This window comes from Cetorhinus maximus, chromosome 24 (genome assembly GCF_964194155.1).
Source record: "Cetorhinus maximus chromosome 24, sCetMax3.hap1.1, whole genome shotgun sequence".
In the NCBI taxonomy this organism is placed as follows: domain Eukaryota; kingdom Metazoa; phylum Chordata; class Chondrichthyes; order Lamniformes; family Cetorhinidae; genus Cetorhinus; species Cetorhinus maximus.
In genome coordinates this window covers 10,383,541-10,527,719 of record NC_135902.1, presented here as the reverse complement: position 1 = coordinate 10,527,719, position 144,179 = coordinate 10,383,541, and the positions used below count along the sequence as shown (strand labels likewise).

General features: G+C 42.3%; 1 protein-coding gene and 1 long non-coding RNA gene across 2 annotated transcripts; both read right to left on the bottom strand.

The window, feature by feature from the left end:
- Positions 1-1,812: 1,812 nt before the first annotated feature.
- Positions 1,813-33,636, bottom strand: LOC144699642 (myosin-4-like). Its single transcript, XM_078570731.1, has 39 exons — positions 33,433-33,636; positions 31,928-32,071; positions 31,685-31,841; positions 31,497-31,524; positions 31,273-31,381; positions 30,701-30,793; positions 29,850-29,913; positions 29,655-29,753; positions 29,364-29,467; positions 29,140-29,278; positions 27,135-27,253; positions 26,845-26,994; positions 26,584-26,754; positions 26,185-26,473; positions 26,009-26,079; positions 24,181-24,268; positions 23,970-24,087; positions 23,224-23,347; positions 22,992-23,128; positions 22,649-22,904; positions 19,829-20,071; positions 19,556-19,732; positions 19,331-19,476; positions 19,159-19,249; positions 18,686-19,075; positions 18,462-18,588; positions 18,026-18,144; positions 17,008-17,204; positions 16,732-16,915; positions 16,484-16,649; positions 15,836-15,960; positions 13,933-14,241; positions 13,386-13,589; positions 13,167-13,292; positions 12,871-13,041; positions 12,576-12,680; positions 10,104-10,199; positions 8,625-8,759; positions 1,813-1,918 (listed from the first exon to the last, which is right to left on the bottom strand). Exons 1-39 carry the CDS (start codon positions 33,634-33,636, stop codon positions 1,895-1,897), a joined length of 5,799 nt encoding a protein of 1,932 aa, XP_078426857.1. The 3' UTR covers positions 1,813-1,894.
- A 23,752-nt stretch (positions 33,637-57,388) lies between these two features.
- Positions 57,389-120,871, bottom strand: LOC144699640 (uncharacterized). The gene is made up of 6 exons (XR_013580578.1): positions 120,815-120,871; positions 120,180-120,493; positions 119,927-120,031; positions 108,285-108,318; positions 106,791-106,896; positions 57,389-57,449 (listed from the first exon to the last, which is right to left on the bottom strand). It is a non-coding gene; the product is annotated as an uncharacterized LOC144699640 (long non-coding RNA).
- Between the last annotated feature and the right edge of the window lie 23,308 nt (positions 120,872-144,179).

The window sequence follows — 144,179 nt, the reverse complement described above, 5'->3', positions numbered from 1 at the left end:
TACCTTGCCAAGCTTATTCATGTACCAACACATGGAAGTCCATGGTTGCCAATGTCTTTCAGGGCATGGTAGAGAGACAATGTATGACAGTTCAAAAGTGAGCTAACCAGGCACTATATAAACTTCAAGACATGACTAGTAGATTCAAGTCCAGCTTCTGAGTATGTAAGGAAAAAGAGAAAATATTAATCCAACTCTGAACCTACCAAATTTGGTGGATTGGTGTGTTTAGTTACATATGGAAGTTGTGCATCAGTAGGGTACACTAAATAATCAGTTAACATTTGCTTTCAAGAAAAATCTATATCTAGTGATTTGAGGACAAGAGATCTTATGGTACAGTGGGTAGCGTCCCTGCCTCTGAGCTAGAAGCTCCTCGTTCAAGTCCCACTTCAGGACTTGATGGCCGAGGAAGATGTGCTCATAACACGGCCAAACAGGTTGAGTATCAACTTGTAAATCCTTCTAACATATATCAATGGCAGGTGGTAAGAGCGGGAGAGACTCCTGGTCAGCCATGTGATGGAAAGAAAATTGGTTCCTCTACCATCACTAAAGATCTGGGTTGCATGTAAAAGTGCATGTTGCCACAGCAACTCAGACCCGTTTGGGGTTGTGCTAAATGTCTGGATCAGATTGGTGTTCACAGGTGCACAATCCAGCTTAAACCCATCCCCCACAGTACTAGTGAAAACCACTGTGAGGATATTGGTCCTGGTTCTGCTATGGTGCAACTCATCCAGTTTGTTGCTGAACTAGTAATCCAGAGACCCAGGCTAATGCCCCGGGGACATGGGTTCAAATCCCACCACTGCAGCTGGTAGAACTTGAATTCAGTGAATAAATCTGGAATATAAAGCTAATCTCAGTAATAGTGACCAGGAAACTATCATCGATTGTTGTAAAAACTTATCAAGTTCACTAATGTCCTTTAGGGAAGGAAATTTGCCATCCTTACCTGGTCTGGCCTACATGTGACTTCAGACCCACAGCAACGTGGTTGACTATTAACTGCCCTCTGAAATGACCTAGCAAGGTCAATTACGGATCAGCAACAAATACTGGCCTTGCACGAAAGAATAGAGAATAAAACCTGTTACGGTTGAGGTGGATTTGGGGCCTACGTTCTTGCCTTACCCATGGTGGAGGTAGACCTGCCTTCAAGGAGTGAACTTAAGAAGAAGAAATGGTTCAAGGGCATTCATGCTGCTTTGTCACTTTACCAAGGAAGGTTGGAACTCTGTACCTTCAACTCTGATCACTGGTCTCCAATTTCTGATTACATTTTAATGTAGGAGTGACAAGTCAGGTCAGCCAGACCACGTTAGCATGAATAGCATTCAAAATTCCATTTACAAATTCTCAGGTGGTCTCAGATCTTTTGTAATAGTGCATTCCACAGTCAGATCACTGACATAGCTTTCTAGTTACACCCATCAGTGCAAAGCCTGAAGTATATCAAATCAACGCAAGATGACTCTCAAAGTTGGGTTGCCCAGCCCTTCAGAGGCCCATAGAAAGTATGAAACCAATCTCTGACAATTGCATTTATATTCGTGGTTTCACAAAAACTCTAATTTTGAGTGTTTTCCCCATCAAATACAAAATATATCAATATAATTATCACACTTTTCATTCAATTTGATGGAACAATGTAAAAACTATCCAACATTTTCAACAACAAGTAGAAACCATGGAAGTTAACTATCTAATTCCTCCTAAATATTAATCAAGTTCAAAGGATTAATAAAATAAATCATAAATGAATATTAAATGAAGCAGATAAAGATATGGATTTGCAAGGAGATTAAGATTTTATTGTTTCTCAATTGAATATAAAGAAATTCACATTATGCAGATTTCTTGTAATCACTGCTGAATTTCCAAATCAGGTTCACTCTTCACTGTCTAGCGTTTTCTGTAAAGTAAAATTAGAAACAATTGTTACACCAAGGTTGATATTCAAAAATATAAGACTGTTATTGATACTTTGATATCTATTGGGCAAGAATTTTTTGTCAAAATAGTAATGAGGCTAATGGTATTCATTGTTATTTATGCCTAAAAGATTTAACAACTTCAAGCAAAGCTAACTTAAGTATCCAAAGGTTGCAGTCCGAGTTGCATCTCTCTATTATCAGCTCCTTAAAAAATGGTAAATTGCAGTCTGGCTCACTATTGAAATGCATTGAATGTCATTAAGTTTCTTTATTTGTGCAATAGATATAAACTAAACCTGCTGCATATATTTAAGACTACAACTAACAATTCGTAGCCTAAATACCATGTTGGTTGTTAATTGTTGGCAAGCTGCCTCTCTGGCACTTAAAATTAACTGTTACATTGTGGAGTCTCATTCCTTCAGGTTTTGAACTTATTGAGAAAATCTTAAAATTTCTAATTTTTCAATGTATTTATTTTCTTTTATTTTCTGTCTCTGCTTTCTTTCTTAATCCAATCTTTCTTTCCCTCCATTTGTTTCTCTTTCTGTGAAAAGGTTGGACAGGTACAAGTGATTAGGAAGGCAAATTAAATGTTGTCGTTTGTTGCAAGGGGAATGGAGTATAAAAGTAGGGAAGTTTTGCTACAGTTGTACAGGGCATTGGTTGGACAGTTCTCATTTTTCTAAACTCCAATGGATAGAGGTTCAACCTGTCCAACCTTTCCTCATAAGATAACCCCTTCATCCCAGAAATCAGTAGAGTGAACTTTCACCAAACTGTTTCTAATGCTATTATATCCTTTCTCAAGTAAGGAGTCCAAAACTGTACACACTACTCTAGATGTGGTCTCACCAATGCCCTGTACAACTATAGCAAAACTTCCCTACTTTTATACTCCATTCCCCTTGCAACAAACGACAACATTTAATTTGCCTTCCTAATCACTTGTTGTACCACCGAGCCGGTGGGGCCTGCCCGCCCATCAAGGGCAAAGTTCTGCCCAAGGAGTTACATTTGCTATTTTCCAATTTGATGGGGCCTTTCTAGAACCAAGGGAATTTTGGAAAATTATAACAAGTGCGTCTACTAGTTCTGCCTTTTTGATATTTTTTGCAAACTCTGGCCTTATCTGCTGTTATACTCTTAAGCTTGTTTGCTCTGTCCCTTCCTGTCACACTTTGATTGTCAATTCCCTTATTGCCACCTTGCTCTTTTGCCTTGCCTTTTTCATTTAATTTAACACATCTTCCCTCACGTGGTCCCTCACCCCACCATTTAGTTTAAAACCCTCTCTACCGCCTTAGCTATATGACTCGCCAGAACACTGGTCCTAGCATGGTTCTGGTGAAGACCAACCCAATGTTACAGCTCCCACTTTCTCCAGTACTGGTGCTAGTGCCCCATGAATTGAAACCCATTTTTCCCACATCAATCTTTGAGCCACAAATTCAACTCTCTAATCTGATTTACCCTATGCAAATTTTCTTGTGACTCAAGTAATAATCCAAAGATTATTACCTTTGAGGTTCTGTTTTTTTAATTTAGCACCTAGCTGCTCATACTCCCTATGCAGAATGCCTTTCCTAGCTTTACCTATGTCGTTGGTGCCCACGTGGACCACTACAATCTTCCCCCCGCCCACTGCAAATTCCTCTCTAGCCCCGAGCAGATGTCCTGAACCTCGGCACAGGACAGGCAAAACAGCCTTCTGAACTCTTGCTCTCAGCTACAGAGAACTGTGTCTATCGCCCTGACTATACTGTCCCCTGCTACCACCAAATTCCTATTAGCTCCCCTGCTTGAATGGCTTCCTGTACCACAGTGCCATGGTCAGCTCATTCATTCACACTGCAGGCCCTGCTCTCATCCATACAGGCTGCAAGAACCTTGGACCTGTTGGACAATTGCAAAGGCTGAGGCTCTGCCACTTCTACCTTCTCAATCCCCATGCCTGCCTCACTCACAGCCACACCCACCTATCCATGACCATCGACCAAATCAGATGACCCAAGCCTAATGGGTGTGACTGCCTCCTGGGACATAGTGTCCAGGTAACTTTCCCCCTCCCTGGTGCATCACAGTGTCTATATCTCGGCCTCCAACTCAATGACTCTGATACGAAGTTCCTTGAGCTGCATACATTTCCTTTCTATGTTTATTTCATTATTTAAGGGGATCAGTGCTATGCCCCCATGTTCACTTATGTTGCAGGTGTCTTGTTTTCCTCTCTGTGTTTTTATTGGTTCACACTTGCAGCAACTTTGAGAGCAAAGATTTTTTGAGCTGAAGGTTGCAGGGGCAAGTCTAACTACTGGCAGATATCATTATATACCCTGCTCCTGGGGGAGATTGGAAACAGCGCGAGAGGAGAGGTGATTGGGAGATTGAAAACAGCGCGAGAGGAGAGTCAGTCAGGAGATTGAAAACAGCGCGAGAGGAGAGTCAGTCGGGAGATCAAAAACAGCGCGAGAGGAGAGGTGATTGGGAGATTGAAAATAAAAGGAGGGGAAGCTGAAGAGGAGTGGCCAGTGTGTGAGTGGCCCAGTGAAGGAGTGGAGCTTTGAGGCTTTGGCTTGAGAGGCTTTGGCGAGCAGAGGCTGAGGACGAGCTTGCTCCCAGTGAGGTAAGGCCGGGTAAGTTCCTTTAATTAAATTGGGAGTAGGTAATGGAGGCAGCAGTTAGGGCAGTCGAGTGCTCCGAATGCAGCATGTGGGAAGTCTGGGACAGTACAATTGTCCCTGATGACCACACCTGCAAAAGATGCATCCAGCTGCAGCTCCTGACAAACCAAGTTAGGGAACTGGAGCTGGAGCTGGATGAACTTCGGATCATTCGGGAGGCAAAGGCAGTAATAGACAGGAGTTTCAGGGAGACAGTCACCCCTAAAAGTCAGGAGGCAGGTAGCTGGGTGACTGTCAGGAGAGGGAAGGGGAATAGACAGAAAGAGCAGAGCACCCCTGTGGCCGTTCCCATCAACAATAGGTATACCGTTTTGGATACTGTTGGTGGGGACGACCTACCAGGGACAAGTTGTAGTGGTCGCGTCCCTGGCACCGAGGCTGGACCCTCAACTCAGAAAGGAGGGAGGAAAAAGAGGAGAGCAGTAGTGATAGGGGATTCGATAGTTAGGGAGACAGATAAGAGGTTCTGTGGGAGAGATCGAGAATCCCGGATGGTCTGTTGCCTCCCTGGTGCCAGGGTCCGCAATATCTCGGATCGAGTTCTCAGTATTCTCAGGAGGGAGGGTGAGCAGTCAGATGTCGTGGTCCATGTAGGGACCAATGACGTGGATAGGATGGAGGAGGAGGTCCTGCAAAGAGAGTTTAGGGAGTTAGGTGCAAAGTTGAAGGACAGGATCTCCAGGGTTGCGATCTCAGGAGTGCTACCCGTGCCACGTGCTAGTGAGGCTAGAAATAGGAAGATAATGCAGCTAAATACGTGGCTAAGGAGATGGTGCAGGAGGGAGGGCTTCATGTTTCTTGACAATTGGGCTCTGTTCCAAGGAAGGTGGGACCTGTTCCGACGGGACGGTTTGCACCTGAACTGGAGGGGGACTAACATCCTTGCGGGTAGGTTTGCTAGTGCTGCTCCGGGGGGTTTAAACTAGATTTGCAGGGGGAGGGGAACCAGAGTGTTAGAGCAGATAGTGAGGTGGAGGAGGATAAAGGTCAAGTGAGGAATGCATGTAGAGACAGAAATCAAAGGTTTGTACGTGATAGAAATGTTCTCAGGTGCATCTATTTCAATGCAAGGAGTATTGTCGGAAAGGCAGATGAGTTTAGGGCGTGGATTGGCACGTGGGACTACGACATTATTGCTATTAGTGAGACTTGGTTGCAGGAGGGGTAGGACTGGCAGCTCAATGTTCCGGGGTTCCGTTGTTTCAGACGTGATAGAGGGGGAGGGATGAAAGGGGGCGGAGTGGCATTACTAGTCAGGGAAAATATCACAGCTGTGCATAGACAGGACAGCCCAGAGGGCTCGTTTACAGAGGCCATATGGGTGGAGCTGAGGAACGGGAAAGGTGTGACCACACTAATAGGGTTGTATTATAGACCGCCCAATAGTCAGAGAGAATTGGAGGAGCAAATCTGTAGAGAGATAGCAGACCGATGTAAGAAACAGAAAGTTGTGATAGTAGGAGATTTTAACTTTCCACATATTGACTGGGACTCCCATACTGTAAAAGGGCTGGATGGCTTGGAGTTTGTCAAATATGTTCAGGAAAGTTTTCTAAATCAATATATAGAGGTACCAATGAGAGAGGATGCAATACTTGATCTCATATTAGGGAACCAGACAGGTCAGGTGACAGAAGTATGTGTAGGCGAACATTTTGGGTCCAGTGACCATAATGTCATTAGTTTTAAGTTAATTATGGATAAGGATAGGTCTGGTCCTCGAGCTGAGATTCTAAATTGGAGAAAGGACAATTTTGTGGAAATGAGAAATGATCTAGGAAGAGTGGATTGGGATAAGTTGTTTTCTGGCAAGGATGTGTTCAGTAAGTGGAAGGCATTCAAAGGCGAAATTTTGAGAGTTTGCATTTTCCTGTCAGGATTAAAGGCAAAGTTAACAGGCACAGGGAACCTTGGTTTTCAAGGGATATTGGCGATCTGGTTAAGAAGAAGAGAGAGGTGTATAGCAGGTGTAGGCAACAAGGAGCAAATCAGGTACTTGTAGAGTATAGAAAATGTAAGAAAATACTAAAGAAGGAAATCAGGAAGACAAAAAGAAGACATGAGGTTGCTTTGGCAGATAATGTGAAGGTAAACCCGAAGAGTTTCTACAAGTATATTAACAGTAAAAGGATAGTAAGGGACACAATTGGTCCCCTTGAAGATCAGAGTGGTCGTTTATGTGTGGAGCCTCACGAGATGGGGGAGATCTTAAACAGTTTTTTTGCATCAGTATTTACTCAGGAAACTGGCATAGTGTATAAGGAAGGAAGGGAAACAAGCAGTAGTGTCATGGAACATATAGAGATTAAAGAGGAGGAGGTGCTTGCTGCCTTACAGCGAATAAAGGTAGATAAATCCCCCGGGCCTGACATGATATTCCCTCGGACCTTGAGGGAGACTAGTGTAGAAATTGCAGGGGCCCTGGCAGAAATATTTTAAATGCCCTTAGCCACGAGTGAGCTGCCGGAGGATTGGAGGGTAGCTCATGTTGTTCCGTTGTTTAAAAAAAGCTCCAAAAGTAAACCAGGTAATTACAGGCCAGTGAGCCTGACGTCAGTAGTAGGTAAATTATTGGAAGGTGTTCTGAGAGATTGGATATACAATTATTTGGACAGCCAAGGGCTGATTAAGGATAGTCAGCATGGCTTTGTGCATGGAAGGTCGTGTTTAACACTCCTTTGAGGAGGTTACTAAGAAAGTAGATGAAGGAAAGGCTGTGGATGTTGTCTACATGGACTTTAGTAAGGCGTTTGACAAGGTCCCATATGGGAGGTTAGTTCAGAAGGTTCAGACACTTGGTATCCATGGAGAGGTTGTAAACTGGATTCGAAATTGGCTGAGTGGGAGAAGACAGAGAGTGGTAGTGGATGATTGCTTCTCATACTGGAGGCCTGTGACTAGTGGTGTGCCTCAGGGATCTGTGCTGGGACCATTGTTGTTTGTTGTCTATATCAATGATCTGGATGATAATGTGGTAAATTGGATCAGCAAGTTTGCTGATGACACTAAGATTGGAGGCGTTGTGGACAGCGAGGAAGGCTTTCAAAGCTTGCAGAGGGATCTGGACCAACTGGAAAAATGGGCCAGAAAATGGCAGATGGAATTTAATGCAGAAAAGTGTGAGGTGTTGCATTTTGGAAGGACAAACCAAGGTAGGACATACACAGTAAATGGTAGGGCACTGAGAAGTGTGGAGGAACAAAGGGATCTGGGAGTTCAGATACATAATTCCCTGAAAGTGGCATCACAGGTAGACAGGGTTGTAAAGAAAGCTTTTGGCATACCGGCCTTCATAAATCAAAGTATTGAGTATAGGAGTTGGGATGTTATGGTGAGGTTGTATAAGACATTGGTGAGGCCAACTTTGGAGTATTGTGTGCAGTTCTGGTTGCCTAACTACAGAAGGATATCAGTAAGATTGAAAGAGTGCAGAGAAGATTTACTAGGATGTTCCTGGGTCTTCAGGAGTTGAGTTACAGGGAAAGATTAAACAGGTTAGGACTTTATTCCTTGGAGCGTAGAAGAATGAGGGGAGATTTGATGGAAGTTTACAAAATTATGAGGGGTATAGACAGAGTAAATGCGAGTAGGCTCTTTCCACTTAGATTAGGAGAGATAAACACAAGAGGACATGGCTTTAGGGTGAAAGGGGAAAGTTTTAGGGGGAACATTAGGGGGAACTTCTTCACTCAGAGAGTGGTGGGAGTGTGGAACGAGCTGCCATCTGACGTGGTAAATGCGGGCTCACTCTTAAGTTTTAAGAATAAATTGGATAGATACATGGATGGGAGAGGTCTGGAGGGTTATGGACTGGGTGCAGGTCAATGGGACTAGCGGAATAATATTTTGGCACAGACTAGAAGGGCTGAATGGCCTGTTTTTCTGTGCTGTAGTGTTCTATGGTTCTACTTCTAAAACCTAACTACTTACTTGAATATTTTGACTAATCTGCGTTTAGTGCAACAATACATTAAGTTTGAAATCATAATACACACATTACCTTGCTGGTAAAATCACGACTTTTAGCCCTGAGTTTATTGACTTGGGACTCTGCAATATCAGCACGCTCCTCTGCCTCTTCCAATTCATGTTGTACCTTCCTAAATTTGGATAAATGGACATTGGCTTGTTCCTCCTGAAAGGAAAAGTAGATAGAGCTGAAGTGACTAGCTAAATACAGACAGCTACATTTATAGTTGTGAAAGCATCATATTTATCAAGCAAGCAACATCAATCAAATTGGAAAATATGTAGTAGTCATACTACATTTTTTTCATCTCTGCCAAGTGGCTCTAGCACTTCAGGGACTCAAATTATGCAGTATCCATTCTTATAAGTATAATTGTAGCCAGAGAATCACTGAAATGTCTTCTCTTTCTACTCATGGACTGTCAGATCTGGTGGCCCCCAAGTATCCAACCTTCAACCCTTCCTGTTCCTCGCTCACATGCTACCCCTCATCAACATCATCCAAAACTACAGCAAAAGTTTCCATGTGTATGCTGATGACACCCAGTTTTACCTTACCACTACCTCTCTCGACCCCCTCTACTCTCCCCAAATTGTCACGCTGCTTATCTGACATCCAGCACTGATGAGCAGAAATTTCCTCGAAGTATTGGGAAGAGTTTGTCTTCAATCCCCACCACAAACTGATATTTGATGTGAAGATGAGCTCCCAACTAATTATCTACACGATCATTCAGACTCCCTATTTCCACCTCCATAGCATAGCTCAATCTCACCCTTGCCTCAGCTCATCTGCTGCTGAAAATCTCATCCATGCCTTTGTAACCTCTAGACTTCGCTATTCCAAAGCACTCCTCCCATTTTATACTCTCCATAAACTTGAGGCCATCCAAAACTCTGCTCCCATGTCCTAACTCACATTAGGTCCTGTTCACCAACCCCTTGTGCTCACTGACCTCTACTGGCTCCCAGTCCCACAATGCCTCAGTTTTAAAGTTATCTTGTTCACAAATCCCTCCATGGCCACCCCACTCTTTATCTCTGTAATTTCATGCAACCCTAAAAACCTCAGAGATATCTGTGCTCCTCTAATTACAGCCCACCATTGGCGGCCATCCTTCAGATGCTGAAATCTGAAGCTCTAGAATTCTCTCCCTAAATTTCTCCATCCTTGTACCTCTCTTTAAGACACTCCTTTAAAACCTGTCTTTCTGACCAAGCTTTTGGGCATCTGCCCTAAAACCTCCTTATGCGGCTCAGTGTCAAAACATTGTCTGATAACATTCCTGTGAAGTACCTTTATACAATTATTACTTTAACGCTGTTACATAAATACGGATTGTTGTTGTTGACTCAAAACTTTTTTTGCAGTTTATTACACATTTGAGATGAAATAAATAATTTACTTCTAATGTCCAAAGGATAAATGCGTAAATACTAAAGTATGGATCAAGATGGATTGCATATCCTTTGCTACTTGCTGGTAACTGAAAGTATAAGTGTTACTTACAGCCTCCTCAGATTGCCTCTTATAGGTTTTAACTTTCATTTGCAGCTTGTCAACCAGGTCCTGAAGTCTCAGATTATTCTTTCTGTCTTCTTCAGTCTGGGTGCAGAATTGTGAACAGAAAGGTATAGAGTTTGTGCACTAATTACATGGCTATTTGAAAAGCTCTTCAGTTGCATGTCTGTATTAAAAAGTTAAAAATGGTTAAATGTTTTCAGACTAACTCTCCCTGGATAGCTCGGTGTTTTTCTTTATGAGGTAAACCATACCGAGCAGGAAAGCCCCAAGACTGAACAGTAGTCCCTTCGAGTTAGCTGTTCTGGGTAAGAGAAGTGCCACAATGAGCCTTAATGTTTTTGGGTGAGTGAATGAGAATATCAGCCAATGCTTCTGCTCTTGGGCAGCATTCAGTAACTCCTGGGGCCACTGTATGTCTGTGGATAGTGGGTCAGGACATGTTGTTAGTCAGGGAAGGTAGCATCAAGCTTGGCCATGACACTGTAATTAAATTACCAACATGGATACACCTGTCAAGAGATACACATGGATAGTGATTCTTGGTGAGGTACTGAGGGGTATGCAGCCATTCTCAACACATCAAACCCAGTGAAGAGTGAAAACTGTTGAGAAATAAGAAAAGAAACGTGAATACAAGGGCCTAGGTCTTTCGAGCAGTAGCAATGATGGTCAGATTGCTGCTGTGCCCAAAAATTTCCCTGACCCAATGCAGCTGCGTATTTCTCCCAGGATCTTCTGATCCTAGCTTTTACTAGGGAACTCTGTCGAGCGGAGTAGAGTCAGGGTAAGAAAGGACATGCCCCTTTTTACAGCACTAATGGCCATAAGGTAGGTTTAAAGGTCCAGTCTGAATGTTAGTGAATGGATAAGTGAATGGGTGAATATATAAATGGGTGAGTGGGTGAATGGATGAGCGGGTGAATAGGTAGGTGGTAGTTAGGTAGGGTAGTTAGATGGGTAAGGTGGGAAGGTGGGTGGGTAGGTGGGCAGATGGATGAGGTGGGTAGAGTTAGCAAGTAGGCAGGCGGGTAGGGTAGTTAGGTGGTGAGGTGGGTGAGATGGTTATTGGGTCGGGGGTGTAGTCTGGTTTGGTAGGTAGTTGGTAATCGGGGTTAGTTGGGTCAGGTTGGGAGGGGTAGTCAGGGGATCGAGGGGTTGATTGGGTAATGGATTGTATAGCTACCCAGGTGTTAGATCAGGTTTTAATTTTTCTAACATTTCCTGGGTAACTATCCGGGTAAGTACCGCGGAACTGTCCAAAGTCTCCGACTCTACTCAGAGTTGATGACATTCGAAGAGGTTGCCAGGGAGCAGGGGAATTGCTCACTGGAAATTGAAAGTTCCCGGGCAATTCCCACATAGTTATGTGCAAAAGGATTTCCACAGGGTCCGGATGCCCATTTTCAATTGTATGTCCAGTCTCTGATGATCCAAAGACCAGAAGTTTTAGCCCATGGTCTTTGGATGGATTATTGGATAAAATTACAGGTCATTATGGACTGAGTCAGAGACCAGAAGGTTCCACCTCCTATTCCCCTTTGAATCATTCGATCTCAATCAGGGTGGAAATTGGGGATGTGCAATTGCTTACAGTCACTCTTAGCCAGAGAGGGGAAAATGAGCCAAAGTTCCTGCTCTTGTTACTGTCCAGTGTTAACTGCTGGAAAGTATGCACGTGTGGATGTCAAGTGAGCACAGAATTGAGCAGAGTTATGTTGCTATCATAGTTAAATAGCTTTTTAAAAATTCTTTTTGCGGGATGTGGGCGTTGCTGGATAGGCCAGCATTTTTATTGCCCATTGCTAATTACCCTTGAGAATTTGGTGGTGAGCCGCCATCTTGAAACAAATGCAGTCCATGTGGTGTAGGTACACCCACAGTGCTTTTGGGGACGGAGTTCTAGGATTTTGACCCAACAACAGGGAAGGAATGGCGATATAGTTCCAAGTCAGGATGGTGTGTGGCTTGGAGGGGAACTTGAGGGTGGCGTCCCCATGCATCTGCTGCCCTTGTCCTTCTAGGTGGTAGAGGTCATCGGTTTAGAAGATGCTGTCGAAGGAGCCTTGGTGAGTTGCTGCAGTGCATCACGTAGATGGTACACACTGCTGCCACTGTGTGTCAGCAGTGGAGGGAGTGAATGTTGAAGGTGGTGGGTGAGGTGCCAATAAAGTGGGCTGCTTTGTCCTGGGTGGTGTCGAGCTTCTTGAGTATTGATAGAGGTGCACTCATCCAGGCAAGTGGAGAATATTCAATCACATGTCTTGTAGGTGGTAGCTGGTCAACATACTCTGGCTGGGATTTCACACAAAATGACTATGATACTTGGTTGAGGTACTGGCAGCCACCCAGTATTCCTGGAGTCATATCACTGTAAGAGTCTGCTGTTTCAGAAGTGGAGGGGAGAAAATGTCCATTTTTAAAAATATTAAAAGTCAATGCAACATAAATCTCCCTTACCTGGTAAATGAGCTCCTTGACCCTCCTTTCATATTTGCGAACACCTTTAATTGCCTCTGCACACCGTTTCTGCTCAGCTTCAAGTTCATTCTCAAGCTCACGTACCTATAAAGAAAGTAAAACCACCTTGAACAAAAAACTAAGAACATCCAATTACGTTTATATCTGGTCCAATGGAAACATTGCAAGATTTTCTCTGCTGATGATCACATTATTCTTTAGGATGGCAGTGACATTAAAAGAAATCAATAATGGATCATGTCCTAATCTAGCAAGTATATCTAAGATTTCATACCCTAGCTTCCAGTTTCTGGAGCTGTTTCTTTCCACCTTTCATGGCCAGCTGCTCAGCTTCATCCAGACGGAGTTGCAAATCCTTCACACTCTGCTCCAGATTTTTTTTCATTCTTTCCAAATGAGCGCTAGTGTCCTGTTCCTTTTTCAGCTCTTCCGCCATCATAGCAGCCTTGTTATGACATTATGAAACAAAATTATTATTGGCTTAATATACAGGATAAAGTACATCATAAAGTGAGCTTGAAATATAACAAGCTTTTGAGATTACTATTAAAATTGAAACAAGGGTCTTACGTCTGTAATGGCTTTCTTTGCCTTCTCATCTGCATTTCTTGATTCTTGAGTAGCATCTTCAACTTCGCTTTGAAGCAGGCTAATATCAGTTTCAAGTTTCTTCTTTGTGTTTATTAAGCTGGTATTCTGTTGGAAGAATTGATCAGAGTTGCTATGGTCCATGTTCCTTAATGTTGCAAAGCTAAATCAGCCTGAAAGATTGCTGTTGTTATATTTTACCTGGCTATGTAGGAGCTGCACACGTTCACTTGCATCAACCAATTCCTGCTCAGCAACTTTGCGGGCTCTATCTGTTTGTTCAAGGGCTGCTCTTATTTCTTCAATTTCAGCGAGTTGTAGGTTGCACCTCCGTTCAATCAAGGCCAGTTGTTCTTTGAGATCATCTTGGCATCTGAGGGACTCATCAAGGTTTAACTGGCATTCCTTAAAACCAGATTGATGATAGATATTAATTAATTGTAACTTAAAAATTCACATATATGATCTAATTTAGGCATTACTGGTGTCTGTTATTTCATTACAACCTCCTGATTTAAGTCAGGATTGAGAATTAACTAACAAGGTTTGAGTGCTTAGTGGCAATACATTATGGCCATAGTGTAATCATGCATGTGCAATAAATGATCTCAATTAAGGATAAACATATATTACTGTTTCTGAAGATCTATCTCAGAAAAGTGTACGCAAAAATTCAAATTTAACCACAAGAGCCTTTGATTTATTGACACCAACGTATTGTAACTGCATGATACGAAGCTTCACAAACCTTGTACTGGACTTGCAAGTTTCGGAAATGTTTTACAGCATCTGCAGCTTGACGGTTTGCATGGTTCAACTGAATTTCCATTTCATTCAAGTCTCCCTCCATCTTTTTCTTGATCCTCAGGGCGTCATTTCTGCTTCTAATTTCAGCATCCAGAGCAGTCTGCATGGTGTCCACTGTCCGTTGATAATTCCTCTTTATTTGCTCAATCTCTTCCTCTTTTTCCGCGATCCGCCTATCCACTTCTGATTTCACCTGGGTTAATTCGAGCTGAATACGCAGGATCTTGCTTTCTTCGTGTTCTAGCGATGCCTTAAAGCACATGACATAGCACAACCTAAAATACTTATTCAGGTAAAGATGTTACAGCACCTGACATGTGGTACAATTTTGGAAAACACCCTGAGAAAATGGTTGTAGAGGTTCAATTGGTCATTCTACAATTGCTAGTAAAATTGCAAAATGGTAGTATCCCTAAGAGTTTGTGCTAACTTTGACTTGAGTAGCTAATGGACCGAGTTTTGCAGTGGTAATGTCATCAAAACTGTTAGTCTTTGCCTTCATTACTTCTCTGAAACTGACAGCAAGTTCTGGAGTCCACATATATGTAGTTAAATGTGAAAATCCAGAAGATACTGCCAGTGATTCTTTGCTTCTCCAGAGGGTGCGCTGTTGAGCATCCCCAAGAATGCATCAATTAGAAATCACTAATCTGACAAGAACTTCCACTCATACACTGTTGGTCTCACTGTAAAAAAAGACTTGACACACTTATACCATGTTGAACCAAGTGTACCTGGGTTTTTAAGGCCATGCTAAGTTCATAATTAATGATAAATAGCTTCATTGATCCTGAAAAAAATAGTTTTACTTACGTTGAATGTAATTTTTTTTCCAATACGATAAGAAATTCTACATATTTCTAAAATAATATTTTGCCTAAAGTTTGTTGATGAAAATTTTAGCTTCTACCTTAATCCCATGTATGTATCCCAATCACTTATTTTGCTATCTGTAAAATTGAAAAAATAAAAGTGAAGGGACTGAGTAATTTTTATTTCCTGGTTTGCTGTCCGTGAGAATACTTCAATATGATTGGCTACTTACCCTGCTTGATGACAGAACTGTTGCTGGTTTGCAGGGAGATCCCCTTGACTTGGAGCCAGATTCAAAATGATGCCAGGAGAGAAGGAGCCCATGTCACAGAGATCACTACATCTTTGTGGGCAGCTTTCTTGGAGGTCAGTGATGGCCGCAAAATCCAGCCCACTGATGTGCAAATAGCTTAGCACGTTCAGGGATTGATGCACTATGAGTGGAAAATCTCCAGAACATTTTGGATTTACACTGCTCTGCCATTTGCTTTGCCCGAATGGCATCTCACATTTAGCCATCTTGTTATTTTTAAAAACTTCCTGTGTTTGCACATTTATTTCACATTACCGAAAGTTAAATTTGGGAATTAATAGCATGTTTTAATGATGTGATAATTCTTAACTCAATGTCATTCAACCGCACTGGGTGAGAATTGACACAAATTAAAGGGTTCAACTTCATACCTGCATGTAATCAATTCTTTAAGAGTTTTAAAATTTCTAATTTTAAATCTTAAATTTTTTTCTTACATTTTTGTCCAGTCTCTTTTCTCAATCTAATCTTTCCTTTTCCTCTCTTTATTTTCCTTTCTGTTCCTGATTTACTATTAATTCACTCAATTTCTTTCTTAGTCCTCCCTCTGTTTCTTTCTCAATCCTTAAATCTTATTAGTTAAAAAGCTGTTGGTTAAGGACGGTTGAAAATCTTTGAACTGATGGGTGCAGAAAAAGTTCTAATTAAAGGTACATGTTACAAGATGATCCATTTCAGCAAGAACTCAATGAATCCAAGTCAAAACCAGTAAACAGACCTCAGCCTCTTCTAATGCTGCTTGAAAGTCAGCTTTTTCTTGCTCAGCTAATTTTTTGGCCTTTTCCAGCTCATGGATAGTCTTTCCATTCAAACCAATCTGTTCAGTTAGGTCTGAGATCTCCTCTGTTTAAAGAAAGAAATATTGTTTTGAAATAAGTTAGGAATAATTTTTCATTGAAGTCTTGACCACAAACATTTACTCCCTCCACCACCGACGCACAATGGCAGCAGTGTGTACCATCTACAAGATGCATTGCAGGTACTTATCAAGATCCCTCAGACAGCATCTTCCAAACACACAACCGCTACCATCTAGAAAGGACAAGGGCAGCAGATGCATGGAACACCACCACCTGGAAGTTACCCTCCAAGTCACTCGCCATCCTGACTTGGAAATAAATCACTGTTCCTTCACTGTCGCATTGGTCAAAATCCTGGAACTCCCTCCTTAACAGCACTGTGGGTGTACCTACACCACATGGACTGCACCAGTTCAAGAAGGCAACTCAGCACCACCTTCTCAAGGGCAATTAGGAGTGGGCAATAAATGCTGGCCCAACCAGCGAAGCCCACATCCCATGAATGAGCAAGGAAAAAGTCTATATGCTTGCAGTAGAGGAGCACTCCATCACTTAGTAAAACTCACGCTGTAGATTCTTGTTCTCTCGTTTAAGAGTTTCCAGATTCTCTAAAGCCTCCTCATAAACATTTTTCATCTTGAACAGCTCAGTACTTAGAGAACGGGATTCCTTCTGAGTTGCCTCCAAGTCAGTTTGGCTTTCCTCATATTTCTGCTTCCACTCTGCCAAAATCTAGGATAACACAGTTATGCACAGTAAGCATGTTGTTCAAAACTGCATGTAACTTTCTCTAACTCAACTGTTGTGATTGTACCTTATCAAAGTTTCTCTGTTTCTTATCAAGAGCAGCTGCAGCAGCATTAGCCCTCTCTACGTCGATCATTAGATCTTCCACTTCACCTTGCAACCGCAGTTTTGTCTTTTCCAGTGAAGCACATTTGGAATTCACTGCTTCGATATGATCCTCAGCATCTTGGAGTCGCTGTGCAAGTTTCTTCCTAAAGGCAATAACAACCCACTTACCTATCACCAAAACAGGCAAAATTTCATCCAAAGAAAGAACAAACTGATATTCTTTTAATACACATACTTGGCCTCCTCCAGTTCCTCTGTGCGCTGGATCGCATCCGTTTCGTATTTTGTTCTCCATTGAGCGACTTCGCTGTTGGCCTTGGACATACCACGTTGGAGCTCAGCCTTTGCCTCCTGTTCCTCTTCATATTGCTCACGGAGCAAGTCACAGTCATGGCGGGACGATTGGAGAGCATGTGCCAAGGCGCTCTTAGCCTGAAATATTTTAATTTGAAAATTACTGGTTAAAATATTATTGTTTAAATAAGGAAACACAAAAGTACCTTTTTCAGGTTGTAGTGGAGTGTCCAGCAGCAGGTGGCGATGTTAGGGGAAAGAACCGAGCAGGGGAACTGGTTGGCCCCTGTGGGCCCCTCCTTGCGGGGAGCAGTGTCTTTGACAAGCCTAGGGGTGGAACCAGATGCCATGAGGTAAGGGAGAAAGCAGCGAGGACTGATCCATGACTTGTGAGTGGCAGTGTGACAGGAGCCTAGTGCAGCTTGAAGCCTCTGAGGGTGGCTAAGGAGCCAAGAAGGGAATTGGAAACCTAGTCAAACTGACTGGTGGCACCCCTGTGTCTGCCAAGCCTCATGAGAGAGAGGGGGAGAGAGAGAGAGAGAGAAAGACTGAGAGAACAGGACTGCAGCCAGGAGCTGGGCAGCAGAACAAGCCCAGTGAGCATTGAGCAGCCATGGCCCCAATCTGGAGCATCAGCAATGAATATTCTCTGTAATTAGTTTGTTTCTTGGAGTTATGCTTGCCTTTGAGGGTTAATACTGCTGTGATGCCAGTAGAATGAATATAACCTTCATGCAATCTGTGTGCTTAAATTGCATGTTACAAGATAAAATAAAAATAATCCATGCAAGAATCAGTCCTTTATTGCCATATGTGTCAAAACAATTGCAAAGAATGATCATCCATATAAATTTAAGCATCTGTAATACTTGATTGCAGTTCTAAAATAGATCATTTGTTTTTGGAATCACTTTCATTATCCTGTAAATGCTAAGATATGGTCACACCACAGTTTTCACCTTAGTTTCTTCTTCCAATTGCCTCTTTAGCTCTTCAATTTGTTGTGTGAATGCTTGTTTCCCTCTAGTAAATTGTGAAATTAGGGAATCCTTTTCCTCAACATGGCGACTTAGTTCCCCTAAAGTTAAAAAAATGCAATTAGAACAAGATAATATTATTAACGGTAATAACCCTGGTCTAGTGCTGGAATGCTTATGCTCATACCTCATCTCACAGGGCTGTGGGTGGAACACAAGTAAATACAACAGTCCCAAGTGTAGACAGTACCTTTTCACCAGCCTTGTTGCTGGCCATCGTGTGGTGAACTGCTATCATGAGACCGGTAGCATAACATAACAGCGGATATAAAAGATCCAAAATAGGTAATGAATGAAAACCTAAACTTGACATGGGACTTCAAGTAATCAATAAGTGTACAGTTCACTAGAGGCATACCATTTTCTGTCTGTAATCGAGCCCTTTGTGTTGACACGTCATTCAAAAGACGTGCTTGTTCTTCATATTTTGTCCTTATTTCATTCAGTTGGTCCTCAAAGGTTCGGCAGCTCTTTTCAAGATTATTCTGCAATTCAATAATTTTTGACACATAAACAGTGTGTATAGAGCAAAAGCATGTCTTCAATACTCACCCTGTAACAGAAAGACAATCTGTGACATACCTTTGATTTTGCAACCGTTTCCATATTGCTAGCAAGATCATCAATTTCCATCTTCAGCTCACTCTTTTCCTTCTCAAGCTTCTGTTTCACACGTTGCAGGTTGTCAATTTGTTCCCCAAGTTCTGCGACACTATCAGCCTGTTTCTTACGAAGAGCAGCAGCCGTGGCTTCATGCTGTAGGGTGGATTCTTCCAGATCGCGACGCATCTTCTGAAATTCCGCTTCACGTTTCTTGTTCATTTCAATCTGGACAGCAGTCGCACCGCCAGCTTCTTCTAGTCGTTCACTTATTTCCTCCAGTTCTCGGGCATAGTCAGACCTTTGCTTTTCTGCCTTAGCACGAGCTGTACGCTCAGCTTCAATTTCCTCTTCGAGTTCTTCAATGCGGGCCTAGAATTTGGAATAGTTGGACATTATAACAGTTCTGACCATGCCTTACCTGATAGCAACCAAATATACTGATTTAAACTTACTTGAAGTTCCTTGATTTTCTTCTGCAGTTGGACTCCAAGAATCTGCTCGTCTTCAATCTTACTCTGATATTGGCTTATTTCAAAATCCTTCCTGGAATGAGTACAACGGATGTTAAAATCTATTATTACATGTATCCCATGAACACATTACAAAAGCAAGACCATTTCTTACTTCTGCAATTTCTCTTCCAATTGCTGCTTGTCATTTTCTAAATCCATTAATGATTCCTGTGTCAGCTTCAAATCACCCTCAAGCTTCCTCTTGATTCTTTCAAGGTCCATGCGAAGCTTCTTCTCTTGTTCTAGAGAACCTTCAAGCTACAATGAACAAAGAAAATCACCATACTGATCAAGACATAAACACAACATTCAAAGTTATGTATTTACTAATACTAACATCATCCACTTGTTGTTCCAACTTAGCTTTGGCTTTGGTTAAAGTGTTGACTTTGTCCTCTTCAGCCTGGAGATCATCTAAGGTCTGTTGATGGGCCTCTTGGAGGGCTTTCTTTTCCTTTGTTAATTTGACAATGTTTTCATCAAGGGAGGCCATTTCTTCTGTAAGATTCTTAACCTTTGCGTAAATGCCATTTTTAAGTTAGTTGAATATTCAATTGTGTCCACCAATTTGTACAAATTAAGCAATTTTGTTCTAGATGCAAATAAATACCTTGTTTTCTGTGGCATGTTTTTCCTTTTCAACTTTGGCTAATGTGAGCTCTAGGTCATCGATATCCTTCTTTAACTCTGAGCATTCGTCTTCAAGTTTTTTCTTCTTGGATGTCAGTTCTGCATTACATTCCTCTTCATCCTCTAATCTTTCATTGAGTTCCTTGACCTTTGCTTCTAAATTAATTTTGCTTCTGATGAGCTGGTCACATCTTTCTTCTGCATCTGCCAGGCCATCTGCTTCCTTTTGGGTGCAAAAGAGAGTGTTTGTTTATCCAACCAGCTTATTCACAAAACTTTCAATGCCTTTGTGGCTTGTATTCTGATGTAGTGCTGAAACTCATCAATGGCATTGAAGAATTTCTCTAGCTAATGAAGGCTGCACCCACTAAAGGAGTTTCTACTTGCCCAAAATTGAGTACATGCTCTCTTCCTGTAAGAAGGTATCCCACTTAAATCCAAGAAGCTTAAATGAGGGTTGACAGAACCAATGCTTAGCAGCCCACTCCAAGAGTGTACAGGAGTATTGCTGAAGTTTAAGTAACTATGTAGTTTACAAAAAGCAGGTTTCTGGTTGCTTGTCCAACTACCCATCAGGGCTTTGACTTGCAGGGTTAGCTGGTGCAGAGTTGAAAAAAATTCAAGTTGCCCAAACACAAATTGGGTTCCATAGGGAGCCAGACTAACTGGACTATCATCAACAGAGATTTAGTGCTGGATCTTAAGCTCCCATTCCGGTGGGTTTGAAGGAAGGGGTACTTGAAAAATTCAGTGGATCCTGCCTGCCCCTGACCTGTATGAAATTTTATTGGAGGTTAGGGAAGATGTCAGATGGTCCACCCGCCGTTTGACCTATTGAGGCCTTTAAGTGGTCAATTAATGTCAACTTAAGGGTCTCACCCACGACCACCTGTATTTTACCCATAGCGGCGGGAGGCCCACACCATGCAGGAAGCCCAGCAGCTTTACCTTGGCGGGCTGGTGTCAGGCAGGAATAGGGGGTCCTCCTTTGCGTGCCCCTGGGCCCATCAGAAGCACCCCCTTTTTAATCCTCCTCCTTTGTTTCTCGATCCAAGCCCCCTAACCCTTGCCGAGACCCATGATCCTGGACTTTCTGGGCTCCTCAGTGTGGTGCGACTGCCTGTAGCCCCAGCAATGGCCACTGCCCCCAGCTGGCAATGCTGGGACTACAAAGTTGCAAGGCATCTGATTGGCCATCCTGGGGCGAGACTTCCTCCTGAGAAAGGGATAGAAGTCTCACTTTAAAGCAATTAACACTCCTTCCAGTGTTAAATTGCTGCGGGGTGGCCTTTGGGATTGTGGGCAGGCTGATCCCTGACTTTTTAGCTGGGTGGGGAGATGGGTGGGGACCGGGACATCCCATAAAATCCAGCCCCTGGAGGACTGCGAACATGCCTGGAGTATTAGATTGCAAAATCTTCCAAGACAATCCTTTTCCCAAACCACTATCTGAGTTTGAGCAATATCTTTCACAACCCTGTCATCCTATTGGACACTGAGCTGAGCTGCCAACCATATATCATCTCCATTGACTGTTCAACATAAGCTTGGTCAGCATCCCATCATCCCCACTGAAAAACTTGAGCTCCTCAATGACTCTGCTATTTCTATGCAAACCCCCTCAAGTCCTGTTGATAAAGATGTGGTTCAGCCTGGGGAAAGGATTTATCTGGCGGCTAGGGAACAGAGTTTATGTGGGGAGCAAAGACAATGCTTTTCTCTATATTCAACCCTACACTTGTGCTCACTGACCCGCACTGGCCGCTGGCCCAGCAATACCTCAATTTTAAAAATGTAATTCCTCCATGGACTCACCTAGTCTTTCTCTGTACTGTCTTCAGCTCTCCAACCCTCTAAAAGTTCTGCTCACCTCCAATTCTGGCTTCTTGCCCATTCCCAAGTTTCCTCATTCCACCATTGGTGGCTGTGTCTTTAACTGCCTAGGCACTAAACTCTGGAATTCCCTCCCCAAGACTCTCTGCCTCCCGACTCCTGTGGTGTTAGTATACCCATTGTGCTGTTAGGGATGGGGGGACTTTGACCCAGCGGCAGTGAAGGAGCAGTGATGTTTTTCCAAGTCAGGATGTTGTGTGACTTGGATGGGAACTTGCAGGAGGTGGTGTTTCCATGCAGTTGCTGCCCTTGTCCTTATTGATGGAGTTTAGGTTGGAGATGTGCACCTTGGGCAGCAACACTGGATTTTGGTGTTTAACTGCACACCTGCACTCAACTGAAGTTGCTGGCTGATTTACATTTTAATAAGAGTGAGGGCCATTAGCCTCACCATTATTTTTAATTCTGGCCCAGTGGATGAAAGTTTGAATCTTTAAGAGTACAAAATATAGTTGTTTTTTAGTAAACAGAGCACAGAACAATCAGAATTCATTTGTAGTTTCGCCATTGTTATTGTTATTTCAGGCTAGAGATTAGATGTATAGGTTTAGAAGTACCCAGCATTCTGAGGCTGTTTTGCATTTGTAACAACACGGGACATCTGGAATACAGCCAATGTATATATTAGACGTAGAGTTTTTAATATATTATGGCTAGATAGCTGTCTATTAAAATAGAAATTCCAACAGTGCTATTTACATGTTCTACACTAGCAATTTAATAGCTCTCAGAATATTTTCTCATTGGCAAATGAACCAAACATCAGACAGATTGAGAAAAAGATAGGACTTTGTCTCATAAAACTTCATCCAATTTGCCTAGAAATGTACGAATACCAGAACTCTAAGGTCAAAAAATATAAAAAAGTAAGGTACAAGAACTTATTTCAATTGTTTGCATTACTTACTGCCTGAACTTGAAGCGTTAAGTCATTCTTCTCCTGAAGCAGGCTAACCATTTTTTCTTCTAATTCCTTTCTTCTTGCTTCAGATTTAGCTAGTGCTTCTTTGATCTTCTCAAACTCTGCTTTCATATTTGCCATTTCCTTTTCAGTTTCTGCACTCCTCAAAAGAGGTTTGATCTTGAAATACAGTTTCATCCATGGCCAGTGTTTGACATTCATAAATGAGCGGATGTTGTATTGTATAGTGAAAATGGCATCCCTGTAGAATGGCAGTGAACAAAACTGTTGTTATTATTTGCTTTGCTTCATCTACATTACAAAAAAAACTATTAACTTTTCCATTTACCTTCTCTCCATCATCTTCTTAAATTCTACTCTCATTAGGAATCCACGACAAATAGCTTGTGTGCGGGTGATGATTTGGGCCAATTTGTCATCCCTCATTTCTTCAAGAGTACCCAGGAGACCAGCCTTGAAAAATACCTTTAATGGAATAAATAAACATTAATTTTAAGAGTTATCAGTCGTTTACCATTCTTTAATTCTATCATATGATTCTTTGGAAACTGAGCATTTACCTTAGTGTGGCCAAATCGGTACTGGGTGTGATCCACATTGATGGAGCTCAGCAGTTTCTCAGAAGCCTTCTTGCTGTCAATAAATTGCCCTTCGGGTATGGCACTTGCATTTAAGAGCTTGTATCTGCGTTTTCAAAAGAATATAGGATTTATTTTTAATATAACCTCTATTTCATTGATTTATCATGGGATTAAGAGGTAGAAGCTAGATAAAAGCCAAAAATCACAAATAACCACCTTTCTTAGAATTTAGAAGAGTAAGAGCTGCCTTGATTGAAACCTTTAAGATCTGGAGGGGTCTTGACAGGGTGGATGTGGAGAGGATGTTTTCTCTTTTGGGAGAATCTAGAACTAGGAGTCACTGTTTAAAAATAAGGGCTCACCCATTTAGGCCAGAGATGAAGAGAAATTATTTCTCTCAGAGGGTCATGAGTCTTTGGAACTCTCTCAAAAAGTGGTGGAAGCAGAGTCTTTGAACATTTTTAAGGCAGAGCTAGATAGATCTTGATCAACAAGGGGGTGAAAGATTATTGGGGGTAGGGAGGGAGTTCCAGGATTTTGACCCAGCGACATTGAAGGAACAATGATCTAGTTCCAAGTCAGGATGTTGTGTGGCCTGGAGGGGAACTTGCAGGTGGCTACATTGCCATGCACCTGCTATCCTTGCCCTTCTAGGTGGTAGAGGTTCAATTCAAGTAGGTAGAATTCAAGTCATTTCTATTTCATTGTATATGGTAAATGATTACCTTTGCTTAAAGTCAGCATAAAGGATTCTGCTTGGAAATCCTTTTCTGCAGATTCTGATACCTTCCAACACACCATTGCATCTCAACTGATGGATGACCAGATGATTGTCGATTACACCTAAATGGCGAACATAGTATTAGTTGAATCAAGACAGCCGCTAGAAAACAGAATAGCATGTTAAGTGTCAACATATTACCCGAAAATTCATACCTGGGCTCTTTGTTTCATTGGGGATTATACAGCGTACAAAGTGTGGATGTGTACTTCTTAAATTGGTCATCAGTTTATTCAGATTTTCCTGCAATACATCAGAGACCATTTTATCACAAATAAATAGAAAGACCAAATTACTACTTTTCTCAATAATTTGATGTCAAATTAGTTCATTACCCTTAAAAGTTTTTTTTCTTAAAATTGCTCAAGCTATAAAAATATAAGAAATAGGAGCAGGAGTAGACCAGAGGCCCCTCCAGCCTACTCAACTATTCCAAATTATCATGGCTGATCTGCCTGATTCCTGTGAGGTTAAATATCAATCTCTCCCAGCCTTGAATATTGTCAACAATGGGGCACCCACAACCCGCTGGGATAGAGAATTCCAAAGATTCACAGCCCTCTGAGTAAAGAAATTTTTCTTCATCTCAGTCCAAAACGATTGACTCCTTCTTATCCTGAGGCTGTGCCCCTGTGTTCTAAATTCACCAATCGGGTGAAACAACCTCTTATAGGGTTCAATGTGATCAAATATTCTTCTCCTCAACTCCAGAGAGAATAAACCCAGTTTACTCAGCCTCTCATCACAAAACAACTCTCTCACCCCATAAACCAATCTGGTGAACCTTCGCTGTACTGCCTCCAAAGCAAAGATATCTTTCTATAGATATTGAGACCAAAGTTGTGCACAATACTCCAGCTGTGGTGCCACCAATTGTGTACAATTGTGCAAGACTTCCTCATTTTTGTACTCTTAAACCCCTTGCAATAAAGGTCAACATGCTATTTGTCTTCCTAAATTGCTCACTGTACCTCTATGCTAACTTTCTGAGTACCTTGTACAAAAGCACATTAACACTTAAAAGTTACACGCTTTTTAAAAAATATTCTTACTACCAAGTGAATTGTCTCACACTTTCCCACATTACACTGTATCTGCCACCTTGCTGCATTGTCACTTAAGTTGTCTTTATCTCTTTGCAGCCTCTTTGTGTCCTCCTCACGACTTGCATTCCCAGCTAGCTTTGTACCATCAGCCAACTCAGTCTATTAATTTAAATCATTAATATAGATTGTAAATAGTTGAGTCCTCAGCACTGATCTTCCAGTCTTCCAGGTTAAAAATACCCTATTTTTCCTACTCTCTGTTTCCTGTCTATTAACCAATCCTCTGTTCATGCTAATACATTACTCCCAACTCATTATTTTATATCTGAATCTTTTGTCTGGCACCTTATCAAATGCCTTTTGGAAATCCAAGTATACCACATCCACTGGTTCCCCTTTATCTACCCTACTTGCTATGCCTCAAAAAACTCCAATATATTTGAAAAAAATGGGTTTGCCTTCATAAAACCATGTTGACTCTTCTAAACACACTATGATCTTCTTAGTGCATTGTTAACGCTTCCTTAATAATAGATACTAGCATTTTCCCAATGACTAATGTCAGGCTTACTGGCTTGTGGGTCTTTGTTTTCTTTCTCTCTCCCTCCTTCCTTGAACAATAATGTTATACCTGCTAACTTCCAGTCTGTTGGGACACTTCTAGCAACTAAAGAATTTTGGAAAATCATACCAGTGCATCTACTATACCTCCTTTGCAATCCTAGAGTGTCGGCCATCAGGTCCCAGAGATTTGTTGGTTTTAGACTCTTAAGTTTTCCTAATATTTTCCCCCCGTTGATATTAATTGCTTTAAGCTCCTCTTTCTAATTAATCCATTGGTTACCCTCTATTCTGGTATATAATTTGAGTTCTCTACTGTTTTAATGATGTTGATGAACTATTGCTAACTACGAAAACATCAAAGTTGAAGGTATACCCTAAAGAGTGCAGAAACAGTTTGGAAAGAAGAGCCCTTCTTCTTGCCACCCTTCTTAGGAGTAGTAGCATCTGTCAGAAAACAAAATGTAAAACAGATTGTAGTAAATGCGGTTTCCTTAGTCAGCAAGAAAATGAATTAATAGCTCTTGCGAAGTTAAAATATTTTACCATCACCAACAAAGAGCGCTGACAGAAGCTTCATTGCAGATTTCTGATATAGGCCAACAACAGTTTCATTCAGAGGGTCTTTGTTCTTTTCTAACCAGCCATTGATATTATAATCTACAGTGCCAGCATAGTGGATCAAAGAGAAGTGAGCTTCAGCTTTTCCTTTGGTGGGCTTGGGTTTCTGGAAGTTGCTCGACTTTCCAAGATGCTGGTCATATAGTTTATTCTTAAAAGTAGTGTCTGAGGCCTTGGGGAACATGCACTCTTCTTCCAGGATTGAGAAGATACCCATAGGCTGGAATGTAATAATAAGCATTCTTAAGCTGTCAGAATCCTTTGCGTAATTTAGCTTTACAATATTAAAGTTATTTTTCAGCTCCATCTGATTTACTTTTGTTTCCTTACCTTCTCAATGAGTTCAATGCAAGCAGCCAAGTCCATACCAAAGTCAATGAAATCCCATTCAATTCCTTCCTTCTTGTACTCTTCTTGTTCCAGAACAAACATGTGGTGGTTGAAGAATTGCTGTAGTTTCTCATTGGTAAAGTTAATGCATAGCTGTTCTAAACTGTTGTACTGAAATTCATGAAAAATAGCAATGAAAACATGCAAGCTTAACAGTAAAAAATGTGCTTATTCAGAAAATGACTTTTTTTTTTGACTTACATCAAAGATTTCAAAGCCTGCGATATCCAGCACACCAATGAAGTATTGTCTGGGTTGTCTTGTTTCTAATTGCTGATTGATTTTTGAAACCATCCATAAAAACATCTTCTCATACACAGCTTTTGCCAGTGCACTCACTGAATAATGCACCTTGAAACAACCCAAAAAAAATGGATTATAAGCCTTCGAAATTACGGTTGGATGAAGCGCTAAATTTCAGGAATTATTATGGAAGCACTGAAACAGTACAATTTGATATCATGCCAAAATAATACAGTTAGGTGTAATACCTGTTGTACGGTTTGCCCTTTGGTTACGTACTCATTGCCGACCTTTACTCTTGGGAAGCACAAAGATTTTAGCAATTCCGCAGAATTCAAGCCCATTAGGTAAGCAGCCTTGTCAGCAACTGTTAAAAAACAAAATTTGTTAAGAATTGGTGGATAATAGAGTTATGGCCACGAATATTCTACACTGGAGCTGAGACTGGTAGATACATATTGAAAAATGGTGGGCAAGACCAGAGCTATAGTGTGCATTATCCATATGAATCTAACCGCCAAGAGAACTCTTTGTGCATATGTACTTACAAAAATATTAATTTCTCAACAACATCACAAGAACAGATTATATGTTTATTATTGCAGTGCTGTGTGTGGGACCTTGCAATGCATAAATTGGCTGCTGCATTTCCTACAAGACTTCAAAAGCTACTTCATTTCTGTTAAGTGCTTTGGGATGTGTTAAGGGTATGAAAAGTAAGCTACAATTCAAGTCTTTCTTTCTCTTTTAAACAAAAATCTATTCATCTCAGTTTTGAAATTCTCAATTGACCTAGTCTGAACAGTTTTTTGAGGGAGAGCGCTCCAGATTTCCACTACTCTGTGAAGAAGTGCTTCCTGACATCACACCTGGGAATGCCAATTTGATAAAGTGTTTAGAGAGTCACAGGTGATTTGCTAATCCCTATAAAAATAAAATATAAAATTACCATGGACGACATTCATAATTTTCCTTTTCACTAATTATTTTCATAATTACATCATCAGTGGCATTGCACATAGACTATTGCTAAAAATAGATTTTTATATACAAGTATAGAATTGGGACAGACTTTGGAATCTTGCTCCACAGTGCCACATATTCGCTGGAGCCTGTAAATAAACCGTGACAGTTTATATAGTAAAAATAATTGGAAATTCTCATGGATAGAATGTATTTGCTCTCTGACTGCCTGACTACATTTTGTAAGTAAAGAGGTGTGTCTTTTCTTACCCCTAGAGTGTGTACTCTAATTAAATAATTCAGCAACAAGCTTTTGTGAGTTTTTAAAAAAAAGGATTATTTATTCTCGTGCACTTACCCCGAATTAACGCAACATCATACACTCAGTCTCACGCACGTGCATACACACACACACACACACACAAAGTTTGGATACAGATGAAGATAGTGCACTTTTTCAGATTACAGTTAACCCAATCTCTGAATTACGATTTCTAGTCTCTTGAATGGATTTTGATGATTTAAAGTTGAAGTGAGTATCTTAAAAAGTGAATGGTTCACAGCAGTTGGGAGGTTTCTTGTAGTTGAATATCAAGAAGGTTGGTTCTCAGGTGAACTTTGAAACTGGAACAGGTCAAGTACTTCTGCTGCTTGATGATTTGCAGCTAGTTTCAGAGTCTGGTTCTCAGACTGGCTGATGACTGATGGCTCTGATGGATCTACTGGGTCTTGAGTAATAAGGGTGCAGTCTCTGAAACCAGTTTTGATCACATGACACTGGGTTAACACTTCTGAGGCCCATCCAATCTAGTTTGGGTGGGGAGGTAAACGTGATGCAATGGGAAGTTGATAGTGGTCATTGAGTTTTAATCTTCCCTTTTGTCCAGCATTAAACATGAAGACCAAAAGTCTAGAAACTCCATAGTGTTTAGTGTTGACCCATCCTTAATCAAAGAGATGTGTGAATTCCACAAGTGGCTGTGAGGTAGACTCACCTACGTCCATATTTAATTAGGTATTCACCAGAGACTTCATACTGTCTGTAGTCCAAATACCAAATGTCATATGATTTGCAGCAGGTATCTTAACAGCTTGTGTCCAATTGTTGAAAGTATTGACTGAAAGTTGATGATATTACCTGCCTGTATTGGGCATGACAAAATGTTGGCACATCAACTTACAAAGGTAAATGTTGATGGAAAATTGTGAAAACATGAAGTGAGGTTTGTGAATAAGGAGTGAGCATCCTATTTTGAACACAAGATTTTTAATAATATATCAATATTTCACCTTCAGTGCCATCAGGCTCAGCTTGTTCCTCTCGTTGCTTCTGCTTGAACTTAAGGTTACCAAAGTGCATTACTGCACCAGTAAGTTTGTAGATATTTGCTTTTTCATCGGAAGTAAAGCCCAGGACATCAATGGCTTCCTAAAGGATCAAAGAAAGAACGTCATCATTACTGCAGAAACTTTTGCATCAGTAGTGCAAGTATTGTCTGAATGTTTTAACTTACATCGGTAGCCATCAATTCTTCTTGGTCATTGATGCTAGATACAGTGATCTCTCCCTGACTAACAAAGTGAAAGTCATAGGGGTTGGTGGTAATGAGCATCATTTCTGAAGTGAAAAGATCCCATAAATTTGCAAATTAGTTACAAATGTTTTGGAGAACTATCAAGAATTTCAGATATGTTTATTGCAAAGATCAACAATTAATTGAAATGTCTTCACATGTTATGTTGTATATTAGAATCAAATTGTTCATTTAAATGTAGCTGGAATGACAAAATACATTTTGATTTACCAATTAGTTCTGGCCTCTTATTGGACATAATCTGGTAGAAGATATGGTAGCTTCTTTCAGCTTTCAATTGGAAGGTGACACGTGATTTTTCTAGCAGATCTGTTGAGTACATTTATGTTTGAATTGATGTAGCTTAACTTTTGGAAAAAATGAAATTACACAGATTACAAATAATCCAAATATAATCATACTTACAGGTCTCAATATCAGCAGAAGCCAATTTCCCTGTTGCTCCAAAATGGATTCTGATGAATTTACCCTTGGTGTGAAGAGAAAATGTTCCTGTTAGTTTTAAAGCTATCTTTTGAATTTCATTTCCTAACAGTTTCCAATTAATGCCGAAGTCTGTTTGATGACTATGTTGGTTGGAATATTATTCAAAGACAATGAATGGAATTTTACCAACCACTTGGCAATGGGCTGACAGGCTGGCAAAACCTCCCTACCCACGTTTTGCCAGCTATGGGAAAGTTGGCAGATTGGCCTCCAACCTTACTGGACAATTAAGGGTCATTTTGCCAATGTCAGCATGGCTTGCCAGTAGGTGGGGAATGCTGCCAGGTGAAACATGGCAGCTTCCAGAGAAGCCCTCCTTTACGGCCACACTATGATCCATGGAGTGGCCCCCAATGGCAATGGCTGCCACCTGTAAACTGCAATCCACCCCCCTTCAACACCTGCCTGCCTGTCCCAGCAATCCCAAGACCACTTACCTCTCTTTGAGGGTGCCTGACCATTGAGGCACCCTCTCCCTGAAGCTGCAATTTCCGGTCTGGCCACCACTAGCGGTGGCGCTGCTGAGTCATTGGACCTCTGATTGGCTGGGCAGCTATTGGGGGCAGGCCACCATCTTCAATTAGCTGGTTGCCCCTGCGGGCGTTGCCACTGGAAACATGCCTTCCTGGGTCTCACCACTGACTAAAGCAGGGTTGTCTCCCACTTTTGGTTCCTGCAGTAGGACTTTTGCCATAACTGCAAAATTCAGCCCAATGTTTGTACTCCGATATCTTACAAATGTTATCGAAATAAAGTTTCACAAAACTTACGAAGCGAGATGAATTGTCATTTCTCATCGTCTTGGCATTACCAAAGGCTTCAAGCAGCGGATTGGCCTGGATGATTTGATCCTCCAGTGTCCCCTAAAAAATTTTGCAAGTATTCAAAAGCAAGCATTTTATTGATTACAAAAGCTGCAGCCAACAAAAAGTGTACATTAAATGTTCAGATTTAGAAGTGTACAGAGTGATTATTCTGTGTTCTTAAATGAGAAAGCGATTTCATAGGGGAACATGCACAGAGAAATTGTTTCCTCTGGTGGGAGAATCCAGAACAACAGGGCATAATCTTAAAATTACAGCTTGACCATTCAAAAAGTGAAATCAAGGAGTGCTTTCTCACAAAAAGGGCAATGGAAATCTAGCACTTGCTCCCCAAAAGGCTGTGGATTTGAGAAAATTGAATTTTTCAAGACTGAGGTGGATATATTTTTGTTAGGCAAAATTGTCGAGGGATACTGATCAAAGGCGGGCAAACAGAACTGAATTGAATAGACTACTCTTGTTCTTTTGTTTAAATACATACCACACATATACAAATTAAGATTGTATTCATCACTTACGTGCATCTTAGTCTCCTTTTTCTTGTTGGCATCACCACTGGCTGCAATAGATGCAAAATACTGGATGACGCGTTTCGTGTTCACAGTCTTCCCTGCACCAGATTCTCCACTAGAGTGGAAGGAATGAGCAGCAAAATTTTACATAAGCCAAATAAGTTGCCATGAATGTTAAATATTGCATTTTAGGATAATGTATAATTGTGATTAAAAGTATTGATTCTTACGTAATCAGAATGGACTGGTTTTCACGATCTGTGAAATAAAAATCACATTAAATTGAAGAAAAATTGTTGAAAACTTATGTGAATTGAACAAACCTAATACTCTAAATAGCAAAGCGCTATAGCAAAAGCAAAGTTACTATCTGTAGAGAATAAGAACCATAGAGTTCAATAAAAGAATACATTATTACCAGTTAACATGAACTGATAGGCGTTGTCAGAGATGGAGAAGATGTGTGGAGGAGCCTCTTGACGCTTCTTGCCTCTGTAAGCAACCACAACTTCAGGGTTGTACACTGGCAGCCACTTGTAGGGGTTCACAGTGACACAGAACAACCCAGAGTAGGTCTGGAAAATGAAATATATGCACTTGTATAGATTATTTATTGTGATTCCATTAATACAAGACTTTTTATGGACTCAGCTTTACTTACATAGATCATCCAGGCTGAATAACGTTCTTTGAGGTTAAACAGGACGGATGCTTCATTCAAGTGGGTCAACATGGCCATGTCTTCAATTTTATCGAATTTTGGAGGGTTCATTAGGAAGACTTGGTCTTCTTTAACAGTCACTGTCTGCAAAAACGAAAATGGGATTAAGCGAAGTTGATTCAAGTGTTTGGAACATATATTGGCACCATCCAAGGCTTCAGATAAGCAATAGCATTGAGCCACAGATGATTTCTATGGAGTGTCAAGCACAATCAGCAAAGTCCTGCCACACAATGCTTGTCCTTTCTTTAAAAAGGTTTTGAAATTTTTACATCAAAAGAATTGTCTATACCTGAGTCATTGGTTGTTCAATGACTGCAGACTTTCTGTTTGAAGTAGCACCATTGTTTGCTTGTGATGTTCAGTTCCTTGAAATAAAATATGGTGGGAGAATGGGATAGAAAAGATCCTAGGAGTGAAACAGTGAACTGTTCCAAGCACCTTTGAAACACTGTTCGACTGGGAACATTCAAAAGGACTTGGGTGGAATGTAATGTTGGCCTTTATTGAAAGTGGGAATGAGGAAGTCTTGCTACAACTGTACAGGGCATTGGCGTGACCTCACTTGGAGTACTGTGTACAATTTTGGTCTTCTTACTTAAGGAGGGATATACTTACCTTGAAAGAAGCTCGGGGAAAATTCACCAGGCTGATTCCTGGGTTGGGGGTTTGCCTTATGAGGAAAGGTTGAGCAGATTGGGCATGTACTCATTGGAGTTTAGAAGAATGAGAGGTGACCTGATTGGAACATATAAGATTCTGAGGGGGCTTGACGGAGTAGATGCAGAGAAGATGTTTCCTCTCATGAGGGAATCTAGAACTATAGGCACAGTTTAAGACAGAGATAAGGAGGAATTTCTTTTCTCAGAGGGTTGCTAGTGTTTGGTATTCTCATCCCCAGCGAGCAGTGGAGCCTGGGTCAATTAATATATTCAAGGCTGAGTTAGACTGATTTTTGATTGACAAGGGAGTCAAGGGTTATGGGGGCAGGAAAGTGAAGTTAAGGTCACAATCAGATCAGCCATGATCTTATTGAATGGTGGAGCAGGCTCGAGGGGCCGAGTGGCCTACTCCTGCTCCTTTTGAATTTATGTGCACCTGACACTTCTTCGCAAGGACAAAAATTTGAACTGCCCTCTTGAAGATAAAAACACAGCTTTTGAATATCTAACAAAACAGAAGCCATGGATATATATCATTGGTAAATTAGCACCTGAAAGATCACCACTTAGATGATGGGCTAAGATTTCTTCTGGTCCCTATTTACAGTGACAATGGGAAGTGCTTCCATGAATATTTCCTTGACTTACAATTGTAAATGTATTCTTTCAGAATATGTTTATCATTCGATTGCAAACACAATCAAAGGAAATCATCACACATTCAATTAAACTGGTAGAATTCTTATCATGAGTTCCCTGACCTTTCACTGGATGCTCACTGACCTTTTTATTTATAGTTTCCACTGTGACTTTGCCACCTTGCTTGCTCTTGACTGAACCTTGCACAAATAAGTCAACTGGGTCAAAGACATAACAGGCTGTCTTTGCATCAAATGGTTTATTCTGCGCTTCAATCCGCTCTCTCTCCGATTTGCGGAGATAGTGAGCAGCCACTCCATAAACTTCCATTTCCACGTCGGAACTCATCTTTGCTGTTCACTGTTCAAAAAAAAAAGAAATAACAGCATTTAATGGTGAACATTTGCCTGAGTTCAAAGTTTGATTTGGTCTTCAGGTCACTGAAATTGAAGCCAAATGGGCATATGCTCTTTTTACTATGTGGTATGTCAAGGTTAATGTTGCTAATCAAGGTAAATTAAGATGCATTCAAAGTCCAATTGTGGAACTAGTGGGAAGAGGTCTGGCTCCCCATTCCCTTTACCCCCAATTCCAATCCCTATCTGAAGTTACAGCATGAATGCAGCCTAATGAACCCACCTGAGATGACAAAATGTGAGGTGTCTGATTCCACTTTGTTTGGCTGCCACATAAGGTCTTGTTATCCAATTTATATTCCAATGGGGTACAATTTCTATTTAGTACCAATGCCAAGCTTGATCAGTATGACTGCACCCTTAACCTTGTAAACATCGCCGAAGCACACAGATCTTAGACTTTAAATAAACACACACTATTTTAAAGCCAATAACAGTATCGGCCCCAATCTGCAACCTCCCTTTCCCCTCCAAAGTCCTTGAAGATGCTGTCACTTCTCAAGTCCATGCGATCTTTCTGGGAATTCCAATCAGGTTTCTTTCCCACTACAATATTGAAATAGCTCCTAAGGAAATCAAAAATGACATTCTAAACTGTGACAAAAGTAAACAATCTCTCCTTGTCAATCTTGACCTGACTGCAAATATTGACATGGTTGACCACACAACCCTCCTCCAATGCCTTTCTTCCATAATACAGGTGGGTGAGGCCGCACTCACCTGGTTCATTCTTATTTTTCTGGTCACAGTCAGAGAATCACTTAAATGGCTTGTCTTCCCACTCACACATTATCTCGGCAGTCCATCCTTGGCCCCTTCCTGCTTCTTATCGACAGGCTGCTGCCTCAATGATATCATCTGAAAACAATCTCAGGTTCTACATGTACCCTGATGAAACCCAGCTCTACCTCACCACCACTACTCTTAACCCCTCCACTGTTGCTAAATTATCAGACTGCTTGTCCAACATCCAGTACTGTATGAACAAAAATTTCCTCCGACTAAATATTGGGAAGAACAAAGACGCTGTCTTTGGTCCCTGCAACAAACTCTGTTCCCTATCCACCGACTCCATCCATCTCTCCGGCAACAGGATGAGGCTGAACCACTCAGTTCACAATCTTGGTGTCATATTTGACGCTGAGGTGAGCTTCCAACCACATATTTGCACCATCACCAAGATCACTTACTTCCAATCCCGTAACTTTATTCTGCTCTGCCCTGTCTTAGCTTAGAGGGTAGAGTGGCATAGTGCTTCTGTTCCTGGACTAGTCATCCAAAAACCAAGTGCTATAAGTTCAAATCCCATGATGGCAGCTGAAAATTTAATTCAGTTAACTAAATAAACATAGAATTAAAAAAGTTAGTATCAGTAATAGTGACCATGAAACTAACAGATTTTTGCAAACAGGCATCTGGTTCACTAACACCCTTTAGAATAACTACGAACCTTACCTGGTCTAGCCTAAATGAGATTCCAAATCCACAGCAATGTGGTTGACTCTGAAACATGAGGGAAAAATCTACTTGATTTCAACGTCTAGAACAGGCTATGCCTCTAACGGAACTATTTCAGTATAACACTGGCATCTACCCAAAAAAGTAGAAAATTGTCCAGGTGTGTCCTGTCCACTGAAACTCTTTCAAGTTATCAACAGTCACAAATTGCAACTCTTTTGAGTACAATCACAGTTCTTGGTTTTCCGGGAGTGGGACATGAACCCACAACCCTCTGATTCAAAGGAGAGGGTGCTATGAACTGAGCCACAGCTGACACCTCCCCTGTCTACTGAAAGAAGGACAACTCCAAACTGAATGATTACTACCCTGTCAGTCTACTTCTAATCATCAGTAAAGTGATGAAAGGTGTTGACAGTGCTAATAAGCAGCACTTACATAGAAATAATCTGCTCAGCAACGCCAGAGCCATTCATCCCCTGAGCTCATGAAGCTTTGGTTCAAACAAGGACAAAAGAACTGAATTCCAGATGTGAGGTGAGAGTGATTGCCCTAGATAGCAAAAGAGCACTTGACCAAGTGTGGCATCAAGGAGCCATAGCAAAATCAAAATCAATGGGAATCACGAGAACAATCCTCCAGTGGTTTAAGTCATACCTAGCACGGAAGAAGATGGTTGCAGTTGTTGGAGGCCAATCATCTCAGCCCCAGGACTTTGTTGCAGGGGTTCCTTAGGGTAGTGTCCTAGACCCAACCATCTTTAGCTGCTTCATCATTGACCTTTCTTACAACATAAGGCCAGAAGTGGGGATGTGTGCCGATGATTGCACAGTGTTCAGTACAATTCACAACTCCTCGGATACTGACATGCAACATGTCAGTGCCCAGATGCAACAAGACCTGGACACCATTTGTGCTTGGGCTAATAAGTGACAAGCACCACACAAGTACCAAACAATGAGTATCTTCAGGAGGAGAACTAACTGCCTCCCCTTGACATTCAACTGCAATATTATCCCCCAATTCCCCAACATCAACATCCTGTGACCAGCATTAACCAGAAACTTAACTGGGCCAGCAAATAAATACTGTGGCCACAGGAGCAGGACAAAGGTGGAAATTCTACAGTAAGTGACTTAATCCCTGACTACCCAGCCTTTTCGCCATCTACAAGGCACAGATCAGAAGTGCGATGAAACACCGTTCACTTGTCTGGATGAATGCAACTCCAACAAAACTCAAAAAGCTTTGACAGTGGCCAAGACAGAACAGCTCATTTGATTGTCAATCTATCCACTGCCTGAAGCATTCACTCCCTCCATCACCGGTCCATCATAGCTGCAGTGTGACCATCTACCAGATATATTGTTGCAACACATCAAATCTTCTTCCCTCCCAAACCTGCAACGTCAACCACCTAGAAGTTCAAAGGCAGTAAGCACATGGGAATGCCACTACCTTCAAGTTTCCCATTTTTTACAATCCATAAACTTGAGCTCTTCCAAACCTTTGTGCCCATATCCTAATTCACATCAACTCCCATTTACTGATCTCCCCCATACTGACCTACATTTGGTCCCATTCTGGCAACATACTGGAACTTGAAACATCTAAGATCCTTAGGGGGCTTGACAGGGTAGATACTGAGAAGTTGTTTCTCCTTGTGGGAGAGCCTAGGACCAGGGGACATAATATCAGAGTAAGGGGGTGCCAATTCAAGACAGAGATGAGGAGGAATTTCTTCTCTCAGAGGGTTGTTAAGCTGTGGAATTCTTTACCGCAGAGGGCTGTAGAGGTTGGGTTGTTAAGTGTATTCAAGGCTGAGATAGAGAGATTTTTAATCAGTAAGGGAATCAAGGTTATGGGGAAAAGGGCAGGAAAATTGAGTTTTGGTTTATCAGATCAGCCATGATATCATTGAATGGCAGAACAGACTTGATGGACCAAATGGCCTACTTCTGCTTCTACATCTTATGGTCTAACACCTCAGTTCTAAAATTCTTGTGTTTGCTTTCAAATCCCTATAAGGTCTTGGCTCTCCCTAACTCTATAACAACTTTCATCCCTACAAACCTTAGAGATCTCTGCACACCTCCAAATCTGGCTTCTTATGCAGCTCCTATTTTCATTGCACCACCAATGGCAGCTGCGCCTTTAGCTTTCTGGTCCATGGGCTATGGAATTCTCTCCCTAAATCTCTCCACCACTCTACCTCTCACACATCCTTTAAGATGAACCCTGAAATCCACCTCTTTTGACAAATGTTTTGATCAACTGTCCTAATGTCTCCTTTTGTGAGTTGGTATCAACACTCCTGTAAAGTGCCTTGGTGAATTTTGCTACATTAAAGATGCCATGTTAATGGTTTTCTTGTTGTAAATTCGAATAAACCTAAAATGGAGTTCTGCTTAAATAAATTCATATTACATGGCTCCAAACAATTTAATTTTACCTGACAAATAAATATTATAATCAGTCATCTGGTAGTACATAACATGAGTGTCGCTGAAAAAGAGACATACTATAGAAGGTTTTGTTTTTTATTTTTTGTCTTTTTTTTAAGCTTGGCAGTTAACTGTTCCCTGGTACATTCTCCATTGCAACACCTCTAACAATCAGAGTCCATTTGCCAACCAATCAACATTCTCTTCTCATGCAGTATAAATTGTTGTTCCCTTTGAAATGCGGTATTCTTGCCTCTGTCCTGATGATTACAAGAGGAAAAGCTTCCTCAGCATGTCACTTTTTTCAGCAATACTCAAATGCTGTATCAATTTCTGTATTAATGGCAACTAAAAATAAACTATCTGTAAATTAAGCAAACTGTGTTCATGGTTAAAATAATATCGTTGCATAGTAAAGCACAAACCTAAGGCGTAGGCATATTTTGCATTTCACGAAAGAAAATCTGCCCCCTATCTGGCAACTGGCGAATAATAACTTGAAAGTACTAAAATGAAATAAGGTAGGAAAATATACTCAGCCGCAGTCAACCTATTTTGATTTTAAAATTTAGAAGAAATGCTTATAGGTTCAGAGACCTAAAAACGCCATACGTTGCAGGTCTGAATCGCGGTAAGCATTACGTTTCTAGTTAAGTTGTCTTGCCGGAGAGCAAAACGTCTCAAAGATGTTATCAGCACCGGTGGCAGTAGAGCACCGCATCTGTCACTTTTCTCCCAGGTCAGCAAATGGAAACATCACCGGGCTGCCTGCCTCCCCAGTTCAGTGATCCTTGTTCACATCAGGTTAGAGCAGGTGTTTGGGGTAGGGGGCCCAACACCCGCAGTCTGAATGTGGGACACATCTGCCACACGTGAAGGTTGGCTCCGCGGCCAAAGAAGAAATTAAGAGGAAAATGGAAGAAATTATTATATATACATATAAAAGTTATATTTCGCACACTTTTCTGATCCATCCAAAAGCCTTGGTTGTTATTTCGATCGTTCCAACTAACAGGAAACGTTTGTCATTTTTGTAGTTGTTGAAAATGGGTGCTCAGTGTTAGTTACCTGTTTGTATCGTTGTCTGTTAATTACCCTTTGTCTGTTTGTATCGTTGTTTGTTAATTACCCTTTGTCTGCTAATTACCTCGTCTGTTAATTACCTCTTGTCTGTATCGTTGTCTGTTAACTACCCTTTGTCTGCTAATAACCTCGTCTGTTAATTACCTCTTGCCTGTTTGTATCGTTGTCTGTTAATTCCCTCTCGCCTGTTACCTGTTGTCTGTTGAAAATGGATGCTCAGTGTTAGTTACCTGTTCTCCCTAGTTACCTGTTCTCCCTGCCTCCCATAAAAAGGTCACCAATTAAAATGAGTCGTTCTGTCCTCCTGAGTCCCACCCAGGCCTGTGTTTCTTCATTAGTCCCCCCAGTAATTACTGCCAAGAGTTACAGAAGAGCCCGTCACGTTTTAGCCTGTATCAAACTGCTCCATTTGACTTAAAATGCATACGATCCTTACCTGTTGTAACAAGAGCAGATGGCCTGAAAGATGCTCGTAACTGTAAAAAACAAGACACATATTTATATATAGGTCACCATGCAGATAAACATGAATAGAAATATCTAAAATGAATATGATATTGGAGCGAAGAATTTTACAGTGAACTCAAGTCCCAATTCAAATGACTTTTGCAGTAAAACGTGCAATAAAGCTGATTTGATAATGAAATATCAAAAGACATTGGTCCATAAAATAACAAGCCCAGAGGCTTCAAGGTATTGTAATACGGTACAAAAGTAACCATCGCCCCTCCCTCGCCCCGCGGTATTTCTGCGTTGGTGGCAAATTCTTACACTGAAGGTTGAGCAAGGAACCCAGGCAGCGCAAGACAGGTCTGCACTTTTATAGGGAAGTTCGGTCAGGGGGGCGATCTTTTGTAATTGGCTGGCTCCATTTTGCTCTCAGCATTTGCTGTAATTTTTGATATCATCTGATATAATTAGAAATGCGTTGTTGGCCTAATGGCCTATAAAATATTTCAACAATGTAATTCTACATCGATCAGTGGCCTGCCAACACTATCGCTTTCGCTTTTTTGGCACTGTACTATAATTTTGATTTAAAAAATGAATGCAGTCGCATTCTTCATTTGGAATATCGCTATAATCGTATTAAACTGGGTCTTTTTGTAGAATGTTACTAGTATCTTAAGCAGGTAGTTATGAAACAAAAAACACATCATTCAATTATCATAGTTCACACTATTACCCTCACAAACAATTTGCAAACTGTATTTTATTTTTAAGCATGTGCTTGTGATTCACATCCAAATAATCTTTGTATCAGGTTTGGTATGCTTAATTGTTCATGAGCTCATGGAGGCATCACTGTGCAATGTAACCAGAGGTAGGTGGCTTTTCGTTACCCAGGATTTGAAACAAGGGTGTATATTGGCGTTTCTAGTTTCACACATTGAATAACCTTGATTGTCATTGGTGAGCATGTGGTACTATTTCTTCATCCTGGCCAGGACTGGGGTTAACAATGTTGTAATGCTTCTGTTTTAAAAGTGCTGACAGAGAACTGAGAACACATATCATATGGGGTGTAGGTTCAGAAGAATGTCGAGCATCCTTGGAGTTCCCCAAACTGTCCATATTAATTCCAAAGGTCTCAACCCGATTTTTAAAATATTCATTCTTGGGGTGTGGTAAGTCCAGCATGTGTTACCACCTCAACATCAAAATATTTTTTATGTTTTAGTCCCTGCAACAAAGTGCTGTTTGATTGGCTTCTACTTCAGACCTCTAGCCTCCACTGTCCTCTACTGTATCTTATTACCTCCTTTATCTCCGTGCATTTTTGCCTGTACATAATACCATCTGTAATTTTAGATGGGAAATTTGCCTTAAGAATATCTTCAACTTGGAGATTAAGGTATTGAGCAAACCCTGTATCAGTTGTTGGAATCCCCTTGCTGAAGGCTATTGCTTAAGCCATGATTATGAAAATGATTTCCTTAACCCTTTTATTACTAGAGTGACACTTCAATTTGCACTCATTTTAATTTGTGTGAGAAAAAATTACGGATTTTTAAGCCAGCTGTAAGTGTTTGTTACTCTTTATTTAACTTGGTTCGCATGACCTACATTCAATACCTTTCGATCTTCATTTCTGTCAATTTCATATGTTGCAGTAGCTGCTCAATACCTCACTGATGAAAAGACCTCAGTAGATGCAGGATTGAAGACCGCCTTTGAATTCTAAATCCCCCATCCTCCCCTCCTCAGGAGCTGTCTATGTCTATGCAGTGGTTGCTTAGCACTTTATATAGCAGGTCCTGGCTTGTTATTAGTGCTTGTAAAAAAAAAAGTCAGAAGGCTTGCAGAGCAAAGTTACATTGGCAGCACCAACATCGCTTCAATAATTCTTGGATACCAAGACCCCAGTAAATCCTTCACTTTCCTCTGACCTTATCTCTCCTCCCAATCTCAGCCTTTGGCATGTTAACACTATACCTCTGATCTTCCATTTCTCACCCTGAAGGACCATCCCACAGCAAAGGCTTCAGCTTCACTCCAATATGCCCCCACCTCAGTGAAGTTGGACAGGGTGATGCTGGTCTCTTCTTCCAATGCCTCTATGCCCAATTCTTTGGCTAGGAGTCTTGTTCTTGTACAGTAGATCTTTTCTCCTGATTTCAGAAGTCTGGTTCTACCTGAACCTCATCCTCTACCTTTTACCCTCTACATCTTTTCATTGGGAACTGGTGGCATGATAATAGCCATTTCAACTTTTCTACATTGTTCACTCACTCGAGCCCAGCTTCCTCTGAATTTGCTGCATTCCATTCTCTCCCAGATCCAACTTTAATATTGTCATTAAACCTGCTGACTGGAGTGGAGCTGTTGTTAATGATTGATGAACCACCCTACACCTTGCAGAAGCTGAAGGCCAACTCTGACACCACCTCCTAGCTTCACATGGACCATGAGACCATTATTGAAGATCAAGCCATCATTTCCCAGGCTGTTACTGACCTAATCTCATCTGGAGATCTTCCTCCAAGGTGTCCAACCTCAATGCTCCCAATCTTGTGCCACCTCCTGCTACTTCCTCCCCATGATCCACAGGAGGAGGTCAGAGGCTAGGAATGCTGTGGCAAGTAACTCACCGCCTGACTCCCCAAAGCTTGTCCACCATCTACAAGGCATAAGTCAGGAGTGTGATGGAATACTTTTCACTTGCCTGGATGAGTGCAGCTCCAACAACACTCAAGAAACTTGACACCATCCAGAACAAAGCAGCCCACATGATTGATATCCCATCTACAAACATTCACTCCCTCCACCACCGACGCACAGTAGCAGCAGCGTATACCATCTACAAGATGCATTGGAAACTCATCAAGGCTCCTTAAACAGCACCTTCCAAACCCACGACCACTGCCATCTAGAAGGACAAGGATAGCAGATAGATGGGAACGCCACCACCTGGAAGTTCCCCTCCAAGCCACTCACCGTCCTGACTTGGAAATGTATCACCGTTCCCTCACTGTCGCTGAGTCAAAATCCTGAAATTCCATCCATAACAGCAGTGTGGGTGTACCAACACCACATGGACTGCAGCGGTTCAAGAAGGCAGCTCAACACCACCTTCTCAAGGGCAATTAGAGATGGGCAATAAATGCTGACCCAGCCAGCGACGCCCACATCCCTTGAATGAATAAAAAAAACAAATAAGTCTGTCCTGATACTCCCACAGTTTCAACCTGTGTTTTCACCATGGGAACTTTTTTCTTCTTATATCAACTTTACTTTTATTCTCCTTGTTCAGTCTCTTACTACCCTACATCTGTAACTCTTCTGATACCCTCTGCTATTTTGACAGCTTCCAGTTTACTGGCCCATAACATCTCCTTTTCACCATGGATGTTCAGTTCCTGTATATCTCTAACCCCACCAAGGTGGCCAGAGGGCTCCTCATTTCATATCAAGCTCAATTCCTGACATCAGATTATTCTTTGCAACTATTTTTAGGAGTTCAAATCCAGATACAGACAATATATTTAAGCAGCAGACATAAAATTAAGCAAAAAAAAAAAGATACTAGTGATATTCCCAGGCAGAGATGTAACCCTGTTATTCCTTTCCAATCCGGAATCTTCCTGTCACTTGCTCAAAAATGCTTGAGATGCTTAATGTCATGAACGCTGAACTTTGCAAGACGATTATGCTTTAAAATGTCCCTCTAAAGTAAAACAGATAGCTCTGAAAAGGTGAATTCCTGGTAAACACTTTAGTTTGGAAAAGCATATGTGTCTTAAGGTTGTCATGGGAATGGGAGTTGAGAAGGAAGAAAAACTCAAATAAAAACTCATTGAAATGTCGAGTTGCAGTTTCTAACATCTCTCACAAAAGCTCACAGGATGGATAAAAGCTGCTGCTGAGAGACAGGGAGAAAAGAATTGGAACTCTCCCAGGGGCAGGGTCTTCCCTGTTCTGTAACAGAAGTAATACTCTAGGGGGAAAACAGTTCTACCAGAGCTGACTAAACCATTTAAAGGGCTCAGATACAGGAGTCTTTGGAATTCTGGATCATTAGGACTGTCATGACCTGAGGGAGAGGAGGATTCATTGAGGTGTGCCTTGCTGGTGATAACTGGATCTGGAAAACTCAGGGAAAGTGGAACGATTGTCAAAGGACACTGGAAGTTTCAACTTGGCATGGTTGGGAATGGTAAACTTCCATTGGAGAGCGGGGAGTGACTTTGAGGCTGTCCCTTTAATGCTAAATATCTGCCAGACATGTGACATTGCATTTTGTAAGGCATATATTGGTTGGGTTAGTTAGATAATTTGAAATTTACCTTATTCTTTAGTTTTACGTTTCAGTTGCCTGTTAGTTAATGTTTGATCTATGTTACCATAGAATGAATCATGGAATCATAGAATGGCTACAGCACAGAAGGAGGCCATTTGGCCCGTCTTGTCTGTGCTGGCTCTCTGCAAGAGCAACTGACCTAGTGCCACTCCCCCACCTTCTCCCCATAGCCCTGCACATTCTTTCTTTTCAGATAATAATCCAATTCCCTCTTGAATGCCTTGATTGAACCTGTCTCCACCACACTGTCAGGCAGTACATTCCAGATCCTAACCACTGCTTTTCCTCATGTCGCCATTGCTGCTTTGCCAATTACCTTGAAGCAATGCCCTCATGTTCTCCATCCTTCCACATAAGGGAATAGTTTTCCCTGTCTATTCTGTCCAGACCCTGCATTATTTTGAAAACCTCCATCTAATTCCCTTTCAATCTTCTCTTTTCCAAGGAGAACAGTCCCAACTTCTTCAATCTGTCTACATAACTGAAGTTCCTCATCTCTGGTACCATTCCTCTGATTTTCTTTTCTGCACCCTGTCTAATGCCTTCAAATCCTTACTGAAGTGTGGTGCCCAGAACCGGACATGACACGCCAGTTGAGGTCAAACCAATGTTTTATGCTGGTTCAACATAAGTTCCTCGATTTTGTACCCTATGTCCCGATTAGTAAAGCCTATGATGCTGTATGCTTTATTAACCACTCTCTCAACCTGTCCTGCCACCTTCCCTGACTTATGCACATAGGACACCATAGAAAGGATGTATTTTCTTCGAAACAACACGTGTCAACCGGTTTTCATTCCACCTCCATTATTCAATTCTTATCTTAAAACTGCTTTGGCTAACTGTTTCCCAATGGAGCCATGTAAACATGTCAAGAGACATGAATCTTACACATTCGATAGTTTCGACAAACAGTTAAACAACGGGGTCAGCTAAATTGTACCCTGGCACATCAAGGCCTAGAGCACTCTGGGAGTGAACAACTTTTAACTATTTTAGTATTTCTAGTTACAGAGAAAACCTACAAGCTATGTATGCATAATAAGAAACAAAAAAAACTTTATTTATATGAGATTAAACCAAATCCTTGTGCTACATGTATATGTATACACTCCTAGGGTATCTTACATCTTCCTCCTTGAATGGAGACTCAACCAGCCCCCGTTACTACCACCCTCCCTTGCTGAACTTGTTCCTACATTGAACAGTTTCTCTAAATAAAAAGTGTTGCAATGGGAACATGTATGAACCTTAACTATGCCTTCCTTTTTGTTCTGTTGAAGGGTCATGTTGGACTCGAAACGTCAACTCTTTTCTTCTCCATCGATGCTGCCAGACCTGCTGAGTTTTTCCAGGTAATTCTGTTTTTGTTTTGGATTTCCAGCATCCGCAGTAGCTTTTTGTTTTTACCTTCCTTTTTGTGGGTTATGTGAAATATTCTTTGTTCGAGTAGTACTCAGGTCCTCCCCCTCATTCCTTTCTCTAGTACATTGATGACTGTAGCTGTGCCACTTCCTGCTCTCACCCAAACTGGAAAATTTCATCAACTTTGCCTCCAATTTCTACCTCTCCGTTGCCTTTGTACAGTTCATCTCTGACCTTCACAAGGCTGTTGACCAATATCTAGTACAAGCCCACTGATTTCCGCAGCCACCTTGATTACACTTCCCTCCACCCCACTTCCTGTAAGAACTCTATTCTGTTATCCCAGTTTTTCCATTTCCATCACATCCGTTATGACGATGCAGCCCTCCATTCCAGTGCTTTTGATGCTCCTTTTTTCTCAACTGAGGATTGCATGCCACCATGGCTAGCAGGGCCCTTGACCATCTATGCCCCATTTCCCTCACTTCTGCTCTCACCCCTTCCCCTCCTTCCCAGAACTACAAACCCTTTGTCTTCATCTTTTATCCCACCAAACTCCATATTCTAGCGATCATCCCTCCACCATTTCTGCCACCTCCAGCAAGATGCCACCACCAAAACATCTGAAGCTCTGAAGAAGAGTCTTACGGAATGGAAACATTAACTCTGTTTCTCTCTCCACAGATGCTGCCAGACCTACTGAGTTTTTCCAGCATTTTCTGTTTTTACTTCAGGTTCCCGGCATCAGCAGTATTTTGCTTTAACCAAAAATATCTCCCCCTTCTCTTCACTTTCAAACTTCCGATGGGACCACTCCCTCCCCAACACTCTATTCCACTCTACAATCACCTTCAATAACCCCTCCCCTTCCTTGACGCCTTCTTGTATGAGCACAAGAGATATAACAGCTACCCTATACCCTCCTCACTGCCCAAGGCCCAAAACATTCCTTCCAAGTGAAACAGTGATTCACTTGTACTCCTTTCAATTTAGTATACTGTGTTCACTCTTCATGATACAGTCTCTCTACATTGAGGACACCAAACACAGATTGGGTGATTGCTTTTTGGAATACATTCATTCAGTCTGTAGGTGTGTCCCTGAGCTTCTGGTCTGGTCATTTGTCATTTTAATTCTCCGCTGCAGTCCCGCACTGACCTCTCTGCCCTTTGCGTCCCATGCTGTTCTAATGGAAGCTCAAGGAACACTACTTCATATTTCAAAATACAAAGGTGCATCCCAGTAATAGCTGTAAATCAGGATATGGAGGGGAGAGAGGAGCTTGGTGAAATTACAATCGCTGGGGCAGTGGTACTGAGCAAACTGATGGAGCTGCGGGTTGACAAGTCTCTGAGTCCAGATGGACTTCATCCTAGGATCTTAAAGGAGATGGCTAGTGAAGTAGCAGATGCATCGGCGTTATTTTTCTAAAATTCCCTAGATTCTGGAACGGTGCCATCAGACTGGAAAGTAGCAAATATAACCCCTCTATTCAAGAAGGGAGGGAGGCAGGAAACAGGAAACTATAGGCCAGTTAGCTTGACGTCTGTCATGGGAAGGTGTTAGAGTCGATCATTAAAGAGCTATAGCTGGGCACTTAGAAAAACACAAGGTAATCAGGAAGAGTCAACATGGTTTTGTGAAAGGGAAGCTATAGGGGTAACATATTAGTCTGGATAGAAGATTGGCTGGCTGGGAGAAAACAGTGTATTCATAATGGGTCTTTGACTGATTGGCAGGATGTGACTAGTGAACTCTCATAGGGATCTGTGCTGGGGCCTCAGCTTTTTACAATTTATATCAATGATGTACATCAGGAGATAAAAGGCATGGTAGCTAAATTTGCAGATGACACAAAAATAGGTAGGAAAGTATGTTGTGAAGAAGACATAATGAGGCACATAAGGTTAAGTGAGTGGGCAAAAATCTGGCAGATGGAGTATAACGTGAGAAAATGTGAAATTGTTCACTTTAGCAGGAAGAATAATAAAGCAGAGTATTACTTAAATGGAGAACAACTGCAAAATTCTGAGATGTAAAGGGATCTAGGTGTTCTCAAGCATGAGTCACAAGAAGTTAGTATGCAGGCGCAGCATGTAATCAAGAAGGCTAATGGAATGCTATCCTTTATTACGAGAGGAATTGAACATAAAAGTAAGGATGTTATGCTTCAGTTATACAGGGCATTGGTGAGACTGCATCTCGAATATTGTGTGCAGTTTTGGTCTCCTTATTTAAGGAAGGATGTAAATGCGTTGGAGGCGGTTCAGAGAAGATTTACTGGATTGATACTTGAATGAGTGGATTGTCTTATGAGGATAGGTTGGACAGGCTGTGCTTGTTTCTATTGGAGTTTACAAGAGCTGATTGAAGTATATAACATCCTGAACGGTCTTGACAAAGTGGACGTGGAAAGGATGTTTCCTCTTGTGGGTAATCCAGAACTAGGGGACAGTTTTAAAATTAGAGGTTGCCCTTATAGGACAGAGATGAGGAGACTTTTTTTCTCCCAGATGGTTGTGCGACTTTGGAACTCTCTGCCTCAGAAAGCAGTGGAAGCGGGGTCACTGAATATTTTTAAGACAGAGGTAGATAGATTCTTGTTAAGCAAGGAAATCAAAGGTTATCGGGGTTAGATGGGAATGGAGAACTCGAAACACAAACAGATCAGCCATGATTTTATTGAATGGCGGAGCAGGCTTGAGGGGCTAAATGGCCTACTTCTGCTCCTGTTTTGTAGGTTCATACGTTTAAGCCTTCCAGACTCAATATTGACTTCAATGATTTCAGATCAGAACCATTGCTCCTATTTTTTTCAGACAACAGCTGTTGGCAATAATACTGCCATAATCATTTACAGCTCACCTGGACCCATCTTTTTTTCTTTCCTTGTCCTATTATCATCCTTATGCCTTGTCATTTAATCACTCCTTCTGTCCATTTTGGAGGTCTTGTGGCACAGTAGGTGATGTCATTGCCTCTGAACCAGAAGCTCCGGGGTTGAGTCCCACCCCAGGACTTGATGGCCAGGGAAGGTGTATTCATAATGCAGCCAAACAGGTTGAGTATCAACCTGCAAATCCTTCCAACATAAGGCAGGTGGTAACAGCAGGAGAGATTCCTGGTCAGTCATGGATGGAAAGAACGTTGGCGCCTCTACCATCAATCCCCATAGCTCCAGACTACAAAATGCATGTAAAAGCATGTGTTACCACAGCAACTTGGACTCCCTGAGTGAACTGTAACACACCGCTACCATCTTCCATTCTATCATATGCATTCCCTCTTGTTTTTCCCTCCCCTCCCCATCTTTCTTGACTCTGCACTCTCTTAAAACTTGTCACATCGCTAACATTTTCCAGTTCCAATAAAATGTTAACTCTGTTTCTCCCTCCACAGATGCTGCATGACCAGCTGAATATGTTCAGCTTCTTCTGTTTTTATTCCAGATTTAATAAATGTTAAATCAAACTTTGATCCGATTCATGCTAAGTTGACTGTTAGAAATAGTTATACTTGGGTATTGCTCAAAAGGGAAACATGTTGCTGAAGCTTTTTAACTTGCACTCATCAGAACAAATGCAAGAACACCAAATAGTTATACAATAACATGCATGGCAACTGGTGTAGGCCATTCAGTTCATTGAACCTATTCTGCTATCCTATTAGATCTTGACTAATGTTTATTTCACCTCTATTAACTTGTTTTTCCCTCACATCCCTTGACACTTTACCTAGCTAAAATTAGCCAAATTTAGAAGAAATTTCAGTACAAAGTTCAGGAACTAATAAATATCAAGATGTCCAGACATTCCCTAAACTGCCTCAAAGCCTGTTACTGATCTTTATATCAAATATTTCAACATATGTTTGCAACAGTCAAATATTGCATATGAATCAACTATTCAGCTTGGGGGTGGGGGGGGGTGGGGGGGGTGCAGTGTTGGCGGGGGTGGGGGGGTGCGATGTTGTTGGAAACCAACACCATTTCCTAAATAATCATCTGTAGGAAGAGTCTTTCAACAGCCTTGCCTTCCATGTGGCAGCCAAGATATGAACAGCTGTCAATTTATGTGCCACTATTAGTTTTCAGTATTTAAGGAGAGGCATTTTTATGTGACTATTCAAGAAGGCAGCTCACCATTACCTTTTCAAAGACAGCTAGGGATGTGCAATTATTGCTTGCCTTTCCACTGACACCTTCATGAATAAATATGAATGAATAGAAATAAAATTTAGTTCGCAGACCCATTGGGCTGAATTTGCAGGAAACTTATGCCACAGTAATGATACCTTAAAGGTGTACAAAAAGTTTCAGCAAATATCGATTAACCGAGTTATTCCATTAGTTGCATTGCAACATAATTTGCTGGGATATTTATGCTGCTCCATCAATAGCCTCAACTAAGCCAACAAAAATTTGTTCTCTTTGCTCAGTCCACCAGTATTAATAATGGTGTTCAAAGAATTGGTGGAGTTACTGTATTATTCGTGCTCAGGCAGTTTGACTGAAAAATAATGGGGTGGGTGAACTGGTATTAACGCAATTCATGGTCCTTACTTGGCTCTCAGCTTTGAAAGTCAACAAGAGGATTATAAAGCTGTGGAGCTTCATCCCAGCAGTCCAGAAATTGTTTTCAGTGTTTCCTCTCTCCAATTCTCGTGGTTTTTTATTGGCAGTTTTGTCATCGAGAGCCCTGTTAGTATCTGAAGGCAATTAATTTTACTTCTTTCTACATGTTAGGAAAGTGAAAACATTGCAATGGTGCATCCACGTGCCATTCCCCTGTTCTTGATCATTGTGGACAGCTTGGAAGAGAAGCAGAGGGAGGCTTGACACACCATGGCCAGAGACTGAACTGACCTTATTGTTTTCACTCCCACAGAGAGTGTACAGGCTAATGAATGCCCTTTAAGAGTCTGTGAGAGGATCTGTGCATGTGGGCAGTGCACTTAAGGCACCTTGAGCAGCAGCTGGGGTCACTGTGGTGCATGCGCAAGGCTAAGAGCTACATTGATGACGTGTTTCTAGAGGTGGTCACCCTGCAGCTTAAGGGTGTTCAGGCAGCGAGGGAATGGATGACCGCCAGACAGTCAAGGTGGATCAGGCAAGTAGTGCAGATGGTCCCAAAGTGCATCTTGCTCTCATCTCTGAATACTGGTGAGGGTGATGGTTCCCCTTTGGAATACAACCAGAGACAAGGGCACAGCAACATGGGTAGCTCAGCTGTGAAGGAGGGAGAAGGAAGTTGAGGTAGAGATCATGGTCCACATCAGTACCAATCACTAACATGGAAAGAAGGTTGAGTTCCTACAGACAAATTTCAAGGAGCCAGAAGATGTTGCATCATCAGAGCAGAAAAGGTGCAATCGGCACACACAGTGATCTGGTAGGTGATGGACTGCGTAAGTTTTCAGGGTGCTTAAAGCATGTTTCAGCTGCTTGGACAGGTTGAAGGAAATCCTACATCATACCCTCGGTAAAGTGGCAATGATTGTTGGTGTCTGCACTGCACAATTTTGCCCTGCAGGTAGGGCTCTCCTTTAACTCGCCTGTGAAACTGCAGGGTTCTGACAGATGTGTTCCTGTGCGCATTGCTGGTGGCCTCTTGGAGGAAGGCATGTTGGCAGGGGCCAGGGAAATCAGGGTTCAGATAATGGATCAGCTGTTTGGATAACAATGATCCCGCCCAGGTTTTACCCCCACCGCCCCACCCACCCACTCCCTTCTCTGAAGTGGATTGGGAATCTGGAACAATTTTCCAGTAAATTGATCACCATAGTGATGTCAGCAGAAAGAAGCACGGGCAAAATTTGAACAATCAAGTGACTTTTATTCAGTTCAACAGTGCAATAACAAACAATCAACAGATAACATCAGGGAAAAAAACAAATGTGAACTAAAAGGCAGTAAACTCTGATGATAATACCTCAACAAGAGACAACTATGATCATGAGGCATGGTCAGAGAGAATGACCCTTGTTTTCCAGTAGCCAATCTGTAACCTGACAGCCTGATTGGAATAAAAGTGGCAGGATGAAAATGTGGACTCAGGCCTGCATAATGCATTGCCTATGGCTACAATCTAGGTGTATGTTGAGAAAGTGAACTCCCTTTTCATCGATAAAGATGCTAGATGGTGATAGGGACAATGTAATGCAATGTATGCGCAGTCCTTGGCACCATGGAGCTGGGGAAGCTTGGCACGTGGGTGAAATCTACTGTTCTCTCCTGCTTTGCTCTGTCCATCGTAAAGGAGATATATCTTTCTTCTGGTGTGTAGGGGGTGGTGGTGTGTGTCAGCTTCACTTCTGGGTTCTGAGCGGTCCAAATCGCTCCCACTCCCTGGGTTCTAGACCTTGGACTTATTTGGGGGTTGTGACAAAGTGCAGCAGACAACTGGTTTTGGTGCAAGAAAAACTGAGTTTATTGAAGTCACAAATGAACTTATAACATTAGGATTACACTGAGATTATACAGACTTACAAAGTGCACTTAGTTAAGAATGGGGAACACACGGCATAACGAGGGAAAATGATGCTACTAATCCCCTTACTCTTGTCCCAACCCCAAAACCTAACTAAATTGAACCAGAAGAGGTCAGGGTTCATGCTCACCAACCAGGGTTCCTTGACAGTTTGAAATCCAGCCAGGTAAGCCGGATGCAACTTTGGGGTACGCTCTTTGTGTCCTCTGGGGCCTGCCGTCCCCACGCGGTCCTGGTCTGTGGAATCTGCGAAGGTTCTTCAGTTGGGGGAGGGTGCGGTTGTGGGTGGTCGATCTTCGTGGAGGGCTGCGGTTGCGGCCTTGTTGTCTTCAGTTGAGCCTGCCATCCCGTGCCCCTTGCTGTCTGCGGGCCTGCAAACCTTCAGATCTTCTTGCTTAAACTCTGTTTCAACCGCTCCCAACTGCTCACTGTCTGCTAGCTGGTTTCCCTCTGTGTCACCTTTCAAAACTGCAACCCTTCTGCTAGCTGGTTTCTCCCTCTTTCCTTCATAACTGACTGCCCAGTTATACTGTCTTTCGAATCTCTTATTGGAATCCAAATCAAGGTTAGTTCTTTGTTTGACTTTGGTGGGCTTCCTTAGGTGATTGTACGTCTCGTTTTTAATGGGCTCGCATGATGTTTATCATTGTCCTCCTGCCTAGTAACTAGTTTTGAACTGAAAGCCATTGTAGGTGTGGAATATTGATGGGTTCGCATAATTGAATTGATTGTGAGCGATTATTTATGCAAGATTTTGATGGGCTTCAGTTTCATGTGAGGTGAAGTCGTTCTCTGGGTTGATTGTATTAAAGGGAAGAATGTGTAATCTGTCTCCTCTCGTTGTCTGAAACAACAATCCACACTGTACTCAATAAGCCCGGGCATGTGCAACCCCAGGCCTTCATGGGCCCAGCCTCCTGTCTGCAGGGTTTTACACTTAACTCAGCAGTTTAAAAGTCCAAAAGTCATATCCTTGTTGATGATATGAAAAATGTGGGAATCTTGAGAACCCTTCAGGTGTAATAGGCCTTGATGAGATTCTTGATATATTTATCTGACTGAAAACTGAGAGATGTCACCTATTTTAGCTTGAAAGAATCCCATCACATAGGAGTTAATGTCCACGATGACATTGTCATGCTTAGGCAGTTGTTTTGAAATAGAGATAGTTTAAGTAAGTTATTTTGGTATTTGTGAGTATTTGGAATGAGCTTTAACTTTAAAGTTTCAGTTTGATTCGTATTTCTGTATCTGTCTGTTAGGAAAGGTCAAATTGAGTTTTAGTTTCACTTTAAAAGGTGCTTATATTTCCAATGAGGTTGTTGTGACGGTTGCAGCTAAGGTAAACAAACAAGAGTAGAGGAATTGGGCTGTTGCCTAGCAACAAGGGTCTGGAGGCAGGACCCTCTCATGGACACACACACATGGAAAAGCTAGAAAAAGCTTCTGAAGACAGCTGCCAAACAGAAGCCACCTAGGAGGGACAGATAGCCAGTCCCAAGCTAAAATTAGTTGAAATAGCTGCCAGACAGAGACTGGAGCAAAAGGGATAGATAGCAAGTCCTGAGCTAAATAAAAAAAACCCAAAACCCAGGGGAGTGGAAGAGAAGAAGGCCCGAAACAGACCTTCTAGTGAAAGGAAGGGCAGGAACCTGGAAAGGGTCCTGTTAAGTGAAGCTAAGAGTGGGGGCAGAAAGAAAGGCTCCAACCTTCTGATTTAAAGAGAAAAAAGCTGTAGAAAGCAGATTTAAAGTGAGAACAGTTTGCAAGAGGCTAGAAGGTCCAAAGAGATAACTGAAGGTCTATAACTCTTTGCTATGGGCATATGAAACAATGGTGTACTGTTGACAGCTGAGTTGGTTAGAGAGAGTGTGTGGAAGAAAGCTTGAATGCATGTGGGGCCCCAGGGAAGAGGAACATCAGAAAGAGAGTTTGAAACCCTGGAGGTGAACCCTTGTGGAAGGCATGGGCGAGAAAGTGTCAGTTTGGGAGATGATTCCAAAGTGAGTTCTTCGAGTATGGCAATTGAAAACTCTCATGTGAAAGACAGAGTTCAGTGAGCCTGGTTGGCTCACGGTGTGAGAAGTGTCTGGGGGGAGTCGAGGAGAGATCCATAGCATCTGGTTGAGGTGGCATCTGTCACTTGGTTTCAGAGTGTGGTGTGTCTGACCAGAGGGTGCCATAGATTTACATGAACTGGCACCTACTGGGAACATTAAAGTATAAGATAGCTTTTGTAACTTATGTTATTCTTACAAATCTGTACATATCTGTAATGGTATAGGTGTGGTTGAAGGAGTATTGTAATATAGTTCATTTTTCCTTGCTGAATAAATGTTTTATTCTATTGTTAAAAGTTCATCAGCTGACTCCTGTAACTCTGTTCAGTAGCTACTCTCCACATATCTAAACAAACAAATTAAAAGTTAGGATCTATCAAGCTGGGTTCTACTCTGGGATCGGACTTATCCAGGACTAACCTCAGCTGGGATCATAACACAGTGATGTTGATTTCCTGGTTCGAGGTTCGAGTTATGGCTGCAGCAGGTAGCATAGCTCAGTGATAGTTTCCTTGGTAAAGTGAAGGTGTCTGAGGCATTGCTTCTGATTGAAGTTAATGTCAGAGATGGGCTGAATAAATACTCACTCTAAGTGTGGCCTCCTGAGCAGTGCCCTCCATCTTGTAGCAGCCTCTCCTGTTCTTATGTTGTCTTCATTGATGTTCCCCCTCGAGCTCCAGTTCATTTGACCATGATACCACTTGTAACTGTAGCCAAAATATTTTATGAAGCAGTCCACTGAAGTTCAAAGCAAAGTGTGTTTTTGCTCTGTTTAGACAAAGTGATCTTTCCAGAGTGATGAAACACATCAGAAAATGTCCCAAAGTTGACAATGCCCGAAATGAGAAACACCACCAAACCTGCATGGTCCCTTTAAATATCACTGGGCTACGAGGAGCCCTTCCTCCTGGTTCCTTGCTGTGCAAGTTCAGCAAGTGGGGAGTGAAGCACTTGGCCATTCGAAAATTGAGAACAGGTCCCTCCAGATACATAGGGTCTGAATTTAAATCAAATATTCTTCCCTTTAAATATTCCCATGGCATGCTCCTGCAGCTAGTGCATCCACCTTCATCCATAAAGAGGGCTACACACTTGCAGCTGGAAATGCACGCCACTTTATGCCCATCGTCTTGGGGCCTTAGTAGGTCCATTCGAACCTGATGAGTGGGTACTGCGCTGCCAAATTTCTAGGCCAGCGCGTGAGTGAGTGGAGAAAGAATAACTGGAAAAAGATGGTAAAAGTCATTAACTTCAAGAAGGCCATGAGTTTCACCCTGATCTACTCACACAACCTTCTCCTCCAGCATGTTCTCCTCAAAGTGAATAAGAACATTCCTGTTGGCTCCAGCTGGAGTATTGTGGACAGTTCTGGGTCCACACTTTAGGAAGGAGAGAATAGCGGGCTATTCTCCTTAGAGCAGAAAGGGTTAAGGTGAGACTTGACGGAGGTGTTCAATATCATGTTGGGTTTTAACAAAGGAGATAGGGAGAAACGGTTTCCAGCAGCAGAAGAGTCAGTAATCAGAGTACATAGATTTAAGATATTGGCAAAAGAAACAGAGGCAACATAAGGAAACACTTTTTCATGTAGTGAGTTGTTACAATCTGAACTGAAGCAGATTCAATAATAAAGTTCAAAGGGGAATTGGATAAATACTTGAAAAAGAAAAAAATTGATGGGATGTGGGGAAAGAGCAGGTGAGTGGGACTAACTGGATTGTTCTTTCAAAGAGCCAGTATGGCCACAATGGGCTGAATGGCCCCCCTCTGTGCTGTATCATTTTAAGATTCAAATTGTGAGGTACTCCTTCCATTCAGGTTTTTATGATCCAAGCACAAAAGTAATAAACAGTGTCTTGCTGTGATATGAGCATGCATGTTAACACAAAAATTGTCATATTTTCTGAGACCTTTGCATGCAGCATTGTGCTGTAAGAGGTTGAAAGAAAATTTAGAGCATGCCTACTTTGCCCATTTAATTTACATAGAGGACAACTGGCGAGCCTCCCCTCGCTAAAGTTCCTGAGACAAGTATACCTTTTTGATCATCTGCTCTATTGTTCTTCATGGGCCGGTGAGAACAATGCCTCACCAAACCACATTGTTCCCGGAGGACACTGTCTCTCTCTCTGCGGTGGCTACCCTGGAGACACAAATAGGCAATGCCTTTCGCCCCATATTGCAAGATCTGAAAAATGAGGCGCTTTCTTACATTTTTCTGCCATCTATAACATTGTGCAGCAAAATTTTATTACAAGCAATTCCCTCACTGGTCAACATGAAACCTATTGACCCTTTAAGTAAAGGGTTCAGCTTCCAATGCATACTGGGAGCTTGCTATGCAAATGTAGGCTAACCTCAGGAATTAGCACAAGCTTGGCTGTGCACGTTTTTGGTTTGCACAAAGTGTGAGTCCTGTTGCTTCAGTGTCAAGGAAATATAACTGTTCCTGTTTACAATTGCGGTCAGAACTAGACTGCAAAGTTCAACTCCAGAGCAATGGAGTGTGATGGAATGCTGTGCGTTGGGGACTGGTTGATGTGAAAAATTGTTAAGGTTGTTACGTCTGTGCACTGGAAGTATGCAAAGTTGGCAGACTGTGATGCTAGTCAATATCTAGCTCTGATTTGACATCCAACCTGCCATTTTGGACCTCACTGCTCCAGTTAACACCCTCCTTGTAATATGCACAGTCGCATATGCATTCAGTTGCACAAGGGAAACCCCTTCCCCTGACCTACCTCCACCAACATATTTAAAGGTTTCACCATCCAACTTGGAGTTTAGTTGCTTTTTACTATTTATTCAATTTTGCAGAGTTAAAGGCAATACTGGATTGTTGGAGGAGTTGTGAAAGTTGGTTAAGTTAACAGATACAACTGGAAGAAGTTAGGTGCTTCTGAAAGGTCGTTGGGATTGTCACTTGCTCCCAGTTAGCTGCAGTTCCCCTTTGACTGCAGCATCAGAGGGAGATGGAGCAGAGACAGAAAAGAAGTCAAGCTTCTCACAGAAAGAGAGGAAGGAGGGCCTTCAGCAGGAGGCATTATCCACCAAGGGCTTTTGGGGATCACTTCTCTTAATTGCACCTAAGTATTCGGTGGAGGTGCTCACAGAATTGCACTACCTCTTGGAATTGGGCCTGCAGCCTCAGAGGAGAATGAGAACACTGCAACCAGTGGCCATCAAGGTGATCATGGCCCTGAATAGTTATATCAGTGGATTCTTCCAGCTATGGTGGCTTACAGTTTGCCATCCATCGCTGCATCGGACAAGTGACAAAAGGTCTGTCCACCAAGAGAGGGGGCTTCATTGCCTTCTCTCTGGTTAGAGAGAAGCAGAGGGATGGGTACATGGCTTTGCCAGAATAGTGGGCTTCCTCACAGTGCTAGGAGCATGCATATGACCTCACAGGTGTCACATCTCATTGGTGAGATGTACCAAAACCTCAAGAGGTACCACTCATTCAATGTGTAATTGCTGTGCAACAATGTCCTGCATGTGCTGAATGCCCTCTATCCTAGTGTTAAAAGCTCCGTAAAGACCAAATAACTTTTATAAAGAGAGTCAAACTTCCAGTTATGAGCTGAAAGAATGACACAACAAGAATTTATGTTTTAAAACTTGTACTGTAACAAATGACTGAAAAAACCTTGACTAAACACTGTTTTCTTTTTGTAGACAGCTTACACTTTAAACTACAGAAAGTGACATTCCCCTTTTATATTCATCACCTGTCACACTTGGAATTACAGTCCTTTTAGGAAACAGTTCACAGTTGTTCCCAGCTTTCAAGGGGTTTGCACATCCCTGTTCGTCAAGTAATAATTCCAAATGAGCAACTCCAGGTGCATTCCTCAATTTTTGGCGAGTTCCTTAAATCTACCATCAGCAGTAGAGAGTTTGCAATGATTCTTCTTCCACCTGGCCATGCCAGGATGAATCTACCGGAGTCCTGAGATGGTTACAGGATGCATCTCTTTGACCATAGACCACTGCCCTCACACTTCCGGTTGTGGTAGCTCACAAAGCCAAACAAACTCTTCTCTCTGCTGACCAAATAAAACTGCCATTTGTCTGTTATATTCATTTTCATAACAACGTGATGTATGCATGTGGAATATTAATCATTAATTTCATTGGCCAGTCATAGAACTTCTTTAAAAGAGCTTTTAAAGCAAGCAAAGATGCTAACTTAAGATGGCTACCACATGTCACCTGACAGGTCTGGAATTACAAGTTGTTCAGATTTTGGATGTTTCCAAATGTGGATCACAATTAGGACATGCCAAGGCAGACCTCTTATGGGATTTCACACCTGCTGATGTCAAGAATTATCTCAAAGATGAATTGGCTCTCACCATTTGCATTTCTATAAAGCTATCTTTCAGGCAAAGACAGAAAGTCTGCCAAGACAATGGTTATATAGAAAGTATTAATATGTACTTCCTAAATCATCACAGGGAAGAATGTCCATTCAGATGTGATGATTGGGACATAAAAAAAACTAAACACCAAGGTCATAAAGCAATAGCCAAGGTCCATCCAGACATGAGCTAATCAATTATCTTCTGTGAAATACTCAAATCATTATGGGGGAGAGGTCATGTGACCATTTTGATATATCTTTTATTATAAAACCCTGGTTGCTTTTGACAGCCTGAAGAAGTCTACAAAAGGACAAGTAACACCATCTCTCTTCCTGCTGTCTCAAGTTCAAAGCCATACCTCTATTACATTTGGAACACATCGCAGAGATAGAGAATTTCAATCAAAAGGAACTCTGCTTGCTTATATCATACTGGGGTTAACAGACAGAGAAGTTTCAGTGGACACTCCAAAATCCCAAAGCACCATTTCCAGGGGAACCACCAAGACCACCATGAAAAAAAACTGCCTCAGTCACGAACAACAGCAAAGGACTCATAAACAATGAAGTCTCTACTTTTTGCCTTTGATCATTGAATCTTAATTTATCCAAAAGTTAACCTCTTCTACTGCATAACTTGTAATTTTGTATGCGTGTGTGTGAGTATGTTGCAAAGGTCGGGACATGTGTTTATCTTATTAAATATCTTCATATCTTCACCTGGGTGGAATTTTAGCACAATAAAACTGAACCCCTTTATGTTTAAGAAAGCCTGTCAGACTGAACTCTTTGCAATCAGCACCCAGACGGTCAAATATAGGCACTGAATTGATACCTTCATCCTTATATATTACAAAAAACCTATTACGATCAATCATGGAGTGGGAAAGAAAGGGCGGGGCCTGACATCCGCCCTCACCTGATCGTAACATCATTGATTTTTTTTTTAGGGAAGCCTGCAACCTGATCTCAAAAATAGCTTCCTTGGCACTCAGCCCATGACAACATGAAACACCTTAATCTTGCATCTGGGTAGAAATGCTCCAAAAGCATAAATTTCGTACCCAAAACTATACGAACACTTAAAATGCACAACTGTGATTGGTAGCTAATCAATGTTTCTGGACATGGGCTGTTGCGGGGAATGGGCGTCAGGGTTGAATATCCAAATTAAGACCTGGCTTTTGAGAGAGGATGAACTTTAGGCATAAAATGTAATTTGAGAAAAAGTCTTAAAACACAGTGGGTAAATTTAATCATGTTGTTATGAAATATGTGTTTTCCAAAGAATAGAATCCTTAGGTGCCAATGGAAGAGAACACAGTTCACCTGCCAACAAGCTGGAACCATGTGCACTGGTTTCTGGAGTGATATAATGTGTTTGGTGTATTTCTTGTGGCTACAAAGGCTCCATGGCAGCAGCCTCTAATGTTTATAAACCGCAAGGACTACCACTCCATCATTGTGCAACTGGTGTGTGATCACTAGAAGCACATACTACACGTTTGTGCATAGTACCCTGGAGTTGCCATGACTCCTACATCCTGAGTCACTTCCAGGTGCCTGAGATTTTTGAGGGGCCATTACAACTGCAGGGATGGCTGCTTGGGGATAAGGGGCACCCATTGAAGTGTTGGCTGATGACACTGGTGCGTTGCCCTCAGAGTCGTTCTGAGGAGAGGTACAACGCTGCTCACAGGTCCACAAGCTCCCTTATAGAGCAGGCCATAGGGCTTCTGAAGATGCATTTGAGATGCTGGGACCGCTCAGGTGGCTCACTCCAATACACTCCCAACAGAGTTTCCCACATCATCGCAGTGTGTTGCGTCCTTCACAATCTGGCTATGCAAAGAGGTGACCCCCTGCCAGAAGATGACCTGGAGGAGGATGAGAGCTCATCAGAGAATGAAGACCCGAAGGTCCAGGAATCTCAGGAGGCTGCTGAGGGCCAGTATGACACGATCACGCCATGGAGGAAGGAAGACGTGGGAGACGTGCCTGTGATACGTTAATCGCTGACATGTTCCAGGAAGAGTATAGTCATGTGAGGGAATATGGCCACATCTGTCCTAGCCCTCAATGCCACCTTCTTTCAACTCAGGGGATGTCCACCCACTTGCAGTGAGAATGAGTCCCATATTCACACTTGCCTTATGAATCGCTTTGATCTTTGCTTTTGGTCCCTGGGGCCCTGTGAGTGAACTTACTCTGGGAATTGAGAGTCCACTTAGGAACATGGTCAATGCAAGAGAAGACTTGAAGCCTTCGCCGCCATCTAATGATGCCAAAACTGCTGTGAGTGAGATGTGAACATGCCCAGGTATCTCCTCCTCCTGTGTATGTCTTGTTTTCTGCCACTACCACTGAGGAGACACAAATGCTGCTAGATTATCAATGCTGATGAGCTGCCTTCACTCAATGGTGCTCTTCAAGGAAGAAGGGTGAGAAACACTTACATCACACACTTCCAATAAAGATTTAAACACATCTCCCTGACATCACACAAGGGCCTGGAGACTAGTTCAACTGAGGTTGACATCACAGGAATGTTAATCTTACAGTGGGGCACTATCACTGAGTGGGAGGAAGGCTAAACTTCAAAATAAGAGGATCCCAAAGTGCAAAATCACAACACCTTTAGTTGACAGGAATATTCACATAACCATCAAATGTATTAACAAAAGTACAATTTATTTACATGTCTAGCACACCTGTGATTCAAAAGTGACATCAATTTTTCCTAACTTTATTGCTACACCTGGCTGCAGCCCTGACATCTGCAGCAGAAGTGGAGGCAGTCTGCTGACTGCTACGTCCTGATGTCTGTGATAACCTTGCAGGTGTCCACTGGTGACCTGTAGCCTGGAGATCCCCGGCCGGATAAGGGTCACCTGCTCAGGGGCTGTCAGTAGCTGTACGCCCTTGGAGTGTCCTGAGAGGAGGTGTCCGGCTGACGCTCATCCTCTCTGTGGGTTCCGGAGGGCCCCGCTCTGACTCCTGCAGGAGATGGTGCACCCAGAGGGAAGTCAAGGTGCCTCGTCGCCATTTCACTTACATCCTGCTGGTGCCCGCCAGGGTGTGTGGCCATGGAGTGCAGGACCGAGCACAAATCTGGCAAGACCTGCTGGACCAAGGTTTCCATGGTGGTTATCAGTCTTTCCTTGGTGACCTCGAGGTGCTGTCATGTCGGAGCCATGACATCAGACAGAACGTGGATTGACTCCTCCACCGTTCACTCCAGTCTGCTGAGTGACTGTTGAATCTCTGCCTGATGTTCTGCCACCTGTCATTGCATCTCCAGCATTGATTTGGTGGCCGCTTCCTGAGGCTCATCATCTCCAGGTGCCGGAGACCTGGGATGACCCTGCCTCCAACTGCTGCGGGGACGTGTCAGAGAGGTATTCCCCAGAAATTGAGCCCGAGCCTAATCTACATCAGTGCCCCACCGACGTGTGTATCTCTGAGCTGGTGGAGGGTGCGTGTGAGTGCAGTGACGGTTCTTCTAGACCTTCCTCCTCAGATGAGGTCCAGGGGCTCACACTGGTGGCGGCTTGAGGGCCTTGAAGTGCTTGTGCCTAGAAAATAGAAAAGAGAGTTTCAGTTAATGAGCATGAGCTACATAAGACCGTACGTGACTGAATGTCAGGATTCGATGAGGTGATGGAGCTGTGATCCGTACTAGGATGGTTGGAGAGGCCAATCTCCCCTTCCCCACAGAACTGATCCCTGCTGTTCCCAGCCAGCTCAGCTGCAGCCTCTCTGAATTCACTGAGGGTGAGGATGTTGTACGTCCCTCCCCAGGTCTGCGCTCTCCCGTGCCTATTGTGCACCAGCTTGGCCTGCATGAAGGAGAATGAAAGGCATGAGAAGGGATGAAGCAGAGGTTGGGTGAGGTGCATGTCCCCCACTGTGTGAGGTGAGCCCTCCCCAGAAGGGCCAGACGATGGAGTATGAGCAGCCTGTTAGATGGGATGGTGGTGATGTAAACGTCTTGGTGTTGATACGTGTCCCTCGCTAATGGCTGTGTGAGACTCCCAAAGAGAGTAGCCATTTGAGTGCATGATGCCATGATGAGAGTTTGAGATTGGAAGGTGTTGAAGGATGACTTACCCTGGTGGAGCGGATGAGATCATTCATCCTCTTCCTGCAATTGGTGGCACTTCGGGCACCGGTGCCAGCTGCACTGACCTGCTCTGTTACGGTGTCCCAGGCCCAAGAGATGAGGCTGCTGTGCTTCTTGCAGCCATCCGTGGGGTAGAACACATGCCGTTGTTCCTGCACCCCTTTGGCCAAGGCCTGGAGAGCCTGGTGGGTGAGGCAGGGTGCAGACTTCGTCCTGAGGCTCTCGGCCTTTCTCTTATGGGTCGCAGACACCTCTGGTGGGCTGGAGAGATTGAGATTGTGTGTTGGACTGGGGTTTAAATATGGCGCCCGGCCCTTCAAACACACCAGCTGACGGCGGGTGGACAAATCAGCTCCGGACCTGCCTGGTGATTCAGAGTGAAATGCGGCTCTGCATAACTAGTGAGGCTCCAAGTGTAGAATCGGGCACGGGTAGAATTGCCGCCATCATGGACAGCAGGCTGGACGTTACCAAAACCGCCCGTCACAGCACTTAGCTTCACTTTGGGAGAATTCCACCCTTGGTCACCAATATTGAGAGTAGCTTTATATTCCAGATTTTTAGAAAATTAATTTATGGGATGTAGGCTTCACGAGCTAGGCCAGCATTTATACCCATCTCTAATTGCCCTTGAGAAGGTGGTGGTGAACTGCCCTCTTGAGATGCTGCTGTCCCTGTGGTGTAGGTACACCCACCCTGTTAGGGAGGGAGCTTCAGGATTTTGACCCAGCGACAGTGAAGGAACGGCGATATATTTCCAAGTCAGGATGGTGAGTGGCTTGGAGGGGAACTTCCAGGCGCTGGTGTTCCCATCTATCTGCTGCCCTTGTCCTTCTAGATGGTAGCAGTCGTGTGTTTGGAAGATGCTGCCCAAGGAGCCTTGGTAAGTTGCTACAGTTTATCTTGTAGATGGTGCACACTGCTGCCACTGTGCATCAGTGGTGGAGGGAGTGAACATTTGTGGAAGGGATGACAATCAAGCTGGCTGCTTTGTCCTGGATGGTGTCAAGCTTCTTGAGTGTTGTTGGAGCTGCACTCATCCAGGCAAGTGGAGAGTATTCCATCACATTCCTGACTTGTGCCGTGTAGATGGTGGACAGGCTTTGTGAAGTCAGGAGATGAGATACTCACTGTAGGATTCCTAGCTTCTGACCTGCTCTTGTAGCCATAGTATTTATATGGCTAGTCCAGTTCAGTTTCTGGTCAATTGAATGTATTAATTAATTGAATTCAAATTCCACTAGCTACCAGAGTGATATCTCAAATATCTCCCAATGTTTCATTTTTAAAATTGCTGCCGGGGCAGTGAAGAATATCACCCAAGGAAACTGGACCTTGGAGGTTATGGGCTGGCCCTGTCTGGTGAGGGGTTTGTAAGGAGCAGCTTGCTTTCTCCTGGGACCTTCAGGAAGGCAAATATTTTCAGTGTAGCAAGGCTGCACTGCTGGCCTGGAAACCTTTGAATTGCTGTTTCTGCACTGCAGCCAGAAAGCTGTTGATTGACCTTCCTCTAGGCCTTTGGGGCCTGCAACACTTTACAGCTTTCTTGCTCTGATTAGAGGGCATGTGTGGACCCCCAGCTGGTACTCTCTCACTCAGCACTCAGAACACTTGAAACAGTTTAATACGGTGAAGGTAAAGTGCTGGCATAACGTGCACCACCTGATTTGCACAGAAGCGAGGGAGATTGTCGGGTGGAGGTCAGGCATATATTCAGCCCTATTATCATGTAAGGCACACAAGCAAACTCAGCCTGGAGAATCCAGAATGTTGGTCACATTTTCATATCGAGTTGACTGGCCATCTAAGTGATGTAAGCACATTCGCCTATGGTGTTTCATCTCCAAACTCAGTCTATTCTTTAGAGTGATTTTTTGGTCAGTCAAGGTCTGATTTTAAAGTGCAATGGTCCCAGGTTTCTGCAAAAGGATGGAGAAAGTGGGAAACTGTTTAAATGTAAAATAAATTAGTAAAACATAACATCAAAATATTTAATGAAAAAATCCAAAGCAAAGATTAATAGGGCTGTATTTTCGCTCACGAGGCAGGTAGCTCAAGTGGGAAAATTTCCCAGCTTGGCGCACCCACCTCAGGACAAAGTGTCCCGAATGACATGACTTTTGCTCCTTAGGGGTGAGCATAGGATGGAGTCGGAACCATCACTCCCAGAAGCAAATCGGAAGCTGACACAGGGGCTGCCAAGTGCCAAGGCGGGCTGTTTAAAAGGCCCATCTCGGTTCTCTGCAACTTCCTCCCATTGTTTTGTTAAACATTAGACCCTCTAGACCTCACCCCTTATATCTCAGCCCCCCCCACCCACTTCCCATGCTCATACATGTCAACTCATGCCAACCCCTGCCTGTCACTCATCTCATGACCCCTTATAGTTCCTATCCCAACTTAGTGAGAACTCATGCCAGCTCGAGAACCCCTCACCTACCACCCTTTGCCCTTCTGCCCTCCATGCTAACTCACCAAGTATTCACCATAGGCAGACCAGAAGAGCCTTGCTGAGATTAAATAGAATAAAGTTCTAAACATCTATTACAGAGTTCACTCTATATAAAAAGTCCCATTCATGAAAGTCCATTAAATACATTTAAATCTCCTCAAGTTCTTAATCCCCTTATAAAAACAAGCATTTGTATTGATGACCCCACACCAAAGACAGCTAATCCTTTACTAACCCTTGAGCTGTCAATCAAACTGTGAACTAACAAACCCCTCCTCTGCCTGCTGTGATAATGATAGGTTGTGGAAATCAGCCAAGCATTAATAATGCTATAATAATAGCACTGAGGGTTATATCAACAAACAGCTAATGAAACAGATAGAACAGATTTGTTTCAACTCTCACAGACAGGCAGCTTTATTTATTTTTTAAAAGGCTGGCAATTTAAATAATTTGACAGCTTGACAGTCCTACAGACCTTATCAGTCCTTCAAGGGCATTTGCAACCTCTCTAAAGACTCATAAGTCCCACATTGCATGATAAGGCCATTGCTCCAGTGAAAATGGAATACTGAGTTCAAATGGCCCTGCTGGGTTCAGGCTTCCCATATGTGGGAATTATGTTCTGCACCTATTCCTCCCCCTCCTCCCTCTCTGGCAAAAATAGGATCTGTCAGAAATCAGGGGGTGGTGGGGTGGGGTTACTTTCTGATCCCAGTCCCACCCATCATTTTTAAAGATTCCTGGAGTCTCCACAGCTCCACAAAAAGCCGACCCTAGAATTTTAAAGAAAAGAATAGAGCCAAGGGAACGAGGAAAGAGAAAGAAAAGCTGAATTATTGCCTTCAAATTGTTTTTATTCAAAATTGTTAAAATGCATTATTTTATCGGTATGCTTCATATTATATCAATGAAGCTACTTTTGCCTGAACAGCATTATTACTGTTGCATTGTGATTTGTTTCAATGACATGGTGTGTCATCTGGAAGCTTTTTTAATAAAGTGCTTTGCCTACCAGGGAAGCAGCAAATTCATTGCGGCTGCCATTGAGCTAAAGGTTAAACAGCTGACTAAGAGAAATGTGTTTGCAATTGGTATGTTTGCAAAAATGATCTAGTTACTATAAGGTTGTCAGCACTTTTTTAAAGAACTAAATACTTTTTACATTTTGATCTTTGGAACCCAATCACCCTTTTGTCTCCCAATTCTTTTATCAGTAATCAGTAACATACTCACCTCTTGGGTTGGTAAGCTGTGCACCCAAGCTTACTGATCTCATTGACGTTTGTGCAAAATGGCTGCTGCATTTGACAAAAAAAAAAGGTTGCTTTTCAGGGTAAGTCGTCTTGTATGAAATGCTGTGGGGTGTTCGTGAGGTGTGTTAGGCGTTATATAAATAGGATTCTTTCCCTCTTACATTGATAAAATTGGGTTGATTTGCTGTAGTGAGTTCTCCATCTTAGTATCCCCTGTTCCTCAATTATCTGAACTCCCTATCTTAGTGGCACATTCATGTGAATTAGATATTGGTAAATTCAAAAGTATATGACACAGCCGATGGTAAAAGCCAAGTTGTTCAAATCCCAGAGGGAAACTTGAAACAACTGTCATAACCCATTTTTGCAATTTGTAATTTCGAGGTACAGACTTTGAACTCAGTAGGAATAAGACCACCAAGTCTCGTGGTTTTAATATAAAAGTAAATTAAACATTTATTAATTTAACAACAAATTAGACACATATGCATGGCTACAAATTACTACTATAATAACTTTTTAACAAATCCCCAAATGCATCGTCCCAGGTAAATCTCCACTAAGGCAACAGTAACCTATAGACATTAAATAGACACCAGGCAAAGCACATCTGACCTTATGAATTCCAAATGAGGTTCCTTTGCAAGTTGGTTGGAGGCATACAGGCTGGTTAGGTCTTAAATGCCTCTACCTTACACACCCAAACTCCTTTCTTTATATACCTAGTATTCCCTTTGAATGTAAATTTTCCATTGTATCACTAGGCCTTTTGAACTTCAGCTCTTCTAACAATAAAACCCCTTTCCTAAACACCAATTTTATTAGTAAGCTGAAAAAATAAACATATTATTTGGCTTCTTCTAGCTAGATACAAGATTTTACCCGCAGTCTTGATTTATTCAACAAATGCAAATGAACACTTTACCTTACTGTTCTCCTTACTGTTCACCCAATTAACACCTCAAACTACTGTACAGCAAAGCACCCAGACTATCTGGCTTTAATCCAATTAAGACACACACTGACACATACCTAAACATAGACCCCCACGAGAATTATTTCCAATAACATTACACATATTAATATCTCTTCATGACAAAAGATTTTCAGCTATCTGCACGAGTGCCTGGGCTGTTGCAAAAAGGAAAAGGGAAAACATTTGCAAAAATATCACAAGAACTGGGGGAAAAAAAACATTGACCCAAATTTTGGTCTAATCTGTAATTTAGACCAAGGTCTGAATTTACCTCAACCTTCATCCCTCATTAGTAACAAACAGTGTCATAATATGAGTTCGGTAATGCCTCTTGAGATGTGTAAAAATTCCAACTTTATAGAATCCGACTATTGTGGAAGCATAGTGTGAGCATTTTTTCACACTGCTGCTGTTAATCTGTACAAAATCCAATAAGAAATGATAAAAGAATTGAGTATCACACGGTATCACAGTATCTTTACAGTGCAGAAGGAGGCCATTTGGCCCATTGAGTCTGCACTGGCTCCCTGAAAGAGCAGTCCACCTAGTCCCACTCCCCTGCCTTATCCCCGTAACATTGCACATTCTCTTTTTTCAGGTAGCAATCCAATTCCCTTTTGAATACATCAGCTAAACCTGCCTCTACCACCCTCTCAGGAAGTTTGTTGCAGACTCCAGCCACCCTCTGGGTGAAATTTTTTTTCCTCACATCACATTTACTCCTTTTGCCAATTATTTTGAATCTATGCCCTCTAGTTCTTGATGTTCTCTTAAGTGGGAACAGTTTCTCACTATTTACCCTATCCATACCCCTCATGATCTTGAATATCTCTATCAAGTCTCCTCTCAGCCTTCTTTTCTCCAAGAAAAGAGTCCTAACCTCTCCAAACTATCCTCATAGCTACAGTTCTTCATCCCAGGAATCATTCTTGTGAATCTCCTCTGTAGTCTCTCCAATGCCTTCACATCCTTCCTCAAGTATGGTGCACAGAACTGGGTGCAGTACTCCAGATGAGGTCTAACTACTGTCTTACAGATTCAACATAACCTCCTTACTCTTGTACTCAATGCCCCTATTAATAAAGCTTAAGATACTATATGCTTTATTCACTGCTCTCTCAACATGCCCTGCCATCTTCAATGACCTATGTGAGTATACACCGAGGTTCCTCTGTTCCTGCACCTCCTTTAGAGGCTCTCCCTTTAGTTTATATTATCTCACCATATATTTCCTGACAAAACGAATCACCTCACACTTCTGTGCATTGAACTTCATCTGCCATTTGCCTGCCCAATCCATCAACATGTCTTTGTCCTTTTGAAGTTCAAGTCTATCCTCATCACAGTTGACAACATTTCCAATCTTCGTATCATCTGCAGATTTTGAAATCATGCCCTGCACATCACAGTCTAGGTCATTAATATATATCAGGAAGAACAAGGGCCCCAACACTGACCCCTGAGGAACTCCATTACAAACCTTCCTCCAATCTGAAAAACAACCATTTATCACTACTCTCTGTTTCCTGTCACTCAGCCAATTTCTTATCCAAGTGCCTACTTTCCCTTTTATTCCATGACCTAGAATTTTGCTCACAAGTCTGTTGTGTGGCACTGTATCAAATGCCTTTTGAAAATTCATATACACCACATTAACAGCATTTCCTTTATCAACCTTCTCTGTTACCTCCTCAAAAAACTCCAACAAGTTAGTTAAACATGATTTTCCCTTAATGAATCCATGCTGGCTTTCCTTAATTATCCTGCACTTGTCTAAATGATTATTGATTTTATCCTGTACTATAGTTTCCAGAAGTTTCCCTACCCTGAGGTCAAACTGACTGGTCTGTAGTTGCCAGCTTTATCCTTGCATCCCTTTTTGAACAAAGGTGTAACATTCGCAGTTCTCCAGTCCTCTGGCACCACCCCTGTGTCTCAGGAATACCGGAAGATTACCACCGGAGCCTCTGCAATTTCCATTCTCACTTTCCTCAGTGCCTTTGGATGCATCTCATCCGGTCCTGGTACCAAACAAACAAACAGATAAGTATATCAACACATAGGGCTGCATCTTCCGGTCGGCGAGTGGGGGGTGGGGGCGGGGCCTGCTCGCCGAAGCGTAAAATGACGCGGGGTGACATCAGGCGTGTGTCCCGACGTCACCCCGCATCATTTAGATTTTCAGTTCGGCGGGTGCTGCCGGGTTGGCTGCACGCCCGCCAAACTGTCAACGGCCACTTAAGGCCTTTGAAAAATGAATTAAGCCAATTAATGGACCTGCCCGTCCAACCTTAAGGTTGGTGGGCAGGCCAGGAGCCCTGGGAGGGCTTCAGAAAAAACATGAAACCTCATCCACAGACGGGATGAGATTTCATGAGGTATTTAAAAATTTCAGAATATTTTAAAATAAAAGTTATGGACATGTCCCAACTCATGTGCCAGTGTCACATGAGGGAACATGTCAGTAAAATTTTTTCTATTCTTTAAACTGCTTTTCGCATTTGAACCAGTCTCCCTGAGGCAGCACTTTGCCTCAGGGAGATCTGTGCGCATGCGAAAGAGTGCACTCCTGGCTCAGGGAATCCCCCCCCCCCGCCCCGGCTTGTACAGGGAGCGCACAGCGCTTCCAAGCGGACATTACGCTGGTTGGGCCTTAATTGGCCCGCCCACGTAAAATGGCGGCACGCCCCCGAGTGGGGGTGCCGATCGGGAACTCGCCCACACCCATTCCCGCACATCCCCCCTGATGGGGGAAAATATTGCCCATAAACTTTAGTAAGTATAAATGTAGGCAAAATGTTATTTTAAAAACGTAGATATAGTACCATTTAATAATGCCAACATGGGAATCTCACATGCAATAATTTGAGGCATGGTAAGTGCTCAAATTGTCAGCAGGTCTGGCAGCATCTGTGGAGAGAGAAACAGAGTTAACTTTTCAAGTCCTATATGACTTCTTCTCTTACAGGAGAATCCATATGTGCAGGAATAAGTGCATCGGAAGAAGAATGATCGAAAGCCATTGTTATATTGAAGAAGCAAGAGGTAAGAGCATGTTTTTCCATTTTGGTGACTATTAAGGCAGCAATATCTCATTATGGACCCTTTCCAGGGAGGAATGAACATCTGAGCATAACTGTCCCGTTTCCCCTTTGAATAACAAGTGTTACAAAAAAAGACTCAAAATCTATCCTTTAACTCTTTATGTCTCTCCACAGAGGTGGAAATGCAACCAGCACCTTCTCCAGCTTTACATCTACCAGGAAGGGCAGGTGGAGGTGCCTAGACCAAGGACAGCCCTACACTTCAACGATGAGTCCCTGTGAGTTTTTCCCCAGGCTGTGAGTGATCGGCGGGAGGGCTGAAGGGGTTTCACATGCCAACTGATGGCAAGAGGGGACCTCCCCACCGGATTAAAGAAGCCTGAATGGAGGTCTCAGAGGAGGTCAGCAGACCTGGAGTTATTTGAAGGACCTGATTGCAGTGCTGGAAAAGGCTCAAATGTCATCTTACGATCGGCAAGGGTGAGTGTCCAACCATTTCGCAGATGGACATGTAGGGAAGGACATGAGCATGTGGTACATGTCAAGTCTGAGGCTGCCGAGTGCACAAAGCAGCATGAAACAGAACATGCCACTGAGCATGGCCCATGGGGACTCTGGGAGTCTTTTGAAGTGTAAGGCCTGTTAGTCCGCAAGGATCATTGAGAAGTTTTTTCCATTGACAATGGATATGTTGGGCACACAAATGAAAGCATGATATTTCCACAGAAGATTCAGTACAAAGACCCTTTTCTTCTGCAGGAGAAGAGGATACATGATGCCTGCGAGAGGTCAGGTATGGGAGGAGGAGCATCTAACCTTGACCTTTTCACTCTGATGGAGGAAGAGTTGCTGGAGTTAGCATCAAACCAATGGAGTTGCACCATTAGCCGTGGCGAGGTTGGAGGATGGCCCCAGGGTGATGAGATTCCAAGGGCACATAGCTATCTCCTGCAGAAATGGTGCTGAAGGGGGGTTAGTAGAAACTGGGGAAGGTGGTAGGGTTGGGGGGGTGGGGAGGGGGGTGGTGGGTGCCATTGATGGGCATAACTTTGGAGACTTGCAGCATTTGGGGAGGAATGTGAATCTCAATTTTGAAGGGGCTGAAGGTTCATCCCTGGCTATCATCTCCCAATGGCGTGTGTGTGTGTGTATGTGTGAGTGTCTGTGTGTGTGTGTATATGTGTATGTGTGTGTGTGTGTATATGTGTATGTGTGTGTGTATATGTGTATGTGTGTGTGTATATGTGTATGTGTGTATGTGTGTGTGTGTATGTGTGTATGTGTGTATGTGTGTGTGTATGTGTGTGTGTATATGTGTATGTATGTGTGTGTGTGTGTGTGTGTGTTGGAAGTGTATATTGGTATCTCTGAAGTCAGTTCAAATGAGGATGATGACCTTCATAATCCTAGCTCATTTACCCCACGAAACCTCTGCAGCTCCAGCCACCCGCCCTAAGGGCCCACCATTAACCTCTGAGGAGTAGGGAGTCTCCAAAGATGCGTTGTCACATCCTTGCACAGCACCTAGCATCAGCAAAGATACACACACTTTGCCAGGTATGCATAACTCTGCTGTAAGGGAACCACACATCACTGTCTCAAGACCAGCTGTCAGAAACTGAGATAGTGCAGGCTTCTGGCAATCAGAGGTGTACTGGAGGCAACCTAGATGTTGAGTCCCAAGCTGAAAACAAGCCTGTGGAGTCGTCCATCAGACAGCAGATGCTGGACTTGCAGGTACATGGAGATATGGCAGAGCTTCCTGAGGAGTTGTGTGCACTGGCAAGGACAGTGGAGCAGTCCATCCAGGCCAGAAGCACGACGATCACCCGCTCTTTGGAACACGTGGCTTCCTGAATTGAGAGACTGGCAACTGTCACGGTGGGCAAGACCCAGCAGCTCACTAATGGGCTACTAGATATTTGTTCTGACCTGCGCTCCATTGCCTTGTCTCTGAGATCCAGTGCCCAGACCCAAGATGAGAGGGAGATGAGCCACCTGGAATCGCACCTAGGACCTGGTCCCTCTCACGAAAACAGGGAGGGCCAAATGGACCTCACAGCAGTGACTGAGCAGCTGCTGTTGCCCTTGGGAGTGCCTCTCAGGGTGCTTCTGACGGGGACAGCCTCTCCTGCACACTTCGGAAATTGACACAAATGCCCCCGAGTGCCGCAGCAACAGGAGAGATTCCTGCCACTGTGTGGGAGATCCCCACCACACTGGGGCCCTCACGGCCTCAGGCAACCAGCAGGCGCCTGCTAAAGTCGTCCGAGGCAAAGGGACATAATGGTCATGAATCATGACAACTCTCAGGATACCGTGCACACCTACATAATCCTTTGCCTATGGTCACCAACAACCTGCACATTGATCAAAGGAAGTATTTTCTGTCTGTCCCAATGGTGCTTTGATTGCCACATATGTGCAATCTATGGCTCCTTGCACTTCTGGGAATCCAGCAATGGTAGCAAAGCCTCTGGCTCTGTCTGCTTGACTGGCTTTGTCTATGTTGAATGATTGGAATTCATGGGCATGCCTGAATATTGCTTCTGTAAAAACCTTGACACCAGGATGGGCCACTGGCTTCAAAATCACGCAAAGGTCTCCAGCTGATGCCTGGAAGGGCCCAAAGCTAAAAACATTCAAGGCCACTGTAACCTTCAACACCACAGGCATAGGGTGGCCGCCAACACAATTTGAAGCAATCTCTCCAGCAACATGTCACACAGTGATGTGGGTGTCTCTCTGGAGAGACAAGACTTCTAAGGCACTGACTCACTGCCATTAGGTTATCCTCACGCTGTAGACACTGTTGGCAGGTTAGTGCCTTGGCCCTACCTCTGCCTCCTTGCTGTTGATGTCTCTCTGCAGGGACTGCAGCAGTTCAAGAAGGCAGCTCAAGGGCAACTAGGGATGGGCAATAAACGCTGGCATAGCCAGCGATGCCCACATCCCGTAAATGAATAATAAAAAAAGGACCTTGCACAGCAGCAAGTTCCTCACCTTGCTGGACCAGAGGGCATACGTGTCCCTGGCCTACTTCCCTTCTCCTCCTCTCCTCCTCTTCTCTAGAGGAGGAACCTCCTCATGAATGGATAATGTCCATGGGGGACCAGTGATCTCTGGGTCCAATACTGGAGCCTCCAAACTTCAGTTTAACCCTGCCTGTAGGCCCCTTCCCTGACAAGATCTCCTAAAACGATTACTAAAGGAACTTAAAGCACTGGGAAACTCTCCCACCCTCACCAACAGATTCTTCTGCTGAATGCAGCCATTGTCCCACTTGCAGCCTTTCTATCTGCCTTTGGAAAGCCTCCTCATACCTGGCATAAAACACTCTGAATGTTTTTCATGTGCGCCCAATGAAAAATAGAATGGGCAATGTAAAATAGCATTTCACTGGGCTGTTAACTAGTTTAATAGCTTGTTAATCAGTGTTTTTAAATTGGCAGCTGGGCTGCTGATCTTGGCGCTGCCCAACTACCATGTTATTGGAGACTAGCGTGATGACGTCAGGTTGCTGACTCGACATCATCACGCCAGATTTTAGTAAGCGCAGGAGGCAGGGAGGTAGTGTGCCCTATTTCCAATTGTAAAATTTACCCTGTGCTGATGGAGGAATCTGTGACTGTAGCTGACTCTCTGAATATGAACAAATCAGGCCATTGCTTGACTAGTCTGTGGTCAATTGATGAGTCAATTTTAGCACAAGTCCCCAGATGTTAGTGAGGAGAACTTTACAGAGTTGACTGGGTTGAGTGTGCCTCTGACGACTCTTGTGCCTAAGTCCACCTGATTTTATTAATATTCTTTGTGGTAGTGATTTGCTACAACTGAGTGGCTTGCTAGGCCATTTCAGAGGGCAATTAAGAGTGAGCCAAAATGCAATGGTTGTTCTTGGGTCACAAGGATTAAGGGACACAGATTCAAGATTTTGGGAAGAGCCACAGTGGGATGTAATGAAACACATTTTAATGAGCGAGGGGTAATGGCCTGGAACTTGCTGCCTGTGAGGATGGTGCAAGGGGAGATGATCATTAATTTTGAAAGGATGGGCACTTGAGGGAAGTAAACTTGCAGGGCTACAGGGATAGAGCCAAGTGGACTGTTCTACAGAGAGTCAGCATGGACTCAGTTGGCTGAATGGCTTCATTCTGTAGTGTAATGACTTTATGCTAGGTAAGGAGAGCAGGATTTCTACCCTAACGAGTATTGTCAAACCATATGGGTTATCTACAAAGAGCCTACAGCTTCATGGTCCCCACTACTGATTCTAGCTTTTAGTGAATTTATATTCTACAGCTGTCATGGTGGGATTTGAACTTTGGCTCTAGATCATTAGTCCAGGCCTCTGGGTTACTAAATCAGTAACATTACCACTTTGTTAACATACCCCTGGGAGGGGGGGATTTACCCACAGACTTATCCCTGGTACCTTCCTCTTGTTTATATCTGTACTGTCCCTTTGCTGCATCATTACAACTCTATGATAAGGGATCAGCTTACAAATCTACACTGATGACATCCACCCTTACATTGCCAAGTAACAGCAACAATTTACATTTATATAGCACCATTACACATAAATTATCCCACAGGAGCATAGTGAAACAAAATTGGATGACCAGCCATGTAAGGAGATATTAAGCCAGATGACCAAAATGCTTGGTCAAAGAGGGAGGTTTAAAGAAATGACATAAAGGAGGAAAGAGGAAGAAAGGCAGAGACAGAAAGGGAAAGAATTCCAGAGCTTAGGACCTGGACAGCTGAAGGCGCGGCCAAAATCAGGAATGCTCAATAAGCCCGAGTTTGCAGAGTACAGAGTGTGGTGGAGGGGAATGGAGGGAGGAGCTGCAGCTCCTATTCTCCACCCTCCCTAAACTTCAGCATAACCAAAAGGTCTGTATTTTGTCTCACAAGTCCAGTATACCCATCCCCCCTCATCTCCTTGACCTAAATTTACCTTGATCGCCTTATGCCTCAAAATTTGATTCTTGTCCTTGTGTTTGAATCCATCCATGGACTTGCCCCTTCCCCTTCCTATTTCTGTAACCTCCTCCAGTGCTATAATACCCCTCCAATGCCTGAACTCTCTATTTCTTTGACTCTAGTCTCTTATGTATCAGCCCTCTCTTCACCCCATCAGTAGTAGCCAATGCTTAGCTGCTCCCTAAGCACTCTATACATCCGCCTCCCTCTCCTCCTTTCTCTTGGCTGTAAGAGGATTGCTAATCATGGCTCTCCACTCATCTCTAGCAGTCTTTTCATGATACCTTGGGGCTAGTAGCAGAGGTAGGCCCATAGAACTACCTCATCCATTATGGGGATTGAACCCATGCTATTGACATTATTAATCAGGGAGGTTATGATGGAGCTGTATAAAATGTTAGTTAGGCCACATCTGGAGTACTGTGTGCAGTTCTGGTTGCCACACTATAGGAAGGATGTGATTGCATTAGAGAGGATGTAGAAGAGATTCACCAGGATTTTTTTCTTTTTTTATTCATTCATGGGATGAGGGCATCACTGGCTAGGCCAGCATTTATTGCCCAATCTTAATTGCCTTTGAAACTGAGTGGCTTGCTAGGCCATTTCAGAGGGCATTTAAGAATCAACCACGTTGCTGTGGGAGCCACATGTAGGCCAGACCAGGTAAGGAAGGCAGATTTCCTTCCCTAAAGGGCATTAGTGAACCAGATAGGCTTTTACAACAATCGATTCATGGTCATCATTAGACTTTTAATTCCAGATATTTTATTGAATTCAAATTCCACCATCTGCCATGTGGGATTTGAGCCCAGATCCCGAGAGCATTAGCCTGGATTACCAGTCCAGTGACAATACTACTATGCCATGCCTCCCCTGATGTTACCTGGGTTGGAGCATTTCAGCTACGAAGAGAGACTAGATAGGCTGGGGTTGTCTTCCTTAGAACAGAGAAGGCTGAGGGGGTCCTGATTGAGGTGGACAAAATTATGAGGGGCATAGGCAGTGTTGATAGGAAGAAACTTTTCCCCTTAGTGGAGAGGTCAATAACCAGGGGGCATAGATTTAAGGTAAGGGGCAAGAAGTTTAGAGGGGATTTGAGGAAAAAACTTTTCACCCAGAGAGTGAAAAGGGTGAGAGGGAATCTGGAACTCATTGCCTGAAAGGGTGGTAGAGGCGGAAATCCTCACAACATTTAAGAAGAATTTAGATGAACACTTGAAACACCATAGCATACAGGGTTACAGGCCAAGTGCTGGAAAATGGGATTAGACTAGGTAGAGGCTTGATGACTGGTGTGGACATGATGGGCTGAAGGCCCTCTTTCTGTGCTGTAAAACTCTATGGCAGGGATTTTCCGGCCCTGTCACGGGCGGTACCCGCTGCGGGCGAGGCGACGCCCCAGCTAGAAGTCCATTGATTTGCGGCAGGACCGGAAGATCACGGCGGTGAGCAGGTGTGGAAAATCCCGCCATATGGCACTATGACACCACACGCTAAGCATCTTTGCCAACCGGCTCTAACGTCTCCTCCTTCAAGATCTTCATTAAAATCCATCGGTTTGACCAAACATCTCATCATCCTTATTAAAATTTATTTCATTGGCTCAGTCTCTATGTTTTCATTATCCCTTTGTGAAGTGATCTGGGACATTATTCTAAGCTAAATGTGCAATAAAAAAGTAAATTGTTGCTATATTTTGTCTTGCTTCAATTCACATGGGAGGTGACTTTTGCGTGGTAGATGAGGAAAAGGTACATCCCAAAATGTAGCAGTCATATGGCAAAAGCTAGAAAACCAGGAGTCAGTAAGAGGGAGGGTCAAACAAACAAAAACATTCAAAGAGAGGACAGCATGAAAAAGCTTTGGAAGTTATCTATATATCTGTTTTGTTATATAACTTTGGTGTAAATTTACATGCAAATATATTCAGTCTTGTAGCCTCTGCCAGTCAGAATGTAACCCGCTTACAGCAAGAACACAACTTTCTTTCTTTTCATCTCCAAGTCGTTAATAAAAAGGGTTGGAATATATTTCTTAAATTAGGTAAACTTAGAATTATGCTTACTAAGGAATAAAGGCCCCAGTCTGATTTTTAGAAGATAATCTTTGGGACATGACCATGGATTGATTTTCAAAATCAATAAAATGAATATCATTACCCAGATAAATCCAGGCTCTGATTTATTAAGCATATTCACTGTACGTTTGTTTTTCTTTTGTAAAGGTACATCTGGGCTGAATATTGAATTCAACAACTTTAGATCTTAAACTCCCCCTCCCCCCATCCCCACCCCGTTTCTTTTTCCCCCTCCACCCGCTTTTTTTTTCAATAATTTATATAGATTCTTCTTTCCCCACCTATTTCCATTATTTTTAAATCTAAAACTAAAACCTTTAGTCTTTCCACCCCACCCCCACTAGAGCTGTACTTTGAATATCCTGTTTTCCATCCTTAATTATCACTTTTCTCAGACAAAGACCACCACCTTCAACACCTCTTTGACCCTTTTGTCTGTGACATCTTTTGATTATCTGCTCACACCACACCCTCAAAGTGTCTCTTCCCCCCCCCACCCACCTTAAACCAATTTATATTTCTCCCTTGTTGAAACTATGCTGCAGTTCTGCCGAAGGGCCATGAAGGCTCGAAACGTCAACTGATTTCTTCTCCGCTGATGCTGCCAGACTTGCTGAGTTTTTCCAGGTAATTCTGTTTTTGTTTTGGATTTCCAACATCCGCAGTAGCTTTTAGCTTTTTGTTTTTACATCAAATGTAGTTTGTTTCCTTGCTTTTACTATAGTCCTTTCCCTTGTCTTAACCCAATTGCCACTTACACTTTAAAAGCATGCCAACAATTTAAATGTCACTGCGGCTCAAGTGATAGGTTCCATTTAGAAGGCAGCTGTTAATTCACTTTTGTAGTGAGTCATCAGCTGTTCTGTATACATCCTGCTTGTCTAAATGCAACAACTTTGTCTTCTACAATTTTAGTCACAGTGAAGGCAGAAAGGGCAATGTGGTGGATAATGAGTTCTATTCCTGCTCAAGAGAGTAAGATAAAGAGGATAAATTTCTCCATCCAGTGTTATAACAGTAGCTATATAGCTTACATTTGTACTTTTCTTCTCTCTCCTCCAGTTACTGATATGATGTGGTACAGCTCACTAGTTACCGGCAACCTCATGCCCCTGTAGTAGTGCACCCAAGTGGTCATTCACGTGTGTCGCCATAATGAGTGATGTCAGGCCAGGGTGGCAGCATGGAAGACCTCAACCTTGTCCTTCTCCTGTGCGCTTTGCAGCACAGCTTGCAATGCGTCAATATGTTGTTCTGGTTTATTTTTCCATTCATTCCTCCACGCATGCTGGGACACTGCCAATTGTAGTGCTTCTGTCAGTGCCCAAACTAACCCAGCAAAAGCCATGAATAGTAATTTTCATCAAAATTGCTTTGCTTCACATGATTCTGGATATCTACTATTAAAAAAGAGACGTATGGATCTTTGTGCACATGTGTCAGCATTTTACATGTATTAAACATTATAAACTGCTTCTATATTCAAGTAATATCCGGCATACATACAAAGAAATAAACTCTGGATGGTCATGTATAAAACTCACAGATACAATTTTATGTTCAATAGCCCTGATTATGAACAATTGGTAATATGTATGCCATTTATCTTTCAATGCTGTTTGGTGTTACTTTGAGTAAAGCTTTCATTTAAATAAATCATTAAATTTAGTAAACACTGAAGTGATTTCTCCTCTGTGAGTAACCAGAATTGACTGGCGGGTAATTTCGGCATTGATAGCAATAGAATAAGATTCCTCTTTCCACTCGTCCAGGAAGAAAGCAACACTAGAAAATTTGTTCTAAAGGTGATTAGGTCAGGAAATCATGATGGATGTCTGTCTTCATGCACAGTGGAAGGAACTACACCATGTATCTCGCAGTGTTGATGTTCTAGATGTCTCAAGTGTGATGCCACATATCCAGCTTGCTCATCACCAACTGCTTATAATGAAGGTTTTTTTTTCATATAAAGAGACATGTCCATCATAAGGCTATTTCCTCCTTTGGGATCCTGAGTGGTGTGGGCCTAAGCCTTTTCAACCTTTGTTACCCTTTGCCCCACATATCTCCCATACAAATATTCCATATTATATCTATTTACTTCAAGGCTGGAAATATTTCAAATTATGTGAAAATTGTGTTGAAGCAAAACCACACAGACAACCTTGATTAGGCAATACAGGCCACTTTAGCTGAAAATCAATGTACAAAACACTTAGCACCTTGTGTAGATGACAATATTATCAGCCATTCAAACAAGAGCTGCAATATAATTTAATTCATGATGTTATCTAAGCTGTAGCACACAATGCAATCATAATTCAGAAAGTATTTTAGTTGAAGGTTTGTGAATTTAGTCAACTGAGGATATTCAAATTGAGGATCTAACAACTTACAATTCTAACGTAAATTTTGTTGGATCAAACTTGACAAAAAAATTTACAAATTTTCAACTTCTATCTTGACATGGTTTTCATATTGTTTACAAAGTTCATAAGGGCAAAAAGAAATAAATTATTCTTGCAATATTAAGATATGAACATTTAACACATTCATATGATAGATTAAACTGGTTGAATGGCTGACAAATACTTATCTACTAATGTTGCCACATTAATTATACAATAAATTTTATTTATTTTTTATTCACAAACGCCTGCCTGATCATCGTCACAGAACGAAGGAGAATATAACTAACTGATCCCTATTCATCCTGTGGTGATAAAACAATTGGCAGTTGAACATGCCTGTCATTGGTGTTGTTAAATAATGATGCAATACTCGGCTATGATTGGTTCCAAAATCAGCTGCAAACCACAAGATCAGCCTGGAGCCATAAGTGTAATTGGATTATATTAAAATGAACAGGCTATTCCCAGTGTTTTCAGTTTGTGAAATTAAATGGGTTTAGTAGGCTCTATGGGCTGAATATTACATCCGGTGGGCGGGTACAGGCCTGACCCGATCGGGTGGAAAATCGCGCGAGAAGACGTTGGGCGAGTGTCCCGATGTCATCGCACACTCGCACGATATTTCACTTGGTGGGCACGCGCAAAAGTTGGAAGTGCAGCTAAGCCCATTAAAGACGCAATTATCTCGATTTTTCGTGGACTGTCCAACCTTGTGGTTGGCGGACGGGCCAATCGGCCTTTGCATTTTTCGAACCTCATCCAAGGGCGGAATGAAATTTCCGTTATGAAATAAAATAAAAGTAAATATCTGTGGACAACATTTTTTATCAGCTATGTTTTTTGCAGCTTTTTAAACCTTTATTTGATTTTCAGATCTGCAGCTCTCTGAGGCAGCTCTTTGCCTTCAGGGAGTTTTCTTGCAGCGCTCACCCGAGCCCATGGAAAGGTCATTGCCCGCCCTCTTCCCGCCCCCATCCAGGCAGCGCTGAGCTTCTCAGAGCAGCTCTGAAAGAAGAGTCATACGAACTCAAAATATTAACTCTGTTTCTCTCTCCACGGATGCTGCCAGTCCTGCTGAGTTTTTCCAGCACTTTCTGTTTTTATTTCAGATTTCCAGCATCCGCAGTGTTTTGCTTTTATCTCAGTTGCCTTTCCTGGTTTGATAAAAAGTGAAAACCCTAATTATATTAACTGATAGCTATCGGTCAGGCTTTTCAATTGTTTCTTGTGTGGGAGTATATAAAGGCCTAGAGTTTAAGTCAATATCTACTGTTATGGAGGTTCAAATTAAGCAACATGTGTTTTGTTTATAGCATAACTATCTAAAATATATCTTTGAAATATTTAAGTCACATAGTGTTAAGATAATCACCAAGACTTTCTATCCCACTATCAGCACTAAGTTTAGCTTGGCACCTAATAATAGGAGTCTTTGGTCGGGATTTTCCGGCCCCCTGTGGCAGGACCACCTGTAGGCGATGCAGTGGCCCAGCCAAAAGCCCATTGACTTTTGGGGGACCAGACGGCCCCGGTGAGACCAGAGAATCCTGCCGTTTGTTGCTGATTTGTCAACGGCAAAGCATTTGATTAAATATTGGAAAATGTTTCTCCCACTTTCCTTACCCTGATGTGGTTCTCCATGTCGCAGCAATGCTGATTTCTCACTCACACGCCAGCGTCATAGGTGAGCCGAGATTGTGAGCATTGGCGGCCTGTTTGACTAGGTGTGGTATTAAACCAAATTTTAATCCTGTGCTTCTTCCTCTTTACTTGCCTATGTGCACATTCCATCAGGGACACTGGATCGCAATCAACTTTGGAACCAAGCTGATTGCTTTTTTTCCCCTGGTCGCTAGCCTGAAAACATTTAGGAAAACTGCAGCATCCATTACTATCACCCTAACTGAGATGAGCTTACTCAGTCCATTGCTGGTGGATGTTGGACATATAAGGGTAGAGTTTCCACAAAGGGTGTAATCAGAAAATGAGCTTGAAGTTGTGTTGGGTAGTTTACAGTTTCAGGTTTTCGCTGAAAGGAATTTGCGTAACGGCAAACATAAAATCTTCCCTAAGCTAGCACGATAAGGCAGCATGGGAGATTGTGATAATTTCTTTGTTCTTTTGATTAAACAGTATTCCTTGATGTACCTAGGAGTAAAAACCTGTAGTAATCTGATGTAATATATCTTTAAGACAAGTATTGTAATCTAAGATCACATGATCTTAATACCCAATAGCAGAGTAGCACAGGCTACCTCTGTGGGAGAGTCTTGAGTTATTCACTGATGAGTGAAGACAGAGTTTTATGTTGTGAGCACACAAGTGTAGCTACAGAGTTTAGTTTGTAAATAAACAGCATGGGCAGAATTTTGCCCTTGATGGGTGGGTCCCACTGGCTCAGCGGTGGGCAGACAGCCGATCGCTGCCGCCGAAACGGGCCCTGCCGCCATTTTAAGTGGGCGGGCCAATTAAGGCCCGCCCTGCCGGGTGGGGGGGATTCCTCAACTGCCAGAGTCTCCCTGAGACTAAGTGCTGCCTCAGGGAGAGCACTGAAAGGTTTTGAAAGTTTAAAAATAGAAAAATAAAAAAATTATTAACATGTCCCCCTCATGTGACAATGTCACACGAGATGGGACATGTTAATAAATATCACAGAAACTTTATTTAAGATTTTTAAAACAGACATGAAATCTCATCCCGTCGGTGGATGAGGCTTCATGTTTTTTTCAGAAGCCCGCTGGGGCTCCTGGCCTGCCCGCCAGCCTTAAGGTTGGACGGGCAGGGCCTTTAATTGATTTAATTATCCTGTCAATGGCCTCAATTGGCCATTGACAGGTTGGCGGGTGGACAGCTGATTTCGCTGTCCCCTCGCCTTCCTGAATATTTAAATGGGGGCGGGATGGGGGGTTCCTCCCGACGTCATCCCACATCATTTTCGCGCTGGCGAGTGGGCCCCACCCCCAAATCGCCGACGGAAAAATCCTGCCCCATGTGTTTATTCTAACACTGATCTCCAGATGTTCTTTGTCTCTGTACCAACTCGGTCACCCCGAAACAAGTGTGCAACCCGGATCCTTTAGACCCAACAAACCAAGGGCACTGGATCTAACACAACCTAAATTATTAATAAGCTAAAAATGGGTTTAACACCAAAAAAGAAGCATTTTTAGTAAGTGCCAGTCCTTCATCTACATGCAACCTAATTTGAAATCACTGATAATGGCTTTAAGTGGGAAGGGCCTGATTTGGATAAATAGAAATCTAAAGCAGCATAAAAGATTGTGGAAAGCGAGAAGGCAAGTGGTTTAGGACATTACTCACTTGCAATTCAAATTCCCCAATGTTTTGTGCTGGTTTGGTTGATTAGGGTGGAACCTGGGCACAGAAACTAGGTGGAACAAGAAGAATCCATGCCCCACAGTTCTCAAGCTATCCACCACTAGCAGGTTTTCCTCACCTTGGGCAGGATTTTCCCCACAGGTTTCAGGATCCCACCATCAGGCTCAACTGAGGGTCAGAAGCCTGCGTTGGGTGGGGAATAGTCACTCGGCTGTGATTTTCCCTGAATAGTGGCTAGAGGGTGGGCTCATCGCCCATGTAAGGACAGTGGATGGGCTCTTGATGTTGGAGGGCCAATAGGAGGCCTTCCAGCACTGAAGAAGCAGAAGCTGGCCTTTCAAGGTAAGTGAGGAAAATGGCCCAAGATGGAGGCGCCCTCTCTCCAACTTTTTTAAATTTCAAATAAAAATACCCCTCAGCAACTAGGTCACCACAGTGGAACGGAAAGTTCCACACCCACCTGCCTCCATGCTTATCACCATCAGGGCCTCAAAATTCAGCCCCTTCTATCTCAGTCTGTTGCGGACTAGTTTATAGAGGTTGATTACTATGGTTAACCAACAACTCCATTATTGATGAATTGAGGCTACCAGGATTGTAGTAAGTGAACTAGATGACTTTTCTCATTTAATCACTACTGTTTCCCATCATAATCACAGACCTTTCCTTTTGTTCTTTCCTCTCCTCCTCCTCACCACCTTCCCCCTTCCCCTGCCTCTGTGGTGGTGATGTTCACTCAGGGAGTCTCAGTGGATGTTGCTATGGCAACATGCACTTGTACATGCATTTATAGCCTCAGGTTATGGGATATAGAGATTCTTTCCGTCATATGGCTGACCAGGAATCTCTCCTGCTCTTACTGCCCGCCACTGGCATGTGTTGGAAGGTCTTGCAGGCTGATGGTCAACCTGTTTGGCTATGTTATGAAACACAGCTTCCTTGGCCATCGAATCCTGAGGTGAGACTTGAACCCAGAGTTTCAAGCTCGGAGACAGGGACACCATCCATCACAAGGCCTCCCTTCCTCTATCCCTGCTTAAAATATGACATATCTTTACTGCTTCTAGCTTTGATGAAAAGTTATTGAACTGAAACATTAACCATTTCAGTCTCCATTGATTCTGCCAGACCTGCTGAGCTTTTCCAGCATTTACTATTTTTACTTCAAATTTCCAGCATCCACAGAATTTTGCTTTTGTTTTAGATCGACCTTGGTCTTTTCGTCTGACAATTTCCATATTCTGATGTTTCTATGGTGATAGGGGCTGGGCTTTTGTGATTTGTCCAGCCCACACTAGTGATGTTTCTACCCGTGGAGTTACCAGGGCATTTTGTTTGTTCTGGATACAATTTGGGGCCAGTTCCATTTTGAATACTTTTCTTTCTCCCTTGTTATACTGTGTTTTGCAATCGTGTTTTGTATAACTGGAGATGTTTAAACTCATGGCGAATCACAGGATAATTATGATTGTGGAACGTCTATCTTAGTTCATCCTAGATGCTGCCACATGCAGGTTCTAAATTTCTCTTAGATGATTCATGTCAATAAACTTATCTAAAGTCTATTCCGTGATTGATGACTCTTTTTGTGAAGAATGTTCTGACATCAGTCTAAAATTTCACTTTGTTACTTTGAACCTGTATCCCTTTGTCCTATGCTTACAGTTAGCTTTAAATAATATTCCAAATTTGTCCTTGCTTAACGTTTAGTATTTTATCTATCGCTAGATTTCCCACTCTAAAATGACACACCTGGCACAGGCGAAACCCCTGGCAAACTCTAGATCAGGGTCCTGGGGGAGGGGGAAGCATAACTACAGTTGCAGACCACTGACACTAGGACATATTTAGTTCAGCAACCTGTTTACTTGATTGATTTGATGTTTTGCCGTGGTTGGGCATATTGAATTTTGTGTCTGCCAGGAACCTTAGATCTCTTTTAATTTAATTATATCAACACTATTTATGGAGTCATGTGTTGACCTTCTATCTTCCCTTATGAAATACGTTACACTTGTGATTACATAAGTTTTCTGTTCATTATAATTGAACTTCATTTTCTCCACCAGTATCAACCTATTTTCATTGCTGTTCCCAATTTGGAAGTAAAACAAGGTTATAAATCGAAGCTAAAGCACTGCACTTAAGAATGTTCAGATTCACAGACGTCAACCCACTCCTCTTAAGGAAAAATAATTAGGTGACATCAGTCATAAGGACATAGGTTGCATTCAATCAGATTTTAACAATTAACTACGCCTTGATTATGTTCTAGATCACGTTGAGTACTTTAGGATATTAGTACATTTTGAGCGACATAAACAGAATGACAGTGCATTGAATCAAAGCACTTTCAATACAGCTCATACTTTATAAAACATGGAGCCAATGATACCACGAAATAAATATTCCTTCTCTCCAGTTTGTGGAATGTAATCTCAAGTAAAATTAACTATCTGGAAACGTTAAGTCTACTAAAATCCTTCAATCTTTCTCAGTTTAGCTATTTCAATATTACTCATGGAGCCTGTATTTGCCCTTGTGTGCATTACCTTATATTTTTCTGTTTAATTTTGTTGTGTGAATAGCACTGTATTGCCAAATTAGCCCATTCCTAATATGAACTGGAATGAAACTTGCCAACCTCATTTAAGATAGTGCCATGGGATCTCTTATGTCCACCTGAAAAGGTAAAGCGGGTGTCAGGTTAGCTTCTCATTTGAAAGACTCTAATTATGAGAGTCCCTTATACCAACAATGTGAAGTCAGCTCCCAGCCCATATCGTACAGTTTGAATTCTATTTGCCATTGTAGACTGTGCATACCAACCAGTCACAGCTTTAAAGAAAACAGGATTCATGTTGAATCTAATCCAAAGACAGTATTGCAGAAAGTAAATAATTCCACAGTGGTATCCATTGTATGATTTATTACACACCATTTCCACAATGTACTGTATTCCTCCTGTTGTGTATACCATCTTTAAGAATACCTTTTATTGCATATGTATAAACACCAGTGGGAGGTCTTGTGGCACAGTGGTTAGCGTTTCTACCTCTGGGCCAGAAGCTCCGGATTCAAGACCCACTTCAAGACTCGATGGCCATGGAAGGTGCATTCATAATGTGGCCAAACAGGTTGGTTATCAGCATGTAAATCCTTCCAATATACATGATGGCAAGCGGTAAGAGTGGGAGAGTTTCCTGGTCAGCTATGTTGTAGAAGGCAACATCAAATCACTGCAGTACTTTACCAAGCATAATCATGGACCAATCCAATGGAAGTCCATGGTCACCAATGCCCTCTTAGGGCATGGTACCTGGAGGAGGATACACATCAGTTCAATTTTCATACATTTACTAAATGAGTCTCGGAATTAGAAAATGATAGTTATCAGTACAAAGGATGCAGACTGATTCAATCCACACCAATGGATTCACATTCAAATCCTGGGTTATGGTGCTGGGTGCTAGTATTAGCTCATCGATAGACAATTATATATTGGAGGGATTTTGGTTCAAAAATTAAAGTATCAGTTTACCTAGAGGAGGTGGTCTTGTGGCACAGTGGGTTGCATCCCTACCTCTGAGCTACAAGCTCTGGGTTCAAGTCCTACTTCAGAACGTGATGGCCAAGGAAGTTGTGCTCATATTGTGGCAAAACAGATTGATTATCAATAATAGCCAAAAACATGTGTGCTATGTCTGCCTCATGCTTCATTAGACATGGAAAAGCCTGAGAAGAATATACATAAAATTATGAGGGTTCTTTCTTACTGGCATTTACTTGTTGGAGTGTCGGCAAAGGACAGATATACATGTGGTGGAGACTAATATTGATTACATCAGCTTTGTTCCTCCATTACACTAACAGATCCTGCTCCTGTAGCAAGCAAGGGCAGGGGAGTAGGTCTCAGTGTTCCCTGTCCCCTTCCCAATTCTAGGTCCCTCGATCAGGCACTGAGTGCCTGAATGAATTAATTGCCCACTGAAGGGATTCAGTTGGAGATGGGATGGGAAGGACCTCCACAAGCCTTCCTGCCCCAGACTTAATTAAGGCAGAGTGCAAAGCAGCCGGGTTGCCACCTGATGCCCTCCTGTTTTAGTAAATGCCATGCCACCTTCAAACTTGCCTTGGGAGAGGGCACTAAATTCTTTCCCGCATGATTGTATCGCAGCAAATTTAAAAAGCTGTCATATCTCACAACATAGTCCTGATGGATCCATTTAGTATAGAACCTTCCCTGTAAAAATAAACAGTTGCATTCAACAAATTAAAATCTCCTCTAAAATAAATTCACCCTGACCTTATGATCAATCCTAACTCTAAATCTAACCTTAAGGAAAAGGCCAAAGCTAATCTTCAACTACATAAAACTAAACCAAATTTTCTCAAGGTTAAACTAGAAAGGTTATCAGCTACAAGGCCAAATACAGCAATAAAAAGATTGACCAGGACAAGCAGAAAACTCAATAAAAAGTTTAAAATATAGACTTACTTATCTGCACCAATAATAGCCTAATCTGGGAGTTTATGGTGGTAAATCTAAAGAACCAGGAATGAAGCAAATATGAAAATACTTTCCTCATTTCTTGATGTACAATAACCAAAGGAAAAGCTAACTTTGGAACTTTGTGTAGTACCCTTAAAGCTAGCACTCTAAGTACCCTAACTGAGTGGAAAATAAACAAAGTCCTGGGACAGAGTGACCCGCTTTACCCCCTAATGTTTGGTCTCTGGTTTGGTAGTAGCCCCCTGAACCTCTAAAAGTTGCACTACGCTCATATGTCTCAGGGTGTCAGCTGTACCCCTGAATCATATGGTTTACAGAATTATCTATCTTTCCAAATGCACTTGTTATATGCAGACTACTCCCCATCTTCCCCAGGAAGTCTTAGCTCATCACCATCTTAAGGTTGGAGAAGCCCTAGCCCCTTATAATATCTTCATTGTTCACTGTGGCTAGCTGTTCTGATACCATATTAGCTTGACACTGACTTGCAGGCCTTGCTTAATTCCAAGTAACTACACAGACTACCTCTACAATTCATATTAAATCATCCCCTACATACTTGAGCTAAAAGTACAGGTTTATACATTTACTATGAGGGAACAGCACTATCATTATGTACTATTATGGTAACACCAACAGGAAAGTTATAGATGATTATGTTACATGTGAAAACAATGGACATTAAAATGACCAGCTTTTACACCTGTAATCTTTGACCCCAAAGAGCAACAGCACAATGGCTAGGGTGAGAAAGTGAAGAAGTAGCAGCAAGACTGGTAGGATGGTATTGAGGATAGTTCATTGAATCTACCACACATAGTCATGCTGCAATTGTCCATTATGATTGCTAATGCCTATTGGTCCCCAACCTACCAGCAGCCATGTAATCCCTGAGAGTGGCAATTCAAAAGGATTTTAAAATCCTAGGCTAGTTTAAGTGAAAGAAATCTGTAAAATTATTTTCCAAGCTCTGACTGTAATCAAATTGAGATTCAGGAAACCTGTGACCCTGACTCCCATCACCCAATACCACACCTATCTTTTGTGCACTGTCATATTAGCCATAGCCAGGAATCTGTGCAGCTCTCTTTAGAATGCTTGCAACCAATCCAAACTCACATCATGAGACAGCAATGTTCCACAGGTCGGTGGCTTTCTGTTGAGGAATAAACCTCTGACTTTAAAACTAGTTCTAGATTATGTAACTTGTAGAATCATAGAACGATACACTACATTTGGCCCAATGTGCCTGTGCCCGCTCTTTGACGGAGCTATTCAATTAATTGTACTTCTCTGCTCCTTTCCCTAAGCCTTGCAAATACTTTCTCTTTAAGGAGTTATTCAATTCTCTTTTGAATGTTACTAACTGAACCTGTTTGCACCTTAATTTCAGAACACAACAAATCAATGTATTAAAAAAATGTTTCCGTATGTCATCTCTGATCCTTTCACCAATCACTTTAATTCTGTGTTTTATGGTTACTAACTTATCTGCTAATGAAAGGAATTATTCTTTATTTACTCTCTCAAAGCTATTCATGATTTTGAACACCTCTATAAAATCTCCTCATAACCTTTTCTGCCCTAAGGGGACAAATACCAGTTTCTTCAGTTTTCCCACATAACAGAAATCCTTCCTCCCTGGTACCATTCTTGTAAATCCATTAAAACCCTTTGCATGCTTCTTAAAATATGGTGCCCAGTATCGAACACAATACTCTAGCTGAAGCCTAATCAGTGTTTTATAAATGTTCAACATAACTTCCTTACTTTTTTATTCTTCTACTAGCAAAGCCAAGGATCCCATTTTAATAGCCTTCCCAACTAGCCCTGCTACCTTCAAAGATTTGTGTACATATATCACCAGGCTTCTCTGTTCCTGCATCCCCTTTAAGATTGCACCACTTCATTCATATTGTCCTTCCTAATTATTTCCACTGAAATGTATCACTCCACACTTCCCTGCATTAAATTTAATCTTCCATGTGTCTGCCCATTTCACCAACCTGTTATTCTGAAGCCTGTTACTATCCTCCTCACCATTCACTGTATTTCCAAGTTTAATGTCTCCTGCAAACTTTGTAATTATGCTCTGTCTGTGTACCAACTCCAGGTCATTAAAACATATCAAAGGGAGCAGTGATCCTAAATACTGACCTCTGGGAAACATTACTGTATAATTCCCACCAACCAGAAAACAATAATTCACCACTACTCTCTGTTTGATGGCCCTTAGCCAATTTTGTATTCATGTTGCCACTGGGCTTTCATTGTGCTAACAAATCTATTTTGTGTTACTTTGCCAAATGCATTTTGAAAGTCCATATACACAAAATCAACCACATTACCCTCATCAGCCCTCCTTAATACTTCATCAAAGAACTTGATCAAGTTAGCTAAGCACAATTTGATTTTAACACAATCATGCTGACTTTCATTTATTAATGCATATTTTTCCAAATGCCATTTAATTTTGTCCTGGATTATTGTTCCCACCATATAGCTGTCTGACCTATAGTTGCCAGGTTTAGTCCCCTCTTTGTTAAACAGGGATGTAACATTGCTATCTTGCAGTCCCCTGGCACCGCCACCACAATCAAGGAGAATTGAGAAATTGTGGCAAGAGCTTCCTTAATTTCCACATAAACTTCCCTTGGTAACCTAACTTTGAGGTATGCCAGCCTTTTAGTTACCACCTCTTTATTTACTTTTTCATCTGACATGTCCCCTGGTTCCCCGGAATCTATTCAAATAGTCTAGTTACATGGACACATTCCTTCATTATTTTAAAGACTTCAATTAAACATATGGTCACAAATTCAAATTTAGTTGGTGTAAATAAAACAGCCCATTCTTTGAGAAGTCACATCATAAAAAATAGTCTCTCTGCTAAATTTACCTTTGAAATTGTGAATTGTTCAAATTATTTAAATATAATTATACTGTAATGTTAAGTTTTTGAATGATTATTTTGTTCAGACCAGAAATAAAGGTAAAAATAAACTTTGTATAGCTTTTTGATGTAATATATCTTGACTGTGCACATCCAACAATAGAAGCCCAACAAGGAAACTTATACTCAGTAGCACCCTGGGTATGTCAGAAACATATTGGTGCCACAATCTATATGCAAAGTGAGCACAAAAATGATCAGACTTTCAAAGTTAATCATTTGCCCAAAACCAAGAGAGCTGAATAAAACACAAACACAGAAATTAGGTAGGATGGCACATAAGTTGAGAGGGCTCCAGGATGTATGCTAAAGCAATAGATTTTAAAAATCACAAAGCAAATTGAAAGAAAAACTGTAAGGCACCAATGGAGGAAAGAAACAGCTCTGTTCCCCTGATGGCCTGCTAGAAAATTATACCATTTGATACAGCACTGAGCTAAACATGCATGATGGTTCCAGGTTTCATTCTGGTCTGTGCAGTTATCTCATCTTGGCTGAAGCAATCATTGAAGGGATACTGCAACCAGCCTCAGTACTCAAGGGTCCCTATATCTGGTGAGTATCTGATGGCCCTTCCTGAATATCTGAGCCGGTGAAAGGTGGATGAAGGCTGGATCAAACCTGGCTGTCGTCTACTACAGGTGAATAATCTACCAACGTACGTTGACTGAAGAAAAGAATTATTGCAGAAAGTTAAAACATAGAGAAAGAAAAACACCACATGCTGTGTAACACATGACTATATTTTCCATGTGAGTTTATAGAGAGTGAAAAATGCCAGCATGGCTGCATTCAGTCGTTTTTCTCCTGAAAAAATTAATATGCCAATAATTTGAATTAAGCAGCACAAATGAGACAATAAAGTGAAAACTCAATCCTTAACAAAATTGAATTAGCAGATATTTTTAATGAAGTGACTTTGAATTGAGTGAAGAAAACTTTATAGTGTGGCTCTTGCAACACAGTGGCTATTTCCAAGTAGTGTGAATATTTAGTATAACTGCACCAGTAAGGAAAGCTATCGGGATCAAACTGATTTGTTTTAGGAATGTTAGGACTTTAGAACAGATGAATATTAACAACCTGAAGTAACAGCTGTGGGATACATATGACTTTTAAGGATCTTAAGACTGTTATTCTATTTAAAGCGAAGACTCAAGTTCTGGAAGCAAGTAGCTTTGAAGAAGAAATTTTAGACCTTAATAGTCTTACCATACAGACTCAAGAAATCCATTTTAGTTATCAATGGAAATATAGCATTTTTTTTTACAAAAAGTGAAGTTTCTCTCCATTTATTTTGACATTGAGCCAAAGAATGTGCTCACCCAGCATCAGGCTATTTTCTCTCATGTGAAATTAATCCATTAGGGACTCACCAATATATATTATGCCCCCATGCTTTGTCACGATAATAAGTTAGGTCATGTCATCAATTAATGTTGGTAAATATTACTTTCACGACCCTGTCTGCAAAAAGCTATATAGGTGAAAATATTTAAATTCACCCTTCCATTTCTCCATGAAATCATTTAAAATAACCAAGATTGTAGAAGGAACTGATCAGTGTCTGGGGGAGACTGTCCCTTAAAAAGTTTAACAAAGATCCGCAATTGTTAGACGGTTATTGTTCTGGAAAGCCATTAGAGCACCACAAGGTACTAGAATGTCGCACTGGGCACCAATTACTTTAGGAGTAGACTGAAGAAAAGTGTGATTAGATTTTATTTCATTCTCATTGCTTTTCTCACATTAGCTGCTATTTTCAATTCATTATGGAAGCATAATCGTAACAATTATGTACCAGCTCAGTGAACTTGAAGTAGTTTAGATTTTATTTGAAATGTGTGTTCTTTAGTAAAAGTTAGCACAATGGAATGCATGTGCATTGTTTGTGTCAAGTCTTGTTTAATAAAAGATACAGAAGCAAGGTCTTACTAAGATTTTGGAATAGAATAAATGATAGAGAGTTCTCCTGGAAGAACAGTGGCAATTACGTTCCTTGGCTAAATAAGTTGTGGAGAGCCTTAGTTATACCAAACCCACTGGTAAGAAGTGGCTCAAGTTACCTGCTTTTTCTGGTCCCATGACTTTATATAAGGCGACAGGAGATTAATTTACAATATTAAGCGCGCTCTCATTTTGCAAATGAATTTCAATTTACGAGCGTTTTTTTCGGTAAAGACTTCTTTGAAAAGGTAACTTCGATTAAGCGTCAACCTTTTGGGCATTTTGTCAATTTGTACTGAGATTCCAACGCTTGCAATATGAATTTCTTCTGAATATTGCTTATAGTGTAGAAACTTTATCACGAAATACAGATATACATATTAATGAACATTAAAACGGTCACTTTTAGCCAATTTTTAGTGATGTAATACTCCACTTTATGGCATATTCGCGACCCGTTTAATTTGGAAAACGTATTTAGAATTGTGTAGAGATTCAAGTTTATCATGTACCAATGAACATAAAGCCACCGTCACCGAAATAACACATAATCTAATTTGGGGACTTTTGAAAGTATTTTCTTGTCAGCAGTATTCCTCTGGGTAACTTTTCAAAGAAAATGAGATCACTTTACACTGAACGTCTTAAGTGCTCGGATAATTTGAGGTCAGTGCTTGAAATGTCTCAACGGCGCAGCGAATTCTCCTGAGGGCATTGCAACTGGAGCTGAGGTTCAAGGACCACCTGTCGTTCACCAAGCGAAGACATTTGCATGACGGCCATTTAAAGTCACCAGTGAATCGTAATTTATTGCTGGAATCTTTAGGCTCAAGTTCAGTGTTGTCATGTAACACATATTCACCCCCTGTTATTTCCCTATTATTTGTCTACAGACTCCCTATTTGAAACTGTTAGTTTATAATTACAAATTGCTGTTAAAATGAATTTAATATTGCACAATGGTGTCCCCTTAGAACCAGAATGTGCTGCAACTAAATGAATGAGAGAGGAGTAAATTGTTCCAGTCCGGGTTATGAAACGCTTTAGCCTGCAGCGAATATTCGTTGTTTGTACTGATGCACCTTGTGATACATGTTGTAAAAGTTGAACCGGATTGTACCTTTGTAATGGTGATTTTGAAATGGTTTGGAATGTGGTTGAAGATATTTTATGAATAAAGTATATTTTTGCAAAATAAAATGTGTTCTATTCGCAATTTTAACCTAATGCCTGTGACATTGAAGGTCATTTCGTCCATTCCGAAATATTAAATTAAATTATGCTCTTGTGATCATGAAAACGACCTTATTGTAGAGTGTGTGACACAGGCGGTGAGCTGTTGAGCCTCTCCTCCCGTCTCCTTCTCTGACTGTTGCGGATATCCTTGCTGTTGCATTACCTGCTCTGGCAATGCAAGTTTTCCAGTTATTGCCTGATCAGATTCATAAAGCTTTTTTTTAAAAACTAGAATATTGTAGGGGAAAACTCAATAAAAATGTGCTTGGAACAGCATCAGAATAGTGTTCAAATCCGGCAGGTTAACCACTTTTCCCTTCACCCAGCCAGACCCAGCAGATTGGAAAAGGTTTTTCGGATGTTCTTTCGCATGCAGTTTATATGTACACATTTGGAAAAGCTAAATATCCCTTCGAGTGGAAAACAGGAGTCAAAGGAAATTTGGGACTGGCGTAGTGTGCAGTTTTACCTGTGGAATTTTGCCCCTTTAGCACAGAGAGGGGTGAAGGAAAAGTACCTTTTAGTTAGGACAAGGACAGAGATACAACGATCTCTGCGGCTAGCATGAATAAAGTAGTCGATTTTTTTTTGCCCGTGCTATCAAAATTGCTTCAGTAGGGTAAACATGCGTGACAAACTTTAAGCACTGATCTTGTCTTTAGAGGCGGTGTTGTTTAATAGGGATCAATTAAACTAATTCGCATGAGGTTACTTCATCTTGACTGTGATGTGTGTATGGTTTTAATTGCTCACAAGGAAAGCGAGGGTATAACAGGAGCGGGCGCGACCAGCGTGTGGTTTGGCCTCTGGCAGCACCGAGGAGGGATTGCACAACTATTTTTGGAGGGTAGCTTCCGTTTAAAGAACAGCGGGTGAGCTCAGCATCGAGACCATTCATGGAGATCGCGGAGGGGAAAGAACCGAAAAAGGAATCTGGGGCGTAAATTGACACGGAAGGCAGACAGACCATCAGGGCCCTTGCTCTCCCAAGCAGGGCATCTGTGCTGTGGCTGAGTCAGCTACCTGCTTGCTCCATCGTACAGGGTAACCGTGAGAAGAGGTAGTGTTTTGAGTGCGGGAGCAACTATTGAAACAGAGCTAGATATAAGAAATTGCCTTGCAAAAGCAATTGTACAGGCTTCAGGACAAAGACAGCGGTGACTAGGAACAGTGCAGTCTGTACCAAAAATTAAACCAGTGCATGAACACATTACATTGGCATCAGATACTAAACTGTAGCTGTACAGGTTGCTTAAGTGAACCATCCTTAGTGAATTACAGCTTTTCTTTCGTTATTATTGGTCTCTTTGAAACAGGATGTGGATTAAAGTATTGGAAATGAAACACCGTTGTTTTATTTATGCAGTAGGCCATGTAAAGAATGTGACCCAAATGTCATCTATAATTTTCCTGCAAATTTCTTATGTGTGTGGCTTTCGGTGTTAACTATTAAGTTTTTAACTGTCTTCCCCCCCCCCCCAGGAGACAACCTAGAACTCTGAAGAAGAGCCACACAGACTCGAAACGTCAACTCCGTTTCTCTCTCCACAGAGACTGCCAGACCTGCTGAGTTTTTCCAGCACTTTCTGTTTTTATTTCAGAGTTCCAGCATCCACAGCATTTTGCTTTGATCATTTTAGAATTGATCTGCCTCTCATCTCCCCCTTTTCTCTACAGTGACCTGACTTACTCTAAATGGCTCATTCCCTTATGGTTAAGTAGATATAAAGGTTTTCAACAAGCATTCCCCATTCATTCCTTCCATCTTCTGATGGCTTGCGAATTATTTTTTCTAATGAATCAGATTGCTCTCCATATGCCCCAGAAACACCCGATGAGAGTGCATATTTCCCACTCTCTTCCAGCCAAGTTTGTGAATGATTGGATGTAAATTCATCTTCGGTTTGGTGACCTGTACACAGACTGTTTATAGTTATTTTTTTTTCCCCATCTACAAGCAGCAGTGTTCAAGTTGTGGGCGTCTTGTGGTTCAAATACTTCTCAATCATATTAATGGTTTACACTGCACTTGCTGAGGTGACGGGTGTAACATATTTACACCAAACTGCTGAGGAAAGCACCTGCTGCAGCATTTGTTATCCATGGTTACCTGGATTTGTTTCAGAACTATTGTCAATATTTACCTTTATATTATTCTGCATCTTCAGGCAAGTGGACTTCCGCATTCACCGGCAGTCACGACCAGAATGATGATCCTGTGTCCCGATTCCAGTTTGAAGAAAGCAAAAGTTCTGCGGATCCTGGAAACCTGCAATAAAAACAGAAAATACTGGAAATGTGGAGAGATTTGAAACGTTGAATTTCTCCACAGCGGTGAAAGGGGACAACAAGTCCACGTTTCTAATTTCTCCACAGGTGGCGTCTGACCTGCCCGAGTGTCTCCGGCATTTTCTGTTTCACCAGCCCCACCCCAGTTTCTGTTTGTCAGGCTTCTCTTACCAAACGCAGCAATGTTGTTCCTCCATCCTCTCTACAATGCTCTATAAACCTTGCACCCCAGGGCTCGCTCGCGGTGGAAGTGTCCATCTGCCCAGCAGCTTCCCCAAAGGCTTTTCTTGGGCGATACTTTCGATGTGAAAAGAGAATGCACAGAACACCAATGTGTACATCTGCCAGCGGGTTAAAGCAAGCGTGAGGACATGAACTCATTCAAAACATTAGCTAAGTTAAGACTTTTTTTTCTCGTGGTGAATATGTTCCTATCAAAAATACTTTTTAAAGCTATTCTAAAAGTGAAATTCTGCTTAAAAAAATGTCGAGATTTACTGAAGAAGGGTCATACGGACTCGAAACGTTAACTTTTTCTCTCTCTCCACAGATGGTCAGACCAGCTGAGATTTTCCAGCATTTTCTGTTTTTGAGATTTACTATGTTCAAGAGCTTTATTTACGAATGTCAGATGCTAAAAATCCGATCGGGCAACATGGGGATGTTGAACACATCCCTCGCCCCGTGGATGAAAACGCTTGTTTGTAGCTCTCGTGTGTGTTCAGTTGTGAAGCCTTTTTACCCTGAACGGTCTGACAGTAATACAATTTCGAGAGCTCTAAGTTTACTCCTGATCGCCCTGTTTGAAATGGTTAAAAATGAATTCTTAACAGGAGAGCATTGGCTGGTAAAATATTTAGTCTTTCCTTTTAAAAAGCCAACTGTTCTATGTGCTGTGTTAATGGGAGGTCAGACATTCTGGACCACCCCCAGCTCTTTAGCACTGTTTTAAATGCCAACTTCATCATAAAGTAAGTGCTTTGAAGCGCCCAGTATCGCCACCAAGGGGACTGCACTGGTACAGCAACCGTACACAAGGTAAATTTCCTGAAGCGTCGGATTGGGCTCAACTTTGGGCGGGATTTTCCGCTCTGCCGAAATCAATAGACTTCGCATTTTAGGCCCAGGCACCGCCCCCGCCGCGACGGGGCAGTAACATTCCGCCCAACTCTTGTTTCTCTCTCTCCACAGATGCTGCCAGACCCTCTGAGTGTTTCCAGCATTTACTGTTTTTATTTTAAATTTCTGGTCACACTGCTGGAGCCTTAGAATTCCTGTGCTCATTCATGCTATATATTTTAATTTCGCGCATAAGTCTTGCAGTGGTCCTCTGAGTGAGATACCCAAGGTAGTGTTAATTACTACAGAATTAGAGGGGGTGTTATGCTGTGGATCTGTGCGAACTAGAATTAGATTGAGACTGGCCAAACTGTATACGAGTTTGTGGTTATACTGGAATCATTATATTACTTACTCCTTTACTGCTGTGAGTTGTAAAATGCGCAATTTAAGCTCCTGGTGCCAATCTGACACCAGCTGGATAGTACTTAGTTACACGATGTATTATGGATCGTTGGGAAACAGAATCCATTATGACTGCCCAATCGGGATTAACAAGTGCTCTGGAATTAGAACCTACATGTGTAAAATTTAATTATAGTGGCAGGGGACAGATTAGCAGCTGCTTCTGTAGAACCCTCTCAGACCTTCACAATGTCATAATTAAATGCCTTTAGGGTGGAAGAACATTGGTGAACATTTCCACACAAGAGCCTTCATAATACTAGTAAACCGCTGTCTATGTACATAAAAAAAATAGAAGCAATTGCTACAAATTATTTCACAGTCGCTGGATCAAAATCCTGGAACTCCCTCCCTAACAGCACTGTGGATGTATCTACACCACATGGACCGCAGCGGTTCAAGAAGGCAGCTCACCACCACCTTCTCAAGGGCAATTAGGGATGGGCAAGAAATGCTAGCCTCACCTGCAAAGTCCACATCCCATGAATGAGTAATAAAATGTTCTACAGAATTTGACTACATCTCTTGATCCAGGCCATTAAAAATGCTTTTGTATTTTTGCCTGTGTCTTTCTAATTCCTAAATGTCCCCCCCCCCCCCGCCCCCCATTGGAATGTCATCAGCTATTCTCAAGATCTCATTTCTATATCCAAGTGGTATAACAATCTGATGCACTTCCCTCCGGCTTTCATTTGCTGCAACATGATGCGGCTGCCATTTTCTCATTAACACATTACCCTTAAGGTAATAACATTCTGGAATACATTCGGCCTCTGTTTCTGAGTAAGCTGCCTGATATAACTGTCCCATTTGTGTATGCTCTTTCTGTAAGTCTACCAACTGCCTTGAGCGAAATTCCTCAGCTGTATTGTCCTCTGTTCTTTCTTCCTGAACAATCTTCTCAAAAACGGTGCCAACTAATTAGGCAAGTAGGTTAATAATCAATGCAGAGTTATATCGGAGCAGAAAACAAAACTAGTGAAATTATTCTATTGGCTTTTTAAAAAAAGTCCTGTATGGCATTACCCTTGGACGATATCACTGAATTATTCTGTCAATCATGACATTGAGTGAATAGGAAAAGAGCTTCTAAAATCATTATAGATCAGTTTCAGGCAAATGACTGTGCAGTTTTTTTTTAGCAATATGAACAATTACTATCACTTACATAGCACCTTTAACATAATAATACATTCCACTGCGCTTAACATGAGCTTATGAAACAAAATATGATACCTAGCAATATTAGGAGATATTAGGGCACATGACCAAAAGCTTGGTCAGAGAGCTAGGTTCCGAGGAGCAAGTTAAAGGAGGAAAGTGATGTAGAGAAGAAATCCCAAATGTTAGGGCAGAGACAGCCCAATGTCCAAGTCATCAGAACCCATATTTCCATTATAGTGTGTGTTACAGTTCACTCGGAGTTCACATTGCTGTGCCAACGTACACTTCTACGTGCATGTTTTGGTCTCAAGGTATGGACAGTGATGGTCAAGGCTCCAATGTTCTCTCCATCACATAGCTGACCAGAAGTCTCTCCCGTTCTTACTGCCTGCCATTGGTGTGTGTTGGAAGGATTCGCCAGTTGATACACAGCCTGTTTGGCTGTATTGTTAATGCACCTTCCTTGGCCATCAAGTCCTGGGACTTCAACCCAGAATTTCTGCCTCAGAGGTAGGGACGCCACAAGACCTCCCTTTCCACTATGGTAGGACATCTCTAATGAATTAGTACATGGCTATCAGACACTGGATCTGCTTTTTTCAAATTGCTAGGGAAATAAATACTCATAAAAGCAAAATGAACATATAAAACTGAACACTCATATCAAACCATGATGGTGGCCATAAATAAATGCATTGTTTTCTTGCTTGGTCAATGGTTGACTTGATTGAAACCTTTAAGATCCTGAGGGGTCTTGACAGGGTGGATGTGGAGAAGATGTTTCCTCTTGTGGGAGAATCTAGAAGTCACTGTTTAAAAATAAGGAGCCGCTCATTTAAGACAGAGGTGAGGAGAAATGTTTTTCTCTGAGGGTCATGACTCTTTGGAACTCTTCTTCAAAAGGCGGTAGAAACAGGATATTTGAATATTTTTAAGGCAGATCTAGATAGATTCTTGATTAACAAGGGGGTGAAAGGTTATTGGGGGTTGGCAGGAATGTGGGGTGGAGGTTACAATCAGATTAGCCATGATCTTATTGAATGGTGGAGCAGGCTCAGGGGGGCGGTGGGGGCAGTGCAAGTAGCCTACTCCTGCTCCTAATTCATATGTTCATATAGTTTAAGAGACAGTGAAGGAAGGAGATAGTGAAAGTTCATTAAATTATGGAACTATTGGTAATGAAATTGAAAGATTTTAGGATAAACCAAATACAAAAGTGCCCAGGATTTGATACCATTGCCAACAAATGACCAACTGAGCTAAGGGGCTATGAGAGTGGCCTGTGCAGTAGTCATTTGTGTTCTCATCAGGAGAGGGGAGGAAGGAATGTTTGAGTTCTAAACCGGCCGCACTGTGAAAATTGTTACCTTTTACCACGCCCCCAAATGTATCCTTAAATCGAAAAGAATAATCCCGCATTGAGGAACCTTCTGAGATACCTACTCAAAGATCATCATTTGTTATTACAGAAGATCTTTGAATGTTCATAACTACTTCATGTTGTCTTTAATTATGCTTTCAGAATTTAAGGGATAATCAGCCTCCAGCTAACCAGCAGCAAGAGCAAGGCACCACTGGACCTTCCAGAATTTGTCAATGCCTCCTTAATCAATAAATGGCTTTGCCTGAAGCAACTCTGTGCGGCATTAATACATTCCTGAGCTTAAGGTTGCCAAGCCTTCAGGATCAGCCTAGAGCCTCCAAAAATTGAAGATCAATCTCCAGGACACTGCTGTGTGCAACCCTGGAAAGAAACTCATCAGAACATTAAAAATATTGTTTTCTTTTTCTTTGTACACTTATCTTATCAGATATATAAATATTGAAAATGGGGGAAAGGAGCTGCTTAGCTGACAGTGAAGCATCATCCAATTGGGTAATGGGTCTTTTTGCTTTCTAATTGACGTAGGAAGGCAGTACGTCATAAGGATGGATGTGTTGGCTGACTAATGGCTGGAGTGTGGGGTAAGGCATGTGATGAAACCTCCAGGAATACATTTAATCACAGTTGGCAGCCCTACCTGAACTATATGCACAGTGAATGCAGAGACATATATAAAGCTGATTTAGCACCGGGCACTCTGTCATCCATGACAGAAAATCAGTGTATGGCGCAGTCATATTTCATACTGAAAACCTCTGCTGATTGCAAGCACCCGAGCCCTCTATACATTAAATATCATTACAGTGCTCTTTCTGTAATTCCCCAAGAGGCAATGAACCATAGATTATCGATTGAAAGTAAGGAGTTAGTCCGTGAAACGTTTTGAATTGCAAACGGATCATTTGGAAGTTTAATAGGCCTTTAAAGTTGAGCGATGCCCGTCAACAATCTTCAAAATCCTGGGAACTTCACAGTGCTCATAAATAAACACAGAACATGCCACAAATATAATCCAGAAAAATAAACACACAGACAATGTTTCTGGAGTCAGAACCGAAACCTGGAGGCTGTTGACAGGTCTCCCTGGCTACTTTCAGTTTCTGATTTCCAGTGGATTTTATTTTCTCAACTGCTCGCATTGTAAAACTATAACTACATATGTATAAATATATGTATGTATATTTTAAAAATCCAAATGATACACATTTTAAACTATTCTCTATGTCTACTTCACTCTGTTACTTTTTGGCAACCAAAGGTGAATGTTTCAAGTTCCAGTATTGAAATCCCGATCGTTTTCATTGGCCGATGATTCTGAGTATAGGTTTGGCATGGCCCAGGAAAGCATTTCAAGAGTTTTATTAAGTATTAAAATCAAACTTTTCTTGGGATGGCCAAAGCTGTAATCATAGGTTGGCACCGCATATGCCATCACTAAGCTCCTTACCTTTGAAACACCCAGCTACCATGATTGAGGATGGCAGAATAATACAAAGTGTCTCCTGTTAATTTCAGAATTCAACACTTTAGGTAAGATCAGATTTCTCCAAACCATTGCTGCAACAGGCTTTGTAGGAATGTCATATACAGCTTACCCTGCCCCTTCACGATTTTCATAAAGATCCTCCAATTACACTGTTATTCCTCAGGCTTCGAAATGGTGTTTTAACCCTAGTATTAGCTGAAGAAGGCTAAATTCTGCTCCATTATTATTCTAAAGGCATAAACTCATTTATTTAAACAGTCCCTGCTGAAACACGTGGAAAAGAATGCCATACAGACGGTTTAAGACCTGAGTTGTTAATGCTAACAGTATAGTCCAGGCAATCCTGAACAATTGTATAAAGAGTCAAAAATAATTAATTTTCAAAAATAAAAATCTTCAGGAATCTATTCAGGATACCCTACTATCAATTCAAGTGCACAGATATTGTCCACATCCCATGAAAAAAGCATTGGCAGTCACTAACAGGGCAGTATTTATAACCGATCCCTAATTCCCCTTCAGTAGGTGGTGGTGTGTCACCTTCTTGAACCGCTGCAGTCCTTGTAGTGTAGGTGCACTCGCAGTGCTAGTAGGGAGGAAGTTCCAGGATTTTTATTTTACTAGTCTAATACTACAGTTAGAGTGCTAGTACTATAGTATAAAATGGTTATCTTGTCCAAGTGGAGAGTGCAGAGTTTGAATGCTGTTAGATTTAGATGCACAATGCCAAATGGAGATGGCATATCTGAGTTACACTGTTATCTATGCACAGATTAAAGGTGATTGGTAGAAGCATTAGAGGAGATATTAGGAAAAACTTTTTCACCAAGGGTGGTAGACGTCTGGACTTCGCTGTTCGGATTGGTGGTGGAGGCAGAAACCCTCAACTCATTCATAAGGTACCTGGATCTGCACCTGAACTGCTGTAACCTGCAAGGCTATGGGCCAGGTGCTGGAAGGTGGGATTAGAATGGGCAGCTAGTTTTTTTTCAGCCAACGCAGAAACGATGGGCTGAATGGTCTCTTCCTGTGCTGTAACATTTCTATGGTTCTATGCATTGTATGCAGTTCAGTTACGAATGTCCGCTGGACATCTATGCACTACTCCATTCACTGGCTGGTCAACTTTATTAATATTTAAAGAGCCAGTAGAGAACTAGCTCTCAACATCAAATTATTGTGAAATAAATTTATAAAAGTCATTTGTTGAAGGAAGCCTCATAAGTCTTGACTTCAGTGTCCCTGAAAGGCAGATGACCTCTCAACTGCCAAGTTACTTTGCCACTTTCAGGGTCTTAGCATTTGATTGACAGCTGAAGGCATGACCACCAATGGCAGGTTGATTAAAATTGAGGATGTACAAGAAGCCAGAATTGAAGGGGTGCAGATCTCCAAGAGTTGTATGGCCGGAAGAGGTTACAGAGACAAGGAGGGAAAGCCCACGAGGGATTTGAAAACACAGATGAGAATTTTAAAGTTGCGACATTGCAGACTAGGAACCCAATGTAGATCAGAACGCAGGGCTGACAACTGAATGGGACTTGATGGGAGTTAGGATACAGAGGGCAAAGTTTATTGTTAGATGGAAGGTCAGGTCAACCAGGAGAGCATTGGAATCATCAAGTCTGGAGGTAACAGAGGCATAGAATAGAGCTTAAGCAACAGATAAGCTGAAGCAGGGATAGAGTAGGGCAATATTACTGAGAAGTAGTAAGTAATCTTGGTAATAGAGCAGATATCTAGTTGGAAGCACAACTTGACGTCAAATATAACAACAAGGTTTGCATGTTGTGGTTCAGCCTCAGAGTTACTAAGGAGAAGGATGGCTAGCGTGCAGAGTTTGTGGTGGGGAGGATAAATCACCATAGTTTCCATTAGAATCAACAGTTTTAAATTGCAGCTTTTTTTAAAAAAAAGAGGGTCACATTTAAAGACCAATACATGAGTCCTATTCTGAGTAAATGTAATATTAATGAATTTAAAAACCTTTTAACCTTAAACGCAAAGCTCTCAGATTCACTGTCTAAACTTCTTTGCCTCTAACTCTCTCTCCTCCTTTAAGATTCCCCAAAACCTACCTCTGACTAAATTTTTGGTCATCTATTCAAATATCTCTCTATGTGGCTCAGTGTCAAATTTTGTTTGATAAAGCTTCTGTGAAGTCCTTTGGGATGTTTTACTATGTTAAATGCACTATATAAAAATGCACATTGTTGTTGAAAGCACTAACATAGCAGCACTGTTTCCTGTTGTCATCACTCAGAACATGCATGCTCTGCTTACCTAACTACTGGTGACGTTTTAAAGTAACTAAAAACTACCTTAAATCAGTCAACATCTAACTTCTGAAGATTTCAGGTGGTTCTCTGGAATTGTTTTTCAAGTTACAAATTTCCATCTTGGCCAATTTCAGTTATACTGCAGCTGGATGCGAAGCTTCTTGTGGTTAGCCATTCCAAGCAGCGTCACAGCACTAGAGAAGCACTGAAATGGCCTAAGTCTGGAGATACAAACTGCAGTTTTTTGGTCTACATGCATGCAACAGGAAAATGATTTGACATGGACAGCATAACTGCCCTGCAGTCAGTCAGTCAGTAAGGAAGTGAAATCTCCTTTGATTCCCTTCCTGGTTTGGGGGAAGGATTTGCTCTGCCTCCAACAGATCACAAATTTTTCAAGTTTGCAGGTAGGACCAAACTAGAAGAAAACAAAAACAGAATTACCTAGAAAAACTCAGCAGGTCTGGCAGCATCGGTGGAGAAGAAATCAGTTGACGTTTCGAGTCCTCACGACCCTTCGGCAGAACTGAGTATAGTTAGGAGAGAGGTGAAATATAAGCTGGTCTAAGGTGGGGGGTGGGGGGAGAGAGGACTAGAAGGACTGTTTAGAGGCTCCTCAGATAACTGAGAAGGAGCTGGGCAATATATGCGTGTGGACAGAAAAATGCTTGTCAGCCAACTTTCACCCATCCATTCCTGGGTATGTTCTGTTCCACTGGCAGAGCAGGCCCACTCGAGATGGCAGCAGTTAGGAGAGGGTGCCCCTGGGAGTCCTCAATATTTACTCTGAGCCCCAAGTTGCACGGCAACAGGCCAGACACAGCCAAGGAAACGGATTACCACCTACCACCTCCTTCAGCTGATTAATCATGTTGGACTTCATTTAGGAGAAGTATAATAAAAAAAAGTGTGAACTACCACAGATTAGAAAAGATTAGGTGAGGTACATTTTCTGTGAATGTTGTTAAAATAGTTACATTGAAAGAGACAAAGGAGATTCAAGATTCAATGGACTGCATTTTGTGGTCAGTGGGTGAGCAACAACACTCTGAACTAACCTCAAAGGAAAACTGCCTACAAATATCCAGCAAATGCTGTGGCTTTTCCCCTTTTCCGATGGGAGTTTAAATCTGGCATCAAGTCAAGGAGATCTCCAGGCATAGCGACAGTGCTGTCAACAATCAGGTAAGCAGCCAATCATGTTGAGGTATTCTCAGAGCAAACCAGGAAGTTAAGCATTCCACCTTCATTTTCAATTGAAGTTTTCAGAAAGCAAAATTAGTAATCAGTAATTTTAAAGTTAGTAGGTCAGTAAAAACCCAGTTACACCTTATTCAGCAAGGTGTAACTTTTTCAAGTGTTTTTACAGCAAGACTAACAGGATTAGTAGTGGAAGTTCTTGTCAATTAATAGATTTCCCATTGATTGCTCTCAGCGCAGCGCCTCAACAGCTCACCCTCTGGAAAAGCGTAGAATCAGTAACAGCAACTTCCAAATTTCCATGTTATTCTGCGGATGTGCGGAGTCCAGAAGGAGGCAATGGTGTAGTGGTAGTATCACTGGACTGGTAATCTAGTGATCTAGGGTAATGCTCTGGGGACCCAGGTTTGAATGCTGCCATGCCAGATGGTGAAATTTGAGTTCAATAAAAATCTGGAATTAAAAGTCTAATGATGACCGTGAAACCATTGCCAATTGTTGTAAAAACCCATCTGGTTCACTAATGCCCTTTAGGGAAGTAAATCTGTTGTCTGTACTGATCTGGCCTACATGTGACTTCAGAACCACAGCAATGTGGTTGACTCTTAAAATGCCAATTGGGGTGGGCAATAAATGCTTGCCTAGCCAGCAACACCCACATCCCATCAACGAATTAAAAAAAAGTTGTTGTCAGTTTCAGTGGAATAATGATGGTAATGCTGACAGCTTCCCTGCCATCATGGCTGCAAAATCAAGGTCAATATATCCAACCAATGCAGGGAAAAATTGGAATTTTTGTATTAAAAAAAAATTATTTCATGGGATGTGGGCGTTGGCCTGCATTTATTGCTCATCCCTAATTGCCCTTGTTCAGAGTCAACCATATTGCTGTGGGTCTGGAGTCACATGTAGGCCAGACCAGGTAAGGACAGCAGATTTCCTTCCCTAAAGGGCATTAGTGATGGGTTTTTATGACAATCGGCAATGGTTTCATGTTCACCATCAGACTTTTAATTCCAGATTTTTTTGATTCAAATTTCACCATCTGCCATGGTGGGATTTAAACCCGGGTTTCCAGAGCATTACCCTGGGTCTCTGGAATACTAGCTCTGTGACAATGTCACTACGGCACTGCTTCCCCCAAAATAGTAGATTGGTTAGAGGAAATTGTGACCACACTGTACAGTACTCTGGTCCGGCCACGCCTTGAGTAGTGTGTCCAATTTTGGTTACAAAAACACCTAAGTGCTGGAGGCAGTGCACAGAAGAATCACATGACTCATGCCCGGTATCAAGGGTCTAGACCATCAGGAAGAATGGAAAAAAATTGGGCCTTCCATTCTCAATCGTCATCTTTTCAGGCTGATATAGGTAAATCTTGAATAATGCTTTTAATTAAGGTGCATGAGTGGGGACATGGGAGCACACAAGTTATGATAACTTTTAGGGCTAATATTTGGAAATGCTTATTTATACAAAGAATGATCAACATATGATATGGATGTCGTGGAGGCAAAATGCTCGAATTGATTAAGAAACAATTCGATTCTGTGATTAAGGGAGGGGGTTGCTGTAGGGTCTTTCTAAAGAAATGGTCTTCTTCACACATTTTTTTAATTCATTCATGGGATGTGGGCTTTGCTGGCTGGGCCAGCATTTATTGCCCACCCCTAGTTGCCCTTGAGAAGCTGGTGTTAAGATGTTTTCTTGAACCACTGCAGTCCCTGTGGTGTAGGTACATCCATAATGCTGTTAGGGAGGGAGTTCCAGGATTTTGACCCATGGACAGTGAAGGAACGGCAATATATTTCCAAGTCAGGTTGGTGTGACTTGGAGGGGCACTTCCAGATGGTGGTGTTCCCATCTATCTGCAGCCCTTGTCCTTCTAGATGGTAGTGGTCGTGGGTTTGGAAGGTGTTGTCTAAGGGGCCTTGGTGTATTCCTGCAATGCATCTTGTAGATGGTACACACTGCTGCTGCTGTGCATCGGTGGTGAAGGGAGTGAATGTTTGTGGATGTGGTGCCAGTCAAGTGGGCTGCTTTGTCCTGGATGGTGTCAAGCTTCTTCAGTGTTGTGGGAGCTGCACTCATCCAGGCAAGTGGGGAGTGTTCTATCACACTCCTGACTTGTGCCTTGTAGATGGTGGTCAGGCTTTAGGGAGTCAGGAGGTGGGTTACTCGCCTCAGGATTCGTGGCCTCTCACCTGCTCTTGCAGCCACAGTATTTATATGGCTCGTCCAGTTCAGTTTCTGTCGATGGTGACCCCCATTTCATTGTAATTTTGCATGCTTCATTCTTAGCAAACAAGATTCTTTTCACTCACAGGGAAGTTAGAATAATGGAATTCAGGCATGAAGCACAATAGCAAAACTTCTTACCTCTAATGATACCAGGTTGGTAATGATGAATTTCTCTGTTTTTCATCCTCAGTAACTTCTTAGACAGGGCATGTCATGTATAATTTCAGAAAGTTATCATTTATACCTGTGTGACCAGGATACAACATTGACGCCAGCATTATATAAAATAGAAAATAAGTGGCTGATGCAATAAATTTTATTTATATACTTATGGGTGAGACAGTGCATTGGATCAGTACAAATAATTAGCATTAGTGCTTTAAGAACATGCCCTCAAAGAACAAAATTGGACTTAAATGCAAATGTTAGTTCATAAAACTTGTAAGCTTAAATATACTGAATGTATTCATTAACATTAATCTCCCGCAGTTGATAGAATACAATAATGTTCTTTTAATTATAATGGTTGTATTTAATGGTATGATTTGGGGAATGATCTGTGTACAAATGTTTGATTCACAATAGTTCATTTTTCTCCAGTAATTTTCCATGTGGTGCCAGGGGTGGAAGGGGGAAATTGAATTCTTCCCTTAATAAAATGTAAGGGAAACCTTGAGTCAGATGCTTTCAAAGTTATTTACATGCAATGGGCTCAAGAAAGATTTGTCTACCTTACCGCTGGGGAACTCTGCATAGTAAAAGGACACAAGGGAGGGCAACAATTTAAGATGGAGATAAAAGCAAAATACTGAGAATGCTGGAAATCTGAAATAAAAACAGAAAATGCTGGAAAAACTCAGGTCTGGCAGCATCTGTGGAGAGAGAAACAGAGTTAACGCTTCAAGTCCGTATGACTCTTCTTCAGAGCTACTCCTCTTTAGATCTTTAACTCTGCTTCTCTCTCCACAGATGCTGCCAGACCTGCTGAATTTTTTTTTTCCAACATTTCCTGTTTTAGTTTAATATTAGGTCTGTGCTAAAGTTGTTGCCATTTAGGTTCTTACACTCTTAACTCTCCTCTTTACTGAAGAATCCAAGATTTTTATAACCCAGTGGTGAAGAAAGCACTGCCTCAGTACTCTGCTATCAATTGCCTACTACAAATCCAGCCGCTGTTGTCTATAATCAATTGTTTATATAGCAGTTTTAGTTCTGCTGCATAGAATGGATGCCTTTTTGTGATGTATTGTGTGTGGATAGAGGACAGCTGCTTTGTATTTGGACCCATAACGAACATAGGTTTACAAATAGAATCAGTAAGGGGCTGTCTTTTAATTTGTCCCTTTGATTTATTAATTTAGTTTAATTGGTTGCTCAAAAGAGTATAAATAGAATCCGATGAAATAAGTTCTGTAGTCCAAACCTACACACCCACCTTAGTTGGGAGTGAAGGGCATGCCTGTTATTATTCATAAGTGAGATCATAAGCTTTGCCATACCGTTGAGGGACATGGAAATGGAGGCCAGATTAATTCCCACAGGGTGTTAGGGAAATTATCAAGCGAGGCAGAACTTCCTATTATTTAGTAGAAGACCACCAACAGGAATGGCCCAGGCAGGATATGTTCTCACCTCAGCAAGGAAAAGTTGTGAAGCCTGAGAAAACCTAAACAGAAGGAAAGAAAACATTTAAATGTTGTTATTTTATAACTGAACTTAAAATTAAAAATAAGTGATTGCATTTCCCCATGGGTGCTGTCTGTAAAATGTAACTAAACCTTCATATGGAACAAAGCTCACTCCTGAATGATTTTCCACTATCTGCAGTTGGAGATAACAAATTTAGTAAGACTGTGGAGCTCATTTTCACAAAATCTATGCTCTGCAAATATCTTAGATACAGAACTTAAGCAAACATTTTAAATATTCTAAATGCTAGGGCATATACATATCTAAACCAGGAAAATCCACAGCATATATAATTTTCCACCTCGCACATATGTTCAGGCTTCACTTCAGATTTGTGAATATCTTGTACTTCAATTGTCAATCAGCATTTTTATGTATCAAATTCTTAAGCTATTCATTTAATTAGTCTGTAGTTTCCACTGTTAACACTGTCAATCATTCCATATTACTATTCATGACCTACAAACCATTTCATGTTAAAACATCTAACCACGATTTTAAGGTTTAATTTGAACAACAATGATGTTCACTCTACTTCATATACACTACCATAGTGTTGATCCAACATTCATTTTAAATTATATTGATCAATATTTGCTTTGGAACCTGCGGTAATCTGAGGTGCAATACACCTTTAAGAGAATGTGAGCAGATTGATCATGTGACTATATTACCCAATTGCTGTGTAGCACAGGCTACAATGTTAATCAGTAGTTTAGAATAGGATCTGGTTGGGGAAGCACACATTGTGTTAGTGCTCTGCTACTTGTGTTAATAAACAGCATATGCTTCATCTTATATTGGTCCCTGCCTCTGCAGTATATTGTTTGCCAACTCACCCATTGGTTGGTGGATAGATGTGCAACCATGTTTGTGAGCAAAGCAACCCGACAAAAGGAGCATAACAGTACCCATGTTATCTACCTCTCTTTCCCCAAATTTCTCCTGCTCCTTCTAAAGTTGAATTAATTTTAAATGGACATCCTTTATAATGCTCACACTGGAGTTGTGGAATGATATTTAACAATTATTTTGCACTACATAGGATTGAATATTGTAATTGGTTGGACAATGACCTTTCATTTTTGGAACCAGGACTCAAACCGAGCCCAGAAAAATATGAAGATGAAAGCAAAATACTGCAGATGCTGGAAATCTGAAACAAAACAGAAAATGCTGGTAAAACTCAAGCAGGTCTGACAGCATCTGCGGAGAGAGAAACAAAGTTAACGTTTCGAGTCCGTATGACCCTTCTTCAGAGCTCTGTTTCACTATTCCACTTAGAAATCTTTGTGGGCAGAGCCAATGTGCTCAGCAATTGAACCTGACCAGATGGTTTGAGCCAATATCTATAACTGCTGCACTGCAAATTCCTCCAGGAGTTAGATACTGCCCTTTGAAAATTCACTGAAATCTTATCAGAGCAAACAACTGAGTAGCTCCCTAATCAATTAGGTTGAAGATTGAACAGTGCAGAGCCTGAAGCAGGATAATAATCAATTCAATATCAAGTCTGGTAGAGAGAAAAAAAGGGAAAGAAAGATTGGATTGAGAGAAGGATGCAGAAAGAAAAAAATCAATTAAAAACTTATTGAATGAGATGCCACACTTACAATTTTCAGTGCCCGGGAGGTTGCTTCCCAGTAGTTAAACTGAGAAAGGACAAGACTCAACTTTCTACCATCTCCCGAATTCTTGTTTCACCTGGACCGCTCCCAACTGGTTTTTACCCTTTCTATCGCCTTTCATTGTAACACGAACAGTTTCATCCACCTTTTCAATTTCTCTGCTCCCTCACTCACTCTAACCTGTCTCCCTCTGAACTTGCAGAACTCCGTTCCCTCAGGTCCAACCCCAGACGTGTTGACAAGAGACCATACAAAATAAAGCAAGAGTAGGTCCGCCATTCAATAAGGTTATGGTCGATCTGAATATGGCCTTAACTCCACTTTCCTAACTGTCCCCCACAACCCTTGAAGAAATAGAAAAGACTTGCATTTACACCCTTCACTACCTCAGGAAATCCAGGACTCTTTTTAGCCAATGAATCACTCTTGAAGTGTGGACACTGCTTTGATGTAGGAAACATGGCAACCAATTTGTGCACAGCAAGCTCCCACAACAGCAATATGATAATCAGAGAACCTGTTTTTGTGATGTTGTTGATTGAAGTATAAATGTTGGCTGGGCCGCAAGGGATAATTCACCATCTCTTCAAGTAGTGCCATGGGATCTTTTATGTCCACCTGATGAGGTCTCATTTGAAAACAGTTGTTATTACTGCTCTGGTGTTGTCAGCCTAGATTTTTGTGCTCAACGTCTTAAGTGGGACCAAAACCATCAACCTTCTGACTCGGGGTCAAGAGTTACCAGCTGAGCCGCAGCTGGCACAGTCAGTGTGGCGCTCTTGTTGTGTAGAAAACTGACTTTACATCATGCGACGGGTAATTGAAACAGAGCAAAGTCTACCATGAGATAACCAGAAACATACTAAAATGTTTAAAATACCCCTTTAAGACAAGAAAAGACACTGATAAAAGATGGCTGCCACAAGTCATCTGATGCCTGGAATTGTAAGTGGATCACTTCTGGATAGTTACTATACAGATTGCATTGCAGGCATGCCCTGACATGTTGCTTATGGAATTTCACACCTGAGAGTGTGAAGGTCAACTTCAAAAAGGACTGTTGAAAGGAATAGACATGTCATTTGCACCTTTAGCAGCTTACCTCTCCAGCAGAGACAGAGAGTCCGTCAAGACAATGGGGGATTGCTAGTCAACCAGGATGTACAGCCAACAGTCACTCAAGCCCCCTATGGAGGATGAAAGACCCCATCTCCTGTTGGTTTCTACTGTCTTGAAATGTGTCAAAAGTTTGAGATAGAACATCAAAATGTGATTACTTGTCTGCTGTAGTCACTGTTGTAGACATGGTAATCAAATTCCTTTGGAATATACGGCAAGCAGGACTTTAAGGGCTGGGTTTGCCAAGCAGAAGCAGAGGAATCTGGAGAAGCTGCTAATGGAGTAGTAAGGAATCTCTCTCTCTCTCTCTCTCTCTCCCCAGGAATACGCGCAGCACCCGGTTCAAAGAAATCAGCTATCCAAGACCTACCAACAACCCGAGATCTTGTAAGAATTGCAACATCATCTACATTTACCTGCTCCAAGGAGCCAGATAACTTCAATTGGCTGCAACATTTAATAATCTACATCTCAAAGACAAGCAAAGGATTCTTTTATTTGGATTCTAACTTTCCTTACTTCTGATACCTGTGTGTGTGTGATGTCACATCTTTTATTATTTTTATCTCTGGTTGAGTGGCTATTAAACCAACTCTTTCTTTGACTCAAGAAAACCTCATTGACTGGCTCCTTTTTAATTCACTGCATGGATAGTTAAAAAATACATTTGGATTTGAAAAAGGCATCGATGGGGAAAATACATTTAAAATACCTTTGTTGTGACCAGCCGACGAGGCTGAATAGAGGGGAGACAGTTCAACCTTTCTTACCTGGTGGTTGCAAAACTGGGGGCTCATACCCAGAATTGTTCCCACAGATTAATGAAAGAATTAGAGTGGAGAAAGTACAGTGATCCTTCAAAAACAATTTAAAACTGCGAAGGTTTTCTTGGGTCTATAGTGCTGAAGAGCAAAAATGTCCACATTTGATGCCTGTGCTTTTCTAGGACAGAGGCAAGTTACTCATGCGGGTTTAAAAGTTCAAAGAGCCAAAAATGATAGCTAGGCACTTAGAATTAGAGTTTTGCCCGAAACTATAATATGTACAATGTTAAAACACGTGGTCAGAGAATTAGATTGGAAACCCAATTCAAGAATAAGAAAAGAAATAAAATTGGTGAGAATACAGCTGGAACAGGGACAAAGAGTTAGAAATCCAAGAATTAGAGAGAGTGGAAGCTTTCCAAAGAAGACAGCAAGAGAGAAAGAAAATAGAAAGGGAAAAAGAAGAAACTTTCCAAAGAGAACTACAGGAACTGGAAAGGGAGGTAGAGGCAGGCCGGAGAATAGTACTCCCAAAAAGTCTGGGACAGTCCAAAGAGGCTGAACAGGTTGGAGAAAACCAGCAGGAATCTGTAGGAACACAGGGAACCGCAAGAGGTTCAGAAGCCCTACAGGGTGCGATAGATCCTGAGAGGGTTGGAGTAGTTAGGGAAGGCCTACTTGCAAGTAAAGAGGCTAAAAACAAACAGCAGAATTGTGCGGAGAGCTGGAGAATGCTCTGAGGCCCTAAAGGGGGCAATAGAACCTGTGAGGGTCAGGGTAGCTAAGAAAAAAGCTGCTTGAATTTAAAAAGGCCAAGGCTAGGTTTATAGAGTTAAAGGAGGTCAAGGAAGGACCAGTGGAATTTAAAACTGACAGAGAATGACCCAGAAATTGGGTTGACAGATACATTTTCCTCAGAATTTTACAGGGAACCAGGGAAGCCCAAACGTAGGTGAAGAGATAGTGAGGGAGATGCCACACCGAGTTGGAGAGCCAACCGAAGTTAAAAGGACCAAAGCTAAACCAGCGGAAACAAAGAGGTCCATGAGAGGCCTGTCAAGGTTAAAAAGGCAGAGAAATAGGCCAGTGATCTGTTTAGCAGACAGCCTTGTCGCAGATTTAAACAGGGACAAGGAGAGTTCCCAAACAGACAAGCAGGTAGTGAGGGAGCAGCCTCGGCCAGTTGAAGAGTCACAAGGCAGCACAGCAGGAGCTGAACATCCACTAGGGGGCAGTAGTGTTCCAGGGTACATGGAACAGGTCAGGGGAACCCCCATTCCCAAGACAAAGGAGGGTGCTAAGGAGCCAATTATCTGTTTAACATAAAGCTTCGTGGTGAATTTAAATTGGGAATAGAGAATTTCCCCAAATAGACCAAAAAATATTGAGGGTGATGTCCCACTTAGTTGGGGAGTACAGCAGAAGCCGAACAACCACCTGAGAGCAGTAGTGTTCCAGGGTACATGGAGCAGGTTAGAGGAAAACCCTTTCCCAAAACTAAAGAGGACGAGAGTAACAGTGAGGATGAATTGGATGGAGATGTGGTTGAGGCCCACATTGAACCCCCCTACTCTCTGGCTAACAAACACACCAATTCTAGCAAAACTGGACACTACATTCACCCACGCAAATGCAGAACAGTGAGACCACAGGTTTGCTCACTGCATTTAAAAACATCTGTAGAGACAAGCCAGGCTGCACCACACTAGCTCTACATGTGGATGTGGGAGAGGCCCCTCCCATAAGGCAATATCCCGATCATTTATGACCAGAAAAGCTAGCCCAGGTTTGGGAGGAGATTAATTACATGCTGGAGCGCCAATCAATAAAAAAATACTGCAGGTGCTGGAAATCTGAAATAAAAACAGAAAATGCTGAAAAAGCTCAGCAGATTTGACAGCATCTACGGAAGAGAAACAGAGTTAACATTTGAGTCCATATGACTCTTCAGAGCTAATAAACTAATAAAGCCTTACAGCAATAGCTGGAGTTACCCAGTTGTGCTAGTGCCCAAGCCAGACACTAAACCAGAATCCCTACAGGAGGCAAAAACCAAATTGCAGCCCATTAACCTCTGAGCAATGAGATTTGTAAAAAGTGCCTGAGTTTCAGCAAATAAATTCTCAGGTTATAGAGGTGAACAGGGAGGGTTAAGACCGATGCTAACCTGATCTGTTTGCAATCTGAAAAAATTGCCTATTGAAAGCCTTTGTGGAAAACAACAGGAAGATGGGGCCAGGGAGACGCACAGAACACCCCTACCGGTAACCAAGGGCAGCTTGGCTGTTACTAACAATCTGGGAGCTAACAGTCAGGTAAACCAACCAAACCCCTTGGATGATATGTAATCCAGCGTTACAGAAAGTGGCACAGGGCCACTGACAAAAAAATCTGTCGTGACTACCACCAAAAATAAAGCAACTTCAGAACCTTGATGCCAGCCTAATCTTTTCTAATGAATGTAACCAACCACCTGAAAGGGGAATAAAAATGTACAAGGAGGTTATTCAGAGTCTAATGCAGTTTAGGATCGTTTGGGTTTCAAGACCACAGTAGAGCTGAGAGTGAATGGAAGTGAATGTTATTATTTTGTCGTCATTTTGTATTTTTTATTATATACCTTAGAATGAAATGAGAGTGAATCTCATTTAATTCCTCGTGCGATGCAGGGGTCATGATGACAGGAAATTGCGACAGAGTGAGGTCTACCTATAACTTCACCAGCTGACCAGCAACACACTGAAAATGTTTAAAAAGGACTTTTTAAAGACAATAAAAGACACTGACCAAAGATGGCTGCCATTGTAAGTGGACCACTTCTGAATAGTTACTATATGAACTGTACTGCTGACATGCCCTGACATGTTGCTCATGGAAATTCACACCTGGGGGTGTCAAGGTCCACTTCACAAAGGACTGTTGAAAGAAATGGACATGTCATTTGCATCTTTGACTTACCTCTCCAGCAGAGACCAAGAATCCATCAAGACAATGGGGAACTGCTAGTCAGCCAAGATATACAACCAACAGACATTCAAACCCCCTGTGGAAGATGAAAGAATCCCATCTCCTGTTGGTTTCCACTATCTTGAAATGCTTCAAAGTTTCTGAGATGATACATCAAAATGTGGTTACTTGTTCTACTGAAATGACTACAGCTGACGTGTCCAGCAAGCAAAGAAATGGGTTTGCCAAGCAGAAGCTGCTAATGGAGCAGTAAGGAATATCTCTCCTCCTTCTGCTTCCTGGCAATAAGCACAGCACCCAGTTCAAGAAATCAGCATACCCAAGACCTAGCAACAAACTGAGATCTTGTAAGAATTGCAACATTGTCCACATCTACCCGCTCCAAGAAACCAGATAACTTCAGTTGGCCACAATGTCTAACAATCTACACCTTAAAGACAAGCAAAGGACTTCTAACCGTATATTCTGACTTTTATTTGGACTCTAACTTTCCTTACTTCTGATACCTGTGTGTGTGTGTGATGTTGCATCTTTTACTTTTTTTTCTCCAGTTTAGTGGGTGATAAACTAGCTATTTCTTTGACTCAAGAAAACCTCTGGCTCCTTATTGTTCACTGCATAGATAGTAAAAAAGATATCTGGATTTGAAAAAGGCTTCCATGGGAGAAAGCATAAAACCTTTGTTACCAACAGAGGAGGCTGAACAGAGGGGAGGCAGTTCACTCCTCCTCACCTGGTCATAGCAGGCTATATGCCAACTCTGACCTTTCCTTAGAACAGGAGATGTAATTGACCTGAAATGTTAACCATGGTACTCAACAGGTCTGGCAATCTCTCCAGCATTTTTTTAAAAATTGCTAACTTCCTTTTTGAGTTTTGTTCATCTTTAACATGCAAAAACAGGAACTTCTTAAAGAATTTAGCATAGAAAGGGAGGAGGTTCTAAGTGGTCTGGCAGGCTTAAAAGTAAATAAATCTCCAGGCCCGGATGAAATGTATCCCAGCCTGTTGAGTGAGGAGATAGCAGGGGGCACTGGCAATAAATTTCAATACCTCTCTGGCCACAGGAGAGGTGTCAGAGGACTGGAGGACAGCCAATGTGGTACCGTTATTCAAGAAGGGAGGAAGGGATAAACCAGGGAACTACAGGCCAGTCAGTCTAACCTCAGTGGTGGGGAAACTATTGGAAGCAATTCCGAGGGACAGAATGAATCTACATTTGGAGAGGCAGGGATTAATCAAGGACAGTCAGCATGGTTTTGTTAAGGGGGGGTCATGTCTGACCAATCTGATTGAATTTTTCAAAGTGGTGACCAGGTGTGTAGATGAGGGCAATGCATTTGATGTAGTCTACTTGGACTTCAGCAAGGCTTTTGATAAGGTCCCGCATGGGAGGCTGATAATGAAGGTAAGAGCCCATGGGATCCAAGGCAATTTGGCAAATTGAATCCAGAATTGACTGAGTGGCAGGAAACAGAGGGTGATGGTCGAGGGGTGTTTTTGTGACTGGATGCCTGTGTCCAGTGGGGTTCCACAGGGATTGGTGTTGGGTCCCTTGCTGTTTGTGGTATATATAAACGATTTAGACTTGAATGTAGGAGGGTTGATCAGTAAGTTCGCGGATGACACGAAAATTGGTGGGGTGGTAAATAGTGAGGAGGATAGCCTTAGATTACAGGAGGATATAGGTGGGCTGGTCAGATGGGCTGATGAATGGCAAATGGAATTTAATCCGGATAAGTGTGAGGTGATGCACTTGGGCAGGACAAACATGGCACGGGAATACATGATGAATAGTAGGACCTTGGGAAGTACCGAGGATCAGAGGGACCTTGGTGTGCATGTCCACCGGTCCCTTAAGGTAGCGGGGACAGGTAGATGAGCTGGTTAAGAAGGCATATGGGATACTTGCATTTATTAGCCGAGGCATAGAATATAAGAGCAGGGGGGTTATGCTGGAACTGTATAAAATGCTGGTTAGGCCACAGTAGAGTATTGCATGCAGTTCTGGAATCTGCGTGATAGGAAGGATGTGATTGCGCTAGAGAGAGTGCAGAGGAGATTTACCAGGATGTTGTCCGGGCTGGAGAGTTTTAGTTAAGAGGAGAGATTGGATAGATTGGGGTTATTTTCCCTGGAGCAGAAGAGATTGAGGGGGGACATGATTGAGGTGTATAAAATTATGAGGGGCATAGATAGGGTAGACAGGAAGGAACTTTTCCCCTTGGTGGAGGAATCAATAACCAGGGGACATAGATTTAAGATAAGGGGCAGGAGGTTTAGAGGGGATGTGAGGAAGAATTTTTTTCACCCAGAGGGTGGCGGGAATCTGGAACTCACTGCCTGAAAGGGTGGTAAAGGCAGAAACCCTCATAACATTTAAGAAGTATTTGGATGTGCACTTGCGATGCCATGGCATATTAGGCTATGGGCCTAGTGCTAGAAAATGAGATTAGAATAGTTATGTACTTGTTTGACCAGCGCAGACTTGATGGGCCGAAGGGCCTTTTTCTGTGCTATAGACCTCTGGCTCTATGACTCTTCATACCCGCATTTGAGTGGAGAGTCAGATGGCGAGAAACTATTTCCACAGCTTACAAGGAGAACATCTCGGCTAGAAAAGTCAATTTTTTTTCATGTTTAACCAAAAAAAAGTTCTCATTATTTACAAATCTTTGAACACCCTTACCCTTCTCATCTCTGCAACATCTTTCAGCACTACTTTTCAGCAAAAGTCTCTAGCCCACCTCCCTCCCCAAACAAAATCAGCCTCTAGTTCCATCTTTAGATGGAGAGTTTCCATTTTAACCCCCTGCTCTAGACTGCCAGGATTAAAACCTCCACCTTGATGCTTCTCTCAAAACCTTTCTAATAACCCAGTTGTTTGGCCAGGCCTTCAGGCCTCTCTGCCCATCCTTCCCTACTGCTCAGCATTCCTTTTTGTCTGCAAGGAGCCTTATTAAATTGGTGTGTATCATTGCATGTTGTGTTTGAAACTTAACTGAAATTTGTTTGGGTTAGAACTGAAGAAATGGTCTTGTAACCATGTCCAGCTGAGGAAGAATTATTTAACAAACCTGCTCCGAAAATGAACTTTACGACAAATATTTAGGCTTTAAGACCAAATAAACATAAAAGAGTAAAATGCCCTTGATAAGTCACTCAGTAGAAAATTAAATACTTAAACTAACAAGTCAGTGTTCCACCAAGCCTGGTCCACTCCTCCATCACCCCCAATACCTCAACCCCCTCCCAAGGCACCTTCCCATGCAATTGCAGAAGGTGCAACACCTGTCCCTTTACTTCCCCCCTCCTCACCGTACAAGGGCCCAAACATTCCTTTCAAGTGAAGCAGCATTTCACTAGCACTTCCCTTAATTTAGTCTACTGCATTCACTGCTCCCAATGCGGCCTCCTCTACATTGGGGAGACCAAACACAGACTGGGTGACTGCTTTGCGGTCAAGCATGACCCAGACCTTTCTGTCGCTTGCCATTTCAACACTCCACCCTGCTCTCATGCCAACATGTCCGTCCTTGGCCTGCTGCAATGTTCCAGTGAAGCTCAATGCAAACTGGAGGAACAGCACCTCATCTTCCGACTAGGCACTTTACAGCCTTCTGGACTTAACATTGAGTTCACCAACTTCAGACCATGAACTCTTTCCTCCATCCTCACCCCTTTTTGATCCCCCTTTTTCAAATATTTATTTTTAAATTTTTATATACGTATATTTTCCCACCTATTTCTATTATTATTTTAAAAATTTATTTCCATTCATTGTATTATCCCCACCTTTTCGCCTATGTCGATCTTTTCTCCCATACCATCCCCTCCCCCCGCCCCACCCCCACTAGGGCCATCTGTCACTTGCTCATCCTGCTTTCTACTCTTGATATCATCATTAGCACCTCCTTTAGCCAGTATCATTACCATCAACACCCCTTCGACCTTTTATTTATGACATCTTTTGCAATCTCTCCTTTGCCTCGACCTATCACTCATCTTGTATCCAGCTTCACATGTCCCACCCCCCCCTTAAACAGTATATATTTCACCATATTTCTACTTCCCTTTAGTTCTGAAGAAGAGTCATATGGACTCAAAACATTAACTCTGTCTTTCTCTCCACAGATGCTGTCAGACCTGCTAATTTTTTCCAGCAATTTTTGTTTAAGTCAGTGTTTCCCTTTCTCCATTAAAAGAAAATCACTATAATTTAGACTGACAATACAGGGAAAACAGCATGCAAAATGTTGAAGTCACAGAATATGTGGGCATGTTGTTTGACACCATTTTAATGAGGTAACCTTACCAGAGTCTAATTACAGCTATTGCAATGCAAGATTTTGAAAACCTTTCCAACTACTGCATGGTCACATCTGGAAACACAAATTTCACTCCTGAACTTTGTGTTGAAGGAGCTAACAGGGCAGTTTGTGCTCTAATCACATCACGTTATCGAGGATTCTGATGCCACATAATGGAACACAGCACATTCTTCCAGGGACAAATATTTCCTTTGTTGTTGGGGAAACGGAAACCAGCAGTAAAACTTCAGACCTACAAAATCTGCTTTGCTAAAGCAGGTCAAATAGGTATCTGCAGCACAATGACGACCAAAATAAACTTGTGCTTTTATGTCTCCTTCCTAGTTATTTAGAAATTTTGTCCTGTTATTCCAGATTATATAATTAATGAAATGTTTTATTTGAAGATGCTCTGATTGACATCTCCATCTTCCTTTTCCACATCAGATGCCACATCCCATAATTAGGTGCATCATTGTAAATTAAAAACTTTTAAGAAGTAGTGGGGATAATGCTGATTTTGATTTATAAAATTAATAGGCAAGAACTTGTTGGTATGAGTTGATAAATGCTTAATATATCGGGCTGACGTTTTGCTATTTTAATCCAAGATGTTACCCCTTTAGTTAAAATAGCAGCCAGAGGAATGTTATAACACTGATTTAAAAAAAAATCAAAATACTTCGATGCATGAGAAAGCATCCAATGTACATTTTTAAATGTAGGATGTTTTATAAACAGCTCCAAAATTCCTCATCAGAACCATTAAATAGCTTCGATGTAAATGCGAAACCTACCATTGATCATAATCATCCGACCACAAGTTTGGCTTTGCATTCGGCTGTCGTGTGGATTTTAGGGTCATTTACAGACATGTCCAAATTTTGCTGGGCATCTTGTACCTTGGAAACATTAGACATTGTTAGACAATACTAAAATATATAGATAGATAGATTCAACTTGTATTAAGTAATTTACATTGCTACTAAAAATACAAGTACAGAAGTAATGCATTGCACATTTAAACATTAGCTAAAGTATATCACAGACCTTCCTCTGATTTTGGTTTTTAAGGTGCTTTGACCCACTGGAACCTTTTTCCGTCACATTTTTGCGGCCTCAATATCGTTTCTACTTCCAATCGTCGTGTTTTTTTTATATATATATAAAGTGCACAGCGACTTTATTGTTCCTGTTTCGCACGATGTAATCTTCTTCAGCATCTGGCTGTTTCGCTTCAGCTGCTCAGTCTCTTCGTCTTTCATTTTTCTTAGCAGTCAATTTGTCAACTGTTGATCGTAGCAACCCTTATTCAAGCCAAATACGAGAGAATCTTTATTTTATAATCCTGTGTATCAGGAAGCCTGATAAATGTTTTATACGGAATACTTAATACCAATGCACTGCTTTGGTGGGCTGCTGGATTTAACTAGCCTGCTCCCTCCCTCCCCCCTAAAAAAAAACTCCTAAAATGTCTTTAAAAGCTCAAATAAATAGGTTCCCGAATCAGATAGTGCATACAATGTTATCTTAATTCAGGTTTGTGCATAATCTGACATCCAAAAGGCTTAATTCAAAACTGGTGCAACATTTGAAATAACTTTTTGATTAATGTTCTTTGAATATCATAGAATATCCGAACTGGATACTATAGTATCGAATATGCAGCCCGAACACTTCATTACCTCAGTTGGGTCTGTAGACTCGGCGTTCCTTAGTGGCTGTGTGGTGACTGTCTCCCAGATGCTGCCTCAACCTGTTCAGTCTGATCTCAAGTATCGGAGTGCCGAGTAATCTTCTCGCTCTTTGCATATACAGCAAATTAATCCTCTGTAGGGTAAGAAATTGGTTTCGATTATCAGCGAAAGAAACCATATGTCATATTTCTGCGGAATACTATTAATAGCATGTTAAATATCCGCTAATTCAATGAGTTGCTATATCTGTTCAAGAGGCTGTAACTGGCTGGTGTCAGATTTCGAATGTAGAAATCTTAAGATTTAACTTCCGATACTCAACTCACCATGGTTACATTATATTAAAAAAAAATTGACAATCCGACAGACATTCCCATCGTCTCACACAAACTGAAATCGTCCAACAAACCAAAACGAACATTAAATAGTGGTAAAAGCAAAATACTGCGGATGCTGGAAATCTGAAACAAAAACAGAAAATGCTGGGAAAACTCAGCAGGTCCAGCAGCACCTGTGGAGAGAAAAAAAAAGTTAATGTTTCGAGTCCTGATGACTCTTCTTCAGAGTGGATTCGCTGAATTGTTGGCTTAATTATGTAAATGTGTCTCAGTTTTTAACCTGCTGCCGTTTCGTGGTTGGGATTGTTTAAAATTTGCATTTATAATAGCAACTTGTGAAACTGAATGAAAACAAGCACTCACATATGACATTTCTCTCCAAATTATAGTACAACAGTCTGATTACAGTTGAAGCCAAATGCGAAATAGAAAATTTTGCAGAACTGTCAAAATGTTCTATTGAGAGACTAACGCTACAGGATTAAAAACAGAAAACATAGTGAAAATACTCAGCAGCTCTGGTGGAATAGTTTCTCTCTCCACAGATGCTTCCAAACCTGTTCAGTATTTCTAGCATTTTCAGTTATTTCGGATTTCCAGCACTCACAATACTTTGCTTTACTATTTAGGATTATTTGTCCTAACTTAATGAATGAAAGCTTTCAAACTGAGATAAGGGTGGGGTTGAATGGATTAATATAAAAGAAGTGACTCTCCAAAACATTAATACTCCCAAACCATACACATGCTAGGAATCCCTTATTATTTATTTTAATGACCCAATGGTGTCTACCATTTAGCTGCCTTAATGTGTTTTCTGGTGTCTGGAAGGTCATTGATCTTAACAAATTTTGCATGCAGTATAATTTTGTAATACCTTCAAAGTAACTATTGGCATTTGTTATATAATTCAATGCCTACTCATTGATTCTGATGAGTTCCTGTTTTTAAAATTTGCACACCATTATCCTATATAAACTTGAACATATCCAAAACTTTGCTGTCAGTATCCCCATAACAGGCAATCTCAATCACTCGTCACCATATGTTTCCTGACTTACATTGCTGGGGAGTCAATGCCCCAATTTTAAAATTCTCATCTTTGTTTTCAAATCCTTCCATGTTACTGTTAAAACTCTAGGTTTAGTTAAGGCTGACTTCAATGCAATGTGACAAAATTGTCCATGGTAAACTGGACAAGTTTGGTAATGGGTAAAATGACAGGAGGTGTTCAAAAAGAATTTCATATGTTACAGAAACAAAATTTGTACCCCTAACAATAAGAACTTTATTTGTCAAGAGGAAAAAAGCCATGGATAGCTAAAAGGGTAAGGGACAATATAAAAATAAGAGTCATAACTAGCACACAGGAAGATAGTTATGGCTGTTGGAGGCCAAACATCTCAGTCTCAAGACATCACTGCAGGAGTTCCTCAAGGTTGAGTTCAAGGCCCAATCATCTTCAACTGCATCATCGATGATCTTCAAGCCATCATAAGATCAGAAGTGGGGATGTTCACCCATGATTATACAATTTATTTTTCTTTGTTTTTGGTTTCTGACAAATTCACACCTCTTTGGTGTCACTCCTGCCACTCCTGTATTGGAGGAAGAAGTGCAATGCAAACAAATCCTCAATTCTATGCGCTAATTCTATGAAATATAAAAAAAGACAACACAACTTTATAAATATCCCAATACCCAAATCTAACTGCTAAAATACTAGCCACCGTATCACACTGTATACCTTTCTGGTGTAAATTAGACTGCATAGTTCCACTTTCAGCTGCAAACTTAGTACAATATGTTTTATTAAACATGCTCCACCGATTGCAGGAATCTTTCCCCACGCTCCTGACACAAACCATTAGCATGTTTCCCTATTAAATAGGGAGACTTATTTAACTCTGTGCCCAATCCTAATCCTGCTCATAATCACCTCATCCCTTCTACACTTCCCAGTTAATTTACTAGATAACTCACATTGTTTTGAATCTGATATAAATGTCTTACTTTCTCGTCCATATTTGTTGCCATTATACATATAGTTTATCCTTAATAATAGATATAATTTTACGTCTTCCCTAATGAAATCTCAATATTTGGAATCAAGTGACTTATAGAACTTTTAGCCAATGAATCTGCTGCCTTCTGCCCTACCACATCTTATGTGCTGGCATCCATAAAAAAAAACCCCACCACACTACTCAACGGTTGTATGTTATACAATAAATGAAAAATTTCAAAAATAAAATCCTGTCTGGATTCAGAAAAGAAAGATTGGATAGAGATCAATGCTGATGATGAATCAGAACAAATGACAACTCTCAATGGCTTTACCTCCACTGCCCAGTCTAAAGCTAACATAATTGCCATCGACTCAACTGAAAATGCTGATAAACTATCAGACAACTTTTTTGCAATCTTAACGTTAAATTCAGGAATAAGAATGGCTGAACCTGTCCTTCCTATCCCAGGGTCCCTAGAACCATCAGTATAAAGTTGAATATAAGCAAACCTATTCTTATACAAAACTAGGCAGATTAAAACCTAAACTATTTCCTTTAAATTTGTCCAGTATTGTAAAATCAACCTCTGGATAATGATTACACAATGTTCACCACTATTTTTTAAATATGTGCTCAATTAATGCCCTCCACCTATGTGTACTTAACCTCAATTGATACAATTAACATCTGGGAGTGACAAATACCCAGGACCAGATAGTTTCCATCCCTAGGCTTTAATGGATGTAGGTGAGAACATTTCACAATCCCTAACTATAATATTTCAAAATTCTCTTAATTCGGGCACTATTCCTCTAGAATAGAAAATTGACATGCACTCCATTACCTATGAAGGATGAGTGAGGAAAACCAGGGAACAATAGGCCAGTCGGCCTAACATCTTTCACTGGGAAACTACTAAAGCCTATAATTAAAGATAGGGTGACTGAACACCATGAAAATGTTCGGCTGATCAGGGAGAGCCAGCATGAATTTGTAAGTGGGAGGTCATGCCTGAAAAAACTGATTGTATGTTTTGTAGAAGTGACTAAAGTAATGAGCAGGGGAATGACAATAGATGTTATAGTATATAAATGGGATTCCAGAAGGCATTAGGAAAAGGCCCTCATAAGAGACTATTTGCTAAAGTTCAAGCTCACAGAATTGAAGGAAAATTAATGAACTGGTTCTGAAATTGTCTCAATGGCAGGACAGAGAGTCGAGATAATGGGCAGGTATTCTAATTACAGGATGTGACTAATGGTATCCTTTAAAGATCTGTGTTCCGGCCTCAGCTGTTCACTGTGTTTATTAACAACTTAAATGATGGGATAGAAAGCCTCATTTCCAAATTTATTGATGTCAAAAAAGTAGGTGGGATTATTAGCGGAATATATTGAAGTATAAGTGTATAAAGCAATATTGATAGATTAAGTGAATGGCCAAAACTGTGACACACAGGGGAAAATTTTCCCCCTCCATTGTGGGGGAAGTGCAGGAACGGGCGTGGGCAGACACACCTCCAATCGGCGCCCCTGATCGGGGGGGGCACGCCACCATTTTACGTGGGTGGGCCAATTAAGGCCCGCCCAGTGTCATGTCCACCAGGAAGTGCTATGCACTCCCTGTGCGGGCAGGGGGATTCCCTCAGCCGAGAGTGCGCTCTTTTGCGCATGCACACGAAAGAGCGCACTGATCTCCCTGAGGCTAAGTGCTGCCTCAGGGAGTTCAGCTCCAAATTTTAAAATGGTAAGCAAATGAGAACAACATTTCCCTGGCACGTCCCCTCATGTGACACCATCACATGAGTTGGGACATGCCCATCACTTTTACTGAAACCTTTATTAAATATTTAAAAACCCTCATGAAACCTCATCCCAGCCGTGGATGAGGTTTCATGCTTTTTCTGAAGCCCGCCAGGGCTCCCAGCCTGCCCGCCAACCCTAAGGTTGGATGGGCAGGTCCAGTAATTAGGTTAATTACTTTTTAAATGGCCTCAATAGGCCGTTGACAGGTCGGTGGGCGCACAGCTGACTCAGCTGCACCATTGCTGACCTGAAATGGAAATGACGTGGGGTCACGTCGGGAGTTCCACCCGATGTCATCCCGCGTCATTTTACGCGTCGACGACCGGGCCCCGCCCCCGCTCGCCATCCGGAAGATCCTCCCCATAGTTTTCAATAAAGGCAAACGTGAGGTCATCCTTTTTGGGCCTAAAAAAGATAGAACAGGGTCCTTTCTAAATGACAAAAAGTTAGAAACAGTGGTGGTCCAAATAGACTTCAGGGTCCAAGTCGATCAGTCATTAAAATGTCATAGACAGGCACAGGAAATAATCAAAAAGACTTATGGAATGCTGACCTTTATATTTGGGGAATAGAATACAAGGGCATGGAAGTCATGTTTCAGCTATACAAAGCCCTGGTTACACCACACTTGCTTCACTGTGAGCAGTTCTGGGCACCACACCTTAGGAAGAATGTATTGACCTTGAAAGGGATTTCAATGTAACTTTACCAGGATGATACCTGGGCTCAAACTGTTAAATTACAAGGAGAGATTGCACAAATTAGCATTGAACTTCCTGGAATTTAGAAGATTAAGGGCTGATTTGATCAAGGTTTTCAAGATGTATTAAGGGGAGCAGATAGGGTAGAATACTTCCAACTGGAAGTTCCCCTCCAAGTCACACACCATCCTAACTTGGAAATATATCGCTGTTCCTTCACTGTCGCTGGGTCAAAATCCTGGAACTCCCTCCCTAACAGCACTGTGGGTGTACCTACACCACATGGACTGCTGTGGTTCAAGAAGGCAGCTCAACACCACCTTCTCAAGGGCAACTAGGGCTGGGCAATAAATGTTGGCCTAGACAGTGAAGCCTACACCCTGTGAATGAATAAATAAAAAGATAGAGGAACTACTTCCACTGGTTGAGGAGTCTAGGACTCGAGGTCATAATCAAACATTAGAGCCAGAATATAATCAAAAACATGATCAAATATCAAATAGAAACATAATCAAACATTAGAGCCAGATCTTCCAGAAGTGAAATTAGGAAACATTTGTACACACACAGGGTGGTGGGAGTTTGGAACTCTCTTCCATAAATGGCAATTGATGCTAGATCAATTGCAAATTTTAAACCTGAGATTGATAGATTTTTGTTTCCCAAAGCTATTAAAGGATGTGAGGGGTCGGGAAGGTAAATATATAGAGTTAGGTCACGATCAGCCATGATCTCATTGAATGGTAGAACAGGCTTGAAAGGCTAATGTCCTCCTCCTGTTCATATGTTCCTAGTTCTGGAACATCCTCCAACCTCTCAACCCTCCCTTTTCTCTGCACTCTTTATTTCTGGCCTTTTGTACACCTCAAATTTTAATTCCTCCAACCACTAACGACTAAGCTTTCAGCTGCCTAGGTCCTAAACTCTGGAACTACCTCCCTAAACCCCTGTGCCTCTCTTATTTTCCTTTACTAAGCTTTCTAACACCAACCTCTTTGACCGAGCTTTTGATCATCCATCCTAATATCTCCTTATGCAGCTGAGCTCAAATTTTGTTTGATTGTGTTCATCTGAGCATCTTGGGATCTTTTGTTATGTTAAAAGCGCTACATGAATGCAAGTTTTATTATTGTTTCAATATTTAATTCAAATACCCTTTTGCATTGAATAGCTTGCACCTATTTAAGAAAATAGTTAACATGTTTAACGATAACATTGTTGACCCTTTTATAAAGATCACAGTGTACTTGGCAGTCAGATTAATATTGAAAGCAGATTAACATGTTTGTACTACCCACCAGTAAATTGCAAACCCTTGCAAAATTGCCATTTATGAGAAGATTGTATCCTAATCGTATTGTCAGTGTCTACCTTCCTTTTATATGGCTGGTTTAAAAAAATTATTGAAAAATGACAATTTTTCTTTGGGCTCAAAAATGTAACATTTAATTAAAAACTAAACTACATTAAATGTTACACTAAGCTATGTACTGACCTCGCTGATGGGTAAAAGGACATTCATGCCAGTGAACGTGCTACATTTAAGTTGGTAGTAACACAAATATTTTGCTTTCAGTTGCTTCTGCCTTGCTTCAAGTGGAAAAGAATAAATTCACCCTTTAAAGCAGTTGGAATTACAATACTGTACTTTGTGCTAAGAAATTGTTTAAGGAAACATTGTTTTAATAGGTAATGTATAACAACACGATCAAGTATTGATCTTGCTTTTCTCTTTTGTAACAGTGGCTTTTTTAAATTACGAACTTCAGTACATAATCACCTAAAAGAATTTTGGTTCCGTGAAGATATATGATTGTTTGTCGGCAGCCCTACAGAGACAGCATTACAGAGGTGCCTTTAAAATGCTAAGTTTATCATTGCTGGGATTTTTGAAAGTTATCCAATATGTGAAGTTAATAGGACAGCTATGCCAAAGATCTACTCAGTCCGTTTAGCAGCAAAGCTCCTTGAGCAGAACACTGTGAAAGGAATAAAAACTAAATACTGAAATAAACTGAGATAAACTGATTCTTTTCATAGCGGCTTGTTTGCAAACAAGCTGAGGGAAAAATATTGCACTTTGCAAAGACAATTAAGAAGCACCAACAATACTCCACAATTTTAATGGCCCGCGTTAATTCTCAAAAGGTGATTTAACAGTGACACATATTTTGCTAAAGTTGGATATTTGTTAGTATGCATTTATACTAATACAAGAAAAAGGAACAGTTGGCAAGCTGAGACAAGTACATAGAGTGCCACAGAGAGTGGAGGAAATTCAAACTTGACCTAAACAATATATGCACGGGTTACCATCAGTGTCAAGTCATTTTTACGAGGCCTACCAGTCATTTTTCTGTGATAGGCATATGTTCATATGAGAAAGCTGAACTAAAGAGTTTGAGCAAACCTTATGTTTTGTTCGTGCATGTACTCCTTAACTTTCTGTTTTCACGATTTTTGGTTACACTCTATAAAAATGCCAACATAAACGAAAGTCATTAACAATATTGGCGGCAGGAGTAGAGCAAGGTTCTGAACTTCCTTGCAACTCTTGTCACCATTTTGTTTGCTATCAAGACTGGGAGGGGGGAAGGGGAGCAGGATTAAGAAACATGCTGACATTCAATCTGCTACTATCATAGCATGTTTCAAATTCAGAACTGAAAAATGATCCCCAAGTACTTAACCGACACATAAATTGGCTTCGGTTACCAAAGGTTAGATTTTTGTCTGCAACAATAACAGTAAATAAATTTACAAATTCGATGCTAAACTTATGTGGGTGGCATTTTGCTGCAGTGGTAAGTTTTCTCGTTTAGCTAACCTATGGAGTTTATTTTTGTCTTCAATTACTTTGGGGGAAGGCTTGATCTGTTTTAGGTGCAGCAAAGCTATCAAGCAGAGCAAATGAATACAGAGAAAATCTCCTGGCGGAATTTTACGGCCGCATCGCGGTGGAGGTGGGGCTGTAAAAAGGGGCGAGCCAATCGGTGGGACCTTAAAATCCCGCTGGCATAAAATTCCGCCCTCCACCCGTAGTGGTATTTTGCAAAACATACATACTGAACGTATTCTCATCTCTAGTCTTTCTTTTTCTGGTGTCACTTTCTTTCATCAAGACAGCACCGTGGCCATAGAAACCAGGGCCAGAATTTTCCCGTTGGCATGCAGGGGTGGACCCCACACACCTGCGCGTAAAATGACGCACGGTAATATCGGGCAAGTGTCCTGTAGTCACCACGCGCCATCACAATATTTCGCTGGGTGGGCACACATCGGATATCATCACGCATTAATTAACAGGCCAGTTAAGGTCCTTGAGGCGCCTATTGACGGTGATTTTTTGGCACCCGTTCGATCTTCGGGTCGGCGCGTGGGCGCAGTGGGCAAGCGGGTAGGACACATTTGTATAAACCTCATCCACGGGTGGGATAAGAGGGCCCAGTGGGATTGCGAGTGTGCACAGTCAAATATTGTCTTTTCAAAGTTATTGATACTTGCCTGTGTGACCTGCAATACTTCAAAACGCACACCAGCCGCTTGGTCTGGACTCACAACCTTCAGGCCAGCACCCTACAGTGAGGAATTTTTTTGGGCCTGCAGGTTTCAGGAAACCTTCCCTTAGCCTGGGAATGGGAGCTGAACTCTCCACTGGAGGCACCTCCTCTGAGGAGGAAGGGGGGGCTAGAAGGAGGAAGAGGCCAGGAGTGGACATTCAGCCTCCAGGGGAGCCACCTTTGGGAGGACAGGCGCAGGCACAAGGGGCGCAGGGCCAAGGGGTAGTGTAAGGCAGAAGGGACCGCAGAAGATGCCACTATCCTGCTGCCTGGGTATATAAGCGGTGAAGCAGCTACCTCAATATGTCTGAGGTGCAGTGCCGAAGGAGGCTCTGTCTCTCAAGGGAGACAGTCAACTACATCTGTCAGATGATTGGCCCTGAGATCTCCTCCAACTGTGTGGGTGGACACCCCATACCAGTGGCTCTAAAAGTCACAGTTGCCCTCAACGTCTATACCTCTGGCTCCTTCGAGGGGTCAGTGGGTGATCTTTGCGGTGTCTCCCAATCAGCTGTGCACACTTGTGTCAAGCAGGTTACAGTTGCTCTGTTCAGGCATGCATTGACCTTCATCCATTTCCGCTGGGACCAGGCAAGTCAGGCACAGCGAGCCAGAGGCTTCGCAGCCATTGCTGGCTTCCCCCGCATCCAGGGTGCAATAGACTGTACACATGTGGCCATCAAAGCACCAGCAGGTGAGCCCAGTGCCTTCATCAACAGGAAGGGCTTCCACTCCATGAACGTGCAGATAGTGTGTGATCACAGGATGCTGATTCTACAAGTCTGTGCAAGGTACCCAGGCAGTTCCCACGACGCCTACATCCTCAGACACTCCCAGGTGCCGGGGCTCTTCAGTGCTCCAGCCCGGCTGGATGGATGGCTGCTGGGTGACAAGGGCTATCTCCTCAGAAGGTGGCTCATGACGCCTCTCCGCCATCCAAGAACAGAAGCTGAGCAGCGGTACAATAGGAGCCAGGGCACCACAAGGGCTGTGGCGGAGAGAGCCATTGGTCTTCTCAAGGTGCGCTTCCGATGCCTGGACCGCTCAGGGGGCGCACTCCAGTACCCCCCAGATCATGTGTTGCTGATTGTGGTAGCATGTTGCACTCTCCACAATCTTGCGCTGGAAAGGGGGGACTCTGTAGACGATGAAGATGTAGACGCAGTGGCTGTGGCTGTACATGATGAGTCAAGCAGTGAGTCCGAGGATGAGCATGCACAGGGAAATGCTGAGGGGGTAGACACTGACCCGGGCAAACTCCAGGGAGGCAGGGACACCCGGGAGGCTTTAATCCAACGAACCTTCAGCTAGCACACCACATTTGGACCTCCAGGATCAGCCTGGGCTGCAGGCCCCATACTTGATACCTAAGTGCAAAATCTGCCAGCGTAGGAACTTTAACTAAGGGCCTTGTTAATAAAGCTGAATGTCCCACAAATCACTCATAACATTTTTGGAAGCCATCCACCTGCAGAAGAAAAGAGGCTCCCTCAACCATGGTGACATGTCTGAATTTAATATTACAACCAAAGCAACTTAAGAAAACAAAATGACAAAGGTGTTAAAAATCACACCAACTCATAAAGACCTCATTGCGGGCCAACACAAAATCACCAGTAATAAACCCGTGGTGTGCCTAAGGTGCCTTATGTTTACGTTTTCGGGTGCTACGTCCTGGTGCTGCCCCCTCGCTGGGAGTGGCATCAGAGACAGCTGCTCACTCTGCTGTCCTGTTGGCCTCGATGTCCTTGGCGATCATCCTCTGGCCCGTGGAGCCTGTGCTGGCCCCGCCTGGGAGGGAGCTGCCAGTTCCACAGCTGGCATCTCCCCAGTCATCTCAGCCTCACCGGATGCAACGGTCACTGGCAGAGGGGCGGAGGAGTTGCCACCCTCATCTGGAGCACCCTGAGAGGAGCCCGCAGAGACGACAGGCAGCTGCTGCGCCGACGTGAGGTCGCTTCAGACCTCCCTGCTAACCCTTGATGGATGGACACCGAGCTGGGAAACTTGGTGCCCAGACCATCTCCCACACAGACCAGCTGAGGTCAATGCTGATGTGAGGGCTTGCTGGTCCGAGCGCATCCCCAGGAAGCCCTGATTGGTCTCCTGAAGGAGCCTCTCCACGAGAGACGCCACTCTCTCCATGGAGGATGCATGGCACTTGGCCATGAGGCTCATTGCTTCGGCGATAGTCCACCTAGACTCCTCCACCACGGACACCAAAACCAAGCATGCCCTCATGTATCTCCAACAGATGCTCCCGCACACCCGGCCGCATTTCCTGCATTTGCTGCCTCACGGACGACTCCAGAGGCTCATCATCAGGCACCGACTGAGCATGTGCCTGGTCCCCTGCAGCCCTCTGACTTCTGGCACCATGGGCACTCTCTGTCTCTGCCAGCTCCTCCAGCAACTGTGAAGTGCCCTCACCGCTGTGCCCCGGGACACTAGCCGATGTTCTAATTCCCACCGAGGTGCTAGTATCTCCGCTGGTGCCTGCTTGGCAGAGATGGTGTGACGCTGGTGAGCCCATGACTTCAGGGCCCTCAGGTGTGAGAGGGGGCATCTGCTGCTCCTCCTCCCGGCCCTGCTCTGCTGATGCTGAAAGGAAGAATAAGGACATCGGATCAGTTAACTTGGGGACAATGTCAATGTCCATCCCTGTCCCCCGGATCATTATGTGCTCATCCTTCCATAAGCAATGGTCAAGCCATGTTGCAAACTTCAATCACTGAACATTCAGCACTGCCATAGCTGCTGGGAGAACAATGGTGACTTTACTGCTGGGCAAACAACCTGCCCGTGGCACCCCAGCCTCACCGACACCAGTGGACCTGGGCGCATGGCGTCTCTCCAAACCTAGGGCCTCCTGCTCGAAGCGGCTGAGAATCGCCAACTGGGCTGGCCCTCCACCAGTCCTCACCCGCTCGGGGGCATTATGTGCATTCTTCTCCTGAAAAGGAGAGAAGAGCATTCATTAGTGCTACTTGTACCTGGACCCTCTTCACGGACGGCCCACCCCAACCAGAGTGGGACATTGCAGGGCTCCAGTGTCTCCTCACCACGCTGCTGCCGAATACTCACACAAAGATGCCAGGCCTGTTCCCCACCCCACCCACCCCCTTGGCCACATGCTGCCTACATCACATTAAGCACCACACGATCTAACCTTCCATAGCAAGGAGGTGCAAACACGTGGAATGCAGAGGACAGCAGATGGATCGGTGCCAACGCCGCCTTGAAGCTCCCCTCCCAGCATATCATCACCCTGACTTTGACATGCCCTGGAGTTCCAGCTCTCCGTCTAGGTGCAGCTCCTCCAGGTTGCCCCCAAAACAGTAACGTGGGTCTGAGTGTACCACATGCTGCGGGTGCAGAACCCATCTCTTCACCGCCCTCTCAGGGTGACCTTGGCATGGGCAATATCTGCTGGCCCACCCATGACAACACATGACGTCAATGATTCAATGCAGTCACTAGACTCAGACTTGGGGGGTGGGGGGAGGTGCCGGGAGGAAAGCCTATCTGCTGCGACCAATGCCAACATGGTCCTAACCCTTCCTGGTGCAACAGGTCATTGAAGCGCTTGCGACACTGGATCCAGGTGTGCCGGACCACATCGTGGGAGCTCACCACCTCCGCCACCTCCTCCCAGGCACGTTTGGTCATGTGGGGGGGGGCCTCCTCCTCCCGTCCTGGGGAACCAGCACCTCCCGCCGGGCTGCCACCTCCTCGAGGAGGGCAGCAAGGCAAACATCCGAAAAACGAGGGGCACAGTGCCCCCCCTGCCCTACCCCCCTGCCTGGCCTGCTCACCAGCCGCGCTCTGGGGAGCCCCTCCACTGGCCGTGATCCACAGCCTTTGAAAGGCTGCAGCAGCTTTTTAAAACAGGCCGCCCAGGGTCGCCATTGGACCCGGTGGTCACTGCAGTCCCGCCTCCGCCCGCCCACTCGGGAGCCGCAATTCACGCTGGGCGGGCCTTAATTGGCCTGCCTGCGTAAAATGGCGGCGTGGACCCGATTGCGGGCAGCGTGCCACCTACATCTGCTCCCACACCGCCCGCCCGACAGGCAGAAAATTCTGCCCCGGGGCATCAGCCATGGAGCATCACCCAATGTCAGTCCTGGTTTCAGTTAGCAACACATGTTGCTTTACTCAAAAATAACTTTAGTTTCTTTTTCACCCTCTCTCTCTTCTGTTTGCAGTCTCCAGAGAGATTTTTGTCCAAACTTTAATGTTGTCTTTTGTTCAAAATTTTTAGTTATATGTTGGTTTTAATCTTGGGAACATATAAAGAAAGGACTTGCATTCACACAGAGCCTTTTTCATAACCTCAGATCCTGCCAAAATGCTTCATAGCTGGCGAAATACTTTTTGAAGATCATCACTGTTTGAATGTAGGAAACCTTCAACCAATTTGTACGCAGCAAGGTCCCACAAGTTACAATATGCGAATTCCAGGATTTATTTTAATGATGTTGGTTAAGGGGTTAATATTGGACCAAACAATGGGGAACAATCTCCCTCCTTTTCTTTGAAAAATGTTATGAGATCTTTTATGCAGTCGTCAAAAATTACATCCTTCTATCAATTTCTTCAGTGTAGTTTATGAAGCAATGTTGTCAATACTTTTGCTTCAAAAATAAATAATGGTTTATTTTTTCATGTATTGGAAAATAAGAAACATGCACTGGTACTTGACTGATAACTGAGGGGTTATTGGCCTTTGTAAATTTCTAAAACAAAAGAAAATTCCAATCTTCTTTCCCACTGTCAGGAAACTGATTTTTTTGATTCATGCCAAATTAAATGCCCTGCCCCCACCCGCCACGATTCCTGCTGCTGGTGGGAACGGAAAATTTCACCCTTTGTTTCAAAAGTTGTGGATTACTGATCAGTGTGTTATTTTTGTCCTTGGAATAGACTTAATTTTGGTGTAATTCTCCTCTCTCAAATCTCACTGTTATTTTGTCTTAAGATATTCAGTTCTAACTTGACTACAGTTGACCACAATACGATAAGTTTCATCAATGACAAAGGAAGATGGTTGTGGTTGTTGAAGTTCAATCATCTCAGTTCCTGGACATCACTGCAGGAGTTCCTCAGGGTAGTGTCCTCGGCCCAACCATCTTCAGCTGCTTCATCAATGACCTTCATTCCATCATAATGTCAGAAGCGGGGATGCTCGCTGATGATTGCACAATGTCCAGCACCATTCGCGACTCCATGTCTAAATGCAGCAAGACCTGGGCAATATCCAGGCTTGGGCTAACAAGTGGCAAGTAACATTTGTGCCACACAAGTGCCAGGCAATGACCCAACAAGAGAAAATCTAACCATTGCCCTTGACGTTCAATAGCATTCAATGGAGAATGTACAATCATTGCTTGATAAGTGATTCCCAGCATAGAAGTCTGTTTGCTTCTCTTGAGCTGCTCCTCGAGCTGCACTTCCTTGTTGTCAGCTGTACTGTAGCATGTGAGCAGCTTACACAGCTCTATCTTGGACCTCCATTGAGGAACAGTAGCACCAACACTAACAGCACCAGCTGCAGCAGGAATAACACCAACAGCAGCATTGGATGCCTTGTGCTTACGCACATGCTGCTTAACAGGGCAGAGGGGATGGACAAAGAGATCTGGCTCCAACGAGGCATGACGTACACCCTCCTGCCTGCTCCAACATAGCGTGTACAGGGAAAGGATAAGCTCTCCGAGTACCAGTGCCTCAGGAAGTTCACGTTTTCATGCTAGTTCATGTCTGACATCTACAGACTCCTGGAACAAGGCCCCCTTCACTGGACAAGGTGTGTCTGCATCGCCAATGGTCATCACATGTGACTTGTGTTGGTCCGAGTTGAGTGGAATGCCTGAGATGGCAGCTGCGGTGAAGGGCGGTGCATCCCGCAAGGCGTCAAAACAGTCGCTGATTAAAGTCACCAAGAAGCCGCCTAAGAAGCGGAGAAAAGCTTCGCACCTCATTCACTACAACAAGCACCACACCATCTCGGCCAGGGAGACCCACAGCGCCGTCTGCCTCATGCTGCCAAGGGAACTGGCCAAACACCATCTCCGAAGGCACCAAAGCAGTCACCAAATACACCAACTTGGTTTAGGTAGACAATTCTAAAGATTATTTTTTTTTAAATGCCAATGGTCATCACTGGGTTGGCCTTGTATCTTTCAATCAAGATATTGTTCTGTTAGTGCTAACTCTGAATTGGAATTATAGACAGCAAAATCATAAGCACCTTCATTACACAGAAACTGCAATATGGCCTGTTTTAAAAGCCTATTTTCCGTTTTAGTTAATAAGCTAAATTAATGTTTTGCTAAAGCTTTGCAAACTCATTTATAATGTCGAAAATAGGTGTGGGGCACATAACTTCTGGCTGTACTGAGTAAATGTGTTTAAGTTCAGCAATACAGCTATTTTTGTTTTTTTATTCTACTACTAACACATTTCTGGCAGCCAGAAAATTGCCCAAATGTACGTCACATTGGTCGGACTGTTCAAACTCTAAAGCTGCTACTTAACTTGTCAAGTTGACTATCAGAACAGTAGTAAGCCATTCAGCCTCTCAAGCATGTCTTGTCATTCAATCCGATCATTGTTGATCTGTTTCGTAACACCACATACCTCCGTTGGTTACGAAACTTTTAATACCCATATCTGGCAAATCCTAACAATCCCATTTTTGAAATTTTCAACTAACTTAGTCTCAGCAGTTGTTCTTTTTAAGGGACAGAGTTCCAGATTTCCACTATACGTTTTGTGTGGGAAAAATGCTTCCTGATAATACCTTGGAACTGCTTAGCAATAATTTTAAGGTTGTGCCCCATTGTGCCCCATCGTACTCGACTCTCCCACCAGACAAAAAAATTCTCTCTATCTATCTATCCAATTAAATTGTTGAATAATCTTGAACACCTGAATTAGATCACTCCTTAATCTTCTTTGTGTAAGCAGATGCGCGCCTAATCTATGCAACCTGTTCTCATGATTTAGCCCTTGTATTATTCTTTAAGTCGATCTTCAAAACCTACCACTTTTACCAAGCTTTTGGCCATCTGCCCTAATTTCGGCTCAGTGTCAGCTTTTGGTTTTTAACACTCCTCTGAAGCACCTTACAATGGTTTATTAAGTTAAAGGCATTTTTACTTAGTTCTGTTGAAGGGTCATGAGGACTCGAAACGTCAACTGTGCTCTCCTCCGCCGATGCTGCCAGACCTGCTGAGTTTTTCCAGGTATTTCTGTTTCTGTTATTGTTCAATCTGTGCTGTATCTCCTCCAAGGTCAATATACCCTTCTTGAGGTGCAGTGGCCAAAACTGGGCACAGTACTGGGGCCTAACTGGAGAGTTATATAACTGTAACTGAACTTTGCTCTTTTGTATTCCAGCCCCCTTGTGATAAAGGCCAAAATTCCACTAGCCCTCTTATTTATTCTTTTTACCTGTACACACGCTTTAACTGATTTCTGTACTGGACTTCTAAATCTTTCTACCCATCAAAAATTCCCAGTTTCTCACTATTCAGAAGATATCCTGATCTAACTTTCTTAGATCCAGTCTGGATGTCCTCACATTTCCCTGTATTAAACTCCATGGCCTGAATTTTTGCGCAGATGGAGAGGCTCTTTGTCTTAGCGAAAATGGTGCCAGAGGCCTGAATCTGGAAGTCTCGCCCCCGAAGCAGGCCCCCACTATTTACCATTTACGCGGCGGGGGGTAGGTGGGGGGAAACGGGGGTGGGTTGCACTTTACACATCTACGGTTCACGGGGGCAGCTGTATGTGTTAAGGTGGAGCTGCCTTCAGTCAGAACCAATTTTGGCCAGTGCAAAGCACGACTTGTGCACTTTGGAACTAGCAGAGGAAAGTCTAGAGTTAGCAGATTTACTTAGAGAGTTAGTGTACCATTTTGGAGAGGTCCAGGGACACCTTTTGGAGAGGTAAGGTGTTCTTTGGGAGGGGTCAAGCACCCATTGGAATTGTTAGAAGTATACATGAATGTGTGTAAAAAGTGGATAAATTCAGTGGAACTGTGAAATGCAAGTGAACTGTCAAAGAAGCTGTCAGGGGATTTAAATCTCCTGTCTTTAATTTTTTTGAAAAAAGCAGCCTGCAGGTATAAAGAATTAGTGCTTGCTATTTCACTCTACTTATTGACATAAGCCTGGGGCTATCATAAGATTTGTGCTACATGACTGATTTCACACCTTTCACCACAATGGGGTGCCTGTCAGTTTACAGTTTGACAGCTCCAAGTGCTTATAAATTATTTAATGTGGGGGTGTGAATATAAATGCTTGTTGTTATAGGGTATTAAGTGTTGAAGGAGTTTAAATATAGTGAATGGGGTTTTATAAATGAGAGTGTCTTTTTGTAAATAGCAAATTTATCAATAGGCACTTGGAACTTTATTTTATTTCCTCTCCACATGGGCCCTTGGGTCTGCCCGTGATGGATACTGGGTGAACTGGCAGGGAGGGTGTAAGGGCAAAGGATTGTGGGATGGTGTGGATTGGCATGAGTTAGCACCAAGGTGGCAATGGCTATAAAGGGCTAGAGGGGTAGGTCAAGGGCATACATTGGCATGGAGAGTATGAGGGGGTATAGGTTGGTGTGGGTTGGCATAAGGGCCATAAAGGGCCATAAGGGTGGGTGGAGGGGAATGAAATGGCATGGATGGGGCATGGAGAGTATGTGGGGGGTGAGAGGGTGTGAAGGGGGCGGGCCAGAGGAGTGTTTTATTGGGTTTTTCTGCAGCTGAGATAAAGTGCCATTTCACTGAGGCCAGCCTTTCGCCCAGCCAACCTTCGCACTTCGCACCCGGCAGCCCCTGTGCTGCCACCGAGCTGTTTCCACGGTCGGTTACACCCTGCCCCCACAACAACACCACACCCCCACCCCCACCCCCTTCCCCGTCATAACTTCCGGGGCTGTTTCTTGTGAGTCAGGTTCGCAGAGCCGGGAATTTTCCCAACCGGAGTGAAAAGTCGGGCCCATGTGTCACAGTTTTGCCCACTCATTTAATCTGGCTATGTTGTTTTGCAACTTTTTGCTCCTATCTGCACTATTTTACTTTGCCACCTTGCTTAGTGTTGCAGGCAAACTTGAATTCATAACACTCCATTCCTTCATATAAGTAAACACGATGAAAGCTGAGACTCCAGTATAGAAACTTCAGGACACCAGAGGTCACTTTCTTCTTATACCCATACCCATTCTCCCTACACTTTGTAGCTTTTTGCCAGTTGTCCACTTTGGTCAACTAAATGTTTTTGAAGCCCTCTGTTTCTTCTTTGTTGCCATGTAGATTATTGTATGTTATATTCAATTTTTAGTCCCCTCCCCAAAGCAATCCTAAGTGCTCCATGGGATCTTTGACTTTTTCTATCCTCTCTCCCACACTGTGGTTGACAAAGTAGATTTTGTGGCAAAGAGAAACATTTTTACGTTTAAGAATCCTCTGGCCAGGAATACATTTCACCCTCAGAAAATTGTGCCATCTGTTTCGCTTTCCATTTTCTGCCCTTTATTGTGAGAAACATACGATCATTAACACATGTCATGTGCCTTTGCTGAGGCATTACATCTGCATAGATTTAATTTGAGTACCTTAATTTTTGAGCAGCAGTAAGTTGAGATGCTGATGTTTTAATATTAGCGTACACATTTTTAACAGTCATATTGATTTTTGAGTATTAGCATACAGCTTTAACATTCATGTGCAATTTTTATTGTCTATCTTAACACAGGTGTTTAAATGAAATAGTTAATACCTCTCAAATGCCATATGAGAGAATTTATTAACTTTTATACTTTAACAATTAGAGCCTAATTTCTAGAGAACATTAATGGATGAACAGCAAGAATATGCACTTACTGTCTAAAATGATCTTAATGTTTGACTATCTGAATATGTACCCCAACATTTCACCCAGAATTTAAGATGAACAAATGAGAATTTAGGAATATATTGTTTAACTAGGCTGATATTTCTGTGAGCACAGCAGGAGTCTTTTAGCTGAATCGCTCTACTGAAGCCCAGTCTGCCTTCTCAAGTGGATGTAAAAGGTCTTGTGGCACAATGTTGATGAAGTGCAGAGGGGTTCTCCCAATATCCTGGCTAATACTTATCTCTCAACCAACATTATACAAAATAGATTATTTTGTCACTATTACATTGCTATTTGTGGGGCCTTGCTAGGTGCAATTTGGCTGTTTGTCTTCATTACATCAGTGGCCACAGTTCTAAAGTACTACATCGGCTTGTGGAATGATTTTTGGATGTTCTAAGGTTGTGAAAAGTGCCTTATAAGCTAAATGCAAGACTTTCTTATAACTAAATTATGTGCTTTAAGAATTCATTTAATAAACGAATGGCCAGAGAATTCTTAATCGTTTTTTAATGGTGATTTAAGCTATGCAAGCTATTAATTGCAGACAATTTTTGTATCGGCCCAAGAGATCAGTTTACATTCATGGCACCAAATGTTGCTAGATACTATTCAGCCCGTTGCATTCTGTTTGCTGAAAACATCATATATCTTTCATCCAGCAAGTATGCCAATAAATTCATAGCAGTGCTTAATTTTGACAAGAATTTGACAAACTGTTCCGGACTTCTACAACATCGTAATTGATCCTTCAATTAGAGCTGAAATCACTGAAGGTAAATTATACACCAAGCCTATGAGTTTTGATCATGAGTATTTATCTTTAAATTTCTTTTTAAAAATGCACATGACATATTATTCAATTAGCCATATGGGGAAATCATCACCTACAGAATTTTATTGGCATTATAGGAAATGCCTGGAAACTTTGTTACAATTTAGACTTTTCCCAACACTTATTGTTGGCTCTTGTGCAAGACAGCTTCAGGCAGGCATACACTTTCTATAATTTTACACTTAGCACCCATTCACTTTGTGCACAAGATATTAGAAGACATTTTCCCCTCGGCGATTTGGGGCCGGGGCCCGCTCGCCGAGGGGAAAATGTCGCAGGATGATGTCGGGAGGAACCCCTGACGTCATCCCGGTCCGTTTAAATCTTCGGGAAGGCAGGCAGACAGCTGATTTCGCTGTCCGCCCGCCGACCTGTCAATGGCCAATTAAGGCCATTGACAGGCTAATTAAGATTGTTAAAGACCCTGCCCGTCCAACCTTAAGGCTGGTGGGCAGGCCAGGAGCCCACTGGCGGGATGAAGTTTCATGTCCGTTTTGTACAAAAATAATAAAGTTTATGTGTTCTTTATTAACATGTCCCATCTCGTGTGACATTGTCACATGAGGGAGACATGTAACTAATTTTTTAATGTGTCTATTTTTAAAGTTTTTTCCACTGTCACTATTCTCCTTGAGTCAGGACTTTGCCTCAGGGAGCCATGCACTCTTTCGCGCGCATACCCAATTTCAGTGGTGGGGGTCGGCTGCCCGTCTGCTGCTGAGCCGGTGGGGCCCGCACGCCTGCCAAGGGCTAAATTCTGCCCATAAAGTTTATTAAATTTTTTAAAAATGGACATGAAACTTCATCCCGCCAGTGGATGAAGTTTCATGAGTAATCTGGAGCCCACTGGGGCTCCTGGCCTGCCCGCCAGCCTTAAGGTTGGACAGGCAGGTCTTTAACAAGGTTAATTAGCCTGTCAATGGCCTTAAATGGCCATTGACAGGTCGGCGGGCGGACAGCTGATTTCGCTGTCCACCCGCCTTCCTGAAGATTTAAAGGGACCGGGATGACGTCAGGGATTCCTCCCGACATCATCCCGCGTCATTTTCCCCTCGGCGAGCGGGCCCCGCCCCAAATCGCCATACGTGTTTCTTATTAACATGCCCCTTTTCGTGTGACATTGTCACACGAGGGGGACATGTTAATAATTTTAATATTTCTCTATTTTTTGACTTTTCTTACCTGTCAGTAAACTCCCTGAGACAGCACTTTGCTCAGGGAGCAGTGTGCTCTTTCACGGGCATGCTGGGCGGGCCTTAATTGGCCCGCCAACTCAAAATGGCAGCGGGCCCCGTTTCGGCGGCGGGGGTCTTCTGCCCGCCCGCCGCCGAGCCGGTGGGGCCCGCTCGCCCATCAAGGGCAATATTCTGCCCATTATTTTCTGAAGCTAAGCACCAATGGTGTCACAGCTTTTGTCAGTAGCCTGTCTTAGGAAATAACTGCATTCTGGGCCTGGATTAATTTAAGGGAGGAAAAGCATCATTCAAATAAGGGCAAGAAGTCCAGATTAAAAAGTCTTGAAATTAGATACGATGGATTATATTTTCCAAGTCTAAGTCAATTCCAAGGTACCTCACAACATGCAGCAAAGTGCTACCATTTTGACAATGTCTCCAGGGCTGATTGTGAATCAGCTCAGATTGCAGATTGTTTCAGATAATCTCTCTGGTGCCTTTCATTCCATCACAGAGCTTCCCTATTGCTCTTCACCCACCATCTCCCACCCACCCCCTCCCCACCTCTGCACTTGCTTAAAACCTGTTACGTCAGCCTAGAATGTAATTGTTTCTCTCCACAGATGCTGCTAGACCTGCTGAGTATTTCCAGCATCTTCTGTTTTATTTCAAGGTAGGTTTGATGGCCAAACATCAGAATCATTGGTTGAACACATCAAATGTCTGCCTGATCAGGCCCTGCTTCACATACACTTTGCTGTGGGTTGGTTGCTAAATAGTGTGGAGGTTGCACCTGCTGAGAGAGTAACAGAGTTAACAGGAGTTCTGATGAATCACCACGGATCTGAAACGTTAAATCTGCTTCTCTCTCCACATATGCTGCCTGACCTGCTGAATATTTCCAGGATTTTCAGTTTTTATTTTAGATTTCCAGCAATTGCAATATTTTCCTTTTACATAATGAGTAATTACTTTACATCACTATTGCCAGTAGAGGAATGGATCAGCATGCCAAAAATCCCAAGGAAGCCAATATTGAATCAAGGACAGGAATTCACCAAAATTAATGTAAGCAAAATAATAGTCATGAAGAAAACAATAGCACTAAAGAGTGACAAATCCCCAGGAACAGATCATTTCCATCCCAGAGTTTTAAAGGAAGTAAGAAAGAACATTGCACATGCCCTAATTATAATCTTCCAAAGTTCTCTTGATTGGGAAATATTCCATTAAATTGGAATCAGCTTCTCTTGCTACCCTTAATCCTGATCCTCCTGATTCCTGGGATGGTGGGATTGTCATATGAGGAGAGAGTAAGGAGACTGGGCCTGTCTTATCTAGAAGAATGAGAGTTGATCTCATTGAAGCATACAAAATTCTTACAGGGTATCGTACCCAAAACAAAACATCGACTGTTATTTGTGATTCCATGCTTGGCAGCACTTGCTGAACAATGCTGAGTGTACTAATAGCTACAGCACCAACCAATTTAGGATGATCAATAAAGCTCGTGACATGGCCCATTTTTGCTTGCTAGAAGCGACATACATTCATACTCAGGGACCTATTCTCTGCAAACAATGGGATGTGTTCAAGCCTTGCACCATTTTTGAATTGCCCGGGAGTTTGGGAAGTCTATAGTTCCCTGTTGCATTCTCCATGGGCAACACCTTGGCTAATCAGAGTCGACTTGCCAACCAATCAGCACCCTTTTCTCCTGTAGTGCAAATTGTTGAGAACATTTGAAATTTGGCATTCTTGCATTTGTCCTGATGAGTGCAAGATGAAAAGCTTCAGCAACATCTCTCTTTTTAGCAATATCTCTTATTTTACTGAACTTTACATTTTTCCAATCCATCACCTACATCTTCAAACATTTGTTACTTTTCTATTCATTCATTGAGCTTAACTGTGTTGTGTTCACAATTTCCTGATTGTTCTCCCACTGTCCCATCAACTATTTCCCCATTTAATATTCCAGAACTAAGCAAACATACAGCGTGCCTTGCTGGATGTTCCCCTGTTTGACCACACGCTACCTTTACTGCAGTCTCTCTTGACATGGATGAAATCAGCCAATATCTTTCTGCTTTTCTCCATTCAAATCTTTGTAAATTCTCCATTTTATCTCATCTCCACAGTTTTATGGCCTCTAATACCCACCAATACACATAAAGAAAAACATGCTTATATTTATCTTACTTGAAAAATGTTCTTTAAAATATTTAACCTTGTATGATAACGAATTGTGGTTATAAGTGAGTGATTTTTATGATGGAGTTAGCCACTACTTTACTAAAGAAACATACTATACTGCATTTCACTGCAAAGTTGATGGCTACAAGGTCTTGTTTTTAGCTAGTCAATAAAGACATCCCCAAAATGTAGCCTTCATTTCACTGATGCTAGGTTCTCCTTGATCCTCATTTTCCCTGCTGCACCATTGGTGGACACTCTTCCAGTCACTATGCCCCTGCATTTTGGAGCCTTTTTCCTAAATCAGTCTATTCTACTTTACTTCTTCTTTCAAAAGCTTCCTCAAAACGTTTGACTTGAACCACACTTTCAGACATCTCTAACTATACCACTTTCCTTTTTATCCCCACCTGGCACCCAGTGTTATCCCTTCACCCTACAAACTGCACTGAGATACATGTGAGTAGTGCTTAGAAATGTAAACTACCGTTGGGGGAGAATTTTCTCCCCATTGGGCGGGCCGGAAGGGAGTGGGTGCAGGCGGGCACGGAGCCAATCGCCGCCCGTGATCGGCTGCCCCCCGCCATTTTACGTGGGCGGGCCAATTAAGGCTCGCCCAGTGTGACATGCACCCGGTTGCATTCAGCGCTACCTGTGCAGGTGGGGGGAGGAGGGAAAGTCAGGGCCTGCGCTCTTCCGCATGCGTGGGTGCGAAAGAGCGCCGAAATCTTCCTGAGGCACGGAGCTGCCTCAGGGAGATTAATTTCATAATGAGAACTTTTAATAAAAAGGGCAAAAAATAATTTACACATGTCCCCTCATGTGACAGTGT

What these genes read in the sequence shown, in the direction of transcription:
- LOC144699642 (XM_078570731.1), bottom strand. Translation starts at nt 33,636, where the DNA reads ATGAGTTCCGACGTGGAAATGGAAGTTTATGGAGTGGCTGCTCACTAT. An exon ending in CAAAGAAAGCCATTACAGAC is followed by an intron (nt 13,042 to 13,166) that starts GTAAGACCCTTG and finishes TGTCATAACAAG; the next exon opens with GCTGCTATGATGGCGGAAGA. An exon ending in TCCAGAAACTGGAAGCTAGG is followed by an intron (nt 12,681 to 12,870) that starts GTATGAAATCTT and finishes CTTTCTTTATAG; the next exon opens with GTACGTGAGCTTGAGAATGA.